The sequence below is a fragment of the Cryptomeria japonica genome, chromosome 3 (assembly GCF_030272615.1).
Source record: "Cryptomeria japonica chromosome 3, Sugi_1.0, whole genome shotgun sequence".
NCBI classification, from domain to species: domain Eukaryota; kingdom Viridiplantae; phylum Streptophyta; class Pinopsida; order Cupressales; family Cupressaceae; genus Cryptomeria; species Cryptomeria japonica.
In genome coordinates, this window is record NC_081407.1 from 952,267,916 (window position 1) to 952,412,094 (window position 144,179).

At 37.8% G+C, this 144,179-nt stretch overlaps 1 protein-coding gene across 1 annotated transcript; it reads left to right on the forward strand.

Moving 5' to 3' along the window:
• Window positions 1–70,313: 70,313 nt before the first annotated feature.
• Window positions 70,314–74,086, forward strand: LOC131048173 (protein spotted leaf 11). Its single transcript, XM_057982056.2, has 2 exons — window positions 70,314–70,818; window positions 72,582–74,086. Exons 1-2 carry the CDS (start codon window positions 70,510–70,512, stop codon window positions 73,662–73,664), a joined length of 1,392 nt encoding a protein of 463 aa, XP_057838039.2. The 5' UTR covers window positions 70,314–70,509; the 3' UTR covers window positions 73,665–74,086.
• Window positions 74,087–144,179: the final 70,093 nt, after the last annotated feature.

Below are 144,179 nucleotides of genomic sequence, written 5' to 3' on the forward strand. Positions count from 1 at the left end.
ATCATGTTTGCTTTGATAGTTAAATATGCTTGCATGCTTTTAGTCTCTCTTTTGGTATGCCTTTTTAGATTAGTTTTCGATTGACTAACACTAATGTTTTGTGTGTTTTGTGTTGATTGATCTTGGACTAATCTTGTGCCATTTAGGAGGGCATCAAGAATAATAGGCTTCCTTGGAGCAGATATCTATAGGCTACTCCCCCAAATTGTCATGATTTTAAGGCCCAAGGAGAGTAAGCCATATTTAAATATCAATCATAATTGGGGTGATTGGTACCTACACAACAAGTACATTATTTTTAGACTATATTGGTTCCTAGTTCCATTGCATATCCTCCCTAAGTTTGTGCCTCCAAGAATGGTATTTTTGGAATCCATATGGTAGATGAATGAAGTTGAGAGAGATAATTTGGAAGGGCAAAAGAAAGGCACGTTCTTTCCTTATTATATGTTTATTTATGATTTTACTTCAAGAAGAAAAGGATTAGATACCATTTAATCCATCCTAAAAGGATATGATTTTCATATTGGAGTGAAAGGAAATTTTGATCCTAAGAGATATATATACATCAATTTAGGATGCAGATCAAGAGAGGAGAATACAAGCCTCAAACGTATCTAAATGAGGATGTGATTATAAATTGTCAAAAATTGGATCAAGTAATATCAAAGAAGAAGTGAGAGATAATTCAAAAGGGAGAGGATGAAAGAAAGAAGATTAATCCTTATTACTGTGGTATTTATCCTAGAATTATTGATCCTATTAAAAGGAACAATTTAATTATCAAAAATTGAAAAAATGTATGGAAAGGATCCAATGGTTGAGGATTAACCCTCTCATAGACCACCTATAGTTATGAAAGCCCCAAATTTGATATAGTTTGCACAAGCTCCTCCTCCAAGACCACCACCATCACAACAACAAGCCAAGAGATAGAGGACAAAGCAACCACAACCAGTTGATTACTCTTTAGTTGTAGGGGAAGAGGAGAATGATATTGTAGGAGAAATTACATAGATAGTAGGTGAATAGGAAGAAGTCAATCATTCCATGACCCACCTCCAAGAGAAATAGAGGCCACCAAGGTGCCTATTGACAAGATAGACATGCATAGGGAGGCAAGCCCTGATGAATTAGATGATGTAAGAGTCTTAGCCTACATGCAATTTATTGTTGACGATGAATTCATCAATAGACCTTAATTTACAGGACTATGGCTTAAAATTAAGGGAAAGGAGTATCTTGAGAAATTAGAAACAAAATAGATAGGGGTTGACCCCTTAAAACATGATGAGATAGTTGCCTCAATAATGAAAGGGGTAAATTTTGATGAAATAAAAATTACTCCCAAAGAGGGAAGAAAAATGATAGAGGAAAGGGTTGTTCTCCTCCTCCCTGATTGGGATATTACTTCTGCATTGGCCCTAGATGCAATTGGGAGCCAAAAAAGATCACATTTTTTACAAATGAGATAGAAGAAAAGAAAGGAATAAGGGGGTCATGATTCAACCCGAAAATTAAAACCTTGGAAATGTGGGCCATTGCCCTATCCACTCAGAAGCCAAAATTTGTAGAGGTAACACAAGAAGTGAGGGGTACTCTAATAGTAAAGAGGTTACCAGATACATCTACTCCAAAGGAAATGACAATAGCAATCACTTTGCCATGTTCAACCAAGTCACAACAAATAACTTGTAGGAGGAAAATGATCAATTAGAGAAAGATATAGTTAACCTCTAAGTTGCCTACAATGAATTATATGCAGAAAATGTTAGGTTGAAACAAACCCCAATAGCAAGAGAAACCCATTCAACTATGGTAGTGTACAACTCATCCTTCCTTGCCCCTCCATTTGTAGAAATTATACAATATAAGAAGCAGGTAGTAGCTAGAATTGAGAATTTGGAGGAATATATACAAAAGGTTAGGAGGGAGAGTAAAATGAAAACTCTAGTTGCCTTGGAGCATGTCCTCCAATATAGAGTTGATTTCCATATTGTGGATTAGATGACATGTTAAGGTTGTAAGATTGGTTAGTTTGATGAGACCCCCCAATCTTTTCGACATCATTGTTTTAGATTACATGGAGGTGACTCTTTTTGGGGGGGATTCACCTCTTAATAAAACCTTTTCAATGTTTTATTGGGTCCATCATTTACTAATTAATCATGTTAGTAAATTAAATAGAATTGAGATACAACATCCTTCTTCAAATGATTAATTTATATCAATGGTAATTTATATATTGAATTGACCACTTATTTTAAGTATTTTATACCTTAACTTTTCTTTCTTTCTTGAATTTTTAGGCTTTCCAACATTTTCTCCTTTTATAATTACACACAATTCCACTCAACACATCATCTAAATAATCCACACTAAAATTCAAAGGTATTAATTTATAATTTGGAGTTACTAACCCTTTAAACCGTTCATTAATGGAGACCTTAATACTTGGTAAATTTAGAGTAGAAGTTGGTTCATGAACTTTAGAAAATCAAATGGTTAAGCATCCCTTCTTTTAGGCCTTAGTTGGTAACTCCTAACCCTCCCTTGTCTAACTCAACTAATTCTTCGTACTCCTTCAATTATTACTCCATCCATGTCAAATTTTCCTATACTTTTTAAACTAAGGTTAATAGTTGGTTTTGTTTATCAGTGTTACTAAGAATGATCATATTTATTGAGCCCTCCAATTATGGGATCTCTAAAATTTTGATAAAATCTCTCCCAACATGTGTTAATGAATATTTTCTATCTCTTGAATTTATTTCAACATCCTCTCATCCCCAATGTTCCTTTCAAATGCCATCTCAATATCTTCAACAATATCTCTCGATTTCTTTCTATCTCATTTGGCCATGAATATTTTTAATTTGGTTTTACATTAATCTTTTTATTCATCCTCAAATGGCTCAAAATAGACCTCCCTCAACAATCACATCTTTGTTCCAAGATCATTCTCATACCATTTGTCACCCAGTAGATTCCTAATGCCTTGAGGGTTACAAACTTAATGGGTGCTACTACACAACATCAAAATTATTTAGTTTTTATCTATAATTATTTTCCTTTCAAAAAAATCTCACTATAAAACTCTCAATTGGTTAGATCCTCTCCTTACCACCAATTACTAGGGTCCCAACAATAGAACCAATTGTTGGCTAGAAATTATAAACCAAATATAAGTGACATTTATATGTTATGTTATAGTTTACCAAAGTGATGGATAATAAAGAGAATTAGAAAACGTATAGTGCACTAAAAAATAATATAATGGATTAAAGAATAACAAGAAAAATAAGCATGTATTCATTTACCATTATACATATATCAAATCCCAAGAACCTTCATATATTCATTATATCCTATTTGGGACGTAGTCATACATCCTTGATCAATCTTTTAGTACATGCTTTGTCTCTCATACAATCATCATCCTTAATCTCGTGTGTCTCTTACAACCTTTCACTATATTATCGTCTTTTATTTATTTTATATATATATACCTCAATCTCTCTCTCTCTATTAAATGTTTGTGTCACCATCAAGTCCACCCTACCTTCTGTATGATGTGAGATATGTAAGAGAATCTATGATAATGTAATTGGTGTAAATATCTATGACACATCTAAGATGTATGAGGGTAGTTACATTAGTTTTAATTAAGGGTCAAACAGGTTTTGAAGGGACCCAAAACCCTATTACAAAACACTGTCATCAACAAAAAAATAGAGAAAGGGCAGCCAACCAACAACAAAAAATTCAAAGAGACCAAACAACAACAAGATAACTAATTTAGATTTTTTAAGGCCTCGACAACTTCAGCTTCAAGTTGTGACATATTCAAATCCATTTTCTTGATATCCTGAATTTCATGGACTGATTGATCAACAACTCTCTTTAGATTGCCACAAATATATTTGCAAGGACCCTTCTCTTCATTAGGCAGTTGTTTTCCTTTGTCAAAAGCATCCATGTCACCACGTGTATCTTGCTCTGGTGCATTTTCTCAAGTTTTTCAACCATGGTATTTATAATGTCTGCACTACTCTTGACAACCTTATGACTGAGGGAAACCAGAGTGGTGAGATTATCATTGATGTGCTTCATTTTAGACTCCAAACCCTCAATTCTTCCCTCATAATCCATTTTCATAGCCTCGACATCTTTTATGACCTTTTGTAGAGCAACAACAATATTTCTCCTCATTTTCATCCCAAGGAGCCTCTATTTTGTTCTCCTAGGTGTCTATGATGGCATGCAACTTAAGGTGGATATATTGATTTCATGAAACACCCACTTATTCATTCTAAAATAATCCATTGCCACATTCCTTGCAATGCCAAAAATATCATTAGGGCTCTCCTGCTACAGATTAAGAAAGGGGGAATCAACATTCAAGTCTCGAGGGAAAGGGGTTCTTCTTTCTCTATCGGTAGCAAACATAGAATTCCCAGAATCACTATGAATAGAGGAGTCAGTATCCTCCTTCCTAGCGGAGACATGGGAGGCTCTTTTCTTCTTGACAACCTTCTTATTGATTTTAGGAAGCTTACCCTCCCACACCAGAGAAACAAGTTCAAAATCTATATCAGTGCTCAAACCATTCTCCTTCAAGTACAAGTTGTCTGACCCGTCAGCTTCAAAACCCATGGCTTCCTTAGAAGAAGTGGGGGAAACTCTACATTTTGATTTTGAAGGGGAGGGAAAAGGCTTACAGAATTCATATATGAGCAACATGAGCCCCTCATGTAAAACAGGGTCATTAGGCTTGTTCTTTTGATCCTTTATGCTAACATTCAATGAGGACAAAAGATACAACATGAAATAAATTCTAATCTTATGCCCAAAATGGTTAAGCATAGAAAAATGGTGGTTGTAAATTCTAGTACAACAATCATCCAAGGAAAAATATTGCATTAGCACCTTCAATAACATTGACCAAATCGACTTGATGGAGTCAATGCCATACCCACCATTGGGATTCTTCACTAGCCTTTTATTTTCATTACCCTTGGGAAATTTATTGATGGCCACCTCAGGTTGCTTCATGTCCCTATAAATTTTTTCACCATCCATCGACATACCTGTAACCTGGGAAATGACTTCCTCAGTAATGTCAAAACTCTAGCTGAAGAGGGTAATGTGACCATTCTTCCAGCCCTTAGCAAACATGGCAGTGATCTTAGGATCAAATCCATTGGAGTCTCTCTAGAAAGGGCGTAATGCCCCCTTTGTCCAAAATCTTCCATATAGTCTCATCCTTCTTCACTTCATAGTAGTTTATGGGTTCTAAGTGCTTTCTATCTCCTCCCATGGTCTGAACCCTAGTCAACACCTCCGCTAGTCTTGAAAAACATAGAGGTGCAACAATAAAGGCCAGAATGAAAATAGCCCAGAAAGCATGTGAATAAATAGGCAAACTATTACAACACACCTCCAAACACTTCCAACTCATCATATTTAAGAAACTCTGCAGGACCAACTTATAAATCAATGACATCGGCCTCATCGAAATTTAGTAAAATCTAGATTTCATGCATGTATCCTATTAAAGACAATCAATTGTTCAACACCCTTTGGAAAATGGTCATTCTCTTTCCAATACATAATAGTATCACTCTTAACCCCTTAGTTTCCAAAAAAACTGGCAACCCATTCCCTTCTCTATAGACATGGGAAATATAATTTTAAATTTATTTTTTATGATTTCCATGAAATCCTTAATCCAATTATATATGGTCCGAAAAGGTTTTTAAATACCCTTAAGATATTGGATAATATTGTTTTTGTCCCCCTCAATCCAAACAAATATGCAATTCAAATGTCTAGCAAGACATAAGCCATGGAAGGCCATAATAGCTTCAGCTAGGTGGTTGGTCTAACTTCCCAAGGGGAGCGCCACCACTGATAAAAGCCTACCATTTTCATCTCCCAAAACTCCCCCACACCATGTTGGCCCAGGATTCCATTTAGCTACCCCATCAAAGTTAACCTTTACCCAAACAGACGAAGGTGAATTCCAAACAATGTTCTCTCTAGAAGAGTTAAGAGGTTTAAAAGCTATAAAAAAATTAAATTGAATTTTCTAATTGATGACCACAAGAGAATCATCAGAAGAACAAGAAAATTTACCCTGATGCTTAAGATTAGAAATCACAACATGAAAATTATCCAAAATAGCTCTACAAATCTTTAAAGAAACAACATCAACAAGTAGAGAAAAATCCTTGAGAACTCTATTATTCCTTCCCTTCCAGATACCCCCAACTAAATGGTGGATCAATAAAGGACCAAAGGAGAGACAAAGCAGAATCAAAAGTAGGGGCCACCTATTGAATAAGAAGATCTTGAAGAGAAGAGGAAAAAACCCAATCCACTTGCTAAAGATGAAGAGAGAAACTCCAAACATCCCGAACAAAGGAGCATCTAAGTATAAGATGAGCAACATATTCCAAATATTCACAACATAAAAAACATTTATTGCCAAGAGGGAAAAATCTTCTACATAGGTTATCCAACGTAAGAGCTTTATTTAGAAGCAAGATCCAAAAGAAAATATGTATCTTAGGGATCAAAATGGAATTCCAAACACTAACCCAAAATGAGCAGAGAGGGAGCATTGACAAGAGAAGAAACAACCGTGGAAACATAGAAATTCCCTAAGAAGTCATCCAAATTTTCCACAAGGGAATGGAGTGAGACTCTTACCAAACTAAGAGCACATTGAAGGGGAAAACAATCCCTGGTAATCCCCACTAGATCTTTCCAAGATGGTAGCTACATTGTTGAGTTGAATTGTTGGCCAACATATGACATGCATTATGATGCATCATAGATAATATTTGAATGGAGAATAGAGCCAAAATGAAGTGCCCAAGTTGGTCAGTTGATTATAATGAAATAATGATAGCTTATGGTGGATGTAGGGAATATGTTATTTTATATCTAGTCCAAACTTTAATCTTGGTATTTTGACATTGGATTAGCTAGAAATTTAGGTGTCATTTTAGGTCATGGTCTTGTCCCATAGTATATAATTTACTATTCATGGTTTCTTGGTTTGTCCCATCTATTTTATTGGTGGTTGAAATGGAGACTTCATATTGTATTTAAAGGTATTGTTATTGTTATGTTGCTACAAACTCTGTAGACAAGTTTGGTGATGCAATATGGTGTACTTTCTTTGCTTGCATTGTATAACATTTTTATTGATAATACATAAGACATTACACATTTGCTATTGGATTTTCCCCAAAAGAGTTTTCCTAGGATTTAAATGTTTTCATTGTAATATTATAATTGTTTGTATTATTTCTTAATGAAATTATTTAAATTGAACTTTTTGTTCTACTCTCTTCTCTATATTAGTGTAGGAAGTATTTTTGGAAGCTTATCTTCCTTTCACTCTTCATGAAACAATTACTTATATACAAGAAATATTACACAATTAGAAGTGTTACAAAAACTAGAATTTTATATTGTAGTGTAGTAAATTGCATACCCTTGCAATTTCACTTATGTTTTGTGTCCACTTTGGCATCCATTACCTTAGTGTTTTTGTAGGACCATTTCATCCCAAGTGCATAATTTTTTTTTCCTTCTCAAGGTACTCAAGCCTCCTTTCTTGTGTCATTTTTGCATTAGCCCTAAGTTTCTTTTGTCTCCCATCATTTTTAGCATAATTATTTTGGACACTAGTGCTTAGCATGGATGCCCAAGCATCATGCTATCATCCCAGGACCATTTTTGTTTGGTAGGCATTTTTGTACATTTTTTCAGCTGTTGTCTTCCCAAATAAGTGAAATTGACTCATCATCCCCTTCCTTTCCCCCCCTCTTCTCATTTTTAAATATATATTTTGTTTTATGAAGCTTTTGTCTCTCTTTGCTCTCTTGCACTCTCAATTTCACACATATCTCTCTACAACTTGGTACAACACTCCCATAACATTATCTCTAGCTCTCCTACTCTCTTTGGATTTCTCAAGCCTTTCAGGTAATATTGTTCTTATTACAAGAATTTTTTGTGCCCCCGAAGACCTTGGGATTATAACATCTATTCTCTTTCATTCCATCACTATTCTTATCTCTAGATTACTTACAATAAGAACACACACAATATTTTATATGTATCTACCTTGCTTGTACATGGAGGTTGAAAGACCAAAACACAGGTTTTATTGAGGCAAGCCCCTAAACAACCCCCACACATTTTTCTTTTTCTTTGTTTTTGCAAGTATTTTGAGAGCATTCAACTGCATAGAAGCTTGCAAGTGCTTTCTTATTGATGGATTTATTTTTATTGTTTATCTAAAGTATTTAAAATATTGTTATTGGCTCAGTTAGACTTTATATTTCCATTATCTAGTACTTGTTGGCATATTTTTGTTTTAGGTCTTGTAGGTTAGTCAAATCATAAAATTAGATTTTCCACATTTTTTGAACACTTTCTACATGTTGTTCACATATATGACAATGCTACATGCAAACATATGCATGACACACTTGTGTCCTTGGTAGAGACACAAAATTCAGCCACAAGTTCCCCATTTCTATACTTTTCATTTTCATAGTCAAAAGGTTATTTGTACTTTTCTATTTTAGCATATTTTCACTAGTCTACTTTTAATAAGAAATTTAGCTAGTTATTTCTATTTTTTATTAGAAGTTAAATTGGCTTATCCTATTGTATTGAATGAGGTTAGTTCTCAAGGAAGATTTCTTTTGTAGAAGTTAAGTTTTTCATTCATTGCATTTTATTGAACCCAACATTCTACACCACTTCTTTGTTGTTGTTGCGGTTCACTATATTTTGGTGAACCCCATTCCATGCCTGTCATATTTTCTACTCTTAGTTTCTAAATAATTTCAATATATTCTTTTGTTACATCTCATTCTAGTTTTTCTCAAACATTTGAAGATGTTTATTTTCATGCATGTGATGGTAACTTAGCTCTTCCTATGTCACTCCATTTCTTTTATTCCTCTCCTAAAATCCCTCCTATCTTTGAGGATATTTTGGTGCAATGGGATAAAATTATTGATAGTTTTCTTAACATAACTTTACCATACCCTCATTACAATGCTCTCCCTTTTGGTGATGAAGCATTAATGGATAAAGACTATTACCTCACATCTCATAATGACGCTAATCATATCATTAACACCAATTTTGTTCTTGATGCTTCACAAGCACTTGACAAACCAAAATTTTATGTCTATGGAGGCCAAGAAACTCCTCCAATATGAAAATCCATTAAAAAATTATTTAAGGTGTTCAAAATACACTATGACCTTTGAGTTATTATGCTCATTTTGTTAAGTGTATTAGTTCTAATGCATGTGGCTAATGACTACACCTCAATAGCACAAACATATAACACTTGTATAAATAAGTAAAATATTCATATTACAACTTCTCTTCCTACTACTCAATCTATTCCTCCATCCACTCCTAAACCTCTTTTCAAGTCCCCGAGAGAGTGTGATCTCATCAAGCAACTTCATGTTATTCTTACTAAGATCTCTCTTTGAAACCCTCTTCAAAATTCTTATTTTTATCATGATATGCTTCAAAAGGCTATATAGAAGAACCTTGTGCCATCTTCTACTAGATCAAGTGATGTGAATTATTTAATACAATGTGTTCGCTCTAGTACTCCAAACATTACATTCCATCACCACAAGATTCCTCCTCTTGAAGTACAAATAGAATGTGATTCCCTTATGATAATAGTTGGTGTTAATAATTTGGGTATTAAATGCACTTTCATTGACCTTGGATCAAATCTTAATGTTTGTAGTGTTGATTTACTACCTCACCTTCATATATATCCTTCTTCTCTTGCTACTACATTTCTCTCTATTCATAGGTTTCATAACGTTGGTCAACAAGCTCTTGGCATGGTAATATTACTTGTTTAGTTGGGATCCATCACCTTACGTACCCTAGTATATATAATGTCAAACCCTTTATCATATAATTCTTATAGGTAAACAATGGATCCATGTGATGGGTGTAGTCTCATCTACTTTGTATTGGTCTATAAAATTTGTACATAATAGTAAAGTACATACAATACAAGCATATCCTAGATGTGAATCTTTCTCTTTATTATCTTCATAGATTTTTAAATTCTTCTACAACAAGCTTTCAAACACCTTTTTCAACCTTTATTAATAATGGTGTTTCTTCTTCTTCTTATTCTTCTAAAAATGCACGTCTTGGTGATGATTGAGGCTCCATAGACTTCACCCCCTATGATCCTAGTGAATATAAGGTTGACCCTTATAACTTTGGAATTTATTCATTTAATAAGGATGCACATTATCATGCTAGAATTGATCCTTCTTCTGCGAATTCAACTAGTATTTCTTCTCAAGCATATAATTATTTTATTTCTTCAAGGCTAGTGATGTTGACTCTCCTTTCTTCTACCATTTACACGCTATGGTGACTCTACTCATACATCAAGGATTATTTCTTATATATCTATTTACTTTCTTATTCTTATTTTCAAAGTGCTAGATGCATATAGAGTTTACAAGCACACAACTTCCAATTTATCCTTAATTAGTTGGCCATGGAAGTTTAAAGACTAAAATAAAGGGGTTTGACTTGAAGGAAAGCCCCTAATCAACCACCCTTTTCTCTCAATCTCACCTTGTAGGTATTTTAAGGCTCTTGAATGCATGGTGGTTTCATAATCCTCCTCTTTCTTGTGTTCCTTCAAATTGACAATTATAGTAATTTCTAGCTTCTTATACATTTCTAGTATACCTAGTGCCATGTGATTTTTAAGAGATTAGTTGTCGGAAGCAAGATTCGTACATATTTGTGTGATTACATTCATTAAGTCTAGGTCTATAAAGACATCCATTTCAACATTTAAACATCATCTAGGAAACATCCAATCATCATGTAAAAATATTATGCTATTACAAGGAGCATTCGTTTGAGAACACTTAAAAGATTGATAAAGTACATCAAAATCATTTAAGACACTTGCATGTGTGAGAGTGTTATCTTTGATATTCGTGCACATATTGTAATTGTAGTCTAATCAAGGGGATTGACCTAGGAGAACATAGCCTTTGCAATATTGGAATTTTCTCAATATATTTTTCAATACCACCAATCCTCATACTTCAATAGACAATAGAAAATGAGTTAAATTAAGCCATTTAAGTATAGAATTTTCCAAATAAATCTTGTAGGTAACAAGCTAGTTCCATAGAGCATGCTTCAACTTGCATATAGTTACATGACAATTAAAATTCATAAAAAAAAAGAGTAAATTAGAACCATTTATTTTTTGTACTATAATTATTAGAATACAATCAAAATCTAAATGACATTAACATTCAAACCTCCATCATAATTCCAAAAATTAAGTGCCTAATCCTCCAAAATTTCTTTTGCATATCTCTTTGTTGTAGTTATTGATTTCTAATTGTCATTAACTTGATCTAAATTATATGTACTTTATTTGTGTGCATTTATTTAATTAACGAATAAATTTGATTGTTTAAGAAACTATCTCTTCTAATTAGATCTAGGTTGATTAATATGCATTCTAAAAACAAAGTGATATCCTTAAGATAAGTATTTTATTTTCATAAAGAAGATACTTGATTAATTATGCCGAAGGCATTCCCTATATGAAATAAACCATCTACATTTCAAAATCAATGATTTAAAATGAGAAAAAAGATGCAACACTATAGAATTAATCTCAACGCATCTTACATTTATATCAATTTTTTTAAAAAAATCATGATAAATTTTTTATAAATATATATTATAATATTATTAATTAAAAAAAGAAAGTGCATAGCCTAAAGGGGTAGCATAGTTGGTAAGGGCTTTGGGTTCTATCCATATAGGTCTTGAGATCGATTCACAATGCCTTAGGTTAAATGACATGTGGTTGGTTCAGGCTCGGTCGTTGCTTCCTATGGACTAGTCTCGCCTTGATTCACCTCTACAACACCCCAAAACTTGGCAAAAAGTAAGACCAAAGCAAGGTCTATTGAGACGTTAGGTCAAGTCACAAGGGGCCAACGCTTATCGTAGCTTTTGGGGATACCACAAGGTGATTAAAAAAAAAGCACATAAAAGAAAAAATCTATCTGTTATTATTATCTTCTTTTGATAAAAAAATTCTTTTAATATTATTTCTTTTAATTTTTTTTTATAAGTTTCTAGAAAAGAAAAAGGAAAAAAATTAAAAAAGAAAGAATTAGTTTTTTTTCTAATTCTTTTACTTCTTTTTGCTTTGAAGGATTAATTATTCATTAGGTTTAAAATTTATCTTAATTATTTTTCTTTTAATGAAATTACACATGATAATTAAAAAATCTTAAAATAAATTTAATTCAGTTATTTATCTTATTAAAATTACAATTATTGTAGAATAATTGTATTTTAAATTAAAAATCTTTCTTTTATTAAAAAGAACATCTTTTATGTTATCTTCTTTTATTAGATATTCTATATTATTTTTTAATTTCTTCTTCTTCTTCTTTTAAGAATTAATTTTCATTAAGTTCAAATTTTAATTTTCAGTAAGTCTAAGGCAAGGTCTAGCGGGAATCACTGGGATGAGTTGCAAGGATACCTCTATGACAAACGAAAAAAAATAAAAATTCATTAAGTTCAAAATTTAATTTTGCAACCCTAAATCGAGAGGCAGTGAGATTTTCAGGGTGGGAGGCAGCAAGATTTGCAGGGTGGGCAACAGGATTTGCAGGGTGGGCGGCAGAGTTTTACACACAATCATTTGAGCAATCGGCTCTACGACCTCTGCAACCCTAAACCGGGAGGCGGTGGGATCGACATGGTGGTGAAGGAGTGAGAATCAAAGTTAGGGTTTTTAGGAGTTTGGCATTGCTCTTCCTTTGTTAAAGAGCTGACCAGTTTGCAGAATAAGACATTTATATCGACCATTGTAATCGCAGTTTGCATAACAGGACATTTTATCAGCCATCAGAATCATAGTTTTGGCTCCTTGTTTTTGGTTTCAGATGGTTGTGAAAGCATATTTGAGCTTTTGATCAATTTTAAGGTATTGATTAACCCCAAGTGATGCAGAGAGCCCTGCGACCAGGGTTTCTAGCTAGAGCCTGGGCCCGTGGGAGTTAGGCGGGTGTGGCAGCTGCACGACATTTTATCAGAGGATAGGCATTCTTTTGGTGGAGTTCAATGGATTCCAGGTAGACTGTAGGGTTAGGGGAGAGAAAGAAGGTTTCTGCTTTATCATTTTGAATGTTGACTAGATCGAACACCATAGCCCCCCTTTGACATTTGTGAGGGGACACCACCATTGTCACCTCCTTCTCTATCTGATTCGCAGGATAATCCTGTTAATCTTCCATCATATGTGACCTGGCCAGAAAATACCCATTTGATAAATCCCAAATTTCTTTCAACCCTAAATAATCTTCCAATAAATAATTTGCGCCAAGGAGCACCCTTCAAACCAAAAAAGGTTACATAGAGCTGCAGAAAGAAAACCCCTTGCACATCTCTTCCTGATTCTCTAGCCCAAAATTTGGATGTAGAAGGTAATGGGCAACTTTCAAATGATACAACTAAAGAGGGTAGTCGGGTTCCAGTCTCGCCAAAGGTCACGGATGTTGCTGACACAGGAGAATCAAGCAAGTCTGAGGCTGTGTACAAGATCATTTTGTCGAACCACCTTATTTAGCCTCAAATAGATTTGTTACGCACCATAGCCCTCATTGATAAACTTCATTCTACTATTTACTTTATGCATCTTTCATTTTGGGCTAAACAAAATTGGTTGGGCTTGAAGGATTTTTTTTTATGGATAAGCAGTCTCTCTTTTTCATTGCCATTTTTTATTCCAAAGAGAATAGAAATTGTGTTCATAGATATAAGGGGTGGTTTTGTAAGGGTGTTGGTATTATCACTTTGGCATGGGTTCCAAATTTTAGTATGGATTCAGTTCCTCCCCTTTTCATGCCTTTTTGGATTACTTTCCCAGGGATCCCGCTTGAATATCGTGATCCAGATATTGTGGAAATTTTGGCTAATAAAATGGGTATTTTCATCAAGCATGACCTTATCCCGTATGAACTTGCCCATTTAACTGTCAGGGTATGCCTTCTGCTAAACCTCACAAAGCCACTTCCTAAGTCTATTTTAATCACTTCCTCCATAGGGAAATGGAATCAAGACATTTGCATACAGGGCTACCAGAGATGCTGATGACCGTATAGATAAATTGGGTCATTTTAATTCGCAATGTCAAGGATCAGGTATTGATGATGTTAGGGTTTGCAGGAATTTTGTGACTGATTTCCATAAATGCTTCTTTTATCAGTTTGTTGCATCTCCTTCTTCTACACCAAGTGGGACAACAAGTGTAGTTGACTTAACAAAGAGCCCCATACCTCTGAATAATGTTGACAATGTTGCAAGACCTTTCCAGGTTGTTCAGGTTCAGGCAAATCCTCCTCTTTCTTTGATTCCTTCTCAATTATTTTTGGGTTGTATGGCACACATTTTCCTACCAACAGAAAAAAGAACAAAGCCCTCCAATTGGAAGAATTGTCCTCAATCTCAAGTTGTTATCTCTGGTTCATGTTCTCTGCAAAACTTTATGGGTAGATACAAGAATATATATTTTAAGATCCACTGCTCTTCAATCTTGGTTGATTGGTTGTATAAGAACATATTTGCTTCCTCTCTCTTTAGGAAACTTACTTCTTCTTTTCTGAGTTTAACTTCCATGGGACCCTCAGATTTTCATTTCCAGGAAACTTCTCTTTCGCAGAATGCAAAGGATAACCTAGTTCATAGCTTGATGTTTAATTGCCAACCTTTCCATGTGGTTGGTCACAATCTTCCCACTGTTGGATCCTCATCGAATGCTCCAAATATCAAATTAATGGCACATGATATCCTTATCTTTGTTGCATCGAATTTGATTGATGAAATTGCTCTTGAGGAATTCCTAGAAATTCAGGATGTCCCTTCTGTTGATGTTATGCCTCTCGCTCTTAATACTTCACCATCCACTTTTTCATCCCTTTTGGAATCTAGTCATGTTTATCACCTTGTGGCTGAAGATAATTCATATCAGCCCTTTCAACCTCCCACACAGCTTGACTTTGATTTTTCTCAACATCTCTCTCTTGCTCAATCAATCTCTTCATCTCCTCTGTTATCTAAAACACCTAAAAAAAGAGGTCGGAAGCCTAAGATTCTTAAAATCCAAGAAGAGATCGCAACAGGTATCTAGTCTACAATTGTAGACAATTTTTCACCCCATTCAAGATCGAGAAGAACATGTTGTTCTTCTCGGGTGCAATGAGGATCATATCTTGGAATGTCAGAGGTTTGAATGCCTCTGACAAGAGGGGGCGGATCAAGCAGCAGCTGGATTCCTCCCAAGAAGACATCATTTTATTACAAGAAACAAAGCTTTATGATGAAGCTTCTCAAAAGATTTTTAAAAAATGAACTTTATGGGATTTCATACATGTTCTTGCAATAGGGGCTTCTGGTGGTATTTTGACCTATGGAATCCCAAGAAAATCAAAGCAAAAAACTTGAACCAAGGGACAAATTGGCATCTTATTCTTATTGAAAATTTTGATTTATCCTTCCTCCTCTTTAATATTTATGGTCCAACAGCTCCTCATGAGAAACATGCTCTATGAAATACTTTATCTTGTCAGATCCATCAGCAGGGAGTTCAAAAAATCATCTTAGGAGGTGATTTTAATGTCATTTTGTCTCAGGATGAGAAACAGGGAGGCAACCCTACTGCTTCTAAGGTGATTGATGACTTTAGATCCTTTGTGTCTGATAACGCCCTTTCAAACATTTTACCTTCTAATGGTCAATTTACATGGACAAACCGGAGAACTTCCTTTCAAATTGCAAGCAGATTGGACAGGTTTTTCACTTCATATGAATGGATCCTTCATAAATATACTTCCAGCTCTAATATTCTATCTTTCTCTGGATCTGACCATTTTCCTATCTCATTATGCTTGGATAAACATGAAGTTTCTCATCATAGATCTTCTTTTAAGCTTGAAAGAAAGTGGTTTTGGCACCCACACTTTCATGCTTTGTTTCGTCAATGGTGGGTAAGTGCCCCCTTCTGTAGGGGGAACAAAATGTTTCAATTCTATATGAAAATGCAGTTTGTAAAAGCAAATATCAAATTTTGGAATAGGGAAGTATTCAAAAACATCTTTGCAGAGAAACCATACGTAGAGAAGGGGTTAAAGGACATCAACGAACTTATCTTTTCTAATGGGATTAAGCATGAAACCTTCTCAAGGTAGAAGCATTTACAAAGTTACTGGGAAGAATTGTGCTCTAGAGAGGAGGTGTATTGAAGACAAAAATCAAGGGAGCTATGGCTAAAAGATGGGGATAAAAATACTAAGTTCTTTCAGGCATCTACAAAGATTAAGCAAACTACATCTACTATCTTTTCTATCAATGCCTCTTTTTTGGGTGTAAAATTAACTAACGAACAAGAAATTAGGGAAGAGGGTGAACTCTTCTTTAAAAATCTTCTTTCTCCCTCTCCTTCGTTTGTTCCTGAGGAGTCCAGTGTCGAGGTATTGTTAGATTCCATCCCTTGTCTAATTTCACAACATGATAATGATTATCTGATGCAACCTTTCTCTCTTTCTGAACTCCAAGAGGTGGTTGTTTCGATGGCTCCTGACAAGTGTTTAGTCCTAAATGTATAGTTGGTGAATGATCAGATAACACAGTATTCCCTGCACGTACCAAGTATTTATGGGACAGAACAATCATAACATAAATGACAAATGATAATAAGTAGACCAGAAAGTTATATCTTTATTCCAATGTCCAGAATTGTCCATACATAATCCCCCTTGTCGAGGTTCCAACCAAACAATATATAGACCCGACGGTTGGCCAAGTTGCCAACCATCACCAACTCCCAACTACCCGACGGGAACCTCTCGGCAACAACAAAACATAACCACACATAACACACTTATAATTATTATTCATACTAACATACGTTTTTACCCCTAACATTAGCCCCCCAAAAAACGTAGTTGACTTCCAGACGACTCAGACAAGAGAAACTAAATTATATAAAACATAGCTAAGACCGAGAAGAGGGAGGAGGCATTCCTATAGTGGCCGCAGGAGGAGGTTGTTGTCCAACTTGAAGTTTTAGGTTCTTTTCCACCAGCAGCTGTCGTTCCTGTGCTTTCTTTACCATGTGAGCAGCTTCCAGTAGCTTTTTATCTTTTTGTTCCAGCTGTAAGGTGAGCTCTGCCACTTGGGCTGCTAATGCCTCCAAGTCACCCGTACTAGTTTTTGCTAGTACCGTATCGGTTTTTGCCTCCACGTCACCCGTACCAATTTTTGCTGGTACCATATCGGGTTTTGCTAGTACCGTACCAGTTCTTGTTGGCATCGTACCAGTTCTTATTGGCACCATACCAATTCATGTCATACCTGTATATGTTGGCACTGTACCAATACTTGTTGGCACCGTACCAGTTCTTGTTGGCATTGTACCAGTTTTTGTCGTACAAGTACATGTTGGCACAATACCAGTTTCTATCGTACCAGTACATGTTGGCACTGTACCAGTTTCTGCCGACACCGTACAGTTTCTACCGACACCCTACCAATTTTTGCTGTCGTCGTACCAGTTTTTGTTGCCACCGTACCAGTTTCTGCTACCATCGTACCAGTTTCTGCCAACACCGTACCAGTTTCTGATGCCATCGTACCAGTTTATGATGTCATTGTACCAGTTGTTGTTGCAGTCATACCAGTTTCTATTGCCGCAGTACCAGTTTTTGTTGCCACCGTACCAGTTTTTGCTGCCACCGTACTATTTTATGTTCCTGCTACAAGTACGGCCAAACTGATATGTGGCAACGATACCCATCGTTGTGCCGGTGGTTCCCCCTCTCCAATCTTCTGGAACAACACCCCCACTGGTTGTACATCTCCCACTGGGCTAGCTACTTCAAGCGCCTCCTGAGGTACCAGTGTGCCAAGGCTAGTTTCGAGGGTGTAAATTTCACCCTCGTACTCTTCCATTGCTCCCGCAATCCTCCCTGTTGCTCCTTCTCTTCATCTTCTTCCTGTTGCCATGACTCTGTTTTCTCTTCCTCCTCTACAGCGGTGTGTCCTGACGGGTGGAACCCTTCATCCCCACTTTCATGTTCTTATGTTTCTTCCACCTCTTCTGAATCGTCTGCGCTGCTAACCTCTTCAATTTCTACAGATGCGTCTAGTTTCTTCCTCTTCCATGTGGGCTACTCTATGTCGCCAAGGATGTCCAGGTGAATGTAGTAGTACATGGTGGGTTTATTTGGTTCAACCCATCCACAAGGTTCAAAGGTTCCCCACATTTTTGGTGGTACTTGTACGTGTATGGCATCCAGGAATAGGCTAATAGCATGATGGCACATGTATAATGTCTTTTATTCCAACTTGAAAAAAACATGAATTCGTTCTGCCATAAGTTGTCCTTCCAACCTGGTACGAGTGATCGTCATACTAGTACCTGAATCTGTCGTACTAGCACCTGGCGTACCAGTACATGCTAGAACGTACCAGTTCTTGCTGGAAATGTACCAGTTCCTACTAGAACTGTACCAATACCTGATGGTACTGTACTAGTGCTCATCGTACTAGTACCTGAACATGTCGTACTAGTACCAATTACCTGTACGGTGACCTCTTTTTCCCCTAGTGCGCCCTCCTCTACCATTGTCTGGTTTGCCATACTGGTACAGACCATTGGACCAACTGCTGCCTCTACACCATATGGATTAACTCGTGCACTTCCACTCCCTAGTCGTACGACCTCTTCAACCTATGCCAACTCTTCACTCAGCTTCATATGGATGGCACAAATCTCTGCACAAATACTCTCAAACTTTTCATACAACCGCTCCCTGTGTGTACAAACACCGTGAAGGATTGTATGGATCCTACACATATGGTATGTCTATTTTCTGACCGTACGGTCTTTCTCCTTTATCTGTTGCTAGTCATACAAGATCGTATGACTTAGTTTCCTGTGGGTGCAATGTTCCGCCGTACGGTATTCCTCCTCTTGCAGGTCGTACATCGTACAGGCTATGCCAGTCTCCCTTCTTTGTCGACCGTACGTCGTACAGATAACTTAAACACTATCACTCTCCCTTCTTTATCGACCGTACGCTGTATAGATAACTCAAACACTCCCTCAACTGGCGTACGTCATACGAGTGATCTAGTACGGGGTTCCAGTCATCCCCTACGAGTATCACCTACGGGTCCTCATCCTTGCCTAGATTGATTTTTTTCACATCCCTTTCCTCGTACTTGATGGGTTTATCCCGTTCAAACTAGTAGGTTGGCGTGTTGTCCATCCATGCCATTCCCTCTTGGTATCTACCGCACTCCAGGGAAAAGGATTGTTCTTCCATCTCGCTACTTGATTCTCCTATCTCGCATATTTGAAGCATGTGACACTCTGGGTGGAAGACCTCATAGTCCTCCATTTGCCAATGAAAAAGTCCCGCCAGTGAACTGGTTCCATCCTTGGAACATTCGTCCAGTTCCAACACTCCTTCCTCGTTGGGTTCTTTCCCTCCTCTGTCTCCTGCAGAACCCCACTCCCATCTATTTGAATCTTTTGAGTCAGAGTCCGATGACTCGATCTCTTTGCTAATGGATTGGTTCCTTAGATCAATTACATACTTATGACTGTCACTCTCGATTGAAAGCGTATTCATTTTCTAGTTGTGGTTAGCTTTGGCCATGATCAGCCACCCCCTTCCTAGAAGAGAGTCGTACGCTTTCCTTTTCCAGAGGGATGACTACAAAATCTAGAAGGAAGTGTTGTGTCCCAATTACCACCTTTTGTGCCATGAGGGTGCTAAGGGGTTTGATGTCGTGTTGATCCGCACTGACTAGGTGGAAGGTTGGTGGCCATAGAGTTAGCTTTCCGAGGTTTTGCCAAGTTTCCTCCGGCAGTACGTTGACTCCAGACCCACCATCAACAATGGTGTTTGTCAGCTTTTGTCCCAATATATCCATCTCTACCACTGCAAGTTTCTGTCAGATGCCCATTGCTAGTAGCATAGGGTTCATGGCATCTGTACCGGATCCCTTCATCGGGTCCATACCAGACTTTGTCATCATTTGGTGTTCTTGACCGATGGTAGTGTCCCCAGTTACATTTGTCAGAGCCATCCTTAACTGTGGCATGGTCTGTAGAAGGTCCGACACCCGTACGGGTATTGTGGTTTGTAACATTTGCTTGATGATATTCTTCTTTGGTTCCGACCGGACTGGTGTATCGGCAGCCAGGTGTGAGGCCCTCCACTCTCTAGCCATCGCCCGCTCGATATCTTCCCTTGCCTCCTGGAGTCCTTGTTTTTATGTGCGAGGGTCCGGGTACATGGCTTTCTTGTTCTACAACCTTGTGATTGCCAGTACGTCTTCTCTTGATCCCTCCACATCGAGCATGTTCACCCCTTTTTGTTTTGAACAATCTATGTCCTCATGATTTCCTGGACCGTACCATCTGCACAACAAACTTCCTACATCACCTCCATTTTGGGATTCTCGGGCAAAGTGACCCCATTCGTTGCATTTCCTGCACTGAATCATGGGTTGCCCCTTCCCGTTGTATTAAATTCTGCTCCTCGGTGTGTTATTATTGGATCTGTTGTTACCCACCCCGCCCCGCCCCCCCCGATTATTTCTATACCCTCCAGGTGAGGCGTCATAGTTTGTTGTTGGCTTCGGCGGTGTCCCCGACAGTGTGGCTTGGTCAGGTTGGGCATAGAGCACTTGTGTGCTCTGTGCTTTCAAGCTGTACGGGCATTCCTTAGTGGAATGTCCCATTACATGGCAGATGTCACAGAAAACTTTACGAGGACAACTTCCTTTAGTGTGTCCTTCAGTCTTGCAGTCAGTACACCATAGTTCTTTTCCTCCCCTACCACTTTCTTTGTCACCTTTTAAATCCTTCATCATCCTCATCATATCCTTTCGGAGTGCTTGCATGGTTTTGGATCCCCCGTCACTGTCTTCGTCTGTGTTGTCACCATCACTGGTCCGTTGCTTCCCTCGGGATGTCTTGTTTTCACTTTCAATATCCATGGCGCGGTTGTATGCTTCATCGTACGATGGCAGAGGGAATACTTTCATCGTCCTTCTCAGGGATGGTACCAATCCTTCCATGAACCACCACTTCTTGAGGCCATCAATCAGCTGGTTCTCCATTTTGTTAAGCAATTCCCTCGGCCTTCTGTTATATGTGTGCACACTTTCAATTTTTCCTTGTTTGGTGTTGTAAATTTCCGCAACAATCTCATTGTCATCTCGTAGGAGTTTGAATTCTTCCTCGAAGGCCTTCTTCAGATTGCTCCAAGATGTTTTATGCTGAGCATCAAGGTCTGTGCACCAGTTAATAGCTATTCCTCACAGAGTGGCCGGAAATGCCTTCACCTAGTAGTCCCAGTCGTCCTGGCCATTTGCTTCCCAGATGGTGACGCATGTCTTGCAATGCTGTACGGGGTCCTCTGACCCGTCGCCCATGAATTTGGAAGTTTTTGTTTCTCCGGGGTGTGTGCCATCGTTCTTTTCTGTGTGGTTTTATGTCATGCCTAGAAATGGCTATATGTCAGTGTCTGGAGGGTATCATACGTTCTTGGTCTGGTTGAGCCCTTGCCAACCAAGCTTTGGTCACCTTCACTTCTATAGTCCCTCCTTCTCAGGGTTTCCGGATTCGATATTCCTATTTTGATGCCCTCCGACAAGGACAAGTTTTTAATGCCGAACAACGTTGCTTCAAAAATTGTGGCGATTTCCTCGTGCAGGTCTCATACCACCTCCTCTCCTTGTTCGGAAAATTCTAATTGGGTGCTTTGTGATTCAGCTTTGGAGTCTTCTTCACTTGACGTCGAGTGTGGAGCCTAGTCGGCGAGATCTTCCTCCGCCATGTCTGGAAGTAGCAGGTTCCTGGCGACCTCGGCCAACTCCTTCCACGTACATGGTTTTTGCCTCTCCTGACTACGACTCTGACTCACACTCTGACTTCTGTTGTGTTTCTCTGAACTCCTCGAGTCGGCAACCTCTCTTAGTCATCGTCTCCTGTCGGCCTGTTCTTTTATGCAGAGAGATTGTCGTACAGTTCCCTCGTTTACTCCTTCGGTAGCAGTGGTACGTCTGTCTTTGTTCGGTCGTAGGGGCATCAAGTGCCAGAGGTACGGCATTGACTGGCCTCCCTCTCCTCTTCCTCCCTACGACTTTGTTCCTCATACTTGTTGCCGCCAAAGTTCCTTTGTCATTTCCTCCCTTTGGTCTTGGAGTGCAATCAAATTTTCTGGCGAGTAACCTTGGAATACTTCCGAGTAGGTCATAGACAGGCGTGCTGACAGTAAGTTCACCACGTACCGTACCTTCCAAGACGGCTCTCTCCTGAGCCTCTCGCCGTACGTACTGCATGACCGACACCTCCCACAACTCCACACTAGTACATTTGGGTCAAAATTTCGACGGCAAATCGTCGTCATTCTGACGCAATTTCGTCGCACTACCAACAAAAATAGTCGTCGAAAACTTTTTGTCGGAAGTTCCGACTATCCTTGTGGTCATCGCAATTCTGACATCCACTCCAACCTTTCTGATGGCCACCATGGATGCTCATACCCAGAAAGAATATGGTCGTGATCTCGGGCTACCGTCGGAATTCCGACATCAAAGGGTAAAAATTCCAACAGAGGAGTGTCGTCGGATGCACAACATCCTCGTTGGAACTCTCCTGGAGGCCGTCGTAATTTTAACCCTTTTGTGTCGGAATTATGATGGCCTCCAGGAGAGTTTCGACGAGGATGCTGTGCATCCGACGACACTCCTCTGTCAGAATTTTTACCCTTTGATGTCGAAATTCCGACGATAGTCCGATTTTTCGGGAAATTTTTTTTTATAGAAAAAGATTGACATTGGTATCTCTCTTCTATCTCTCTTCTCTATCCCTCTCTACTATCTCTCTTCATCCCTCTCTTCTTCTCTCCCTCTCTACTTCTCTTTCTCTACCCTCTCCAGGTCATTATATCTTCCTCTCACCCTCTCTCATCAAAAGAGAAATAAAAACTTGCATGGCCTTATAATTCATGAGTTGAAGTTTGAGTTTAACATTTTGGAGGTAATTTTCTTAGACTATTCAATGCCCATTCTAACTAAGGTCAATCAAAATTCAAGATAAACCTGTGGTAAAGATGAGAATCTCGAGTTCATTGGTAGAGGACTCCACTTTTGATGGGAGAAAACCCTAGTATTCAGTTTGGTAAGCTCTAGTCGAAGGTGCAGTATAACAACGACGTAGAAGGAGAACCATGACATGTTGCAAAATTAGAAGGGAAATTCTAACAAAGAGTAGCTACGTGTCTGGAACATTCAAAGCATTTCATGTCTGGGCTAGCTATCTTCTTTACTCTAGTCTAGGATTTCACATTTTTGAGAAAGCATGATTTGTATGGATGGTTTGTTTGTTTCAAATAAAGTATAGTCCAGCCTCCACCAAAATAACAATGACAGTAAGGACTAGTAGAGTAGTCTGTTAGAAGGTTTAGACATTGATAATAGTGTCTAGGTTTTCCCCAATTCTTGAATAGCATTAATAGATAATCATAAGTATAGCAAGGAATAGATTACTTAGAGCTTGTAATGAAGAAGGGTTTTGAATTAAAAAGACAATGATAAGATTTTTTTTACGGTTCAAAACACAAAGACAATCACAACAGAAAATTACAAGTTATAGGGTTACATTGAGTAGGTTTGATTGATTTTAAGAATATATTGTGTTTCTCTATCAATAAATAAGAGGTCTCAAGAAGCTAAAGACAATGAAAACTAATTGATGGGCAACCTTTTGACTATCAAGAAGTGATTGCCTCGGATAAAAGCAGTGATAAATGTCACTATCAACAAAAGAACAACCAATAAATGATAAATTTGCAGTGAGATCATAGTGCCTAAATCAGTCTAAAAGCTTATAAGGATCAAAACCAAGCCATATAAGCTTCAAGAACAATTTGAGAGCATCAAAGACATCTACTAGACATTAGAAATTGTCAAATCAATGACACAACAGCCTCATTACAGTCTTATGTTGTATTAGATACAAAAACCAAGTCTAAGATAGTGTTAGAAGGTGTGTGAGAGTCTTCAACATGGATAACTGATAGGTATAACACTAAGAGCAGCAATATATGAGATTTGATGAATGGCAGTGGCCATGATATGGAGATGACAGTGTCAAGTATCACTGTCAAAGCATGAATAGAGGTCCTAATCTGAGTCTTTTGAAGAGAGAACAATAAATATGAAGCACCAAGGTCTATAGTCAGATCAGAGACAACCATCTAGTAGCCCAAAAAAGAATCAAAAGGCTGTGAAAGGTCAAAATCACAGTATTTCCATAGCCCATGAAGTTCTAGAAGATGTGCAAGGGCAGTTCATAGTGCAAGGTCATAGGTATTTAGTGTCATAATTATTTTCTTCACCCCCAGATCTTAATGAAAGATAAAAGGATGCCATGACACAAAGTGAAAAGTCTATAGCATTGATAAATAGGTTAGCATTATGTCATATGCATGCAAGACATCATGAAGCAGATTTGACAGTAATAAAGTTGCAGCAGTCATCAACTCAAGCATAATGAAGGCATGGAAACTGAGCATGCAAAAATATAATTGATAACAGTGGTGAAATGATTAATGTTGTATCACAATTTGATATCAAACTGTCTATGAAGATGGTTGTTGAAAGGTTTAGTGTTGGTTTTAAAGGTGAAAACATTGCATGAGGTCTGCCACCATAAAGGAAATACAAAGCTACAAATAAGACAGTGACCATTCAAAGATAAAGCTACAAAGAACTATCAAAGAAACCACAGTCCAATGAAGAATCAAGAGACAACAGGCCTAAGTGTAGTCTTAGATATTTGAAAATGTCATTATGGATAGTTAAGAAAAATAAATGCATTCATGATATTTGCACTCAACAAAAGAGAAGGGTTTGTATTCATCAAAGATTAGTTGAAACACTTGTGAGAGAGAGATCAATATCCATCAAGCCATAAATAAGATAATCACCATTACAAAGCACGATGAGTCAAAAAGGCAATCAAGAATTATCAGTTCAAAGGATCAATAGGTGAATCTTCTCTTGTTGATAATCTCTAGTGATGGTGTATAGGATCCCTGTTCCAATCTCAATGTGCTAAAGCTTGATGAGAAGTCATGGATTAGAAGTTACAAATGCCTTAAACAGTTTTCTATTAAGAGAAGCCATATAGTCAAATCAAGACTCAAATCCACAATGGTAAGATACAAACAATGATGATAGTCAAGGAGTCATTCATTGTAGGGTTTTCATAAAATTTTAGAATATGGTATGAGCAGTCCAAAGAACTATGACACTTCACTGAAAGGAGCAGCATATCAGTCCTTATTGGCATCAATTATACAAATGACAACTAGGGATGAAGCTACAGGAGACAATCACTGTCTTAGTTTAAGACCCTAGAACAATATAGCCCCAATGGAGAAAGCAAAAATCAAAACATAGGAGAAGTCCTAGAATCCCACTAAAATCTTATTTGCAGTCGCAGAGTTGCAAGATCAAAAGCATATAATGGTAAAGATGACCTAGGGTTCTCTTTTTATTATTGAGACAATATTATGTGAATATGATAGTTTAGCAGTCCTCGAATGCATGTGAGTAGTCCCAATGAAGAAACAATACCATCAGGGTATTAGAATAATTTTTAAAACCTGCAATCATGTTAGATAAAACCTGCAATCATGTTAGACAAGTATTGAAAGTATAATTCATAGAGCAACCATTTCAACTAGGTTTAGATAGCATATATTCATAACTATTTCAATTTTATGTGAACTACACAATATCTATAATGCATAATTGGAGTTAAACCATAATAGGGCTTGGATGAGAAACATGATAGGGCACCCGAAGCTATCCACATGCTAAGCCCAAGAGCGGATATACCCTATCTCCTACCCTATCTCGTTGAATTCATTCCTACACCAAGTGACTATGAACAAAAGCGTAGGTATTTAACAACAATGACATGGTCCATGGACTAGTGATCCTCCTCTTGATACTCCATCTACAAATGAGAACATATCTTGTACACGTTGCTACTTTAGAATTAAAAGTTGCTTCTTCTAGAACTTTCCATGATTCTTTGCAATAGGATTATATGTCTTCTAGATTCACCCCACTAGGACACATTCATATCAAGCATCTTTACTTTTTTGAAAAGTAGACCACATTTCAGATCTAGATGACACCATAATGACTTTGATTTCCTCTTGCAAGATATTCCTCCATCATGTATTGCTTCATCGAAGTTCAAATTTGCTTCTTCAAGGGCTCTCAATGATTCTCTATATAGGATTCTTCGTGTCTATGAGATCCACTTCATTGGGAGACCTACTTAAACATTTCACATCTGTTTGTGGACTCTCACCTTTCAAACATTTCACATCTTATAATTGAGCTTCGCTTTGTTTCGAGAATAGTTTAATATTCTCTACTTAACAGGGCCAACCACGTGAAGGTGGAATCTCATTTGGCCCCTCCCCCCCCCTAAACATCACTCTAAATTCACTGTTAACATCTAACATTCATTCATTATTTCATTCATTCTTTCATCCATTATTAAAATATAACATTCATTCATTATCACATAGCGTTCATTAACACATAAAATTCATTAACTTTCATTAAAACACAACATTCATCAATAATCATCAACACATATCATTCATGAACATTCATTAGCACATAATTACATTCATTACACATAAAAATCAGTCATTATCAAATAAGGTAGATTACAATCATTTCTTTCTTTGTTTTTTCTTTGAAGCTATGAAAAAACTAAGTGGAACATCGGTTTCTTCATCATTTCCCCCATCTGCGGATGTTATGCCCTCTTCTCGTGCTCTTGATGTATGCCTAGTCCTATACAAAGGACAAGGATGTTGAACCAAAGGGGGGTCCTCTGCAATAAAAAAGAATTGGGTTAAATTCAAAACATTTTTTTATTATTGTTACAAGTATTTCATTAATTTAAAGAACACAATTGTTACACTCTTTACCTGATGGGGCCACATCATCTTCCACATCATTTTGTCTAGCCTCAACCTCGACATGTTGAGCACCCTCTAGATCCTCTGGAGTTGAAATACGAAACGTTACATTAATCAATACACCAATTGCAATTAAATTTGTTTAAAGGAATAACAATGGTCCTCTTTACCTGATTGGGGAACATCACGTTCCTGTTGTTGTCTACCCGGATCATGCTCCACTTGGTCACCACCGACTACATGCTCTAAAATATTAACAATAAAGGTTACACTAATTACTACACTAATTTTCAATTTAAGATGTTTAATTGTATTAATAATTATAACATAAAAAAATTTGAATAGCAAATGAATACCTCCACTACTAGGATGCACATCCGGACCTTCATGTACAGGTTCTGTTCCACGATTATCATGTTGCATTCCAATGTCACGCGTAGTGTTATCATTGCTTGCTTATTTAAAAAATATATATTCACTTTATGTTGAAACTTAACATCAAATAGATTATTGGTTAAGTATTCAATTTGAAATAATTTTCATTTAGCTTAATTACCGTTGTGACAGATGCATCGGAATCTCGTGTTTGCCCACTCAATTCTCATAGCCGTTCAGCCATGGCTATATAGCCTTGCTAGTAGCCAATTCTCTTGTCATCTTCCGTGGGCGCTCTATTGAATTCAGAGCCCTGCATTTTTGCTTAGTATTGTGAATTTTGCTTGTATTGTTTGATAAAAAAAAAATTGTTTACAATTTATAAATATTTTGATGTGATACTTAATTTACTGATTCTTACAATTCATGCGGCAAGTTTCATACAACCACCAGAGCTGAGTTTGTGTTGCCCATGCTTTTCTTGTCTTGCCTTGGTTGCCTTTGATGTGTCACTCAATCTATGAAAAGTTTGAAATATGTTAGATTATATAAATATAATGAATAATTAGTACATATTCACATTCTTAATAGTATCACATACCTTCTTCTGGCATCTGGTGGTGTATTTCCTTTTTTCCTTTCAATTCTCTCCTTTGCATCCAAAATCAGGTCCTTCCACTCCCTCTCTGGAATCATGGGGTGACGCTCATACTTTACTTTCTTCTCTAAATGTGTCCTGTATTGGTCCCTCACATACTTTAGATATGTGCCAGCTTTTTCCAGGAGCTTAGTCTTGTCAAATGTTTCATTTCCAAACAACCCTACCATACGGTTTGTGAGTTCATCTTTTAACTTTTTTTCTTGGTCATTCCACCTTTAAAGCAAAAACAAACCTGTTAGATTTAGAAAGAAACTGAAGCTACCTTTGATATAGTTCAAGAAATGGATAAAAGGAAAACTATTCTAGCAATGATATGAAATCAAAATAGTGGATAAGGGTTAGTTCACATATGATGTTCCACCTTTTACGTATGGTGGGCCCAAATATCTGTAATGAAATGTCATTAAGATTTTTATAAAAAATATCATTTCCTGCAAAAAAAACATGGGATCATTAGTCCAAAATGAGTGATCAGTAAGTAAATTACAATTAGACTATATATAATAATATTTTTAATGTACCTGGAACCTTATGTATCTGCAAGGGAATCAATTCTTCATCGCTCACAACCAATGTGGCCTGCAACGTTCCTGTACTAGCAATACGGGAAGATCCAGGAAATGATGGTATGTTATCAGTAGTACTCGCCTCTGGTGCATCCTCATGTGCATCTCCTGCCACAGTAAATGAATCCACTATGAAATGCCTCCAAGAAATAACACTTCAAGGGTAATAAACACATAACGAAAGAGAGAGAAAAAGAGGGATCTACCATCAGTGGGCGGGTCAACATGAGCCGGTGCAACAGACGATGTCTGCATGCTATGTGTTGCCGACATTGCAATCGGCAATATAGTTGGGCTCGACCTCGGACCCATGTCAGCACCTGAAGAGTAATACATTAAATATGTAAAACATTAAAAAAGCAAGTTCACAAGTCCAAAGGAGTGGTTTTAATATATAGAACATGGTCATCACCTGAACTACTCGCAATACCCTGATCATCGCCACCAGGATGATGAGGCCCTATAAATTTCTATAAAAACATCACATACATATTTTAGTTAATGACATAAAAGAGATAAAAATATAAACCATTATTGAACTTTTGTTATGATTAAAGCTTTCATTATTGCTTACTTGCAAGTTTTCCATTGTCGTCAACAATAGTTGCACCCTTTTTGTTATCTCATCAGTCTGAGGACTTATGGTTGCCAAATCAACAATCTCTTGCCTAATTTTTCTAATATTCTTTTGTACAAATTGCATAGAGTTTGCGCTAAGTGCGATGTCATCAGCGCATAACACTGTCGAGCCCCCCACATCCCTATGGAGGTGCTGAGGTACTGCAGGTTCCTTTCCCTTATCCCGAACATCCATCTGTGATAAGAATATAATTAACACTATCAAAATTACTTCAAAACACTCAAGAAAAGATCATAATGTAACAGTTTGCTTCTATCTAATTTGTACAATTACAATGAGGTTTACTTGCTTCGTAGAAGTGTCGGGACCTACACCCCTATTTGTGCTATGTGGTGGATCCATGTGGCCTTGTGACAAAGAAAAAATATAAAAACGTTAGCGAAATGAAACCAATAGACTTAGCAAAAAAACTTAATAATACAATGGTTTATTGGATTCATTAATTGGAAGTTGGCTTAAATGGTATATATATAGTACGTACCACCCCCATGATAGTAACTTTGTTTGTATCTATACGATTCAAATTGTAATCGATTAGCAGCTCTTCCCCTGCACTTATTGATTTTATCGCACATACAAACACACAATTTCCCTCACGTGCCTTAAATATGCAATTGGGTTGCTTATTAGTTGACCCAAGTCATGTACTATTTATAAAACCTGCAATATTCCACATTGCTTTTGGCCTTCCATCAATGTATATAGCCACTCGTTTACTTTGATCATTATCTTTTTGTTGTATATAATTGGCTGACAGTGCATACCTACGCATACTTTTTTTATATCGAACAATCTGCATCCAATCATTATAATTGTAACAAGGTTCAACAAACTCCATCAATTCAGCAACTTTGTTGTAACAAACCTTTATGCTGTCCATGGAAAATAGGCCCAAACCATGTAATGACGAAGGTGCTATGCAATATATCCTCTCATTAACACAAAAATTAGTGTTTATTGGAGGAAGTTCCTTGGGTACACATTGTTTCAATAGATGTTTGTACCTCAAGGGCACCTCAATGTCGCCTTTGGTCTCATCATCATAAGAACATGACCCCCCTTGAGCAAGAAAAAATTCCATGCGTTTATTGAATTTTCTTCTAATCTTTTGACCTCTAGTTGATCTCCCTATTTGAGATCTACTACATGTCTCACTTTCCTCTTCTATTCCTGCATTTCCCTCACTTGAGGAAGACACATCTGACAAATACCTATTTGGTGATACCTGTGCACCATCAAATGAGAGAGTTAGTTGGTAATGAGAGAGATATTTTGCAAATGAGGGTAATATTGATGAAGAAGTCGGCCATAAAGTTGATGTTGAGATTAAAATTTGAGTAAGTCCAACTGGGGCCTCAAGTGTTGATAATTGTATTAGATTTGTTGCTAATGTTGAGGTTTGAAAAACTGAGGAAGTTTGTTTTTCTTGTAATTTTTAAAAAATATATTATTTCTATAAGGTGTATTGACTTATACCTGTCGATCCATGAGACTGTGCAGGATCCTCATCAAAGGGGTTCAGGTTCCTGCACCAACAATTGAGCATCATAAGCATTACATTTGTAATTTGATAAACAATAAATACTGCAGTATCATAAGCATCATAAGCATCACATATGTATCATCATATATGTAATTAAGCATCATAAGAATCACATATGTATCATCATAAACATGTAATCCATCACATATGTATCATAAATCACCATCCATCACATAGCTAATAAGTAGTCCACATTCCATAAATAAACACAAAGTTCAAAAAATGTCACATGTATCATCATAAGCATGTAATCCATCACATATGTATTTTAAATCACCATCTATCACATAGCTAGAGGTGCATCATGAATTAATTAAGTAATGGCATTAGAATTCAAAACATATGAATTATTTATGTAACCGTATAAGTCAAATCAATTTCTATCAAGATATCAATATTAAATAGATAATATAATAATCGCATCTCATACATTTCATTCATGTCATTGATCTTCTTCTTCATCCAACTCATCATCATGACCATCATCATCATCATCATCATCATCATCATCATCATCATCATCATCATCATCATCATCATCATCATCATCATCATCATCATCATCATCATCATCATCATCATCATCATCATCTTCGTCGTCGTTGTCATCGTCGTCGTCGTCGTCGTCGTCGTCATTGTGTTCATCATCGTCATCGTCATCACCATCACCGACACCGACACCATCACCATCACCATCACCATCACCATCACCATCAGCAGCAGCACCATCATCATCATCAGCTTCTTCTTCATGTACATTTCCGTCAGGAACATCATCGAGTAACTATCGATCGTGATCATCTATATCATCTTCTACTTCTTCGGTATCTTCTTCTTCCTTATACATTATTGGCCTTCCTCTTGGATCATGTCTAACAACAAATGACCAACCCGGTTTATGTGGAACCTCCGAGTAAAATACCTGCTCACATTGACTTGGAAGAACATAGGGCTCATCCCCAACTCGTTCAAACGGCCTTGTATTAACCATTGTAAATCCATTATCATGTTCGATAACAGTTCTATCAGGATCATTTATATTCAGTCGTAGCCTATACCATTTGACGATGAACAGAACTAATTTGAAGGAATTAAAGTCACACTCAAGTATATCATCCAAAATGCCATAGTATCGATTTTGAGACACTTGAGGATGTATGTCATTTCTAGATGAAATATTGGTCACCTCAAAGACTGCAATTATCCCAGAATCACAAGTTTTCTTCGTGTCATCCAACTATTTGATGCGAAATTTATGACCATTGCAGCACATAGCCTTGTGGTGTTTGACCTGCAATATGTCTAACATATTAAAATTATTGCATCATGAGTTGATAAACATATGGGTGATTAATAAAATTATACGTACCCGTTGATCTCTTAAACCATATGCTAAATCAATTTCCCTTTGTGTAACATTGGAATCTCCATTACGATGAGCTTCTTTAACCAATGAAGCGACACCATCCCATGTTAATGTGCGACCAGAATGTTGACATCGTTCAATCCACATCGTCATCCAATCAAGATTGTTTGCAATATACAAATGTAGCGCATCCCACTCCCGACCAACTGTACAAATAATTAATAGACCACTTACAACTGATTTATTTAGAAGATGAAGAATTAATTTACTGCAATAACATCTTATAATTACCTCTCACTTTCTTCAATCTACCTTTCCCCATCAAGTGCTCCCCTTCGAATTTATTAATGGGGTTGGGATCCCAAATGCGATCTACGTGGATTTTTGCTACAAACTTAGGAAGATATTCAGTAATGTACACCATAGTTTGGTATACCATATATCCCTCCACCATAGAACCCTCAGGATGTGCTCTTTGTCGAACCAAAGCCTTCAAAAATTTCAAGTGCCTCTCAACCATCCACATTGACCTAGTGTGTACAGGTCCACACAATTCGATCTCCTCAACTTGGTGTATGAGGTAGTGTTCTTGTGCATTGAAAAAAGTTGAAGGTAGACACTTTTGCATTTCACACATTAGATGAGGGATTTTTCTCTTCCAATATTTTATATCTTCCTTGTGGATTTCTTTAGATGACAACCACCTAATTAAAGAGATTGAAGACGCAAAAATATATAAATGAGACTTTACAAAATAATATACAATATATTGTATAACAAGTAAAACAAATGGCAAATATAATATCTATACAACAAATTGAACAAACATCACTACTTACCTCATGTATTTTCCAAGATCATATATGACTTGCTTGATATTATTGTCGAAGTGGTCTGGGAGAGATAGAGGTAGAACGTACTGCAACAATTATAAAATGATCTTTTCATTGTTTTCTAACATAATACAATGAAAAGTACATGCGCAGTATACAAATATATAGTAAATACACAATAACGCGAATTACCTTAATGAAGGTATGCCAATAATGTGTTTTCATCCCTAGCCCAAATTCACTCTTCTTTGATATGAGATTGTTTATGTTCGCAGCAAATCCTGTGGAAAATCGACTTTTTCGTATGACTTCTTTTATAGAATTGCTTTGCTGCTCCGTTAATAGCCAAGGAAGGGCACTTATATTAATCTGATCTCCATTGCTATTTGATTGAATGACATTTTTCATTACATGATTGGATTCCACAATGTCACTACAAATTTTGACAATTTTTTCTTTGTCACGCCTTCCATCCAATATTTTCCATAATGTCTCTGTTATATTCTTTCCAATATGCATTGTATCAAACAAATGCACAATTTGTAGCTACTCGTAGTAAGGCAACCTACTGAATTGTCTGGGATAACTTTTTAGTCCCTTTGGAAGGTGGCCATCCATGCCTTGACGACCTTCAGTATCATCAATTACATCATCAGTAAACAAAACACGATAGAAAAATTCAAATTCCAAACATAAACCATTAGATGGAATGACATTACCTTGACGATTAATTCTATTATATTCCAACTTCCATAAGTGAGGAGTCATTCTTCGTGGCTTTGATGTAGTCTCTTCTTTCCCATTGAAAAGATGTTTTTCAATATTCCGGTACTTATGATTTTTGTGAAGGAAGTGCCTATACTCATCAAACACCTGCTTTCCTAAACTTTTTGGATGACGGGATTTCATCGTTGGACCACAAACTGGACCTGCAAATTTTCCCTTTATTTGAAGACCTACAAGATAATGTATAATTCTATTAAATCTGTTAATTTTTATAATTATAATTATCATGCGCAACTTGAACACTATAACGTACCACAAAAATGTGTTAGCCCTGGGGCATCATGTATTGTCCATACAAGCATGCATGGAATTGAAATTGTCTTTGTCCTATTGGTCTAGAGATGTCATACATGGTCACACCATTCCATAACTCCAGCAACTCATCGATAAGAGGCTCAATATATACATTCATATCTTTAACTTGGTACTTGCCTAGTGGAATGAACAAAAACATTACATAATTATTATGACCATTTTACTGCAATATTTATAATTAAATGTAGATGACTATTAAATAATAAAATACTTGGAACAATCATTGCCAACATTATGTGCTCCCTCTTTATTGACATCCATGGAGGAATATTATTGTTGATAACAAAAATAGGCCACACCGAGTAAACAGATCTCAACTCTCCAAATGGATTGACACCGTCCGCTGCGAATGAAAGCCTGAGATTATGAGGTTCTTCTTTAAAGTGTGGCCACTTTTCCTCTATGTCCATAAATGTTGAACCATCCACAGGCATTCGAATAATGTCATCTCGACTTATATTGTGTGCATGGTAATCCATAAATTGTGTCAAGCTAGTGCACCTGAATAATCATTGCATACATGGAATAATGGGAATATAACGAAGAACCTTGCGAGACACCTTTTTTGTTATTTGATCTATTCGATATCTACTGATATGACATTCAGGGCATTCTGTTCCAAATTCATGTTGTTTATGATATATAATATGATCATTGGGACAAGCATCTATTGTTTGATACTCCATTCCAATATCTTTCATAATGGCAGATAATTCTCGGTATGAGTGAGGTAGAATATTTGATGGTGGTAAGAAAAACTCACCTATCAATCTACAACAAAAAAAAAGTTTGAGGTGTTAATATAAAGAATATTAATGGTACATGATTCACCATTTATTAACTGTAATGACATGTATGACACACCTTAACATACGTGAGATTGTTATGTTGGATAAACCATTCATAACCTTCAAGTTCACCAACAACAATACAGCAGAGAGAAGAGTTGTTTGGGAGCCTTTGTAAAGGGGCTTATATGCCTTCTCAAGAAGAGGTAAATCATGAACATCAAAGTCATCCTGATCATCATGATCAGCTGTGCCAGTACTAAATGTGTCATGGATCAATGTATTTGTACCATCATCTTCAATTGTGTTTTCTGGTGCATGATCGTCATCTTCCATGGGATCATTATCTTCAGCTTTGATATTCACACCTCCATGTTCCTCCACTTCGAAAACCATATTCTCAGGGTTTTGTTGATCCATACCATGTGCTCTAGGGTGCTCCACCTATATAAAATTGATATACATAAATAAACCGTGATCATGATCTCATTATCAAGTGATTTCTTATGTATATAAATTGTTAAAACGATATAATGAACAACTTACCAGTGGATGATAATCATGTCCCCCTTCAATGTGACCATGCTGCCTACAATGTTTCTTAGTTGTTTTGATTAGAAGTCTTCTAGTCTTTAAGCCCTTACAAATTTTGCAGGGACAATAACATTTCCCACCACCTTTTCTTTTCAAGTTAGACCATAATCTAGCAGTTGTCTCCTTATTTTGTTCTTCACTGATATTATCTGACATGGTCTTTCTTCACAGGCAAAAAAATCAGGCTATGGAAACTTTAGTGCAAAAGCTTCACAAAAATTGCAAATCAAACCAAAACCATTGAACTTAATAGAGAACGTATTTAATGTAGCTGATTGTGTGAATTTCTGAGCATTGTGTCTGCAAATTCTTACTAAAAGTTTGCTTGTTGCAGACTTTCTGAGAGACATTTTTGAGTATTCTAAGCAAAGCATTTATTTTAACATACACTTATTCATCCACATTGTAGGGATAACAATACAAGGCTCACATATTGGTCTAAGAGGATGCCATGGTCTCACAAAGTAACCAAGAACCATATGAAATGATGGTTTTGAATCCACACACAACTAGGGAGGATCCATACGATTATGTATGACTTACCCCTTGTTTGTTTAATGGGATTAGCCAGCTCCAAGACATAGCCGTCAATAATCACTAAGAATGTACAAGTGGATCGTAGCTACCCATACAACAAACACTTACGCCTATCCTCAAATTTTCCCAATGTTTGATTCCTTATATACACTCATCCAAGGTTATCTATGTCGATCTTGGTGAGGAATCACATCACAACAAAGAAGGCAACATTTAAAAATAGCAAGAGTTTCACTAAACTACCAAAGAGCATAAATATTGAAAGAAAGAAAAAATAGTAACAATAATAAGTCAAATAAATGTGTTCAATTCCATTAACAATAATAATAGTCCCTCATGTGTGCATTTGTGGCATGAACACAAAAACTCCCAAACGGCATGGCCATGTACCTAATGGAGAAGACATGCCTAGGCTACATGCCCAAAAAACATGACTATAATAATAGTCCCTCATGCATGCATTTGTGGCCAGCACACTACAAATCCTAACGTATCATGGCAATACACCTCATAGAGAAGACACACCTAGGGCCACATTGCACATAGCAACGTGCCTCACAAAGAAGACATGCATAGGGCACATGCCAGATAGCAATGTGTCTTATGGAAAAATGTGCATGCATGTCACACACCAAAGCTATATGTATACATCATGAGGCACATTCATATGTTATCAAACACAACCTATTGTATCTAGCATGAGTTCCTCTCTACATGTGTGCAGATCTTCCAACACTAATCGCCACTAAGAAGGAATAATATAAAATGCATCTTCAAATATTTGTGTGTGTGTGTGGAATTGTGTCTTTGAACCCAAATCACTACCATCAACAACATGTAACCATCACCTACACTATATCAAAACATAAGTATGGTGTGACATCATATCTATTTGCATAATGTCAAAACACATGCAAACATGAAAATCATCATAGCATGACAAAAATCAATCTCCACATGTTGGAACAAAGATATAAATAAGATAATAGGGTAAGAGGAAACCCGTACCAAGAACCACATACCAACTATCGGCAATGCCATCAAGATAAATGTAGGATAGGATACCACTATGAGCCATCCAATGGTCCATTCTATGAGGAGAACTAGGGGATACTATCTTTGAAAGGTGTGGTCAATAGAGATAATCCCTACTAATGCCACAATATGTCACCATAGCTTCTTGAGTTTTCCATTCTTCTACTTAACACCACATTTATTGAGTTCCTCAACAGCGAGGTTGGTTCTCAATAGGATGCACAAACATGTAAACACACAAGCATGGTTTCATCATACTTGTACAACAATACAAATTCATTTTTCTAGTTAATTACTTAGTGTAAAAATAACTCCATTACATAACATAGGGCAATAATCACCATACGTTTTCAAATAAACTGCCTAAACATCAATTGGAGTTACCCTTTCTAAGGTACAAACATAATTTATTTATAACTTCAAAATTAAAATAATCACAATACATCCAAATAAGTTCAATAGTGCATGGAAATAGACAACATGATCCATAATTAAACCCATAAATTACCCTAACCAGTTTTTTTATGTCAACTTTGATTCAATCACTCCTTATTCTCTATCATTTGGTTGGCACAAGGTGAAAAGATGTTAAAATTGAAAGCAAATTACTACATATAGCTGCTCCTACAATAGAAAATGTAAAGATTTTTTTTTGAAATGATGAGTGATGTTTTGAGAATGGTTATGACTCATGCCTTCCTAAAGGCCAATGGACTCAACAAATAATATGTTTTTTTCTTCTGATCACTTGATGTGCTCTTATCTCAATAGTCATAGGACTAATCTTGTAAGTCCTTTCTATAGGTTTTCTTCAATATATAAAATCTTTTAGGTATCTTCATTGTCTACAACAACTTGGTTGTCATTAATCATTGTTTTTAGATGGTTGCACTGTATCATGTGATTGCATGAAAAAATGCGATTTCAATTGAATCTTGTGTCATTGTTTTTGTTTGGTTGTCTTTGGTTGTCCCTATCTGATGGACTCTATAAACCTTGTTTTTGGATGATCATTATTGTCTTTCTATAGCTTATTGACCTCCATTTATGGAACATCCTCAAAGTCTATGATTGTCACTAGCATGATCCTTGCTCATTAAGATTTGGACCGTACTATTGATATGCCAACTAATTGAAAGCTTCTAGGAAATTGCTTTTTCTTTTGCTCTTGTTAGAGTTTGCTCTATACCGTCACAAAAATACATGACAATATGACATACTATCGTTATTCTCATATTGTCACTTTTGCACTCTTACTTGTAGTAATGGCTCTTTACAATGGACTACTAATTTGCCCTCTTCATGGTACAAATTCCTCATGTTAGGATGTCTGTCCATGTGAAACCTTTGGTTCTAGAGTGGAGACTATTCCTTAATAGGTGTGAGAAACTATCATGCTGGTAGCTAATGGTCCATGCACTTGTTTCCATTACAAACTTCTATTACAAACTTTCAGAGTTGCAACTTCCACGAGCCCCTCTAAGATTCCAAAAATATTGTCTCTGGTCAAGAATTCTGATGATGGCTTTTGATTTGTCTTAATAATAATTCATCATTACTAGTGTTTGTTTTGTCTTGACATTCATCTCTCCCTCATTTATACCCTACTCTTTTGGATACTGTCTCAGAGATTGCACTAATGTTTTCTCATATTTATTGTTGATAAATAAACCTTACCTTGACAACGAAAGAATTTTTTTACAGACATATAGCAAATAATTAAACGTTTGCCAGCATCCTCCCTGTGTGTGCCAAAATAGGAGCTTTCGAACAAGGTATGGACATCCATCAAAGCATAATCGAGAGAGCATTGGAATATAGGTCGGTTCTTGTCCAACAAGATTTAGGATGTAGGGTTTCAAAAAGGGAGATATGGAGGGTGCGAATTTACCCTCATGGGTACCGATTAAGCCTTCAAACAAACCAAATCGATCCCTGCCCATGCACTTCGCCAGATCAGTGCTAAACAAAAATAATCAAGGCATATTTGGTTGGGTTTAATTTAGAGCAGAGACAACATTGAGAAATTAAGCAATAAAAGATCGATACTATATATATATATATCTGCCATGATTTGCAGGAACTGTGAAATGAAAACAAACAAAACAAACAAATGAATACCAAAAGTATTACCCAGCCGATTTGTGGTGAGGAGAAGTAAATAATGGCATGGTCTCAAACAATTTGAACTCCACCTTTGCAGGCCAATCGAAATATAGCAAGAAATTGGAGGGGAATTACAATTTTGAAAGAATCCCCAGTCTATCGTTTTCAACCTATGATAAAATACATTACCAAGATCGCAGGAATGTACAAAATGGATTAATTCGAAAAAAACCTTACCTTGCTTGTGCAGAGATCGCTCCGGCGGGAGGGGTAGGGAGGCAAGATGGTCGCCGCTTGTGCTTTCAAAATGAAAATGCGTTGTGCTTTTTTTTTTTAATAAAATGCCCGAGGTCGTCGAAATTCCGACGAACACGGGCATAGGTCGTCGGAATTCCGACGACCACGGGCATTTAAAAAAAAAAAAAATCAAATTTTCACACAATGCTCCTTGTCCGTCGGAAACCTCCGTTGGAATTTAACCCCAAATGTATTAGTGCCACCAAGTCTGTCGTCAACTGATCCTCTCATTCCTCTTCCACGATAATCTCTTCGTGCATGTCGCTGTCCATGACAATTAATTGTTGGTTAAATGGTTGGCCCATTAATTGCTTCCGCCTGCCGCCATGGTTATCTCCAAGTTCGTTCAGGCAATAGCGCCAAAATGTTTAGTCCTAAATGTATAGTTGGTGAATGATCAGATAACACAGTATTCTCTGCACGTACCAAGTATTCATGGGACAGAACAATCATAACATAAATGACAAATGATAATAAGTAGACCAGAAAGCTATATCTTCATTCCAATGTCCAGAATTGTCCATACATAATCCCCCTGCCGAGGTTCCAACCAAACAATATATAGACCCGACCGTTGGCCAAGTTGCCAACCGTCACCAACTCCCAACTACCTGATGGGAACCTCTCGGCAATAGCAAAACATAACCACACGTAACACACTTATAATTATTATTCATAGTAACATACGTTTTTACCAGGTCCTGACGATTTTACTATGTTATTTTTTCAAAAGTGTTGGGACGTTTTAAGTTTTGATCTTTTAATGGCTTTGGAGGAGTCAAGACAAAAAGATTTTATTCTCAAGAACTTTAATTTAACCCATCTTGCTCTTATCCCCAAATCCAACAAGCCTCAATCTTTTGTAGACTTTAGGCCCATCTCCTTGTGTAATACAGTTTACAAGATCTTCACAAAATCCATTTATCTTCGGTTGAAATCCTTGATTCCTAAAGTAATATCTCCTCAACAAGGAGGTTTTGTTCTTGGTAGGGAAACATAAGAAGGTGTGCTTGTGGCCCATGAAGCTTTGCACTCAATTAACTCTTCACAGTCCCCTGCTTTCATAGTTAAATTAGACATGTTGAAAACATATGATAAAGTATGTTGGTCTTTTCTTTTGAGAGTGCTTAAAAAGTTTGTCTTTTTCGGATAAGTGGTGCAAATGGATCAAAAGTTGTCTTTCTGGTGCACATTTCTCAGTTATTATTAATGGTAATCCTTCTGGGTTTTTTCAAGCCACTCAAGGAGTTCGGCAAGGTGACCCACTATCATCTTTTCTCTTTATTATCATGGCAGAAGCTTTTAGCAGATTGGTCAATAAGAAGCTGACTCTGGGTCTTTGGAAGGGGGTATGCATCCCTAACACTTCAATTTCCATCACCCACACTTTATTTGCAGATGATACACTTTTATTTGGTTGTTCCAATATTCAAGAGGCAAGGCATATTAAGAAAATGTTGGACATATACACTTCCGAATCTGGGCAGAAAATCAGTGCCCAGAAATCTAAATTATTCATATTTAATACTTCTGAAATGGTGTCTAACAACATTATCCAGACTTTAGGCTTTCCAATGGATTCTCTTCCATCTTTGTACTTGGGCATCCTTTTCTTTATGGGAGTAGGGAAACCTTCTTTTTGGAATTTTGTGATTAACATATTAAAAAGAAGAATTTATGTGTGGAAAGCTAGATGGTTATCTCTGTTAGGCAGAATCCTTCATGTCAAAATTGTTTTGGCTACAATCCCAAACTACTACATTTCTGTCCTTCAAGCCCCAAAATCTATTGTTTCCCATATCGAGAAAATTATTCAAAAATTTTATTTGGAAAAGCAATCTTTGAGAAGATAAAAAGATTCCTCTTGTGTCTCTTAACAAAATGACTCCCAGTAAAACTACGGGCGGGGTTGGTCTACACGATCTTTCAAAAAGGAATAAGGCCTTTGGGGGAAAGTTGGTTTGGAATATTTATGTAAAACCACATGCTTTGTGGTGTCAAATTATGCAAGAAAAGTATTTAGATACTCCTACCCCATCACGTATTTTTACTATCCTTGATCCTCCATCAGGGTCTACAGTTTGGAACTTCATGATGGCTTCTAGGAATGTGATTACTAGATATTTATCTTGGCAAGTACATAATGGCAAAGATGTCAACTTTTGGCATGATTCATGGAGTGGTCTCTCCCCTCTTAATCTTGAGGAATCTCTAGTAGATGTGATCCCTATATTTATTACTCATTGGGGATCTTACCTTTATGATTACATAGATGACCTTGAGAAGCATTCAAACAGTGTCATTTGGAAGAATCCATCTTCACTCCTAATCTCCCCGAATCAAAAGGTAAAGTTTTCTTTGATTCTCAACAACCACATTGTATTTATTTCTAATGGTTTGGACAAATTGATATGGTGCCCTGCGAAGAACGGAAAGTACTCTATTAAGGAAGGGTATAAGGCAATTCATCAAATGTTTGTTCAATCCTATTCAAAAAGAGCTTATAACTTATGTTGGAACAACAATATTCTTCCCAAGGCAGGGATGTTTGCTTGGCTTTCTTTACACAAAAGAATACTTACTAGTGATAGAATTGATAAATTGAATATTGCACCTCCATTTGCCTGTGTACTTTGTCGTGAGCATAATGAAACATTAGATCATCTTCTCCTCCAATGTGATTTTGCTCATTATTGTTGGATGTTTGTGATTTCTAAACTTTCCTTTAGCATCCCTCTTCCAAATAATGTGTGGGATTTATTCCAGTCCTGGCCAGTATTATACTCATCCTCCCTTTTTACATGCATTTGGAAAGTGATCCCATCCACAGTAGTATGGTCACTTTGGTGGGAAAGAAATAAGCATATTTTTAGAAAGCAGACATCTTCTCTTTCTGATGTTCTCAATTACATTGAAAAATCAGTGTCAGAACTGGTTAATGCTCATGTTTCAAATCATTTCAATCCAAATAGGGAATTTACTTCTTGAGATGGCCAAGTTATTAATTGTTGGAAGGGCATTTCTATTCCTGTATCACCTTGCTTTCTGAGAGTGAGAATTAGTAAAATTGATAGAAATAAAGTGAAATGGTGTCCTCTGGATTCAACGCATTTCAAATTAAATTTTGATGGCTCCTCTAAAGGGAACCTGGGTGATACAGGAGTAGGAGTATGCATAAGGGACCACACAGTATGTGTTTTTTCTTTAAAATTTGTTTCCATTCCACCGAGTACTAACAACTTCGCAGAGGCATATGCTTTGCTTGAAGGTATTCTACTGGTTAAAAAATTGAACATTTCTTATATTCACATCGAAGGTGACTCAGCTATTATTATCAGCGCTTGCATGAAGAGAAATATTGACAATTGGCAGATAAGATATTTTCTTGAAAAAGCATGGGCACTTATTGATACGTTTGTAAACTTTACCATTTCACATGTGTATAGAGAAGGGAACTGGGTTGCAGATCATTAGGCAAATATGGGAAGTTCCAAGATGGAGCTTAATATGATGGGTCCGAATTGTGATCTCGATTATTTTCCAACTCTTAGAAAATTAATTTTGGAGGACATGTGTACAGGATAATATTGCACATGGTTGTGCAATTGTCCTTTTCATAATGATAAAAAGTTTGTATGTGAGGTATTACAATTGCAGGGTTCCATGGTTTTGTTGTATCTGAATGATGTGAATGGATGTCGATTTGGGAATCTATGAAGCATGTGGACTTCAAGCTACATAAATGCTTAAGTTAGGCAGTCTATGGCCTATTATGTAATTGTGTACAACTTTTGTGATGTTTTGGTTTAGACTTCATCTTGTTGAACATACTCCAGGAAGCATTCGATACTTGGGGATGATTTGTGGCATTCGATATTTTGGACATTATGAGATATATTGTACCTTTTTGGCATATAAGGGATATAAGCTCCACAACCTTTCTATGTATTATCGAGCAAGATCGAAGTTTTTCTTTCTGGTTCTTTTCTCTGGGAGCTCTTTGAATCAACTTTTTTAAAGAAATATATAAATAAAATATATTAACTGGCACTGCCACCTTTTTTAAAAATAAAAAATAAAAAAAAATTTACTGTAGACAAATGATATTTGTATTTTAATTTTAATTTATATAATAAAATAAATTTCAACATAAAACCTAAATTAAAAGTTTAAAGTGTGTGTGAGAGAGAGAAACTAACTATTGATTGCTCATTTCATGACAATAATTTAAGGATAGCATGTGTCCTTGGTGAGGTATGCTTAGGGTAACATGTCATTTGATTATTATCTCCATCTCTATCTCTCTCCCCTATCTATATCTCCTTACCTCTCCATGTATCTCTCTCTCTCTCTCTCTCTCTCTCTCTCTCTCTCTCTCTCTCTCTCTCTCACACACACACACACACACACACTCCCTCTTTTATATCTCTCTACTTATATATCCTCTCTATCCCTCTCCCCCCCTGTATCTATTTATATATATCTTTCCTCCTCTCTGTATCTATCTCCATATTTTTCTCACTTAAACACACATTCCTAATTCTCTTTCCCTATCTCTGTCTCTATATTTCTCTCACTCACATATACACACACTCCCTATTTCTCCCTTCCTATCTCTATCTCTCTTATACACATGCCTCCCTTCATCTCTCCTACTCTATTTATGTTCCTCTCCATCTCTCTATATATTACTTCCTATATATTTATCTTTATATCTCTCTATCTTCCCCTCTCTCATTGTTTCCATCTTTGTATCTCTATTTCTCCTTCTACCTCTTTCTCTCTCCTTCCATCTCCCCCTCTCTCTCACCCCATTTATATTTTGCAAGATATCTTTTTTTCCCCACCTTTCTATCCTTATCTCTGCCTCTTTCTATCACAATATATCCCTCTCTCCCTCTTTCTATCCCCATCTTTCCCTCTCTCCCTCTCTCCCCATCACTCCCTCTTTTTATATCTCTCTACTTCTCCTCTCTCTAACACATACACACATTGCATTTTTCTCCCTCCCTATCTATATCTACATCTCCCTATCTTTCCCCCTCTCTATCTCTCTCCCTCTCTCTAAACCTTTCCCTCTCTTATTTGTCTTTGTCACCTTCTTCCTCTCTCACACTTTCTCCCTAATCTCTTTTTCCATATATCTCCCTCCTCTCTAACTATATATTCATTATCTCCACCTCTCTCTGTCTCTTATTCGCTTCATCTCTCTTTGACAAATATCTCTATCCCTTTATATACATATACCTCTATCTCTCTCCCTATCCCTCTTTGTCTATCTATATTTCCCTCTATCTATATCATTCCCTCTCCCATATCTATTGATCTCTCTTTCCTATATCCACCTCTTTATATCCATATCTTTCTCTACCTCTATCTCCTTGCCTCTCCGTCTCTTTCCCTATCTCTCTATCTATTTCCCTATACCTCTGCATATCTCTCTCTATGGGCCCTCCCTCTCTATATATCCCCTCCTCTTTATTTATCCCCATCCCCCCCTCCCTTATTCCCTCTCTATCCACCAATCTATCTATTTATCTCTCACCCTCTCTCCATCTCTATTTGTCTATCTCTAGCTCTCCATTTTTCCATTTCTTTATCTCTCCCCCTCTCCCCCTATCCCCCTCTCTCTATATTTCCTTATATATTTCTCTATCACTCTATCTCACAATATATATATCTCTCTATCTCTCCCTAGGCCTTTCTATATCTCTCTATCTCTTCATGTCTATCTCTACCTCTCTAACCCCCTATCTTTCTATCTTTATCTCTCCCTCTACCTCTCTCTATTTCTCTGTCTATTTTTTCCTCTTCCTCTCTTTCTCTATCTTTATCTCTACCCCCCCCCCCCCACCCCACCCCACCCCCTTTATCTCTAGACATGTCTCCCTCTATCTATCCATCTATCTCCCTCTCTCTATCCTCCGTCTTTTTAGACCTTTATATCTATATTTATTTTCCTCTCTCTCTCTCTCTCTCTCTCTCTCTCTCTCTCTCTCTCTCTCTCTCACTCTCTCTCTCTCTCTCACACACACACACACACACCTTATTATAAATATAACATGAGCCTATTGGTAATGAAATTTGATTATCTTATCAACATCATGGCCTAGTGATTGGCCTATTGGTAATGAATTTTTTTTTCCCTAATGGATTTTTAAAACTTCTTGGCACACCCATTGCACACTAAGGTGCTAATGCTAATTTATTTATACTTTTAATAATGTAATTATATATTTAGAGAATTAAAATCCTAAAAAGATGCAACATATCATTTTGACATGACAAACAATAAAATTGTTCTGATTTTGTTTTATTCATACATTAAATTAATCAATAAATATTTATAGAAGTTCAAATTAAAATCTAAAAAATTGAACTCTTCAACAAGATATCCAACAACCCTATAAAAAACTCTCACAAAATTATTGTGAGATTTTGCCAAGATCAAGGGCACAATGAAAAGCATAAAGAGAGACAATAGAATGACAAGAACAAATTGTATTCTCATCAATATAGAAATGATCAATTGGATTAACCAATACAATGAATATGAGCATGCTTATATAGGCAAGGCCATATGGATATACGAGCACACAATCATGACATGTGGCTCAATGAGAAACAAGGGTAGGTAAGAAATACTAGGGGTAGGTAGGAGAAATAATATAATATTCCACAAGAGGTGGACGACCCACCGAATGCGGAGTGTAATAGCAAAATAAGACCACAAAAGGTGGAATTTCTCCTACAAGCTATATCCCTATGTGCACACTTCCCTAAGTGTCTCATATCCAAACTACAAAGAGATGCATTATCCTAAGTTAACTTAAGTAAAGTGTAATAATATCCATGATGACTATTTATTTACACCAACACCCCCCCTTAAGTGCAACTTAGGGGAATGAAGAATCAAGTCAACAATGCAAGATGGGTCCCGACTGCTAGGACATGATAGGTACCCATGTACAATATGCAAATGCAAGCAAAACTATGCAATGCAATCTCTCACAAACGGAGAAAGGGAGAAAACCCAGTGGGAAAAAACTCCCCCCCAAAAGAGAGATGAATGTACAAAAGACTCTCAAAGAAGAAGGACAAAATCTCAAAGAGGAAAAAGTCCCCCCCGTAAGAGAGGAAAGAGAAGTCAACTGACCCCCCCTAACGAGACATCCCGCACCCCGAAGAGAGCTAACAACTGTTGGAACTTATCTCAGTGAAAGGTTTGGTGAATATGTCTGCAACCTGCTGCATTGTAGGACAATACTACAAATCAATGACCTCTTCCTGAATCAGCTCTCGGATGTAGCACATATGGATCTAGATGTGTTTGGTCCACTGATGTTGGACCGAGTTCTTCGACATTGCAATAGCACTCTAATTGTCACAATGTAGAACTGTCGATTGTGGAGTGGTGAACCCAAACTTTGTGAGAATTTGTTGAAGCCAAATGGTCCCAGTCGTTGTGTTAACAACTCCTTTATACTCAGCCTCAGTCGAAGAGAGAGCAATAGCATGCTACTTCTTGCTCTACCAACAAATAGGGTCCGAACCAAGGTGAAAGTTGTAACCTGAAGTAGACTTACGATCATCAAGATCGCTAGCCCAATCAGAGTCTATGTAACCAACCAAGTGAAGTCCTGTGCCTGTTACATAGTGAATCCCATAGTGATGTGTACCCTAGATGTAATGAAGAATGCGTTTGGCGGCTTTCCAATGAAGCTCATGTGGTTCCTGCATGAAGCGAGAAACCATGCCAACTACAAATGAAATATCAGGGTGTGTGTGAGTCAAGTAAATGAGACTACCCACAAGCTGACGATATAATGTGGCTGTAGACACCTAAAATTGTCATGTCTAATTAAATAAATATTTTATTTATTTAATTACTTTAGCTTAATTCTTCTATTAATTAAATAAATCTTTATTTATTTAATTAATTCATTTATCCTCTTCTAGCCTTATTTCTCATTTAAATAAATACATTTATTTATTTAAATTATCCCTTTCCTAAATTAAATAAATATTTTATTTATTTAATTGCCCTACTTCTTCTATTAATTAAATAAATCTTTATTTATTTAATTAATTCATTAACCTTTTCTACACATGACACATGTCATTCATCTCTTATTTCCTACACTACCTACCCCTTTCATTATTTTGGTATTTCTTATACCTACCCTCTAATCCTAGCCGACCTCTCTTTTTACACCTCTCAATCTTAACCCTCCATTTTCTATTGTGTCTTCTATTTAAGGAGATGCTTTCTTCATTACCAAAGGACCCTAATGACTAATTTTGGAGGACTTGGCTACACTACGATCCTACTTGCAACCACATTCCGTTCTTTGTTGAGCTCTTGTGCATACAAAAATCTGAGAGCAAGCATATCAAACAAGATCAATGGAGATAGGAAGAATGGAGATCAAAAACCCTAGTGGACATGTGATGGTATAATCTTTGTGATTTATTGAGTTATTTTGCATTGTCTTAGGTTATCTTCATATGTTATGGTGGATCTTTGTTCATTGTTAGGCTAGGGTTTGGTGGTTGAATCCATTTTAGTCTTTCAATATTGTTGTTTATTGCTATCCATTTTCACCATATACATTTTGGCACGCCCGGTGGGACTCTTGTCCCTTTGCATTTAACATTTTGTTGCAGATTTTGCATTTTTGAAGTTGCAGATCGGACGATTTCGACGACATTTTAGGTTTTTTTCGCGTCTGCGAGTGTTCGGATCGCGTTTTTGTATTTCAGAGGCGTCTGTGACATCTTTTATCGCGTCTGTGTTTCTGTCATTTTCTATTTTTGCAGGTTTCCGAAAGTCGCGTCTGTGATCCCGAATCGCGTCTGTGAACCATACGATCGCGTCTGCAGAATATAGAGGCGTCTGTGTTCTGAAATCACGTCTGCAAATCACATAATCGCGTCTGTGTCGGACAGACGCGTCTGTGTCTGGTATAACAGCGTCTGTGCATTCTGTTTTTGCAAATTTTTTTCAAGTTTTTCGATTCGGCTTTTCGGATTTTGTACTTAGGGTTTTCAGATCTGGTTTATTTTTGGCTAACCTTTGCAGATCTAGCTAACCTGGTTTGTGCAGCTTACTTTGGAGGCAAATACGTTTTTGTTGAAGGCCCCTTTTCACAAAGTCTTTTTGGGTTTTTCTTAAAATTTACCTAACTTGTGTGTTTGCAGGAAGGGGTTATCATTTGAAACAACCCAAACTACTAACAATTTTGTTGCAGGGCCTTAGCTAGGGTTTTGTAATTTTATTTGTGTGCCTTGTCTTCATAGCTTAGCAAACACTTCAATTGGTGCACTAAAATTGAACCATTGTCTTTTGTGTCTTGAGCAATAGGCTCTTTGTGTTTATTCTTTAGAGGGCCTGTCTTCCCGTGTGGTCATTAGGACTACTAGTGAGAAGAGAACGACCCAAGTGGTAGCAAAAGAAAAGCCATCTTCTTCCAAGCCACTATAATCAAATGTATTCATGGTGAAAACTATGAATAACGTGTGCTGATTAGTTCATACCGACACTATGTCTCCCCATAAACCCGTTTGATCAAATTTATTTGATCATTTGTAGGGCGTAACCCCTACCGGCTGGGAGCCTTCTGTATTTACAGAGCTGAAAGTGCCGCATGTATGGCCACACGAGCGGATGCCCTTACTAGCACCTCATTGTTTTAGATGCCCAAATCCTTCTAGTTGTTGAGGCAGGAGGTCGGACCTCTGGTAGCGGCCCACACACATACGGTTCTTAGTAGAGATACAAAGTTCGCCATGGGGAGTTTTCATGGGGACTGATGCTTGGCTGACCCGAGAAGTGAGTGCCGAGGGTGGAGCCAGTGAGGTCAAGCATCTAAGTATCCGCTCTGAATAGCGTAGCCTCGGGGGTAAAACCCCATGTGGGATCAACAATTATTGTCCTGGCCAGCCATAAGAATTGTGCTTGACTTATGATAAACACTCAAACAATCAAGACAAAACAGCAAAACATTGTGTCTTTTGTGTCTTCAAGTGTATGCAAAAACTTTTTACATCAAACAACACACTTTTTTGGAGTCTAAACAGTCTGCAAACATTGGGTCATCAACACTGTGTCCTCTTGTCACGAAAAACAGTCGAAAAATCAGATTTGGTCACAGCAAAACAAATTCACAGATAGGAAAGATTGCACTAAGGTTACAGAAACGCGTCTGTGTCTGTTAAAACCGCGTCTGTGTCTGATAAACGCGTCTGTGAAGTACAGAATAGCGTCTGTGTTTTTATCAGCGTCTGTGTCGAACAGAGACACGTCTGTGTCTGGAAATAGCGTCTGTGAAGTATACAGGTGCGTCTGTGTCCACAATTGCAAAAATTGTCAGTCTTAGCAAACATCAACAGGAAATCTCGGAATCACGTTTGTGTCAAACAGAATAGCGTCTGTGTCTTAAAACCGCGTCTGTGAAGTATACAGAGGCGTCTGTGTCAGGATTTGAAAAAAGTTTAACAGTCAAGCAAACAAAGAAATCAGTTTCGGCACACTTGAGCTTCCTAGGTTATCTCTTCAGGTTCATCTAGCATTCAGCCTGTTCTAAGGTCTTACACAGTCCATCATTGCTTCATACCTCATTTTACAGTCATACTTGTCTAAACTTGAGTCAAAAAGTCACTTGCTTGTCCTCACTATACTTTGTCAACACACTACATACTACAACACTTTGCTAAGTGATCCCTCATCAAGGTTTCTTACCTTTGGGTCTCATTTGGTCTTACTTAGAGTCAAGGTCAGCTTACCTCATCAAGAGAAACTATCCTCTCTTTGGAAGTCACACCTACTCTACAACATACATACTTGGTCTTACACTTTGGACATTGCAAGTAAACTTCAGATTCATTTACACTCCATACAACTCTTGGTCTTACATACCCTTGTCATTTTCGTCTAAGTCTCTCACATATTGGTCTAACACCTAGTTCATGGTTGAAACCCGTCTTCAAAAATCTAGGAGAAAAGCTAAAGAAGCTCAAGGACCCGTAAACATGAGTTCTTATGAGTATGACAATGATGTCTTCTACAATCCTGAGCACACTACATTACCAGACATGAATGTTTATAGACACAATCCAAATATGGAAAGCGCAAACGCTATACACAACGCTACACACAATGATAATGTGGACAATTCTTCAATACTATCAGCAGACATACAAGAATCTATAATGGATCCTCAATTCAATAGATTGGTTGAAGAGATAATGAGGAGAGATCGTCAATACTTTCTAAACATGATGGCACAAAGTGGAGCTAAGATACCACATGATTTTGACTTATCTCAACTTATGGAAAGTAGACCTTCACAACAAACTCAACCAAATAGTGGAGGACCAAATAATATGATGCCGGAGTCACCATCAGTTTTGCTTCAGAAACCAGCAATCCCACATACACAAGCTCAAATGCACGATACTTACACTCAAAAACCATCATGGAGGCCTTATGTTCAAACACATGCTCAAGATATAGGTCAACCAAGACAAATGGATACTCAAGGACTTCCTCAAAATTTTGACACAAGAAGACCTCATGCCAAAATTGGGGGCAACACAATGGAAAATGAAAGGCCCATTGAATATGGTTTATACACACAAAACAGATATGGGGTTCCTCAACAAGAAATTATGCCAAGTGCTCCATACATGTCGCAACAATATAGACCTCCATATGGACATGTCTACGATCAGTATCATCCATACATGCAACAAGCTCCTCCTCAAATGGGTGTTTCAAACATGGGATATGCTACAAGAAATCCATCTCCTCCCAAAAATAATTTGGAGCAACAAATTAGAGATCTACAAAAGAAAGTGGAAGACATGGGCACATCAAAACCCACATATACTATGAGAGATATATGCCCTTATCCCTTTGATAAGAGCATTCCCATGCCTCCGTTTCCTCCGCACTTTGCAACACCGAAATTTGACAAATATAGAGGGAGAGGAGATCCCAAGGCACACATAAGACAATTCTTCACAGCTTGCATTGAGGTAGCGGCAGAAGAAACATACTTAATGAGGTTGTTCCCACAGAGCTTAGGAGATCAAGCGATGGAATGGTTTTCTCAATTACCTCCTGGTATTAAGTCATGGGGTGACTTGGCAGAGGCATTCATTCAACATTTCTCTTACAACATTGAAACAGATGTCTCAGTTACTACCTTGTGCAATACGAAACAAAAAGAAGGAGAATCTTTTGCGTCATTTTTGCAAAGATGGAGGAACTTAGCTAGCAGATGCTCTTGTGAAATCCCGCAAAAACAAATGGTGGAAATGTTCACACAAAATGTTAACAAGGCTATTGGTTATGATCTCAGAAAAGCTTGTTTGTCTACATTCAAGGATGTCATTGAAAAGGGCCTAGCAACAGAAAGAGTCTTAATTGAACAAGGAGTTATCAAACTATTCAAAGAAAACAAAGAGGACTTTAAGGGAAAAGACAAACCAAAGTTTTGGAACAAGAACAAGAACACAGTTAATGATGGTGTTGTGGATGCTAACACAGTGAGACCAAAGTTCATCTTTTCTGGATCAAATTCTACCAACAATCAAGTGAACAATCAAACAGCTTCCAAACCACGAAGGAAGTACACTCCATTGGGAGAACCACTTGAATCAGTATTCAAAAAGCTTGTAGCAAACAAAGTGATCACGGTCCCAGATTTTCCTCCATATGAACCAAAGGTAAAACCGAATTGGTGGAATGATGATGAATATTGTGAATTTCATAAGAGCAAGGGTCACAAGACAAGTAATTGCCATCGATTGAAAAACATTGTACAAGATCTCATTGACAGAGGAGATATTGAGATTGAGGGACATTCATCTAACCAAGAGCATGAGGTGTTTAAGGAACCATTCCCAAAACATGACAAGGGAAAAGGCAAAGTCACAGATGATCAAGCCAATTACACCAGAACATCTTACAATTATGATTCCACTATTAACCACATCTCAATGGACAATCATATTTCTACCATTACTATCAAAAATAAAAATCCTGAGAATCCTCCTCAGCGACCTAAAATTGTCCTAAAAGGTGTGGGATCTTCATCCGAAGCTACCTCTGAATGTCATGTTACAACTCGTCGAGGTAAGATCACATTGCCAGGAACCTCTTCTAAGAATACCAATCTTCCGTCAACTAAGCCTGAGTACGATCTTGTAGAGCAATTAGGGAAAACACCCGCACTCATCTCTATTCTTGAGCTCTTACGTATATCTCCTGCACATAAAGTTGTCCTTGACAAAACCTTGAGAGATACTGCTGTCCCTACGGATCTAAACGTGGATCAGTTTCAAGCCATGGTGGGATACCTATCCGTTCCACACTCCCTCACATTTACAGAAGCCGATGACGCCTCCATAAGTCAGCCTCACAATGCACCTCTACATATTGAAGCCTTCATACATAAACACCGAATAAAACGAGTCCTGATAGATGGAGGAGCAGGTCTTAATATTTGTACATTGAGCACCATCAGACAATTGGGATATTCTAACAAAGCTGTGAATGCTACAAACCAAATCACTATTAAGGCTTATGATGATGAAGAGCGCTCGTCCAAGGGCACGGTCATCTTACCACTCAGAATAGGGCCAGTAACAAAGGACGTGATTTGTCAAGTCCTGGATCTAGACCTCACGTATAACATATTGCTAGGACGTCCATGGATTCATGAAATGAGAGCGGTCCCATCAACATACCATCAGTGCATAAAATTTCCTCATAATGGAGTCGAGGTAACGGTCAATGGTGATCCAAATCCATTCATATATTGCAATAACTTGAGATCACATACTGAGGTTATCATTCCCAGCAATCGTGAGGCTACTCCTTCTTCAGCATATATTGATCCTGAGTCATTAAAGCCCTCGACATCCAAACAAGGTGAACTTAGAGCCAAGTTTCAAGACAAAGGCATGGGAGAATACACTCTGAATCAAACAATGTTCTTACGACAAGTCATGAACTCCCCCAAGGAATATGGGCGACCACATCCAAATAAGCAAATCTCCATCATGCTCCTCAAATGGGATCCTACCGTCTTTCAAAAATGGGGCGAACTAGAGGAAGAAAGTTTATATAAAATGCTATATAAGGACGCTGGAGATGATACACATGATCAAATTATAATACCCTGTGAAAACTATGGTAAAGGTTTCAAAATTCTGCAGAGATTTGGGTATGATGGAAAAAGTCCTCTCGGACTACGCAAAGAAGGTGTCATGGAGCCTCTACAACCTGAGCTAGCTACAAGAAGGGAACGCTCTAAGGGGCTTGGTTTTCTAAACCCCAAGATTCAACACAAGAAAACAAAACAGATATGGCAAGTCAAAGTGGCTGAAGTTCAACAAGAGGATAATTATTCCACAGACTCCAATGAGTGGGAATGGGGTTCAGACAAATCCTCCAGCGATTATGAACTTAATGAGACATTTAGAGAGCCAGATGAACCTACAGAGGAGGAGGAGTTTTACAAGAAATTCAGAGTTGGTCAAGAACCGACCCATAAGGATCCCGCACAAGCTTCGTTTCAGGGCCCTAGGTCAGGATCACATAGGATGAGGACACCTGTCCCTGAGGGTGCTACTAGTGATGATAATTTGGACTCACTCACGATCGACACTGATGAGGAGAGTGCCATTGACGACCTCGATGACTACCTTGACATACCTGAATATAACCACATCTTCACTATTAGCCTTGCGGATTCTAAAAACACTAAAGACCTTCCCCTCGTTCACCCCCAACTCATTGACTGGGATCAGGATGGACCACCACAGATTGATACATTTCAAAATGACGAAGCTATTGTTGATTATCTTGGCATTCGCGATGATCTTCCTCTTGGAGACCATAAAGCAGGATACGCCATAGAGCTAAATAACATGGCATACTTTGGTGAGGGTGTCGGGCCTTCTAGTCGCAAAAATGTGAAAATAAAGACAAAACAAGGGTCTTATGGCGAAAACCACACTGTGGCGCTCTCTGACTCTAAAAAAGTAAAAAGAAAGGACGTATCTGAGGGTGAAAACCTCTCTGAGGCGCCCGAAGATGGAAGGCTTGACATTCTCCCAGCATCATACGAGGAAAAATCATCCATGTTGGTAGAGGAGACTATAAAGACAAACATTGGTACAGCCGAGGTTCCACATAACATATTTTTGGCTCAATCATTGACAGAGGCCGAGAAAGCAAGGTTCATAAGCTTCTTTAAGGCACGACAAGTCAACTTCGCATGGTCTTATGCTGATATGCCTGGACTAGACCCCGACTTAGTAATGCATCATTTAACAGTCAAACCGGGGGCAAAACCAGTAAAACAGAAATTGAGAAAAATGCATCCACAGGTGGCATTATTAGTCAAGGCAGAGCTGGAGAAATTACTAGATGTCGGATTCATACGCCCAATTGATTATCCTGAATGGATTTCCAACTTAGTGCCTGTTAGCAAACCAGATCGCAGCATCCGAATATGTACAGATTTCAGGGATATCAACAAGGCTTGTCCGAAGGATGATTTCCCATTACCAAACATTGATTTAATTGTTGATCTCACAGCAGGCCATGAGATGTTATCTTTAATGGACGGATTCTCTGGATATAATCAGATCAGGATTGCACCTGAAGATCAACATAAAACATCATTCACTTGTCCATGGGGAACCTTCTGCTGGAATGTCATGCCCTTTGGACTGAAAAATGCAGGTGCCACGTATCAACGAGCCATGACTACTATCTTCCATGATCTCATGCATGTAAAGGTGGAAGATTATGTCGACGACCTTTTGGTTAAATCAATAGACAGAAATACACACTTGGACATACTTTCAGTTGCTTTTGATAGGCTGGAAAAATACAAGGTAAGATTAAATCCAAAGAAATGTGTCTTTGGAGTAACCTCCGGGAAGCTCCTAGGATTCATTGTGTCTAAAAGAGGAATAGAAGCGGATCCAGCAAAAGTCAAGGCTATCTTGGACATGCCGCCACCCAAGAATATCAGTCAACTTCGGTCTTTACAAGGGAGACTCCAGTCCATACGAAGATTCATAGCACAACTTGCAGATAAGTGTAATCCTTTCCAGCACCTGCTACACAAAAACATTAAGTTCAAATGGGACGAGAACTGTCAACAGGCTTTTCAGGCACTTAAAGACTATCTTTTGAACCCGCCAGTTTTGATGCCACCAATTCCGAATCAACCATTGCTACTTTACATATCAGCTACTCCAACAGCACTGGGGGCACTACTAGCACAGCAAATACCTGACGGCAAGGAAAAAGCAGTCTACTATATCAGTCGCACATTGGTGGGATATGAGCTCAACTACACACCAATTGAGCGTGCATGTCTCGCTGTGGTCTTCGCTTCACAAAAATTACGACATTATATGCTCACTCACAAGACCAAGTTGATTGCCAGAATTGATCCACTAAAATATCTGCTCAACAAAGCTACACTTACTGGGCGACTGGCCAAGTGGGTAATGATTTTGAGTGAATTCGACATAGAATACGTGGACAGAAAAGCAATCAAAGGACAAGCCATTGCAGATCAACTGGCAGATGCTCCTATGATAGATGATGTTCCTCTACAGTCAGAATTTCCAGATGAGTCCATTCTAACAATATCACCTGCAAAGCCATGGCAACTATACTTTGATGGCTCATACACACAGCACGGGGCAGGAGCGGGTATACTCTTTATAACTCCCCAAGGCGATTCTATACCAAAGTCATACCGCTTATCATTTCCTTGCACCAACAATATAGCGGAATACGAGGCATTAACAACGGGGTTAAGAATTGCAGTTCAGTGGAAGATCCAGGAACTTCGTGTTTTTGGCGATTCTCAACTTGTCATCCGTCAAGCAACTGATGATTATCAAACAAAAGATGAAAAGCTAATGCCTTACAAACAACTGGTAGATGATCTGAAACAACACTTTGCAAAGATAGAGTTTGAGCAGATACCAAGAGAACAGAATCGCGCTGCTGATGCCATGGCTACAATTGCTTCACTCATTGACCTACCACAAAATGAGACCTATTATGAGTTCTTGGTTGACAACCTGCTGATTCCGTCATATGAGATCACTCTCACGGAAATGATATGTGTTGTTGGTCCTGAATCCCAGTTATATGGTTCCATATTCACATACCTTCGCGACAACATTTTACCTCCCGATTTATCGAACAACCAACGCCGCACTTTCATCCGCCAATCCTCCCGATACGTTATCCTAGCTGATATCCTATACCGACGAGGTCTAGATGGCACCCTCCTTAGATGTTTAGAGAGTGACGAAGCTCAGATTGCGTTACGAGAAGTGCACGAAGGGATATGTGGTCCGCATACTAGTGGTCCTACCTTGGCCAAGAAACTCATCAGGACTGGATACTACTGGCCTACTATGGAAAAAGATGCATATCAGTTTGTCAAGAGGTGTAAGCAGTGTCAAATTCATGGAGACCTCATACACGCGCCAGCACAAGAACTACAGCCCCTTGCATCTCCTTGGCCCTTTTGTCAGTGGGGACTCGATCTCATAGGCAAGATTCACCCTCCTTCTTCCAACGGACATAAATTCATTATCACAGCCACAGAGTATTTCACAAAGTGGATTGAAGCTGTGCCTCTCACACAAGTTACTGGGAAACAAATCGCTACTTTCATCCTGAACTACATCATTTGCCGATACGGGATTCCTACTTCCATTATTACCGACAACGGGCGTCCTTTCAAGAATCAGGATGTTCATGAACTCTGTGAGCGATTCCATATCTCTCATCGTTTCTCCACACCATATTACCCCCAAGGTAATGGCCAAGCTGAGGCGTCTAACAAAACAATTCTCAAAATACTTAAAAAGACAGTCGACGACGCTGGCCGTAACTGGCATGTCCAACTCAATCCCGCACTTTGGGCCTATCGTACCAGTGTCCGCACACCTACAGGAGCTACACCTTACTCACTTGTCTATGGTGCTGAAGCCATCTTGCCTATTGAGGTCGAGTTACCTTCTTTACGGGTCTCCTTGAGAAACATAATCAACGATGAAGACTACAGGGTCTCTCGCTTACAAGAACTAGAACTGTTGGAGGAACGACGACACACTGCTTTTAATCATCTCAAGGCTTACCAACAACGAATGAGTCGCAGTTACAATCACAAGGTCAAGCCTCGCACATTTGAGGTAGGTGACTTAGTCCTCAGAGAGAACCCCAAGAATCAGCAAGATAGAGAAAAGAAGGGCAAATTTGAACCCAACTGGCTTGGTCCTTACATCATCACAGCAGCATATGGATCTGGGGCATATCAGCTCTCAACTACAGAAGGTGAATCTTTGGAGGACCCTATCAATAGCATGCACCTTCGCAGGTTCTACACATAAGCTCTTTTTGAGTATCCTAATGCAAAAATACAAAAAAAATCTAAAAAATTCAAAAATACAAAAAAATCAAAAAAATTCAAAAATACAAAAAAAAAAAATTATAAAAACAAAAAAATTGTTACTTGGTGAAAACCTGGCAAACAGGCGCCTTGTGACAACAAAAAAATTGCAAAATCCAAGAAAGTAAAGAGAAATAATTTCGTCCAACGGTGAAAACCACTTCGGTGGCGCCCTGGGCAAGTACCATGGTGAAAACTGGGTCACCAGCACCATGCGTAGGGACTTTGCTCCTCCCTCTTTCAGGATTCCCTTTCATTCTTTCACTTCGCACACAATCACGACCAATTCACTCACAATAAACTTACCCATTCCCATCATGGCTTGTTATTGATCTACCCGAGATTGGTTAGCCATTCATAATAAATCAGATCCTATCTGTGACTACGGCCAATTCCTGCGTCTAGTAATGGGTGTGGAACTGAGAACATCACATATTTCGAGGAGTACAGTTTCTTTCAGCTCTCTTCAGTCTATCCGCGCACAATTCGCAATAAAGCAACATTTTGCATCGCAAATCCGCAATAAAGTTCCATCTTCTCCACAATGAGGTATCAGTTTCATGGATTCAGTCAGTTTCCAAGGAGACACAGCAGCAACAATGGGCTTCAACAAAATCAAATCTTTTAACAGACTCAGACAACATATGGTTCAGTGCTATCTATCCTTTTTGTGAAAGTGAACATTGTGACCACAATCAAAATTTGACTTAAACAAGTGACAAGAGACACAAACTTGAGGACTACAGTGGATGTGGGTGTCGAGTCTTGGTTTTCTTTTGGTTTTATCTTTTTGGTGACATGTCTTTTAGCTTTTCCGGGATGTCTTTGACTAGAGATTCTATCTCCAGGATGTCTTTGACTAGAAAGGCGAGGATGGGGTATCGTCACTTATTTGCATTTGCTGTCTGTGGATTGTCTTTTAGTAATACTATGACTTGTCCAAGGATATGAGGACACTGTGAGTCTAGTGTGAACTGGGGCATTCCTTGTTTGTGACTGTCTTATCTCCATGCAAACAGGTACAATGACTTTCTGGGCCGAACATATGCCTCGATTGTCATAACCTATTCTGCCATAATAAAGCTCAATGATGATAACGCACAAGAAGCTCTTTCACGTTCATATCTTCTGTCTTCCATCCCCCTTTCTTGATTGACTTCCATTGTCCTTCTCGAGTCCGCGTAGCCCGCTATCACATGACTGAGTATAATGACACACCAAAAACATGTGCATTTCATATAGTTGCACCTGCATCACCACATATAAGCATTTCATACATATAGATATTATAATGGCATCACATCCTGCATACAACACATGTTAGCACATCTCACATTTTCATTATATAAATAATCATTTGCATCACATACATTTTCATTTGCATCATGCATCACATATACAACATAAAAGAACAAAAATATATGGCCTTGCATCATATAAGCATCCATATCATAAAACATGCATCACATAAGAACATCTCATCACACAAGGTACACATGCATATAGCTGCCGCAAAAGATGAATCATCTCATATATATAATCAATCAAATGTGTCATAATACAATGATGTCAAAAGAATCATATGGCTACAAAAGAATCACCCGCAGGTGTCTACAATCCAACAATGATACATCTACTGATACAATGGGAGCCCACTATAGCTATGAGGAACTCCCTCCCTCGGAGCCACCTCGCCTCGACGGAGTCTGAGCTGTAGATGGCCCTGCCCCTGGATCCCCCTGTCCCTCTGGTGGTGGTGGAGGCCCCATAACCCCACCGCTGGATGCCTGTCTCCTGCGGCTCCCTCCCGTAGCCGTCGCTGTGCGCGACGCCCTCTGGAAGCTCCTAGCCCGCTGCTCTGCTGGCACGGCTGCATAATATAGATCCCTCCAGTAGGCGATCTCCTCTCCCGCTCGCAAAACATAGGCGTAGCCTGCCCCTGCATCCTCTGCTGCCCGCCTACCTGCCCTCAGAGCTGTCTCGGCCTCGGTATATCTCTGGATGGCCTGATCCCTCTCCCGCTCTGTGTCTCGGACCCTGATCCTGAGGTGGTTCCTCTCTCGAACCAAATCCTCAATCTCATCTGCCTGGCCCTGGCAGATCTCCCGCAGCCTCACCACCTCATCCTCCTCGGAGTCTCCGCTCTCCGCCCCTGCCTGTGGCTCCCCCTCTACAGGTGCCTGTCCCTGTGCCTCTGCCTGCACCTGTCCCTGTGCCTGTATAGGTACCTGTGGCTGTACCTGTCTCTGTCCCTGTGGCTGTACCTGTCTCTGTCCCTCTCTGGGACCCTGTGCTGCTGGCACCTGTAGGGGCAGTCCACCCCGTCCTCTCACCACTGGAGCTGCTCTCTCCTGACCTCCCTCCCTCCGAGGTGCTACCCGTCTCTCTCCCACCACTCCCCTCCGCCTCCGCCGGCCCCTACCTGCATCCCCTCCTCCCTCATCATGATCTCCTCCACCCTCTCCATCCACTGGCTCTGCCGGATCTGTCAACCTCGGAAATGGATGCTCTGCCCAGTACGCAGAGTACTCTGCGTCCATCCCTGCATCATCTACCTCTGGCCACATGTCCCATGGCATCGGCATCATCTCTGCTAGCTGCATCACTGCCTGATCATAAGATAGCAGTGGGCCAAACTGCACCTGATCTCTAACAGTACGGGCATACATACCCGAGCCTCGGGGCATCCTCTGAATCCGGCCATACTGCCTGCATACCCTATCCACCAGCTGTCTCTCTAATATATAGGGCGTCCGCCCAATCAGGTACCTGCTCCGGAAGGTGTAGGGTAGCTCCAGTGCATCATCACCCCACTCCTCGCACCCCAGGTACGGCCTCCAGATCACCATATCAATGTCATCAATGACTCTCCTCCAGTGCTCCAATCTCCCAATCCGAGGCTGGGATGTGATCATGGCATACAAATGAACAAAACTCTGTCCCTGTCCTCTGCCTCTGAAATGAATCGGCCTCGTCACTGGAAGGTGCTCATAGGCCCACACCTGCAATAGAGTCACACCGCAGCCCAGCCCCACTGCTCCGTGGTATACAAACTGATGCAGCTCATAGTACAAATGTGCTAGGACACATGGCCCCCATGCATACCTAGTGTGCTCTGCCATCAGCGTCTCCAAGGCCCCTCCCCAGCCCACTGCCAATCCTCGTGTGGCCCTGTCTGGACACAGGTATCCACTGATAACTCCCCCAATAACTGCCGGCAATGCCAATCCTGTGGCAGTCATGGTGTCCCAGGCTACATGCCCTGCTCTCATCTCCAACTCAGGATCCTGAAAAACCCGTCTCAAGGCCTCCCTGTCACCGTCACGGTCGTAGGGGATCAACTCTCCATCAATAGGCACATGTAATATCCTGTATACATCCTCCAGTGTCACTGTCATCTCACCCATCGGCAGGTGAAACGTGCATGTCTCTGAGTGCCATCTCTCGGCCAATGCAGTCAGCAACCCCATGTTTGCCCGAAACTCAGGCACATAGAGCATATATGTGAGACCCATCTCCTCAATGGAAATCATGTCCTGGATGGACAACTCTGGACGCAGTCTCTGAGTCGATGGGAATCTCTCCCGTGACTCCAACATCGGCAAATACTCCTGCAGTCAAGCAAATCAATCTTGTCAGTTATCGTGGCATTCACTGTTTATCACAAAATGCTACTCGCTACCCAAATGCATATGGCTATCTACCCTAGTGACACTCACTGTTCATCACAAAGTGTTGCTATTTATCCTAGTAGTGCTCACTGTTCATCACAAAGTGTCACTCACATTCGCACTCCCTGTTCATCACAAAGTGCTGCTTATCCTGGTGCTCCCTGTTCATCACAAAGTGCCTTGATCTATCCTAGTATTCCTAGAGGACCTGCTTGAGTGTATCCTCTCAGCAGCTTATCCAATCGACAGCGTATGTTCATCACAGAACTGCCGATTTGACCTAAAGGACTAAAACCATGCATTTAAACACATAAACGCACTTTTTCAGCACACACGCGCTTTTAACTCATAAACGCGCTTATAGACTGCACAAACGCGCCTCTGCAACACAGACGCGCTTTCTAAACACAGACGTCCCTGCATGACATAAACGCTGTTCAAAAGCACAGACGCTACTACATTTCACAAACGCGTCCGCATTCAACACAAACGCGGTTCCAGGCACAGACGCGCCTGGACCCGACACAGACGCGCCTGGACCCGACACAGACGCGCCTGTTGGACACAGACGCGCCTGGCGCTGACACAGACGCGGTTGCGCGTTTTTGCACTTTTAAACTACCCTATTTCTAGCGCATTTATTGCTCCTAAACATGCATTAATGACAAAACTTGAAATGCGTGAAAGTACGAGGAGGTTTTCGGGTACTTACCGGCTCTCCTGCATCGGCTGGTCGCTGGAATCGGCGGACACGATCGAATCTATGAACGAATGCCATCGCTGCTGACTGCTGCTGCTCTTTTCTCGCTCTGCACTGTGATCTTCTATGGGTGTGGATGACAATGAGGATGTCTTTTGCCCGTGGTTTATCTTATAGCCTACCCTAGCCCTCGCCCTCATTTTCCCGAGTCAGTCTTCCTCATCCCGTGACCTTGTCACTTTATCCAATCAGTCCATTCTTTCCCATCTTTCTTATCGCGAGATTGTCTGCAATCTTTCCAGACTTTTTCATCCAATCTCTCGAGGGGGCATATCATTCCCATCCTGGGGCAACTCTGTATCAGTTCATCTTATCTTCTTTGAAACAACGCGACAAGCCGCATTGTCTCAAAGAGGGGCAAAATGTAGACACCTAAAATTGTCATGTCTAATTAAATAAATATTTTATTTATTTAATTACTTTAGCTTAATTCTTCTATTAATTAAATAAATCTTTATTTATTTAATTAATTCATTTATCCTCTTCTAGCCTTATTTCTCATTTAAATAAATACATTTATTTATTTAAATTATCCCTTTCCTAAATTAAATAAATATTTTATTTATTTAATTGCCCTACTTCTTCTATTAATTAAATAAATCTTTATTTATTTAATTAATTCATTAACCTTTTCTACACATGACACATGTCATTCATCTCTTATTTCCTACACTACCTACCCCTTTCATTATTTTGGTATTTCTTATACCTACCCTCTAATCCTAGCCGACCTCTCTTTTTACACCTCTCAATCTTAACCCTCCATTTTCTATTGTGTCTTCTATTTAAGGAGATGCTTTCTTCATTACCAAAGGACCCTAATGACTAATTTTGGAGGACTTGGCTACACTACGATCCTACTTGCAACCACATTCCGTTCTTTGTTGAGCTCTTGTGCATACAAAAATCTGAGAGCAAGCATATCAAACAAGATCAATGGAGATAGGAAGAATGGAGATCAAAAACCCTAGTGGACATGTGATGGTATAATCTTTGTGATTTATTGAGTTATTTTGCATTGTCTTAGGTTATCTTCATATGTTATGGTGGATCTTTGTTCATTGTTAGGCTAGGGTTTGGTGGTTGAATCCATTTTAGTCTTTCAATATTGTTGTTTATTGCTATCCATTTTCACCATATACAGTGGCATCAACTGGTGGAGAAGAATATCGAGCCTCAAGCTTAACTCCAGAAAAAATGGGAGTTGGTGCAGGCTTACAATCAGCCATATGAAAGTGTGCAAGTAGATAAAGAGCATACTTGGGCTGTGATAGTGTAACCCGGAAAGTGACTGTGAAATCTCTATCCCGAGAAAGTAGTGCAAAAGACCCAAGTTAGTCATAGCAAATTTGTCATGCAAAGCAGATTTGACCCTACTAATGATAGATGTGGTGCAACTTGTAATGATCAAATCATCAACATAGAGCACAAGTATCAAGTGAGAGTCATCCTATCGCAAAATGTAGACATTCGGATTGGAATGACACCTGGTGAACCCTGTTGAGAGAAGAAATGAATCCATCTTGCCATACCAAGCCCTGGGGGCCTGCTTAAGGCCATAAAGATATTTCCTTAGTCTGCAAACCAAGGAAGAATCCTGGATGAAACCCTGTGGCTGCTCCATATAAATCTCCTCATCAAGATCCCCATGAAGAAAAGTACTCTTCACATCCATATGATGCACAACCCAACCATGTGCTGCAACAATAGCAAGTGTCAACCGAATGGAGTTCATCTTGGCTATGAGCGCAAAGGTCTCAGTATAGTCAACACCAGGAACCTGAGAGAAACCTTTCGCAACAAGTCAGGCCTTATACTTATCCACACTGACATCCGCTGCAAACTTGGTCCGATAGATCCACTTACATCGAACCATCTTTCTCCCCTTAGGGGGAGGAACTAACTCCCATGTGTTGTTCCTCATTAAGGAACTATACTCTTCCTCCATAGCGTGGTCCCACTCAGGAACCCCTGATGCTTCCCGAAATGTCTATGGATCGGAAGTGGTAGCAATGAATGCATGTGGAAGGTCCTGATGCTGTGATCAAGTCCTCTATGTATCTGAAGGATCCCCAACAAGAGAACCCGCTGACTCAAGTGTAGGTCAAGCCCAACAAGGTCTAGGTGGAGGTGGAGAACAAGGCTCCTCAACTGCAAGTGGACCCTGTGGAGGTGTAACCCTGCGAGTCAGAGTTGAAGGAGTCTCATCATCTGAATCACTAGCATCACTATCCACAATGGAGGAAGGTGGAGGAGGTAGAGAGGCTAAGCTAGGAGATCTTTCCTCAAAATGAACACTCCTCTCAATGAACACCTCATGTGTCTCAAGATCCATCAATCTATATGCCTTAACACCCTCAGGATATCCAACAAAAATACAAGGCCTACTTTGCGGTTCCAATGCCTTGCATTTATGCGGAGGTATGCGAGCCCATGCTGGACACCCAAAGACATTAAAATGTCTCACAATCGGTTTCCTACCAACCCAAGCCTCAAAGGAAGTAATACCTTGTAAAGCTTTGTGAGGAATCTGATTATGGATGTGTGTGGCACAATTGATAGCCTTTGCCCAAAAGGCGGGATCAAGAGAACGTGCATGTATCATACAGCTAACCATTTCTTTGAGAGTTCTATTCTCGCGTTCTGCAACTCCGTTAGGTTGTGGAGTGTAAGCAATAGAATGTTGAAGATCAATCCCTTCAAATGTACAAAAATCCTCAAGTTTTTTGTTCACATATTCCCTTCCATTATCTGTACGAAGAATCTTGACCACTTCCCGGATTGCTTCTCCACACGAGTCTTGAAGTCCTAAAATCTGTCAAATACTTCACTCTTATGAATAAGAAAGTAGACCCAAGTGAAGCGGGAGTAGTCATCAATGAAGGTGAGGACATAGCGGGCCTTACTAAATGAAGGTGCTGGAAATGGACCTGCTACATCGTTGTGAACAACTTGAAGAACTTCCAAAGCTCTCCAAGATTTCCCCTTATCAAACTTCTCCTCGAGATGCTTGCCCATGGAACACCCTAAACATACACCCTTTGAAAAATTGATTCAAGGTAAACCTGTGACCAGGTAGACCTGTGACCATGTCTTTAATGTTGAGCTGTCGAAGATAACTGTAGTTGAGGTGACCAAACCGCTCATGCCATAGCTTACTTTCTGAATTTGAATGAGTAAGCAAGGCCCTAGAAGGAGAACTTGGCACAAAGTGGGAGAATGAATAAAGCCTTGAGTTGTCATTGACTTGTCCCAGTGCTACCAAGGCATCATCATCAAGTTCCTTTACCACAATTGAATCAGGTGTAAACTCAACCTTTTTCCCATTCCCATAGTGAGTGATTTGGTAGATAGAGAAAAGGTTGGTAGACAAGTTAGGAACATAGAGAACATTCTCAAATGTTCCATCATCCATGTCAACTGAACCTTTCCCTTCAACCTCAACTTGTGTAGCATCACCTATGTAAATGTGAGGTACCTTTGATGGCTCCAATGAAGAAAACTACTCTTTTGTAGAACCCATATGATAAGAGGCACCCGAGTCAAGTATCCACTGTTGTGAATAACCTGTTGTAGCCACAAATGCTTGTCGTTTTCCCTTCGATTGTGAGGAAGAGAAAGGAGATGAATCCTTCTTTGTATAGGCGAATGGCAAGTTGATGTTGTTTTTCTTAAGAAGATTTGTCAATTCATCAACTTGCTTGGTGTGGCATCGATGCTCATCATGACCATACTTCTTGCAATAAGCACAAGTTGGTTTATCCTTCTTAGGTGGAGTCCCCTTCTTGGAAGAGGATGAAAAATCTCCTTGTGATTGAGAGGATGATTGCCCTTTTTCCTGTTGTGGCTTTGACTTAGATTGCTTCTTTTTTGTTGTTGGAATCTTTGCCTTGACTCCCTTGACTCCCTTGATTAGCCACCAAAGCCTTGGACTTTGAAGACTTGAGAAGCCCCATGTTCAACAACTTAGATTGTTCCAATATCAACATTTATGTGAAAGCATCAAATGAAGGCATAATGTAGGAACTCCCCATTGTCAAACGATGAGTTTGGAAGCTTGAGACAAATGCTGCATATTCTGGTGCAAGCTTGTCCAACAAGTTGAATATCAACTAAGCATCATTTTTGTCAATTCCATAATCCTTAAGCTTTGCTCTTAGCTCATTTGCTTTGGTGACATAATCTTGGATTGTATCAAAACTCTTGGGATCCAAGTTGGTGAGCTCATTGTCAATCTTGTAACCTCAGATTTCATCAATTTGACCATACAATTTCTGAAACATATCCCAAGCCTCTTTGATTGTAGTACACTTCTCAATGTGAAAAATGAGGTCATCTGATACATACTTACGCAAAGTTCTAAGAGCCATGCAATTCTTAGTGAGCCATTCTAACTGAGCATTAGAATCAGGTGGTGTTGCTATTGTTCCATCTATGTAATGCGTGAGACCATTTTCCATTAATTTGCTCCATACTTTAATTTTCCAAGATGCATAATTATGTGGAGTTAAAGGTGAAAATTTATGAGGACTCATTGCAACAAAAATGAAAGAGCACAAGGAAAGAGAGGCACAATCACACAAGACACCCCCCCAAATTAACTCAATCAAATAACCCCCCCCAAAAAAATAAATAAATAAATAAAAATGATGATTTGACATTTTATACTTAGTGCGTGTACAATGTACCACTTGCAAAAAATGACAAAGTGGACTTCTGATTTCAACTTTACAACTGCCTTAATAAGGTCAAAGGAGACTCAAACTAATAATGCAAGTGATCTAAACTAATATCCAAGCAAATTACAAGTATCAAATAGGCCAAAAAAGACCAATATCTAAAAGTACATTATCCACTCAAAATCTCTGAAAATTGATCATAGATTATGAAAATAGATGAAAAAATATGCACTTTAAAAACAAGTAGCACCTGAAAAGGAGGTCGTATGAGCTCAAACGAAGCCTTTGAAGTTGCAAAATTGAGGATTGGACAGGTACAGCTGAGAGAATCCAAAAATTCTGAAAAACCTGTGCACCAAAATCAAAAAATAACCACACCACTGTGAAGAGCATGAAAAATTAGCTCAAATCAAAAAATATTGCACCCAAAAAGGAGCAAAATTGAGCAAGTTATGAGCTTCCAAAGTTGACCCAAAAATCCAAACTGCTCAACGGAGAGGGGTCTAAAATTTTTCAAAAAATGTTGATTGGGCACTGACTGAACGTTGCTGACTGGGCAGAAAATGCTGATGTGGGAGCTGATTAGGCACCTGACGCAGCGTTGACGTTTCAGGCGGTGACGTGGCAGGCAGAGGTGGGTTACTGGCGAGAGGCTTCCGACAGGGGGGGTTGTCGATGGTGGGGTCGGGCCTGGAGCCAGAGGGGCCGACGGCGGAGGTGCTGGTGGCTGTTGCCGAAGAGCGACGGGACCGGGACCGGTAGGAGGCGGCGGGGCTGCTACTGCCGGAGAGCGGCGATGGGAGGCAGTGAGCCGGGGAGAAGCGGTGGTTGAGGTTGTTGCACAACAACCACCGCGGACCTGCAAAAAAACCTGCGAAAAGCACAGTAGGACGGGGCAGGGGGGGTCTACAGACCCCAAAACAGGTTTTTTTTCTTTCTTTAAAAAAAAAAAAAAAAAAAAAAAAAAAAAAACCCCTTTTTAAAAAAAAAAAATATTCCCCTTTTTTTTCATTAAATGAAAAGAAAATTTTCAGAATTTTTTTTTTTCCAAATCCGAAAATTCTATACCGTATTGCCCAAATTGGGCGAAAAATTCCTCCACACCCAAAATTCGACTTTCGCCAAAATAGGTCGAGTTTATACTCGATTTTTATGAAAATGGCCCCTCGGATGCAATGGTGAGGTTGAAAATGCTCTAGGATGCCTCCAAAACGCGCAGAACCTCAGATCCAAAAATAGAAGCCTTCCAAGATGTCTCTCAAAACCAATCAATGAAGCCCCAATAGCTCTGATACCATGTGATATTTGCCAAGATCAAGGGCACAATGAAAAGCATAAAGAGAGACAATAGAATGACAGGAACAAACTGTATTCTCATCAATATAGAAATGATCAACTGGATTAACCAATACAATGAATATGAGCTTGCTTATATAGGCAAGGCCATATGGATATACGAGCATACAATCATGACATGTGGCTCAATTAGAAACAAGGGTAGGTAAGAAATATTAGGGGTAGGTAGTAGAAATAATATAATATTGCACAAGAGGTGGATGACCCACCGAATGTGGAGTGTAACACCAAAATAAGACCACAAAAGGTGGAATTTTTTCTACAAGCTATATCCTTATGTGCACACTTCCTTAAGTGTCTCATATCCAAACTACGAAGAGATGCATTATCCTAAGTTAACTTAAGTAAAGTGTAATAATATCCATGATGAATATTTATTTACACCAACAATTATAACCAAAAAGCATATTCAATCACTAATATAGATGTGGAAACATAAAATTGTTCTTTTTTTTGTTTTATTCATACATAAAATAAATAACATTTATAGAAATTCAAATTAAAAATAAAAGATACATATGATTCCAAAAACACTCTAAGAAAGCTAATACCAACTATATACATATGATTCTATACATCTTAATAATAAATCATGAATGAATGAATGAATGATAGTTCTTGATTGATGTTTAAGAAAAAATGACAGTAAAAAATATTCAATTACAAATATAAATGTGAAAACATTATTTTCTCTTTATTAAAAATATGCACACTAACATTAATTGATTCGAATAGGTTGGGCAGTTTTGAAGGCAATTGTGGGTGGAGGTGGTGTTGTCCTCCACAAGGGGATTAGTCTCGCCCTAAGGAGAGGCTCCCCAAAAGAATTAGTCTCGCCCTAAGAAGAGGCTAAGGCCGAATTTGATTGAGGGACACTCCTGAATTATAAAAAAATAATAACAATAACTAAAGCAATAGATCTCAATGTCGATTCTGTGTGCTTAATTTACCTGAAGGTGGTGGCTTGCGGATGGTTGCTATCATCCCAAAGAAATTAGTTTCGCCCTAAAAGAAACTTAGGTTAGGCTAGGTCGGAGGATCATCCCTAAGTTAATTTAAAAAATGATAATTAAAACAACACTTAAATCATAGTTTTGAGTTTAATTTTCGCTCTAATCTCACCAACCCAACACCATGAAGAAAAGTATTTATTAAATAATAACAATAATAATAAATAAAAGTCAAGGGTTGATTATGATAAACAGCAAGATATAGCACTAGCCTTACACGCTTGCCAACGCAGCATTCAAGTTATAATCAAAGGGAGACCAGAAAGCAATTCTGCGAAATATACAAAACTCGGAGGAGTCAACATGACAAAACTTGGAGGAGTCAACATGAACACGAAAGTAAATGCAATTGCAATTGGTGCACACTAGATCTTAGTTGTCCACAGCTACTTTCTCGTCCTTTTTTCCTTGGCTCAGTTGTTTTTTCAAAGATGTGACTGACTGACTCACAGTAAAATTATAGAAACTCCAAATCCAAGCAGACAGTTGGAAGGAATAAAGAAAGAAAATATGACATGGACGACGATGCCAGGTGGATTTCTCTGTCATGCTCTTTCCGTGAGTGTCGACAACGCCAATTTACAGTTTAACTTCAACGAAGATAACCATAACCCAAGCCCAATTCTATGCAGAACAGCTAGCAAAGCAAAAAATTAATGAGGAAAATAAAAAAATCTCCTAGTTTATATAAATGACATAATTGAGTTGCGGTTCATTATATCTGTATGTTTTGATTGGGCGAGAATAAATGTTTGAGGACAAAGAGAAAAGCCATCCTTAGCTGGCTCGATTCCACCGTTTTGTAATCAATCTTTCTTTATCCTGCTTGCTTTCCTTGCCTTCCGCCTGCCTGTTAGAACGTACTACCTAGTGATTTGAGAGAGGGAATTTTTTGGTCAAGGTCTTATGGAAAAGAGAAATGGCGGAGCGGAGCTCAAGAAGGAGTTGAGGAGATTAGTGGGTTTGGTCATTCAGGAAGAGGAGGGAAATGGGGGATTGATTACTGTTGAGGTTTTTGATAAGATTGGCGCTCTTTTGAAGGATCTCAGAGAGTTGAAATTTGGGCGGGCGGCGGAATTGAGGCGGTCGGATTTTGTTGGCCGGGTTGAGGAGGTGTCTGCTTGCTCGGATTCGCTTCCTGTGCCGCCTGACTATTTTCTCTGCCCGATCTCTTCTGATATCATGCGGGATCCTGTCATGCTTGCCACTGGTCAGGTACAGAATGGCCCGAATTCTCAGTCGGTTTATATGAGCTTTGTTTTGTGTTAGATTTTGTGGTTTTTGAATTGGGGTGTGGTGGTAATTGGGAAGTTTTTTGAGTATTGCATGGTGGATTGTTGTGCATTGTTAGGGGTTGCGGTTTGTTGGTTTCGGTGAATTCAATTTTCAGATCTTATGGACTGTCTGAACTTGTGAATTTTATTATATATGAACTTTCATTTCATTGTGGTTTTTGTGGTCTTGCGAACGTCATTATTAACTTTCATTTTGTTGTGGTTTGTTGGTTTTGGTGCAGTTCAATTCTTGGGTTCTATGGACTGTCTGGTTTGGTCAATGTTATTGAACGCTTTCATTTCATTGTTGTGTGTTGGTTTGGTGCAGTTCAATTATTGGGTCTTGTGGATTGTCTGATCCTGTGAACGACATTTAAAATTTTCAAATTTCTTTTGGTTTGTTTGGTTTGGTGCAGTTCAATTCTTGGGTTTTGTGAATTGTCTAGTCTTGAATATCATTAAAAACTTTTATTTCAATTGATTTGTTGATTTGGGGCAGTTCAATTCTTGAGTTTTATAGATTTTCTGATCCTGTGAGCGTCATTGAACACTTTCATTTCATTGATGACAAATTGAGCAGTGTGTTAGATTTTATTTGAGAAAGCATTCCTTTCCTTTTCAAAAATTGAACCTGATGCACCCCTACATCGTTTTGCTGTGTAATGGAAGCAGTTGATTTATTATTTGCTTTTGAAGTTTTATCTCGGAAGAAGATACCTATAATATTATTCGCGGGAGTTTTCTCTTTGCTTGGTCTTTTCCTTTTCTTCTTGTGGGTAGGTCTATTGGTTTTCAATTCTGTGGGTTTTAGAGCATAAATTGGAGTAGAAGATAATCTTGGGTGGAGAATTCTTTCTGGGAATTAATCTGCCTTGGCCCTCAATCCACTCTGGCTTTTCTTTTCCGTGTATTGCATATCAATTCACCAACCGCTTGAATACCACCCGTGGGCATTCTTCTAGTCTGAATTATAACTGGACTCCATGTCATACTGGGAATCCACTTTATCTGACAAGACTTTTTCTTTTTAATAATTACCTCCAGTGACACAAGTTTCCTGTCAAAAATACCGTGCGGACGGTGCATATGGACTCCAATCTCTCTGGAATGGATCTGCATCTGCACCATAAACCCTCGCAAACCTGCGCCCGCTTTACTGAACTCCCTTTTTCCTTAAAATCCATCCCCCTGTATGTTTTTCTTTGTTTTTTAATGGGTCCGTTTTCCAATCAAACAGAATTTGTTGGTATTTTTATGGCCATAATTTCAATGGGTATGATTCGAGACACTTTTGATCAACTTGTACGGCCGGAATCAATGCGATGTACCCATCTTTCATGTCAAACACTATTGTCATGAGACTAAAAAATAGCCTCAACCTGTTTTTAGCCCTATCTTTTGTCAAATCCTGAACTGTAGCGGTTAAATGCCGTCCGCATTCATTGATTTTAATGCACAAATCCGCCACACGGCTGTTTAAGACCACAGAAAGTCGGTCATGCCAACTATACAATTTCTACTTTTACAATGCATCTAGTTGGGAAATGGGAACAAAATCTGTTTGGGGGATTGAAACTTTATTATGACAACTGCCACCAATAGAATGTAATCTCTGATTGATTGGAATCTGTGATTGTTGAAAACAGTATGGACTCTGGAAAACTGATAAACTGATTTTGTTGATTGGAATCTGTGATTGGACAGACGTACGACCGACCATACATCCAAGCATGGCTAGATGCAGACCATAGAACATGCCCAAAGACGCAACAAGTCCTACCAAATCTGATCCTAACACCCAACTATCTAGTCCGCAGCATGATCGAGCAATGGTGTGAAACCCACGGCATAGACTACCCACACAGCAAAGAACCTCCAGGGGGAGCCCCAGGTCTAATGGCGCCCCACGAGGTAAAGTACGTGAGCCTCCTCCTCGACAAGCTAGCGGGAAAATTCCAGTCACAGCAACGAGAAGCAGCAAAGGAGCTCCGAGTCCTCACAAAAAAGAAGCAATCCCACCGGGTTTTCCTAGGCGACCCACGCACAATTTCAATCATGACACCGCTCCTGCTGAGCCCAGATGCAGAAACCCAAGAACACATCGTCACAACATTCTTCAACCTCTCAATCCACGAGCCCAACAAGACTCTCATCGCCCAGCAAGGCGCAATCCAGCCCATTGTTCAAGTCCTCTGTTGCGGCGCCACCGCCGCCGCCAGAGAAAACGCCGCCGCCACGCTCTTCAGCCTCTCCGCCGTGGACGAAAACAAGGCCACCATCGGCGAGTCGGGCGCCATTCCAGCTCTCGTCGACCTCCTCCGCGACGGCAAATCCGCCGGCGGTCGAAAAGACGCCGCATCGGCTCTCTACAATCTGTGCCTCCGCCATGAGAACAAGGCCACCACGGTTCGAACCGGTGTCGTGTCAGTGCTCATGGGTCTGATTGCTGATCCCAACGACGCCATGCGAGACCCCGCATTGGCAATTCTGTCGCTTCTGTCGTCCCACCACGACGGCGTCCATGCAATTTCAGCCGCCACTCCGGACCACGTAGCGGTGCTCATGGAATTCGTCAAGGGCGGCTCACGACACAACATGGAGAACGCCATCGTCATTATCGTTGCTCTCTGTAGCAACGATCCCTCCATTTTGACGGCGCTCAAGAGCAGCAATGATTACACGCAGGCACTGGTCAGTCTCAGCGTTACGGGCTCTTCCAGAGCCCGCCGCAAAGCGACTGTGCTCATGGAACGAATCAATAATCAAATTCGTTCGGCTACAATTTGACAGAGAGGGAGAGGAATTGAAGGGATTTTTTCGCCTTTTGGGCCGTGCTTTCGGGCAAAGCGGAGATTTTTCGGACATCGTTGCGAAATGAAGAATTGTCAGCATCGTTGGGGCAAAAATCGTCGCAGGTGCTCGCCATGGCTGGGATGGAAGGATGATTGATTGATTGATTGAAGATCTGGATTTGTTTTCAAATTGTTGGGGCCATGTTTTTGTTCTGTGAATTCATTTCAAATTTTTCGCAGAGCCGATTGATTGAGTAATGTAATTTAACAAGTCACGAATTGCCCGCGTTTGTTTTTGTCACGGGCAAGGTTGACGCGGTGACTGACTGTGTTTAATCATAATCGTTACAGTGTATAGCGAAATTGCTTACTGATGAAATAAAAATTGTTACGTGGGGAAATGTTTTCTGTTGGGAATCTCCTGCTGTCATTTGTTTTGGATCTCCTGCTACGCCATGGATGTTTCGGCTGTGTTTTGTTTCTCATCTTTTTTTTAAAACTGAAAAAAAAATTACAGGTCAAATTTAAAGAGACCGACCATTATTTGAACGGGAAAGGTCGTTGCAATTAAATATTATCCAAATATTGAGGCTTCGTGTGGTGACACGTATCAACCATCTAGATTGTTCAACAATATCTATACCAAACATTATTCGTCATACATAATGACCTCCCATACTTAGATATGGAAAGGGTCGTGACTAAGCTTACTTTAAATGTCATTTAAATTTAAAATATGGTTGTATAAATTTTGGTGAATAAGAGTAGAATTATCGCTAATGTACGATAAGGGATAGAACGTAATTGTGTTACAGCAAAATAATATTATTTAGTAATAGATGCAATATTACATTTAGTTTATTTGATGCATGTGGTTTGTAGGTGATTGTGTGTAACTTCAAGAGATTAGTCTTGTTTTAGCTCGTTCTTTCATCACACCTTAGCTCGTTCTTTCATCACACCAATTTGGTAGTAAGATAGACCAAGACAAGGCAGGTTGGGCCCTATGCTAGGTCGTGGGGATACCCCGAAGTTACCATAAAAAATAAAATAATAGATGCAATATTTCTAAAAATAAGCAACACAAAAAATAAAAATATGTCTTTATGATCACTATTCATTTCATCATTGTATTTGGATAAATATTTGAAAATTTTCATTCTATTAAATTTTGTATAGATTGTGCATCACTATTACATTTGGATAAAGCTTTGATAATGTTTTTCAATAATTTTGTATATATCGTGGCAAAAAAATGAACAATATTAAATTCAACATAAACTTTGTCATTATTTTTCTTTTCAAAGTGTAGCAAGAAAATCTTAAAAAATAGAACTTGAGAAATATTAAATAGCTAGACACTATCCTCTTTACCATTGTATTTGGATACATATTTGAAAACGTTATTTTATGATTTTGTATAGATTGTGCCTCACCATCAATTGATTATTTGGATGTAATTTTGAAAATATTTTTCTATAATTTGTTTAATAAATTGTGCCATAGATGAAGCAACATTGAAATGAGCATAAAAGTAGAGAAATATTGCAAAATTACACATTATTTTGTAATATATCAAATAAAACTCAAGAGTGCATTATTTAGGGTAGTGTTAAACATAATTTACATTTAATAATTCTTTTAGTAATGTAATAATCAATGAAACATTTTAAGATTTTTTTCGCTTGTTAATTTTGGAATCGGTTTTTATTAAGGGTCAAACAGATTTTGAAGGGACCTGAAACCCTATATACTAAACGTTGCCATTAGCAAACAAACAGTTAAAAAAGGAAACCAACCCACAACCAAAAAATATTAGAAAGACACAAGACACCAAAAACAACAAAGAACAATCCTAGTTTAGGCTTTTTAAAGCTTCAACCGCTTCAACTTCAAGTTGGGAAACATTAAGAGAGATCTTTTTGGTATCCTGCAAGTCCTGAGACAAATGTTCACTAGCTCATTTGAGATGACCATGCATATGCATACAGGGCCATTATTGGAACAGGAAAAGTAGTTGCAAATAAATATTATCCAAATATTGAGGCTTGGTGTGGTGGCATGTGTCAACCATCTATATTGTTCAACAATATCTATACCAAACATTATTCATCATACATAATGACCTCCCATATTTAGATTTGGAAAGGGTAGTGACTAAACTATTTTTAAATGTCATTTAAATTTCAAATATGGCTGAGTAAATTTTGGTGAATAAAAATAGAATTATCGTTAATGTGGAGAGGTCTTTTATAATGATAAGGGATAGAACGTAATTGTGTTATTTTTTATAAAATTGTGTACATCAAAATACTATTATTTAGTAATAGATGGAATATTAGACTCAGGGTTAATTGATGCATGTGGTTTGTAGGTGATTGTGTGTAACTTCAAGGGATTAGTCTCGTCTTAGCTCACCCTTTCGTCGCACCAACTTGGCAGTAAGTAAGACCAAGGCAAGGTAGGTTGGGCATTGGGCTAGGTCACGGGGATACCCCAGAGTTACCATAAAAATTAAATAATAGATGCAATATTTCTAAAAATAAGCAACACAAAAAATTAAAAAATGTCTTTATGATCACTATTCATTTCATCATTGTATTTGGATAAATATTTGAAAATGTTAATTCTATACAATTTTGAATAGATTGTGCATCACTATTATATTTGGATAAAGCTTTGTAACATTTTTCAATAATTTTGTATATATTGTGGCAAAAAAATGAACAATATTAAATTCAACATGAACTTGTCATTATTTTTCTTTTCAAAGTGTAGCAAGAAAATCTTAAAAATAGAACTTAGAGAAATAAATTAGATAATTGGACACTATCCTCTTTACCATTGTATTTGGATACATATTTGAAAATGTTATTTTATGATTTTGTATAGATTGTGCCTCACCACCAATTGATTATTTGGATATAATTTTGAAAATATTTTTCTATAATTTTTTAAATAAACTATGGCATATATGAAACATTAAAATGAGCATAAAAGTAGAGAAATATTGAAAAATTACACATTATTTGTAATGTATCAAATGAAACTCAAGAGTGCAATATTTAGAGTAGTGTTAGACATAATTTAATAATTATTTTAGTAATGTAATAATCAATGAAACATTAAGTTTTTTTTTGCTGGTTAATTTTAGAATCGGTTTTTACTAAGGGTCAAACAGATTTTGAAGGGAACTGAAACCCTATATACTAAACGTTGTCATTAGCAAGCAATCAGTTAAAAAAGGAAACCAACCCACAACCAAAAACCAGTAGAAACATAGAAGACACCAAAAACAACAAAGAACAGTCCTAGTTTAGGCTTTTTAAAGTTTCAGTCGCTTCAGCTTCAAGTTGGGCAACATTAAGAGAGATCTTTTTGATATCCTGCAAGTCCTGAGATAATTGTTCACCAGTTGTTTTGAGATGATCACACATACGCATATAGGGCCTTTTGTTTTCTTTAGAAAGAACTCGTTTACCTTTATTAGAAGCATCCCGATTAACGCATTGCACCCTTGCTTCATGCATTTTATCAAGCTTTTCCATCAAAACCTCTATACTGTTAGCATTTTTCTTGATAACTTTATAACTAAAATTAACAAGGGTGATAAGATTATCATTAATCTTCTTAAGTTTAGACTTCAAGCCCATAATTCTACCTTCACAATCCTCCTTCATGTGCTCAACATGCTTAACAACTTTTTGCAAAAAAACAACCACATTTTTACCTTCATTCTCAATCCACAAGTCACCTTGAGCTTGAATAAGTTCAAAGCTATTCTAAAGGGACCGGAACTTAAGATTAATTTGATTAATTTCATGAAAAATAGACTTCTACTTATTGAAATTATCAACCATAACATTTCTTGCCACCCCAAGAGATCAACAAGGTCCTCTTTATCTAAATCAAGGAACGAGGAATCTTTCTCAAGGTTTCTTGGAAACAAAGGTTCTATCCTCCCTATCAGTGGCCAAAAGAGAATCCTCTGACACCTTAGCATCAACTCAGGGGAAACCCTCCTTTTCTTGACCCGTTCCTTCTCACTCAAACCCATAGTTTTCATTTCCTATCCATGGAAATCAAAATCATTATCATCCCTAGTTTGCCACCTCTTTTCCTCCAAACACAAACTATCTAAACCCTCCTCTGAATCAATAGTATCTTCATTATCAGAGTTCAATAAAATAGAGGGATTCTTAGTCTTATCCTTGGACAACATAGGAATAGATTTCAAGTGTTCCACTATCACCAAAATTAACACTTCATGCAAGATGGGGTTCTTAGGGTTTTTCCTATGATCCTTAATTCCCATACTCAACAAGGGGAGAAGATAAAACAAAAAATAAATTATATCTTTGTATCTAAAGTGGTTGAGCAAAACAAAATGGTGACGAGAAACAACAATATATCGATCATCAAGGGAAAAATATTGCATTAGTACCTTGAGAACTGCTATCAAATGGGTTTCAAAGACTTGATATCATAACCATTGTTTGCCTGCTTCACCAAATGCTTGCCCTCTTTCCCTTTAAGGAAATTTTGGACTATCACTTTAGTGGATTTCTGATCCTTGAAAAACTTCTCCCTCTCTATAAAAAGATAATAATATGAGCAATAAAATCCTTGGTAATATCAAATCTTTGGTCGAACACAGTAACATGACCATCTTTCCATCCTTGAACAAACATTTTTGAAAAATTAGGGTTATACCCATGCAATCTCTCAAGTAAGAAGACACCCCACCCTTTTGAAGAATTCTCCAGATAGTACTATTCTTCTTGACATTGTCATAGGCAATAGGTTCCAAATGGTTCCTATCACTGCTGATTGCAAAATCCCTCTCCTTCTCTATGTAGAAGACCACACAAAAAAGCCAACCAATTTTGAAGATCAAGACGCAAGAGGAATGACAAATTTCTAAACAGGGATAGTCGTTCCCAACTATATATGGTGAAAATGGATAACAATAATAACAATATTGAAAGGCTAAATGAATTCAACCACCAAACCCTAGCCTAACAATGAACAAAGATCCACCATAACATATGAAGATTACCTAAGACAATGCAAAATAACTCAAAATCACAAAGATTATACCATCACATGTCCAATAGGGTTTTGATCTCCATTCTTCCTATCTCCATTGATCTTGCTTGATATATTTGCTCTCAGATTTTTGTATGCACAAGAGCTCAACAAAGAACGGAATGTGGTTGCAAGTAGGATCGTAGTGTAGCCAAGTACTCAAAATCAGTCATTAACATGTGTCATTAGGGTTAGACAATGAAGAAAGCATCTCCTTAAATAGAAGACACAATATGAAATGGAGGGATAAGATTGAGAGGTGTAAAAAGAGAGGTCGGCTAGGATTAGAGAGTAGGTAGAGAAAATAGTAAAATAATGAAAGAGGTAGGTAGTGTATGAATTAAGAGATGAATGACATGTGTCATGTGTAGAAAAAGCTAATGAATTAATTAAATAAATAAAGATTTATTTAATTAATAGAAGAAATAGGACAATTAAATAAATAAAATATTTATTTAATTTAGGAAAGGGATAATTTAAATAAATAAATGTATTTATTTAAATGAGAAATAAGGCTAGAAGAGGATAAATGAATTAATTAAATAAATAAAAATTTATTTAATTAATAGAAGAATTAGGCTTAGATAATTAAATAAATAAAATATTTATTTAATTAGACATGACAATTTTGGGTGTCTACATTTTGCCCCTCTTTGAGACAATGCGACTTGTCGCGTTGTTTCAAAGAAGATAAGATGAACTGATACAGAGTTGCCCCAAGATGGGAATGATATGCCCCCTCGAGAGATTGGATGAAAATGTCTGAAAAGATTGCAGACAATCTCTCGATAAGAAAGAAAGGCTAGAATTTACTGACCGAATAAAGTGACAAAGTCACAGGAAGAAGAATACTGACTCGGGAAATGAGGGCGAGGGCTAGGGTAGGCTATGAGATAGACCACGGGCAAAAGACATCCTCATTGTCATCCACACCCTTACAAGATCACAGTGCAGAGCGAGAGAAGAGCAGCAGCAGTCAGCAGCGATGGCTTTGGTTCATAGATTCGACTGCGTTCGCCGATTCCAGCGACCAGCAGATGCAGGAGAGCCGGTAAGTACCGCAAAATCTCCTCGTACTTTCACGCATTTCAAGTTTTGTCATTAATGCATGCTAGGTAGCAATAAATGCGCTAGGAATAGGATAGTTAAAAAATGCAAAAACGCGCAACCTCGTCTGTGTCAGTGCCAGGCGCGTCTATGTCCAACAGGCGCGTCTGTGTCGGGTCCAGGCGCATCTATGCCTGGGACCGCGTTTATGCTGAATGCGGACGCGTTTGAGAATTGTAGGGGCGTTTATGTCATGTAGGGACGTCTGTGTTCCCTGGCCGCGTTTGTGCATGATATAGGCACGTATGTGTTCAGGAAGCGCATCTGTGTTGCAGAAGCGCATTTGTGCAGTCTATAAGCGCGTTTATAAGCTTAAAGCGCGTTTGTGTTGCAAAATGCATAAGTTGAGTCTTTTTAGGTCAAATCGGCAGTTCTGTGATGAACATACGCTGTCGATTGGATAAGCTGTTGAGAGGATACACTCAAGCAGGTCCTCTAGGATGACTAGGATAGATCAAGGCACTTTGTGATGAATAGGGAGCACCAAGATAGGTAGCACTTTGTGATGAACAGGGAGTACTGAAATATGAGCAGCACTTTGTGATGAACAGGGAGTGCAAATGTGAGTAACACTTTGTGATGAACAGTGAGTGTCACACACGTAGTACTTTGTGATGAACAGGGAGTACTACTAGGATAGATAGCAACACTTTGTGATGAACAGTGAGTGTCACTAGGATAAATAGCTATATGCATTTAGATAGCAAGTAGCATTTTGTGATAAACAGTGAATGCCACTATAACTGACATGATTGATTGGTTGACTGCAGGAGTATTTGCCTATGTTGGAGTCACGGGAGAGATTCCCATCGACTCAGAGGTTGCGACCAGAGTTGTCGATTCAGGACATGATTTCTATTGAGGAGATGGGTCTCACACATGTGCTATATGTGCCTGAGTTTCGGGCAAACATGGGTTTGTTGACTGCACTGGCGGAGAGATGGCACTCCGAGACTTGCACGTTCCATTTGCCTATGGGGGAGATGACAGTGACGCTGGAGGATGTCTACAGGATTTTCCATATTCCGATCGATGGAGAGTTGATTCCATACGATCAAGACGGAGACAGAGAGGCACTGAGACGGGTATTTCAGGATCCCGGGTTGGAGATGAGAGCAGGTCATGTGGCATGGGATACCATGACCGCGACAGGGCTAGCATTGCCGGCTGTTATTGGAGGAGCCATCAGTGGTTTCTTATGTCCAGACAGGGCTACACGGGGATTGGCAGTTGGTTGGGGAGGAGCATTGGAGACACTGATGACAGAGCACACTAGATATGCATGGGGGCCATGTGTCCTGGCACATTTATACTATGAGCTACATCAGTTTGTTTACCACGGATCAGTGGGCTTGGGCTGCGGAGTGACTCTCCTACAGGTGTGGGCATATGAGCACCTTCCTATCACACGACCTATCCACTTCAGAGGCAGAGGGCATGGACGGAGTTTTGTTCATTTATACGATATGATTACATCACAGCCTCGGATTGGTCGATTGGAGCATTGGAGACGCATCATAGATGACATTGATATGGTTATCTGGAGGCCGTACCTGGGGTGCGAGGAGTGGGATGACGACGCAGTGGAGCTACCCTATGCATTCAGGAGCAGGTATCTTATTGGGCGGACGCCCTATATTCTGGAGAGGCAGCTTGTTGACAGGGTATGCAGACAGTTCGGCCGGATCCAGAGGATGTCGCGAGGCTCGGGCATGTATGCCCATACAGTCAGAGATCAGGTACAGTTCGGGCCACTTCTATCATATGATCAGGCCGTGACACAGATGGCCGAGATGATGCCATTACCGTGGGACATGTGGCCGGAGGTAGAGGATGCAAGGATGGACGCAGAGTATTCTGCATATTGGGCAGAGCATCCATTTCCGAGGTTGACAGATCCGGGAGAGCTGCTGGAGGGAGAGGTGGGAGGGGATGATGATGATGATAGTGGAGGAGATGGAGGCAGGGGCCGACGGAGGCGGAGGGGAGTAGTGGGGGAGAGGCGGGTGGCACCTCGGAGGGAGGGAGGACAGGAGAGAGCAGCCCAGGTGGTGAGGGGTCGAGGTGGATTGCCCCTACATGTACCAGCAGCACAAGGTCCTAGAGCACAGGGACCGAGACAGGTGCAGGGACAGGGACAGGTGCAGAGACAGGTACCTATTCAGGCACCTAGACAGGTACAGGGGGAGGCACAGGTGCAGGCACCTGCAGAGGAGGAGCCACAGGCAGAGGCTGAGGGTGGTGATCCTGAGGAGGATGAGTTGCTAGAGCTGAGAGAGATCTGCCAGGGCCAGGCAAACGAGATTGCGGATTTGGAGCGGGAGAGGGATCGCCTCAGGATCAGGCTCAGGGACACAGAGCGGGAGAGAGACCAGGCCATCTAGCGATATACTGAGGCCGAGACAGCTCTGAGGGCAAGGAGGCGGGCAGCAGAGGATGCAGGGGCAGGCTACGCATATGTGTTGCGAGCCGGAGAGGAGATCGCCTACTGGAGGGATCTGTACTATGGTGTCGTGCCAGCGGATCAGCGGGCGAGGAGCTTCCATAGATCGTCGCGCACAGCGACGGCTACGGGAGGGAGTTGTAGGAGGCAGGCATCCAGCGGTGGGGTCATGGGTCCTCCACCACCACCAGACAGGCAGGGAGATCCTGGAGCGGGTCCATCTACAGCTCAGCGTCCGTCGAGGCCAGGCGGCTCCGAGGGAGGGAGTTCATCATAGCCATAGAGGGCTCCCCTTTGTATCAGTATATGTATCATTTTTGTATTGTAGACACCTGCGGGTGATTTTGCAGCCATATGATTCTTTTGACATCATTGTATCATGACACATTTTGATTATATATGAGATGATCCATTTTTTTGCGGCAGCTATATGCATGTGTACCTTATGTGATGAGATGTTCTTATGTGATACATGTTTTATGATATGGATGCTTATATGATGCAATGCAATATATTTTTGTTCTTTTATGTTGTATATGTGATGCATGATGCAAATGTGAATGTATGTAATGCAGATGAATATGATAATGCAAATGATTATTTACATAATGAAAATGTGAGATGTGCTAACATGTGTTGTATGCAGGATGTGATGCAATTGTGAGATCTATATGTATGTATGAAATGCTTATATGTGGTGATGCAGATGTAACTATATGAAATGCAAATATTTTTGGTGTGTCATTATACTCAATCATGTGATAGCGGGCTACGCGGACTCGAGAAGGACAATGGAAGTCAATCAAGAAAGGGGGATGGAAGATAGAAGATATGAACGTGAAAGAGCTTCTTGTGCGTTATCATCATTGAGCTTTATTATGGCAGAATAGGTTATGACAATCGAGGCATATGTTCGACCCAGAAAGTCATTGTACCCGTTTGCATGGAGATAAGACAGTCACAAACAAGGAATGCCCCAGTTCATACTAGACTCACAGTGTCCTCATATCCTTGGACAAGTCATAGCATTACTAAGAGACAATCCACAGACAGCAAATGCAAATAGGTGACGATACCCCATCCTCGCCTTTCTAGTCAAAGACATCCTGGAGATAGAATCTCTAATCAAAGACATCCTGGAAAAGCTAAAAGACATGTCACCAAAAGATAAAATCAAAAGAAAACCAAGACTCGACACCAACATCCACTGTAGTCCTCAAGTTTAGTGTCTCTTGTCACTTGTATAAGTCTTATTTGATTATGGTCACAATGTTTACTTTCACAAAAAGGATAGATAGCACTGAACCATATGTTGTCTGAGTCTGTTGAAAGATTTGATTTGTTGAAGCCCATTGTTGCTGCTGTGTCTCATCTAAAACTGACTGAATCCATGAAACTGATACTTTATTGTGGAGAAGATGAAACTTTATTGCGGATCTGTGATGCAAATGTTGCTTTATTGCGGATTGTGCACGGACAGACTGAAGAAAGCTGGAAGAAACTATACTCCTCAAAACATGTGATGTTCTCAGTTCCACACCCATCACTAGACGTAGGAATTGGCCGTAGTCACAGATAGGATCTTATTTATTATGAATGGAAAGGGAGGCGAAAAGGGAGGTTCATTATGAATGGCTAACCAATCTTGGGTAGATCAATAACAAGCCATGATGGGAATGGGTAAGTTTATTATGGACGAATAGGTTGTGAGTGTGTGCAAAGTGAAAGAATGAAAGAGAATCCTGAAGGAGAGAGGAGCAAAGTCTCTACGCATGGTGCTGGTGACCCAGTTTTCACCATGGTACTTGCCCAGGGCGCCACCGAAGTGGTTTTCACCGTTGGACGAAATTATTTCTCTTTACTTTTTTCGATTTTTTTTTATTTTTTTATTTTTGAAATTTTTTTATTTTTTTGTATTTTGAATTAGGATGTTCCGAAGAGCTTATGTGTAGAACCTGCGAAGGTGCATGCTATTGATAGGATCCTCCAAGGGTTCACCTTCTGTAGTTGAGAGCTGATATGCCCCAGATCCATATACCGCTGTAATGATGTAAGGACCAAGCCAGTTTGGTTCAAACTTGCCCTTCTTATCTCTGTCTTGCTGATTCTTGGGGTTCTCTCTGAGGACTAGGTCACCTACCTCAAATGTGCGAGGCTTAACTTTGTGATTGTAACTGCGACTCATTCGTTGTTGGTAAGCCTTGAGATGATTAAAAGCAGTGTGCCTTCGTTCCTCCAGCAGTTCTAGTTCTTGTAAGCGAGAGACTCTGTAGTCTTCATCGTTGATTATGTTTCTCAAGGAGACCCGTAAAGAAGGTAGCTCGACCTCAATAGGCAAGATGGCTTCAGAGCCGTAGACAAGTGAGTAGGGTGTAGCTCCTGTAGGTGTGCGGACACTTGTACGATAGGCCCAAAGTGCAGGATTGAGTTGGATGTGCCAGTTACGGCCAGCGTCGTCGACTGTCTTTTTAAGGATTTTGAGAATTGTTTTATTAGACGCCTCAGCTTGGCCATTACCTTGGGGGTAATATGGTGTGGAGAAACGGTGGGCAATATGGAAGCGCTCACAGAGTTCACGAACATCCTGATTTTTGAAAGGACGCCCGTTATCAGTAATAATGGAAGTAGGAATCCCGTATCGGCAAAGGATGTAGTTCAAGATGAAGGTAGCGATTTGTTTCCCAGTAACTTGTGTGAGAGGCACGGCTTCAATCCACTTTGTAAAATACTCTGTGGCTGTGATAATGAATTTATGTCCATTGGAAGAAGGAGGGTGAATCTTGCCTATGAGATCGAGTCCCCACTGACAAAAGGGCCAAGGAGATGCAAGTGGTTGTAGTTCTTGTGCTGGTGCATGTATGAGGTCTCCATGAATTTGACACTGCTTACACTTCTTGACAAACTGATATGCATCTTTTTCCATAGTAGGCCAGTAGTATCCAGTCCTGATGAGTTTCTTGGCCAAGGTAGGACCACTAGTATGCGGACCACATATCCCTTCATGCACTTCTCGTAACGCAATCTGAGCTTCGTCACTCTCTAAACATCTAAGAAGGGTGCCATCTAGACCTCGTCGGTATAGGATGTTAGCTAAAATGACGTATCGAGAGGATTGGTGAATGAAAGTACGGCGTTGATTGTTCGATAGATCGGGAGGTAAGATATTGTCGCGAAGGTATGTGAATATGGAACCATATAACTGGGATTCAGGACCAACAACACATATCATTTCCGTAGGAGTGATTTCATATGAGGGAATCAACAGGTTGTCTACCAGGAATTCATAGCAGGTCTCATTTTGCGGTAGATCAATGAGCGAAGCAATTGTAGCCATGGCATCAGCAGCGCGATTCTGTTCTCTTGGTATCTGCTCAAACTCTATCTTTGCAAAGTGTTGTTTCAGCTCATCTACCAGTTGTTTGTAAGGCATTAGCTTTTCATCTTTTGTTTGATAATCATCAATTGCTTGACGGATGACAAGTTGAGAATCCCCAAAAACACGAAGTTCTTGGATCTTCCATTGAACTGCAATTCTTAACCCAGTTGTTAATGCCTCGTACTCCGCTATATTGTTAGTGCACGGAAATGATAAGCGGTATGACTTTGGTATAGAATCGCCTTGGGGAGTTATAAAGAGTATACCTGCTCCTGCCCCATGCTGTGTATATGAGTCGTCAAAATATAATTGCCATGGCTTTGCAGGTGATATTGTTAGAATGGACTCATCTGGAAATTCTGACTGTAGAGGAGCATCATCTATCATGGGAGCATCTGCCAATTGGTCTGCAATGGCTTGTCCTTTTATAGCTTTTCTGTCCACATATTCAATGTCGAATTCACTCAAAATCATTACCCACTTGGCCAGCCGCCCAGTAAGTGTAGCTTTGCTGAGAAGATATTTTAGTGGATCAATTCTGGCAATCAACTTAGTCTTGTGAGTGAGCATATAATGTCGTAATTTTTGTGAAGCAAAGACCACAGCGAGACATGCACGCTCGATTGGTGTGTAGTTTAGCTCATATCCCACCAATGTGCGACTGATATAGTAGACTGCTTTTTCCTTGCCGTCAGGTATGTGTTGTGCTAGGAGTGCCCCCAGTGCTGTCGGAGTAGCCGATATGTAAAGTAGCAATGGTTGATCTGGAATTGGTGACATCAAAACTGGCGGGTTCAAAAGATAGTCTTTGAGCGCCTGAAAAGCCTGTTGACAGTTCTCATCCCATTTGAACTTGATGTTTTTGTGTAGCAGGTGCTGGAAAGGGTTACACTTATCTGCAAGTTGTGCTATGAATCTTCGTATGGACTGGAGTCTCCCTTGTAAAGATCGAAGTTGACTGATATTCTTGGGTGGCGGCATGTCCAAGATAGCCTTGACCTTCGCTGGATCAGCTTCTATTCCTCTTTTAGACACAATGAATCCTAGGAGCTTCCCGGAGGTTACTCCAAAGACACATTTCTTAGGATTTAATCTTACCTTATATTTTTCTAGCCGATCAAAGACAACTGAAAGTATGTCCAAGTGTGTGTCTCTGTCTATTGATTTTCCCAAAAGATCGTCAACATAATCTTCCACGGTTATGTGCATGAGATCATGAAAAATAGTGGTCATCACTCTTTGATAAGTGGCGCCTGCATTTTTCAGCCCAAAGGGCATGACATTCCAACAGAAGGTTCCCCATGGATAAGTGAATGATGTTTTATGTTGATCTTCAGGTGCGATCCTGATTTGATTATATCCAGAAAATCCATCCATTAAGGATAACATTTCATGACTTGCTGTGAGATCAACGATCAAGTCAATGTTTGGTAATGGAAATCGTCCTTAGGAAAAGCCTTGTTGATATCTCTGAAGTCTGTACATATTCAGATGCTGCGATCCGGTTTGCTGACAGGTACTAAATTGGAAATCCATTCGGGATAATCAATTGGGCATATGAATCCGACATCTAGTAATTTCTCCAGCTCTGCCTTGACTAGCAATGCCACTTGTAGATGCATTTTCCTTAATTTCTGCTTTACTGGTTTTGCCCTCGGTTTGACTGTCAAATGATGCATAACCAAATCCGGATCCAGTCCAGGCATATCAGCATATGACCATGCAAAGTTGACTTGTCGTTCCTTGAAAAAGCTTATGAATTTTGTCCTCTCGGCCTCTGTCAATGATTGAGCCAAAAATATGTTGTGTGGAACCTCTGCTGTACCAATGTTTGTCTTTATAGTCTCCTCTACCAACATGGATGATTTTTCCTCGTATGATGCTGGGAGAATGTCGAGCCTTCCATCTTCGGGCGCCTCAGAGAGGTTTTCACCCTCAGATACGTCCTTTCTTTTTACTTTTTTGGAGTCAGATAGCGCCACAGTGTGGTTTTCGCCATAAGACCCTTGTTTTGTTTTTATTTTCACATTTTTGCGACTAGAAGGCCCGACACCCTCACCAAAGTATGCTATGTTGTTGAGCTCTATGGCGTATCCTGCTTTGTGGTCTCCAGGGGGAAGATCATCTCGAATGCCAAGATAGTTGACAATAGCTTCGTCATTTTGAAATGTATCAAATTGTGCTGGTCCTTCATGATCCCAGTCAATGAGTTGAGGATGAACAAGGGGAAGGTCATTAGTGTTTTCCGAATTTGTTGGACGAAGAGTGAAGATGTGGTTATATTCAGGTATGTCAAGGTAATCGTCGAGGTCGTCGATGGCACTCTCCTCATCAGTTTCGATCGTGAGCGAATCCAAATTGTCATCACTAGTAGAGCCTTCTGGGACAGGTGTCCTCATCCTATGTGATTTTGACCTAGGACCTTGAAACGAAGCTTGTGCGGGATCCTTATGGGTTGGTTCTTGACCAACTCTGAACTTTTTGTAAAATTCCTCCTCCTCTGTGGGTTCATCTGGCTCTCTGAATGTCTCGGTGAGCTCATAGTCATTGGAGGATTTGTCTGAACCCCATTCCCACTCATTGGAGTCTGTGGAATAGTAATCCTCTTGTTGAACTTCGGCAACTTTAATTCGCCATACCTCTTTTGTTCTTTTATTATGTAGTCTGGGATTCAGAAAACCAAGCCCCTTGGAGCGTTCCCTTCTTGTAGTTAGCTCAGGTTGTAAGGGCTCCATGACACCTTCTTTGCGTAGTCCGAGAGGGCTTTTTCCATCATACCCAAATCTTTGCAAAATTTTGAAGCCTTTGCCATAGTTCTCACAGGGTATAATAATTTGATCATGTGTGTCCTCTTCAACATCCTTATAGAGCATTTTATATAAATTTTCTTCTTCTAATTCACCCCACTTTTGAAAGATGGTAGGATCCCATTTGAGCATCATGATGGAGATTTGCTTGTTAGGATGTGGCCTCCCATATTCCTTAGGAGAGGTCATGACTTGTCGTAAAAACATTGTCTGATTCAGAGTGTATTCTCCCATGCCTTTTTCTTGAAACTTGGCTCTAAGTTCACCTTGTTTGGATGTCGAGGGCTTTAATGACTCAGGATCAATATATGCTGACGAAGGAGTAGCCTCACGATTGCTGGGAATGATAGTCTCAGTATGTGATCTCAAGTTATTACAATATATGAATGGATTTGGATCACCATTGACCGTTACCTCGACTCCATTGTGAGGGAACTTTATGCATTGATGGTATGTTGATGGGACTGCCCTCATTTCATGAATCCACGGACGTCCTAGCAATATGTTATACGTGAGATCTAGATCTAGTACTTGACAAACCACATCCTTTGTAACTGGCCCAACTCTGAGAGGTAAGGTGACTGTGCCCTTGGACGAGCGCTCTTCATCATCATAAGCCTTGATGGTGATTTGGTTTGTAGCATTCACAGCCTTGTCAGAATATCCCAATTGTCTTATGGTGCTCAATGTACAAATATTAAGACCTGCTCCTCCATCTATCAGGACTCGCTTTATTCGGTGTTTATGTATGAAAGCTTCAACGTGTAAAGGTGCATTATGTGGCTGACTTATGGAGGCGTCATCGGCTTCTGTAAACGTAAGGGAATGTGGAATAGATAGGTATCCCACCATGGCTTGAAACTGGTCCACATTCAGATCAGTAGGGACGGCAGTGTCTCTCAAGATTTTGTCAAGGATAGCTTTATGTGCAGGGGATATACGTAGAAGCTCCAGAATGGAGATGAGCGCAGGTGTTTTCCCTAATTGTTCTACAAGGTCGTACTCAGGCTTAATTGATAAAGGATTGGTATTCTTAGTGGAGGTACCTGGCAATGTAATCTTACCTCGATGGGTTGTAACATGACATTCAGAGGTAGATTCGGAGGAAGATCCCACACCTTTTAGGACAATCTTGGGTCTCTGAGAAGGATTCTCAAGATTTTTGTTTTTGATAGTGATAGTAGAAATATGATTGTCCATCGAGATGTGATTGATAGTAGAATCATAATTGCAAGGTGCTCTAGTGTAATTGGCTTGATCATCTGTGACTTTGCCTTTTCCTTTGTCATGTTTTGGGAATGGTTCCTTAAACATCTCATGCTCTTGATTAGATGAATGTCCCTCAATCTCAATGTCGCCTCTATCAATGAGATCTTGCACAATGTTTTTCAATCGATGGCAATTACTTGTCTTATGACCCTTGCTCTTATGAAACTCACAAAATTCATCATCATTCCACCAATTTGGTTTGACCTTTGGTTCATATGGAGGAAAATCTGGAACTGTGATCACTTTGTTTGCCACAAGCTTTTTGAATACTGATTCAAGTGGTTCCCCCAATGGAGTGTACTTCCTTCGAGGTTTTGAAGTTGTTTGGTTGTTCACCTGATTGTTGGTAGAACTTGATCCATAAAAGATGAACTTTGGTCTCACTGTATTTGCATCGACAACACCATCATTAACTGTGTTCTTGTTCTTGTTCCAAAATTTTGGTTTGTCTTTTCCTTTAAAGTCCTCTTTGTTTTCTTTGAATAGTTTGATAACTCCTTGTTCAATTAAGACCTTTTCTGTTGCTAGGCCCTTTTCAATAACGTCCTTGAATGTAGACAAACAAGCTTTTCTGAGATCATAGCCAATAGCCTTATTAACATTTTGTGTGAACATCTCCACCATTTGTTTCTGCAGGATTTCACAAGAGCATCTGCTAGCTAAGTTTCTCCATCTCTGTAAAAATGTTGCGAAAGATTCTCCTTCCTTTTGTTTAGTATTGCGCAAGGTAGTAACTGAGACATCTGTTTCAATGTTGTAAGAGAAATGCTGAATGAATGCCTCTGCTAGGTCGCCCCATGACTTAATACCAGGAGGTAATTGAGAAAACCATTCCATAGCTTGATCTCCTAAGCTCTGTGGGAACAACCTCATTAAGTATGTTTCTTCTGCCGCTACCTCAATGCAAGCTGTGAAGAATTGTCTTATATGTGCCTTGGGGTCTCCTCTCCCTCTATATTTGTCAAATTTTGGTGTCACAAAGTGTGGAGGAAATGGAGGCATTGGAATGCTCTTATCGAAGGGATAAGGGCATATATCTCTCATAGTGTATGTAGGTTTTGATGTACTCATGTCCTCCACTTTCTTTTGTAAATCTCTTATTTGTTGCTCCAAATTATTTTTGGGAGGAGATTGATTTCTTGTAGCATACCCCATGTTTGAAACACCCATTTGAGGATGAGCTTGTTGCATGTATGGATGATATTGATCGTAGACATGTCCATATGGAGGTCGATATTGTTGCGACATATATGGAGCACTTGGCATAACTTCATGTTGAGGGACCCCATATCTGTTTTGTGTGTATAAACCATATTCAATAGGCCTTTCATTTTCCATTGTGTTGCCCCCAATTTTGACATGAGGTCTCCTTGTGTCAAAATTTTGAGGATGTCCTTGAGTATCCACTTGTTTTGGTTGATCCATACCTTGAGCGTGTGTTTGAGCATAAGGCCTCCATGATGGTCTTTGAGTATAAGTATCATATGTTTGAGCTTGTGTATGTGAGATTGCTGGCTTTTGAAGCAAAGCTGATGGTGACTCCGGCATCATATTATTCGGTCCTCTATTTCCTCCACTATTTGGTCTCCTTTGATCCATGTTGAGTTGAATTTGTTGTGAGGGTCGACTTTCCATAAGTTGAGATAAGTCAAAATCATGCGGTATTTTAGCTCCACTATGTGCCATCATGTTTAGAAAGTATTGTCGATCTCTCCTCATTATCTCTTCAACCAATTTATTGAATTGAGGGTTCATTATGGACTCTTCTATGTCTGCTGATAGTATTGAAGAGTTGTCCACTGTGTCATTGTGTGTAGCATTGTTGTTTATAGTATTTGCGCTTTCCACATTTGAATTGTGTCTGTAAACATTCATGTCTGGTAATGTAGTGTGCTCAGGATTGTAGAATAGATCATTGTCATACTCATAAGAACTCATGTTTACGGATTCTTGAGCTTCTTTAGCTATTCTCCTAGATTTTTGAAGGCGGGTTTCAACCATGAACTAGGTGTTAGACCAAGATGTGAGAAACTAGATGAAAAATGGAAAAAGTATGGAAGACCAAGAGTTGTATGGAGTGTAAATGAATCTTGAGGTGTATTTGCAATGTCCAAAGTGTAAGACCAAGTATGTAAGTAGTAGAGTAGGTGTGACTTCCAAAGAGAGGATAGTTTCTCTTGATGAGGTAAGCTGACCTTGACCCTAAGTAAGACCAAATGAGACCCAAAGGTAAGAAACCTTGATGAGGGACCACTTAGCAAAGTGTAGTAGTATGTAGTGTGTTGAAAGAGTATAGTGAGGACAAACAAGTGACCTTTTTGACTCAAGTTTAGACAAGTATGAATGTAAAATGAGGTATGAAGCAATGATGGACTGTGTGAAACCTTAGAACAGGCTGAATGCTAGATGAAACCTGAAGAGACAACCTAAGAAGCTCAAGTATGCCGAAACTGATTTTCTTTGTTTGCTTGACTGTTAAAGTTTTCAAATCCTGACACAGACGCCTCTGTATACTTCACAGACGCGATTCCCAGACACAGACGCCTCTCTGTTTGACACAGACGCTGATAAAAACACAGACGCTATTCTGTACTTCACAAACGCGCTTATCCGACGCAGACGCGGTTTGAACAGACACAGACGCGTTTCTGTAACCTTAGTGCAATTTTTCCTATCTGTGAAGTTGTTTTGTTGTGACCAAATCTGATTTTTCGACTATTTTTCGTGACAAGAGGACACAATGTTGATGACTCAATGTTTGCAAACTGTTTAGACTCCAAAAGTGTGTTGTTTGATGTAAAAAGTTTTTGCATACACTTGAAGACACAAAAGACACAATGTTTTGCTGTTTTGTCTTGAATGTTTGAGTGTTTAGCATAAGACAAGCACAAATCTTAGGGCTGGCCAAGACAATAGTTGTTGATCCCACATAGGGTTTTACCCCCGAGGCTACGCTATTCAGAGCGGATACTTAGATGCTTGACCTCACTGGCTCCACCCTCGGCACTCACTTCTCGGGTCAGCCAAGCATCAGTCCCCATGAAAACTCCCCATGGCGAACTTTGTATCTCTACTAAGAACCGTATGTGTGTGGGCCGCTACCAGAGGTCCGACCTCCTGCCTCAACAACTAGAAGGATTTGGGCATCTAAAACAAAGAGGTGCTAGTAAGGGCATCCGCTCGTGTGGCCATACATGCGGCACTTTCAGCTCTGTAAATACAGAAGGCTCCCAGCCGGTAGGGGTTACGCCCTACAAATGATCAAATAAATTTGATCAAACGGGTTTATGGGGAGACATAGTGTCGGTATGAACTAATCAGCACACGTTATTCATAGTTTTCACCATGAATACATTTGATTATAGTGGTTTGGATGAGGTGGGTTTTCCTTGCTACCACTTGGGTCGTTCTCTTCTCACTAGTAGTCCTAATGACCACACGGGAAGATAGGCCCTCTAAAGATTAAACAAAAAGAGCCTATTGCTCAAGACACAAAAGACAATGATTCAATTTTAGTGCACCAATTGAAGTGTTTGCTAAGCTATGAAAAACAAGGCACACAATCAAAATTACAAAACCCTAACTAAGGCCCTGCAACAAAATTGTTAGTAGTTTGGGTTGTTTCAAATGATCACCCCTTCCTGCAAGCACACAAGTTAGGTAAATTTTAGAAAACCCAAAAGACTTTGTGAAAAGGGGCCTTCAACAAAAACGTTTTTGCCTCCAAAGCAAGCTGCACAAACCAGGTTAGCTAGATCTGCAAGGGTTAGCCGAAAATAAACCAGATCTGAAACCCTAAGTACAAAATCCGAAAACCCGAATCTCAGAAAAAATTGAAATTGCAAAACAGAAAGCACAGACGCCTCTATACCAGACACAGACGCGTCTGTATTACACAGACGCGGTTTTGTTATGCACAGACGCGCTCAGAGATCACAGACGCTATTAAATGACGCAGACGCGGTCCGATGCAGCGCAGACGTGGTTAGGAGTCACAGACGCACCTTTCGGAAACCTGCAAAAATAAAAATTGGCAGAAACACAGACGCGATTCCCTCTATCGCAGACGCTTCTGAAACACAAAAACGCGATCCGAACACTCGCAGACGTGGAAAAAACCTAAAATATCGTCGAAATTGTCCGATCTGCAACTTCAAAAATGCAAAATCTACAACAAAATTGTTAAATGCAAAGGGACAAGAGTCCCACCGGGCGTGCCAAAATGTATATGGTGAAAATGGATAACAATAATAACAATATTGAAAGGCTAAATGAATTCAACCACCAAACCCTAGCCTAACAATGAACAAAGATCCACCATAACATATGAAGATTACCTAAGACAATGCAAAATAACTCAAAATCACAAAGATTATACCATCACATGTCCAATAGAGTTTTGATCTCCATTCTTCCTATCTCCATTGATCTTGCTTGATATATTTGCTCTCAGATTTTTGTATGCACAAGAGCTCAACAAAGAACGGAATGTGGTTGCAAGTAGGATCGTAGTGTAGCCAAATACTCAAAATCAGTCATTAACATGTGTCATTAGGGTTAGACAATGAAGAAAGCATCTCCTTAAATAGAAGACACAATATGAAATGGAGGGATAAGATTGAGAGGTGTAAAAAGAGAGGTCGGCTAGGATTAGAGAGTAGGTAGAGAAAATAGTAAAATAATGAAAGAGGTAGGTAGTGTATGAATTAAGAGATGAATGACATGTGTCATGTGTAGAAAAAGCTAATGAATTAATTAAATAAATAAAGATTTATTTAATTAATAGAAGAAATAGGACAATTAAATAAATAAAATATTTATTTAATTTAGGAAAGGGATAATTTAAATAAATAAATGTATTTATTTAAATGAGAAATAAGGCTAGAAGAGGATAAATGAATTAATTAAATAAATAAAAATTTATTTAATTAATAGAAGAATTAGGCTTAGATAATTAAATAAATAAAATATTTATTTAATTAGACATGACAATTTTGCGTGTCTACACCAACAACCACAAAATATGTGGAAATAATGAGGCAACAAAGTAAGGACAAACAATAGTTATTAAACACCATCATGACGAGGGAAGTTTTTAGTCCGAGCATGAAGTCTGTCATAAGCAATCAATTCCTTGGTATTATTTAGAAGCAAATCACCCCTTTGCCATACCAATTTATTATCTTCTAGCAAGGGAGTTCGTAACATTATTACCCTCTCTAAATATATGGGATATATGACATATATCAAAAGTATTGATAATAGAAATAGAATCCTCAATCCAGTTAACAATCATCTAGCTAGGAGTTTGCAATCTCTTAAGGAACTTAATAATATTATCCAAATCACCTTCAATCCAAACATTTTTACAATTAGATTGGTAGGCAAGAGACAACACATGAGGGAAGTTTTTAGTCCGAGCATGAAGTCTGTCATAAGCAATCAATTCCTTGGTATTATTTAGAAGCGAATCACCCCTTTGCCATACCAATTTATTATCTTCTAACACTAGTGTTAGCAAGGGAGTTCGCAACATTATTACCCTCTCTAAATACATGGGATATATGACATATATCAAAAGTATTAATAATAGAAATAGAATCCTCAATCCAGTTAACAATCATCTAGCTAGGAGTTTGCAATCTCTTAAGGAACTTAATAATAATATCCAAATCACCTTCAATCCAAACATTTTTACAATTAGATTGGTAGGCAAGAGACAACACATGAGGGAAGTTTTTAGTCTGAGCATGAAGTATGTCATAAGCAATCAATTCCTTGGTATTATTTAGAAGCAAATCACCCCTTTGCCATACCAATTTATTATCTTCTAACACTAGTGTTAGCAAGGGAGTTCACAACATTATTACCCTCTCTAAATATATGGGATATATGACACATATCAAAAGTATTAATAATAGAAATAGAATCCTCAATCCAGTTAACAATCATCTAGCTAGGAGTTTGCAATCTCTTGAGGAACTTAATAATATTATCCAAATCACCTTCAATCCAAACATTTTTACAATTAGATTGGTAGGTAAGAGACAACACATGGTAGGTGGCAACAACTTTATCAAGGTGATTAGTCTGGTTTCCTAAGGGGGGTGCTAGTGCTAAAATAAACCCATCATTCTCATCCCTCAACACTCCCCCACAACTAGGCGACCCAAGATTTCCTTTAATAGAACCATCAAAGTTGACCGCCGCCCATCTAGGAGGAGGGAGTTGCCAAACAATATTATCTCTAGGATCTTTGAGTTTCTTTATTGGAATTTAGAATCAGTCTGGAGATTCCAGCTTCAAGCCACCTACAAATCATAATCAGACAAAGAGACCTATAGGCCCGAGGCATAGTATTAGAAATCCCAAAATAATTTTTTTTCTTAATGGGTCTACAAATGTTGGAGGACAACACTACAACATCAAGAGGGGAGTCCCTAAACACGTGATTATTCCCCTCTTTTCAAATACCCCAAGCCAAATGTGGAATAATGAGAGACCAAAGGAAGGAGAGGGCAAAATTTGGAGAAGGAGAAACTCATTGGACTAAAAGATCAACAAAGAAAGAGGGGCAAAAATAATCCACATTCCACACACCCAAGATGTGAGACCAAACATCAAGCGCAAAGGGACAGTCCAAAAGAAGATGACAAACACTTTCACTATATTCAAGACAAAGGAAACATCTATTAACAAGAGAAATACCCCTTTTACATAAATTATCCAAAGTAAGAGTCTTATTATGGATAAGGATCCAGAAGGAAACATTAATTTTAGGGACCAACTTAGAATTACAAACTCCAACCCAAAAAGGAGGAGGAGGAAGAGGAGACAAAAGAGAGACAACCGAGGTAGCCAAATAGAACCCAAAAGGAGAAGTTGCCCACACGAACTTATCTGTGGGAGAATGCTACGAAATACAAACCGAGTTGAGCAAGCATTGGAGACTAGAAAGATCCTTGTTCACCACCGATAAATTCTTCCAAACACCATTTTGAATATAATCCCCAACCAAAATCCCAAACCTGTTTATACAATCCTTCATGAAGGGGCTGAAACTTAGGCAACTAGATAAGGGCTCACGCCCCAACCAACATCCCAAAACCGAATCAGTATTGCCGAACCAACTTTCCTTTTTATTCTTTTTTGAATAATAAATTTAGAAAGCAAAACATTGTTCCAAAGAAAAGATCCAGAAGGAAGATCCAATGAAATTAAAAAGTTTGGAAAAGAGGCAGTCTTGTAGGTATTTATTGTGAATAATAGAGGTCCACTCGCTATTAGTATGAAGAAGTCTCCAAATTTGTTTAGCAAGAAAAGCCTTAAAGTCCTTAAGACAACTCAAACCCAAACCCTCACATTTCTTGGATCTATAAACATTTTCCCAAGACATGAGGAATTATCATTCTTTCTTCAATCCTAGACCATAAAAAATGTTTTTGAATGCTTTCATTCACTTTCACATACTTAGTTGGGATTTTGAAAAGGTTCATCACATAAACCGAAAGGTTTTGAAGCAAGTCTTCAATAATTGAACTTTACTAGCTTGACTTAAAAGAGACCCCTTCCAACTAGCTAATTTAGAATTAAATTTATCAATGAGCTCCATCCAAAAAGAGTGAGAATTTATTGCATAAAGGAAGCCCAAGATAGGTCGAAGGAAGAGAATTAATTATACAACCCAAAATACTAGTAATCTTGTATTGTCTCTCCTCGAGAGTTTTAAGGAAAAATATAGAGCTCTTTTGGAGATTCACCTTTTGACCAGAAGTAGCTTCATAGGTGGATAGGGCCTTTTTTAGGTTATGGGCTTCCAAAACTGAAGAGTCCCCAAGAATAATGGTATCATCAACAAATTATTGATGAGAGCAAAAAATTTGTTTAGAAGGACAAAGGCCCCTTTACAAACCATTAATGATCATTTTACTCAAGTATCTTCCAAGGACTTCAGCCATATTGATAAAAAAAGAGGAGAGACAAGATCACCTTGTCTTAGGCCCCTAGAACTTTTGAAAAAATTCATAAGGAGAACCATTAACAATTGTTTATGGTGAAAATGGATAACAATAATAACAATATTGAAAGGCTAAATGAATTCAACCACCAAACCCTAGCCTAACAATGAACACAGATCCACCATAACATATGAAGATAACCTAAGACAATGCAAAATAACTCAAGATCACAAAGATTATACCATCACATGTCCAATAGGGTTTTGATCTCCATTCTTCCTATCTCCATTGATCTTGCTTGATATATTTGCTCTCAGATTTTTATATGCACAAGAGCTCAACAAAGAACGGAATGTGGTTGCAAGTAGGATCGTAGTGTAGCCAAGTACTCCAAAATCAATCATTAGTCATTAGTCATTAGTCATTAGGGTTTGATAATGAAGGAAGCATCTCCTTAAATAGAAGGCACAATAGGAAATGGAGGGTTAAGATTGAGAGGTGTAAAAAGAGAGGTCGACTAAGATTAGAGGGTAGGTATAAGAAATACCAAAATAATGAAAGAGGTAGGTAGTGTATGAATTAAGAGATGAATGACATGTGTCATGGGTAGAAAAAGCTAATGAATTAATTAAATAAATAAGGATTTATTCAATTAATAGAAGAAATAGGACAATTAAATAAATAAAATATTTATTTAATTTAGGAAAGGGATAATTTAAATAAATAAATGTATTTATTTAAATGAGAAATAAGGCTAGAAGAGGATAAATGAATTAATTAAATAAATAAAGATTTATTTAATTAATAGAAGAATTAGGCTTAGATAATTAAATAAATAAAATATTTATTTAATTAGACATGACAATTTTAGGTGTCTACAACAATCACTGAAGATTTAGCTATAGACAAGGAATACCAAATCATGTATTGAAATTTTAGATTAAAACCAAAGGCTTTGAGAACTTTAATGAGGAACTGTCAATTAACTCTATCATAGGCTTTCATAAGATCCAATTCAAGAAGAAAACTGGTCCCATAATATAATCTAAAATTTTATGCCCAGGAACAAAATCATTCTATTGATTAGAGATAATCTTAGGCAAGATCTCATGAAGTCAAAGAGCCAAGACTTTCGAAAAGATTTTATACACAAAATTACACAAGCTTATAGGCATAAATTTATCAAATGAATCAACACTCGAAGTCTTAGGAACCCGGACAATAAAGGTAGAATTCAATTCCTTAAGGATCCTCCTACTAGCAAAAAACTCCGTAATAGCAAACCCAATATCATTAGCTATAATATCCCAAAAAGATTGAAAAAAGAACATGGGAAAGTCATTGGGACATGGAGACTTATTGCCTTCAAAAGAGGAAACAACAAATTTAATCCCCTCCATCAAAGGTGTTGATCCCTAAAAAGTCTCTTGTCTTAAATAAGTGCAGCTGAGAAGTTTCACAGGTGTGGGAACCTAATGCGACTTGTGAAACGACCTCCAAAATTTTAGAAGTCGGCACATAAGTAAATCTAATCTAAGGTGATGCGCCAAAGCTTTTACAACACTTTAAATCCCCTTTAGAAATAACAGGAACATGTGACCCCAGAAGATTGAGCACAAAACACCACAAAATCTTCATTTGTGGAAAGAGAACAAAATGCACAAAGTGAAATTTAGACATAGGGAAACACATTTTGATATTTTCTTAAGAAGCACCCACGAAGGCTCACAGGGGATGTTCCTATTATCTTGCTAAACAATTATTCCCTTCAAATTTTGCTTACCAAATGACATAGTATAACCTAAATCACAAATCATTACAAATGGTTGAAAGAGTAAAACATGGTTCAACAACCCATGCATCTATGATGAAATTATAAAAGCCATAAACCATAACAATTAATAGCTACACATTTGAAATGACACAGAGCCGTAAGTTCATCCACAAAACAGAAATAAACATACAATAGAGGCAAACTGGGCACAATCTGATATATTTTTCTTCTATCAATTGATTGAATTACAATGCTAAGGTTTGAACCGAATTCATAGCTATTTTCTAAGTGTTCTTCTTCTTCAAAATTGGTAAACAATTGGGAGCCCTAGTTTTACAATACGCCCACAGGCTTATATAGAGAAAACCTCTTTGATCCAAAGCGACGACTGTAATTGAAAAGGCTCCTACATATCTGTTGCGTGTCGTCCATCATCATGGAGGTTGTTTTACCTATCGCAACCTTGATGATCTCTGCATCATAGATTTCCTCCCATGCATTGACATGGATGCCACCTAGAAATTCCCTTTTTCTGTTGCAACTGCTTGATCATGTGAGCTTCTCATTTGGTATGCAATCATGCTCTTTGGTTTCGCCACGCAGTTCCTCTTGCAGCCTTCCACCTTCAAAAGAAACAATGGTGCACTTTTGAAATCTCCTCGAGCTCATAACATCCATGGGCCTACACCTTGTCGACATGTGAAATGTTTGCAAAACTTTTAGAGCCTTCCTTTCCTTTTACCTCTGAAAACCCTGCCGATTCAACACATGACACTCTTGTGCGCTTTTGTGAAAATAAGGGGTCACAGTTTAACTAGAAGCCACACCACTTTGACATGTGGTGATCCCAACTTGGCAAGGTCATAACTTCCTGCTCGGTTTTGAAACCGCTTACATCGTTGGAAAGGTCTTCAAAAGATCTAATTTTAGTCTCTTAACACCATGCCTTTGGTTATCAAGTTAAGGGACCGATGAAAGTCTTCACACCAAATTTGGCTCTAGAGGCCTCTGAAAATGCAAATTTCTAAAACAGAAAAATATCAAAAAATGGATTTTTGATTTTTCTCATCTCTGATCGCTCCATCACCTCTGCACAGTTCCAGATCTCCTTCAGAATGATTTTGACATGTCTCCATCAATGAATTGAGCATAAACCCACGAAGATGTAGATATTATCTATAACTTTGGTGACTTACAAGGGACCTTCGCCTACATAGGTCAAACCCAAAATTTTTGGTTCACAAACCAGAAGCCTTGTCCATGTCAAAACAAAAAGCATTCAAGGTGTTGATTCATTCCAACTATCTCAGATTGGTTCTCAATTATGAATCATAAGGGCACAAAAAATGTCAACATTAGGAAACCAGTAGCCTTAACTACCCATTGGGCACAAAGTTTCTAAGAGGATTCACAAAACATGTGTGTTATTACACCAAGAGGATAGCTGGAAACTAAAGCATACGTCCTCTTAAGGAGAATGCATCATGTGCAACCGCACTTCTTGGAAAGGAAAAACATCTAAATATTATTTACATGATCTCTAAACCCTATAAAGAAATTAAACAAAGCCATTAACTGGCTTACCAAAGTAACTTCCCTTCTTGACCAACTTCTGATAACATGTTCCTGGACAATCGACCAGAAAGAAAAAAATAATAAGCATCCAACAGACTGTTGGAATGCCTCCCACATATTAGGAACAAAGAATCTCACCCATTCTTGGCTAATATCTTCTTGCAGTGAATGCATGGGCTGAACCTGCTCTCCTTGATACTCATCTTCGTGCTTAGAGGTAAGCATGACCAAGGGCGACTTGCAGGTCTCTCATTGGCTAGATGCCTAACATCCTCTTGAAAGTATCAAGTCTAGACAATCAACATTGGACTTGCAGTTATGCTTTGTTTCCTTGATGTCTTGTTGACCAATAGGGGTTGGTCCTAATGGCTTATCTAATGGTACGAGAACCTTCTCCTATTGGTGTTGCTTCTCATACTCATCTAGCTTAGGAGATGGTGGCTTGATGTCGATAGATGAGCAGAAAGCTTCTAACTCATCCCAAAATAGGTCTTCATTAGTCTCCTCTTTTCTTCCTTCTGTGGCAAGGATCACCCTTACTACATAGTAGTCCTCATGATGATCTTTAGAGGCATTAAGCTTCTCATCTTGCTCAACCTCATGAAATTTATCATATTCACATGATCCACCATTCTCCTCAAAATCTTCTTTCTCTTTTAAGACTTCTACTATAATAGAAATGGAAATTTCCTCTTTTTCATGGCCAACAAATCAAGGAAGTTCATTTAAATGAGAGGAGTAAATCCTCTTCTTCATTTTTATCGCCAACTTGTCCAATGCCTTGCTGCCGCAATTGGTCCTTATGGTCGAGGATAGGCCTTGGATTCAACCGTTGGATTTTGAGGGTGTTCCCTTTCATTGCAGAAAATGCTTTACCATGGGTCATTTAGCATCAGATTGCTCCCTCCAACGTCACAAGGGTGTGGCTACTTGGTGGAAGGATGCCACCTTGGATCACCTAACTATCTATGCTACTGACTCGGCTGATGAGCCACTCTCCATCAATAATGTTGTTGTTGTCACTAGTAGAAATATGACCAATAAATGATCTGGTGACTAAAAATTTTAGTCACCATAAGTAAAAATGACCAAATTTTAGTCATTTTTTGCAACACAACTATAAATGACTAATTTGGTCACCGGGTAAGAAAACACAACTATACATGACTAAATAAATGACTAATTTGGTCACCGGGTAAGAAAACACAACTATACATGACTAAATAAATGACTAATTTGTTCATCGGGTAAGAAAACACAACTATAAATGATTAAATAAATGACTAATTTGGTCTTTAGGTAAGAAACACAACTAAATGATTAGTCACATAAATAAAAATGACTAAATAAATGACTACTATAAATAAGGTCACCAAGCACCTTAGAAAATCTCTTGTGGTGTCAACCTCCATGGCTCTATAAGGGAAATTTTTGTACTTTGAGCATGGCTTCTTAAATACATCTATAAGAGGGTGCGACCATTTTAGTAGCTTCAAAATGTAGTAGCAAGGTGACAAGGTCAAGCTAGGATTTTATCATGGGTAGCTAAGTTCATAAGAGCAAGATGAGTGTAATATAAGTAGCTATCCTAAAGTACCAAAGTTACTAAAGGATTTTACAAACATCTTCATCTAAGTACTTCAACATTCATAATCTTTCTAATAACGAACTAATATACTACCAATTCATTGAAATCAGTAAATGAACAGTATTACATAAAAGCGTAATTTAAGACATTTTTTAAGACAATTAATATTTCATCTTAAATACTTAAATTATTATTGTAATTATTTTAAATTAAAAATTAAAATTATTTTAATTGTCTTAAATTAAAAATAAGACAAAATAAACATACATTTTCAGCTAATAGGCGGCAAAGGTAGAGGAATAGCGGGAAGTGAATGTTTTGGTTTTTTCTTTAGCTATTATCTTGCCCATTGTAGGCTTTTGTAAATTTGTTCTGCAAAATTTGCCCATTCTTTCTCATGGATAGCACTGAAGGAAAAAAATTATGCAGAATCTTGGGGTAAGTTAGTTGCCATGGTTTTGATGAATTTTATATTTATGAATTTGTACTGCAGGATCTTGAAATTATAGAAGTTAATTAGCAATGGTCACCAAGAACAATGAGTGCCTTTTGTGAACTGTAGTTTGGTCAAAGAGTAGTTAACAACATTCATGAAGGAACTCCGAGTTTTGGACATAAGAACAGTGAGATGGAAAGGAGAAAACAATAGTCCTAGTGAAGGAGTAGCAAATAGAATGATGTTCTATAACACCGAAAGCATGAGAACAACAGTTAGTAATAAAGGAGGAGAAATGCATGTCAAAGGGTTTCCTCATTTCTATAAAAAATAAGGCATGATTAGAGGTAAGTTTTTAATGCGACACCCACGAACCCTATTGTATTGATGCTTTCTCACATTGTTTCAAGGATCATTTGCACCATTTGAAGGAGTTGTTCTTCGTTGTATTTAATGTTTTAAAAGGGGATCCACTAATTCTTGAAGAGATTTGCTGCATCATGACTATTTCAAACAAGCATACACTCTTTGATAAGAGATCAATTATTCTTAGTCCATTTTTATTCTTATGAGGGAGTATTTTCATAGTTTTCAAGTGGTTTGGGACTATTCTTCAGATTAGTGATGATTGTTCCATGTTTCATTCAAAAATGGGTCAAGGAACTGGATTCTTTCAAAGACTAAAGGGCAGTGTTGAGATATGTACCAGCTAGGACTCAAACCTAGGACCTTCCATATGCTGCTGGAGTGCTCTACCACTGAGCTACTGGCCCCTCTTGGACCAGTCCGTTGTCGGTCCGGGTGTGGCTTATTTCCAACACTAGCAGGCAGAAAATAATATATTAGTCCAAAGTTCATAGAGAATTTAAAGAGAAATGCCTTCAATGGTTGGGAAAGCACAAGTTCTAGATCAAATCCTAATGGATATAATAGTAGGCATGAACATTTCAAGAATGCTTAATACAATGAAAGGATGCATTAAGAAAACAGTGGTAATAGTCCATTAAGGCCCTGACCCAAGAAAATAGATACTTTTGTAATAGCTATCAAAGCTTAATCAAGATGACCAGCATAAATCCAGTCCTTGAAGACAGTAAATAGTGAGACAGAGACCTATGATTAACAATATACATAAAAAATTCATATGGGAGCTAGGGGAACCTTATTAGCACTGCATGTAGATGAAGAGTCATTTGAAATATCAAAGTATCACCATCATTATATGCTCAAAAAGGTAGTCGCTACCAAAAAACAGACATCATTGCCCCAAAAGGGCAATCCCCTTAAGCTTAGATCTTACAAAATGATAGTCAGTGTGGATCATGGTCCTTTTACAAAAAAAAAACCTTTAAGGACAGTCTCATGCCAAGCACAATAAAAAGACAATAGCTATAATGAAGAGGAACACCCTGGCACTATCATAAGACAGTAAATAGGCCCTCAACAGATAATGCAGTCTTTAAAGGAAGATGGAAGTCAAAATGAATAACAAGCTTAGTGTCAAAAACAGTCCTCAACAAGAACAAGGGCAGTGGATTAGGTACACAGAGCACAATCATTATAACCATATAGTGAGAAATTTTGATAAGCAATATTAAGAGCAGTCCTTATGATGAAGATGTAGTCATCAGTCATCCTAAACAACACTGTGGTACAAAGAATAATAGTATCCATGAATACCTGTGAATGAGAGGACTATGAGAATAGAGGTGAGCATATGAATGCATTTTCCCATATACAATGAGCACACAAAGACCTAAGATACTTTCAACATAGAAATAATACATTCATAAAGCCAAAATGGATCGGTCAATGAAGATTCAACACAAAAGCACTGAATGGTGATAAGATCACAGTCATAGGGGGTTTTACATTGAACAAGGAGTGTATCAAACAAGGAAACAGTCTGAAAGATAACTTTAATAGTGACAGTATAAAGCGTACAAAGGACAGTGAGAATGACAGTCTTTTCTCATTTGTTGACAGAGCCATTGCCCTGACCAAGTGTGGAACACAAAGGATGAAATGACTATAAATTGTCAATATTTAGGCATGATAGTCTTCAGAAAGGTGCAGGTTTGAATCAAGACATAACAGTCATATATGATCAAAGACACCTATGTGGACAGTATGAACTTTAAGAAGAAAACAATCACTTCACAGTATTACATATGAAAAGAAATAATGAAATGACAATCCTTCCTGTAGCAGGACATCTATTCAGGGGAATAAAGGAATAAAGACAGTCATTAGGAGCAATAAATGCAATTATTATAGTCGAATATATGCTTTATAGATAAATATGTCCAAAGAAGACCCCAAGCGTGACAATGACTTCTTAAAAATACATAGATCTTGTTACCAGTCATACACCTTCAAGCACAAGCAAAAGTCAAAGACAGTGAGCAGCCCTATGACCATGTAATAACAATAGAATAGCAACCATGGTTATGGAAAATGAGATTCTTAAATGATGAAAGGACGGTCCATTATTGAGAGTTGGATCTTTAAGAACAAGATCACTAGAGAGCTCACACTCCACAATATAGGACTAACATTTCGAAGGTGTTGTCATAGTCATAAAGACAAACTAAAGGGTTACAACATGATAGTGATGGAGAAGTGTATTCTAAAGGTTTGAAACACATTCAAAGAGATATTATGTAGTCCATAGTTGGGTGACTGAACTTTGTGGAGAGTAGGTTTATCATCCAAATGATGTGACAATGCCATTTCAAGGAAAAGACAAAGTTTGACAAAGGTGGCAGCCTAAAATTGCAGCCCAAAATAGTGAGGAACAAGACTATCAGTGGCAGACCTAAGGAGTTCACAGTCCCAAAAGGGTTCAAGAGCAACAAGATGATACAAGTTTAATAAGAAGACAGGTCTAAAACAAGCTGCACACACAGTCAGAGATAACATGACACGATCTATGGAGTTGTCTCAAATTTAAAGGAAAAGAGACCATACAGGGTAGTACACAAAAGAACTGGTCATCAGTAGCAACATTGGATGTCATTAAGAGAAGTCATAAAAGCAACGTATAAGAGTAGTCATAAAGGCTTTAGAAACACAAAAAGAAAGACATCATAACCAATGGTTAAAGCCACAAAGAACAGTGATTTTATTCATTGTCAAGAGGGAAAAGAGATATAGTTTATAACAGTAATATGAGAACCCTAAGGATGTATTTGTAGCAGCCATAAAGCATAAATCAGAAGCAGTGAAATAAGTGACAACTAGAGGAGAGTTCTCATACACAAAACAAAGAAGCATGGACCATAAAAGACCACATAATAAGAGACAATTTGTGATGAACAAGTCATAGGCATGATGACAACAGCTACAAAGTTGGTATGATAGGTTGTAGATCCTTCCAAGGTCAAAACACAGTGTACAAAAACATATCACTGAGAACCACAAGAAGGTAGAATATAAAGACTTCATGGCATCCATTCAAGAGCAACAATATATGAAGTTCTGTCAAGAGGGTTATGATAGTCACCCAAAGGATTGTTTATAATAGTCCTATGAGGTTTGGATAAGTCTTTAGTAGTGAGAAACAAGAAGGAAAAAGCATCACAAAACACAGTCTAAAGAACAAAGTAAGGAGTAGCATATAAAAGAATGAAATGACATTGTTGTTGTTCAAAGCCTTGATAGATTGTCACATTGAGTAGTGAAGGGGGATATAGAAGATAGTCATAGTCATAACAAAATAGTGTAAAAGTTGAAAAGATAGAGGTGCAGTCAACATCAACATTGAGAGCATGTAGATAGTCATTGGATGAAAGATCAAAACAATGATATGACAATCATGAGCACTCAATGAAAAGACAAATTCTACATAGGAGATGAAAATGTTAAAGGGGTGTCTCATGTTATGACAGTCAAGGCCATTCAAGACAAAACAAAGCCAAATTAGTTCAGTCCCTAAGGAAGAGCAACTATGGTGCTTTTGATAATAAGACAAAGGAAATATTAGGATCAGTCATGCCATAAAATAACAATAAAGATGTTTCTATAGCAGTAAATGGAGCATTTTGAGGTCAATTTGAGCCATCACATGGATAATACACCAGTTAGGACAATTTTTAAGCCTCCTCCTTTAAAGCCTCTTAACTGCTGCATGAATGATTACATCATTTACATGATCTCCTCTATCATTATTTTTGCATGAGTTTTTCCTTCATCTTGCACGAACTAAAGTTTTATCTTGCATGAAAGCATGTTCTTTGGGCGAATTTGAAGAAAACTCATGCAAAAAGGTTTTCAAAAATGATAGAAACTGAGTCTTGATGAGTGCAAAGACTGTCTCAAGTGGTATATGACCCATGCAGGGTCTTTAATTGCACTTGAACTGCCTCTTTTACTTTAAATTCCTTCTTTCAAGCCCCTTTATCCATATCATGAACAAAATAGCTTCACCTTGTTCTTTCTACTAGCCCTTGAACTCAAATCATAATATTTCCACTAATTGAAATGCCTAAAAGATAAATGCATAACTCTAAAGGCCTGTGGATGATTGCTCTTGAGGGTTTTGAAATGTATCTGTGTTTGTAGGTTCTTCTCATGAGGTGATTTGATGATGCTTTGAAGACTGCTCAGCATTCTATTGACCAAGTCCTTAAGCATTTCATGCCCATTTGAGTATGCTCTGTGTAATTATATAATGTCACAGTTTATGATTTAGGGCAGTGCACTCTTCCAAGTATTTCAATTCCCATGACTGCTACAGGCTCTTAGTATTATAGTTTTGCTTTCATCTGAACCTCATGACGATTGTCACTTGACAATCTTGATTTTCATCTTCATATATGCTCTGTACTTGAGCATTGGATGATTATGACATCCAATAAAGACTGTCTTTTCCCCTATTTTCTCTGACAGTTACCCAACTAGTTGTCCTAATGTCTTTAACAGTGATGCTATATGATTGTTATGGGCTGTGACTATTAGATCTATTGTATTTTCAGTCTTGGAGGCTACTCAGAGTATCTTTTTCCTGGTATGGGAGATCTGGAGTTCTTCTTTGATAGCTGTCCCTATTGATTGTGTCAAACCCTTTGAGTGTTAGGTTGTTACAAACATATGGATGTCCTTCTCTCTTTATTGAACCTAAAGAAAGGTTTGTCTATCTTTAATTGTGGGTTCACTGTTCTGGTTTGTTTATGACTGAGATTAGGCTCAAATTTTAATGATGTAGCTCTTCAAATATGCTCTGTACTCTTTGGTTGTGGAAAGCTTGTGTTGAGTTTAATAGGCTGGTAGTCATCCCTTTGTTCATACATTCAATGGTCACAAAGACTTGTGGCACCATGACTATGACTCTTTCTAGTAATGAAGTCTTAGATTACTAATATTTTTTCTTGATGTTTTTGCTCACTGTAACAAGCTAGTTATCTTGTACATAATGAACTTTAAGTGCTATGAGAGTTTTTACTGTTATTACTTGATTGCTACTTAGGTTGTCCCTATATCATGCTCTATCTATTATCATCAAATGCTCTGATTGATAGACCTACAACTTTGATGGATGTCTTTGCCCATTGGATGATTTCCATGACTCCATCATGCCTTTGACTGCAAAATAAACACTTGACTATAATTTGTCACCATCCACTGTGATCATGCCTTTGTCTTTGAATGTTGCACTGTTTGATGTACTTGATCTAATATCAGTGTTGGGCCTGCTTTGAGACCTTAGGACTGTTATTTCCTCCTTTAGGTTTGTGGCTACTCATTGCAGCTTTGAATGCATTGTCAAAGAACTTCAAATTGCTCACTATATTTGATGATTACTTTTGACCATCCACTGTGATCATGCCTTTGTCTTTGAATGTTGCACTGTTTGATGTACTTGATCTAATATCAGTGTTGGGCCTGCTTTGAGACCTTAGGACTGTTATTTCCTCCTTTAGGTTTGTGGCTACTCATTGCAGCTTTGAATGCATTGTCAAAGAACTTCAAATTGCTCACTATATTTGATGATTAAATGCGTTATGTTTCACATACGTATAATCTTATTTGCTTTTGTTTATTTAATTTCATTTAGTTTTAAAAGAATTATTAAATATTAAATAAATCACACTTGTCTTTCTTTATTATATACATATTTTTAATGTATTAAATATTGATTGACATTTGTTATATATTAAATATATTTCCTTTATTAATTTAATCATTTATTCATTCAGAACCTTATTTTATATATATATATATATATATATATATATATATATATATATATATATATATATATATATATATATATATATATATATATATATATATTGACATTATTAAAATAATTTTACATTATGTGATACCTTAGGGGTTATCACAATACTGTAGACGTATAAAAATGACCACTTTCCTAAATGAATATTTAATGTTCATTTTATTCTCATTCTTCTATTTAATTAAATCATCCACATTCATCTATTTGATTAAATAAGTTATTCCATTTATTTAATTAAATTCACCTAGGCCCTTCATATCATTTAATTCAATAAATCACTTTATTTAATTAAATCCGCCTTCTACTCTTTTTTATTAAATTTACATTTAATTAAATTGTTCACTTAAAATAAATAAATCTTATTTATTTAAATCCCCCACTTGCATCTATTTTGTTGAAATAAAGCAATTTATTTTAATTAAAATTACCCTTCATCCACTTGCATTCTCCTACATCTCTCACTTGCCTCTCTAAACCCCTTCTAAATTCTTCTAGTCCCTTCTAAATTAGCCTAACCCATCTCCTAAATATTGTCACATCCTTAAGCAAAGGGAAGTCACTTCTCAAAACCTCAAAGTCTTTGAAAACCATTAAAGGCTTTATGTCCTCAACAACTTAACCATTTAAGTCTCTTACATAACCATTAATGGTTAACTCAACCTTCTTACATGGTTGGAGACTTTTTGCATAACTCAACCCTCATCTAACCCTAGGGTCTCATCAAGCATTCATTTCGTTGACCATGGTTATTCCTTTAACCCTTGCACACGAGTTTATCCTTTGGGTAAAAACTTTATCCAATGGGTTTTCTTAACCTAACCTTAACCCTTACCTTCTAAGGTAACCATCATGTCTTCTCAAGCATTAAATGTTTTTGCATCTCCTCTCAAGCAGTCTTATGTTGACAATTGTCACCATTTCATTGGTGAGAATTGTAAACATGGATTGATAACTTTCAATCCTGAACCTTGATAGGATCATCCAATCTTGACCCTTCATTGCCCTATTTTTCCTATAAATAGAATTCTCATTCTTCCATTTATCATCCAAGTCTTTAGCATCAAACTTATATACATTTTACTAAGCATCTAATCTAGTCATTTTATAAAAGCATTTAGCCTCTCTTTGATAATTTTCATAACATCCTAAAATAGGCATTTGTATTATCACATAATAATCATCTCTAACTAGTAAAGCATGCTAGGATAGTTTTGTTATTAGTCCTTTCATTTTGTAATCATATACATGCTAGTTTAGTTCATCTTTTGTTAATATCAGGCACATTAGGATTGCATTCATGTTAGATTGATCAAACATCCCTCATTCTTATGATTGTCATCCCTAAGTCACTTTGCTCAGTGATCTGAGAGCAAAGGCATTGGCTTAAGAGGTCTTGTGAGATAGAGAACAATGGAACATCCCTTGGGAAGTTGAGGTATTTCATGCAGCTCCATAACTTGCACCAAGAGTCCCATTGGTGTGTGGACTAGTCCTGAATTCGTAATATTCGTTTTATCGAACCACTTTTCTCGCATACATTTCTGGCACCCACTGTGGGGCATAACCCCATTTATCAAATCATTTTTGATGTAGGACTAACTTTGCAGGTAGGCGGAAAACTTGAATCAACGCGTGTATACCATTCTGTAGCGCATCTAGTCTTTCCTTTGGCGCATCTAGCGGACTAATTAGTGCATTGATACCATACCTTAGCGCATCCAGACTTAACTTTAGCACATATCATTTTTGTTATTTCATGTAGGTCTCGACACTTTAAAACATCAGTGTAGCGCATTTAGACAACAACGTAGCGCATCTGGACTCTTTGCTAGTGCATAAGTTCCATCCTGTAGCGCATATGGTCTATAGATTAACGCGTGACATACACAGAAAGAAAAACAAAATTGTAACAGAAATGGAAAGATTAGACTTGTAAAAGTCCACCTTAAAATTGTTGTTTTCTAACTGGTTTTTGTTGCAGGTAACTAACGTTTGTTTGTAGTATTGGAAGATTTTCCTTTTACTAAGTTAGGCTTGTGATTAAATTTTTCTATTTCTAACTTGGTTAAGTTAGTTATTTAAAAGTTTTATTCATTTCCTCATTAGTAAAATTGAACTCATTCTTTTTTGGAGCACTTAAAAAGAACAACAAACAAAACCGTACTTTGCTTTCATAGGAAGAGAAAACACTTCGTTTTTGGGTTTTAAAAAGAACAAAACAACTTTTATTTGTGCAAAGTTTAAAAATGAACCTCACCATCCTTTGGTGTTTCAAAGGATCCATTTCATTTCTTGCATAAAGTTAAAGAACCTCATTTTCAAGTTCTAGATAAAGCAAAAGAGGGAAATCTTTCCCCTATCGAATTCATTTTGTTGACCATCTCAAAAATTTGCTTTGTTGACCCGGATTTCATTACTTAGCTTAAAAAAAAAATTGATTTGGGAGTTAAAAAGAACACCATGCCTTTTTGGAGCAACATATCCCACTAGAATTAACAAATAACTGAATTATGGGATTAAAACGAATCATTTTGTGCCTTGTTTCGAAAGTGGAAGGTATATGCTTTCCCCTTAACTGGGTGACCAAAAAGTCAAACCACTCTTACGTTTTCAGTATTTCAAGCATTTAAAACCTTTAGCAGGTTTGCCCTCCCGAGTTGCTCTTAGAGCACCACTTAAATGGTCGGTGAGAGGGGAACGACCTAAGTGGGAAACGTCTTTATCGTCAAGTGTTCTAACCCACTATAATCAAAAGTGGAAGTGGAGGGTGACAAAAGTCTCTTTCAACAGTTTCGCACAGCGATTAGTCTTCCCCCAGTATCTTTACGATACGTAAAGCCTTTGTTCTAAAGGTTGATCACTGACGATCGAACATGAAGCTTGATTACGAACTTTAGAAATAGAAACTTTGAGCCGAGTCAGTATCCAGACATCTTCAATATCATAGTGCAAGGGTGGGGAAGAATCTGCCCCCAAGATTGCTCACCATATATCTCCCAAGATAGCTACTCAATTGTGAAACAATTCACTTTGGGTTCATTTCTGGCAAAAGGCAAAAAAACGGGCGCCCCCAAGGGGGTGACACGGTTGTTTGAGTTGACGGACTATCGAGACTAGTGGGCTATGATATTGTTGATGACCCTTGAATAAAGAGTCTGCCTGAATTGTATTATTTGTATCCAAACCTGTGAAAACATTGGGGATTTGAACACATCCTCGTAGAACATACACTCTTTGTTTAGAATAAGCAAAAATGGTTGTCTTTTTCGTGCTGTGTTTGCAATTTATACTTCAGAAAATCATCTATCAAAATTAAGAAAGTGTTAAAATTTCCAGAAAAACCCACAAGCAAAATGAAACAGGACAGTTTAGCGCGTAGGAACAACATCCTAGCGCATCTGGAGCAAACTTTAACGCATAGAAGCTGAAACTTAGCACATTCATTCTAAAAAACAACGCATAAGAGTCTGAACATTTGGCAACTAAACATTAGCGCTTCTTAAGGACATATTAGCGCATTGAAGCATCAACTTAGTGCATTGGGGGCAAATTGTAGTGCTTTGAGTCTAAACTTTAGCGCATACTCAAGACAGATTAGCGCATAACCATTCCTGAAATAGCAGAAGTCAAAACATTGGTTTAGCACATAACACAGACAACTTAGCGCATTGGTGGTTTTAAACAGCGCGTCCGAGTCAAACTTTAGCGCATCTAGTCTTTGTCTTAGTGCATAGATAAAACTGTGAAAACAGAGAGCAAAACTGAACCTTCTTGAAAAAGTTTAAAACATTAGTTTCAAACACCCTTTTGGATCTTTAGTCGACTTCATCAGGCAAAACTTGAGTCAGAACATCAAAACTATTCCAAACAATCAAACAAATCATTCTTAGAACAAAGGTTGTCAAAAATTTGAAACTAGTTAAGGATAACACTTTCTCCTATCAAAATCGGGTAACATCATCACATTGATCAAAAAGTCCGCCAATTAAATGGAGTGCATCATCAAAACATACCTAGTTTAAACCTAAGTTGTCAAATCGAGTTTCCATATCGAGAAGACTCTTATTCCATATCATTTGACGCACTTTGTCGTGAGGGGCATCTAAACCTTCATTTGATAAAAGTAGGCTTTAGTTTTCAAACAAAGTATCATAATCCAAACAAATTAAAGGAAACCATTGATCGGAAGCATGTGACCCTAAGCAAAACATATTAGAACACACACATACTCCCCATGATGACATCTATTTGATGAGGCTATTCCCAAGAAGCTTGGGGGGGCAAACAATGGAGTGGTTATTCAAACTCACACCTCCTATCAGATCCTTTGATGAGTTGGTCAACAAATTTATCACTCAATACTCCTACAATATTCAACATGCAATCACCATGTTAGATGTCTGCAATACCAAACAGAAAAACAATGAAACATTCATGGTGTTTCTTCAACGTTGGAGATAGATGGTTTCAAGATATCCTCGAGATGTGCCCGAAAAGGAAAAGATGGAAATTTTCATCAATAATCTGAATATACTCAAGCTCCAATGCATACCATCTTTTGCCAAATTGATCGAAAATGGAATCCAAGTAGAGGAGGCATGTATCAAGAAAGGAACATTGAAGTTCTTTAAAGAAGGAACTAATTCATCCAACTCTCATTTCAATAACCAGAACAACAACAACTTAGACAAATCCAGGATTTGGACTAGAAACAAAAATACTGGAAATGAAGGAGGAAATGATGCTAATGATGTAAAGTCCAAACAACCAGTATTGGCTTTATTAGGTAATCCTCGGGCTACCAAGAATCAAAAGGGTGCTAACCAAAGCACAAACGCTTATGCACCGAATACCATCCAGAACCTTCAAATGCAAACAACACCAACAATACCCAAAACAACAACACAAATCGAGGACCTAATCCGATTTCAAGGGGTAACACCAACAACTTTCCAAATAAATGCATTTATACACCATTGGGGAAATCATTAGAATCAGCATTCCCAGAACTCCTGGCAAACAAGACTATCACATTACCAACTATAAACAACTTTGAATCCCAGGTCAAACCACCTTGGTGGAATGACTCACACTTTTGTGATTTTCATCGAAACAAAGGACATCAAACAAATGATTGCATGAGGCTTAAAAACATTGTTCAAGACATGATTGATAGAGGTGATTTAACGGTTGATGGTCTCAAGACAAATGGTGATCATGGCGCCTTTAAAAATCCTCTCCCAAATTACAACAAGGATGGAGCTTCATCATCAAACGATACACGAGGAGCTCGCATCAATCACATATACAATAAAACCATCAATCATATATCGACAAATGACAATCAAGTAAATGCCATTAAAATCAAGGACAAACATGGACATGAATCGATCAATGTAACCACCAGAGCTCAAAAATATGTCTTGAAAGGGCATACATCAACAACAACCACTATCCCCAAGACTCAATATGATTTGGTAAGTCAACTACGTAGAACTCTTGCTCAAATATCCATACTTGAGTTATTAAAACTTTCACCAAAGCATAAAGACATCCTGGAACAAGCATTATTGGAAACAAATGTACCTCAAGATCTGGATATTGACAAATTTCAAGTCATGGTGGCTCACATGACAGGACCTCATAATCTCACCTTTTCTGAGCATGATAATATCTCATTGAGCCATCCACATAATACTCCCCTTCACATTGAAGTCTTGGTCTACAAACATCTAGTTAAAAGAGTATTAATAGATGGAGGAGCTGGGCTCAATATCTGTACCTTAAAACTTATTCATGCATTAGGCTTGTCTGAGCAGTCTATTGATCCACACAAAAAGATCACCATCAAAGCATATGATGATGAAGAAAGATCATCCAAGGGAACAATAATATTACCTATTCAGGTAGGACCGATACAAAGGGACACTATGTGCCAAGTCTTAGACATAGACCTAACATATAATATTTTATTGGGTCATCCTTAGATACATGAAATGCAAGCGGTACCCTCAACTTACCACTAGTGTGTTAAATTCCCTTATAATGGCCAGGAGATTTCTATATCAACAAATAATAACCCCTTTCAACATTGCAATGCTATGGGGGCAGCCCAAGATAGCTTGGTTCCACATAACAGGGAAAACAAATTTCCTCAGCACTAGATCATCATCAAGAAAAGCTCAAATCTTTATCTATGGATTTCAAACAAAAGATGAAAATCAAAGAGCAAGGCATGAGAGAATACTCTTTTGAACCCATGTGTCTAACCAACTTACCAACATCGCCAAAATCTCATGGGCAACCTTCTGCATCAACACATAAAGAAACACAACCCATCACCAAGTTTGATGACAAATTTATCCAATTGGGCACACTAGCACATGAATCAGAAGAAAAGGACATCCTTAGTTGGCTATACAAGGATGAAGAAGAAGCCAGAGTTGCTACTATGGAAGTAGCTATACCAACACAACAATATGGGAAGGTATACCTGATCATGCAACGGATGGGTTACAATGGCAAAGGACCTATCGACAAGCGTCAAGAAGGCATCACAGAGCCATTGGATCCTCCTTCACAGTTTTCTAGAGACAAAACAGGATTGGGCTATGGACACTCTCTACCGCCAAAGAAGAAACCAAATAAATATCAAAAACCTCAGTGGAAAGCAAAGAAGAAATACAAGGAGGACTCATGGCAGGAGGCACTACATGAATCGACAGAAACAATAAGGAAGGAACGAGAACATCAGGAAAAAGAGAAACAACAAGAGGAATTGGCCATTCAAAGAGAAGAAGCATCTTATGCTGAAGTACATCACGTTCAGGAACCTATTCCAAACAAGACAGAATCACCCCTTGAGAAAATCACTACTCCCCAAGGAGAGACAGTTTATGAACAAATGCAAAGAGTACAAGTGGGATTTGATATGGAATTAGAGAAAACTATCAAACTGGTATCAATCATCAAGGACTTCTTTTCACCCTTCAACATACTTGTCAATAGCACTGAAAGACTCCAGGACAACACTTCTGAGATTGATTATAATGACTATGAATGGGGCAGCTGTTCAAATGTTACTGAAGATATTCTTGAAAGTACTATTCATACACCCCTTTCTCAAGAAGGACAAGGCACAGAGTCTAGACTATTTGAATTTGGTCCACAAAATATCTATGAAGCCAAAGAAAATGAGCAACGACATTACGAGGAAGTCTACACGGAAGATGATACCATTGAAGACCTCGACAATATCATTAACTTATTCAATATCCCAGCCAACTTTATCGATACCTCTATCATGACACTTACTGCAGCCGAACTCGACCCACCCAATGAGTCTTTACCGCTCATCTTTCCTGATCTCATAGACTAGGATGAACCTGAAAACCATGACATACCTATTTTCCCAAATGATGACTCCATTATCTATTACCTATGTACTATCAACTCGGAAACAGACTCTACCAGCGAACAAAGTAACGACATCTGCAATCAAGAGAGTGCCAAGTCTCTCTGTCGCAAAAATGAAAGAAATAAAGGATCTACTGCTGAAAACCAGTCAATGGCAACACTATATCACAAAAAAGTAAAAATAAAGGATGCATCTAAGGGTGAAAACCTTTATAAGGCACCTAAGGATGGGAGACTTGACACTCTTCTTGAACACTATCAAGAGCGATCACCCATATTGATTGAGCCCACTTAATCAATCAACATTGGTACAAAAGAAGCAGCCAAAAACATACACCTAGCAGAATCTCTGACAGATGAAGAAAAACCAGAGTTTATCAAATTCTTCAAAGAAAAGCAAATCAATTTTGCTTAGTCCTATGCAGATATGCCCGGGATTGATCCACACTTAATCATGCATCACCTATCTATTGCTCCAAGAGCTAAGCCAGTCAAGCAAAAATTGAGAAAGATGAATCCACATGTAGCACTAATGGTCAAAGTTGAGCTAAAGAAACTATTAGACGTCGGATTTATTCGACCTATAGACTATGTTGAATGGATTTCAAACATTGTGCCAGTTTCAAAACCAGATGGAAGCATCAGGATATGCACAGATTTTAGGGATGTTAACAAAGCTTGTCCAAAAGATGACTTTCCTTTGCCCAACATCGACATAATTGTAGACCTCACAGCAGGCCATGCAATGCTATCATTAATGGACGGTTTTTCTGGCTATAATCAAATCAAGATAGCTCCAGAGGATCAAGATAAAACAACGTTCACCTGTCCTTGGGGAACATATTGTTGGAATGTCATGCCTTTTGGCTTAAAGAATGCTGGGGCAACTTATTAAAGAGGAATGACGACGATATTTCATGATATGATGCATACCTTCATGGAGGACTATGTGGATGATTTACTAGCTAAGTCATTTACCCGGGCAGAACATCTGAGCATATTAGAGAAAATATTTGAAAGATTGGAAAAATCCAAGTTAGGCTCAACCCTAAGAAGTGTGTTTTCGGGGTAACATCAGGCAAATTATTAGGCTACATCGTGTTAGAAAAAGGCATTGAAGTAGATCCAGCGAAGGTACAGGCCATCATGGAGATGCCACCTCCCAAGAACATTAGCCAACTCAAATCTCTACAAGGACGACTCCAGTCAATTAGGCGATTCATCGCCCAATTAGCAGATAAAAGTCTACCATTCAATCATTTGCTACATAAGAATGTACCATTCAAATGGGAAGCCAAATGTGCAGAATCGTTCTATCAGATCAAGCAATATCTAATGAACCCACCAATTCTGGTACCACCAATAGCAGGAAAGCCACTTATTCTCTACATATCAACAACAAACATATCATTGGGGGCACTATTAGCACAAGAAGATCAAGAAGGCAAGGAACGAGCTATCTATTACATTAGCAGAACTTTAAATGGATATGAGCTCAATTACACATTCATTGAGAAGGCTTGTTTAGTGGTGGTATTCGCCTCTCAAAAGTTCTGACATTACATGCTAGCTCACACAATCAAGCTAGTAGCAAAAAATGATCCTCTCAAGTATTTACTCAACAAAGCAGCTCTCACAGGCAGATTGGCTAAATGGGTCATGATTCTCAGTGAAGTTGATATCCACTACACAGAGCGTCGAGCTATTAAGGGGCAGGTAATTGTAGATCAATTAGCTGAAGCACTACTACTAGATAAACAACCAATGGAGGTTGAATTTCCAGATAGGGATGTCCTTACTGTTACCACCAAGCAATGGACCCTGTACTTTGATGGTTCCTACACTCAACATGGCTAAGGTGTTGACATCTTGTTCGTCACTCCTGAAGGACACACCATACCAAGATCATATAAACTCATGTTTCCATGCACAAATAACATTGCTGAGTATGAGGCACTGGTCACAAGATTCAAAATGGTCGTGGAATGGAGAATCACAGAACTAAAAGTCTATGGAGATTCCCAACTAGTCATAAATTGGATCAACAATGACTATCAGACAAAAGATGACAAGTTGTTGCCATACAAACGAATGATGGATGATTTCAAACAGTATTTTGTACACATCACCTTCGAGAAAATACCAAGGTTGGATAATAGAGCAGTCGATGCAATGGCTACTATCGCTTCACTACTACAAATTCTAGAGCAACAGAGTTGTTATGAGTTTCTGGTAGAGCAACTGTTTTCCCCAGCCTATGACAATTCCGCATCCCATGTCATCTATACCCTAACCGGTTTAGACTCTCCTTTATACAGAACAATATATGAGTATCTTAAAACCAATACCCTACCCATTGACCTATCTCGGAATCAAAAACACAATTTTATTTGGCAAGCCGCTCGTTATACCCTAACAGCTGATACCCTTTACCATCGAGGTCTAGATGGTACTCTTCTTCGTTGCCTTGATCGTAATGAATCTGACTCTGCTTCACATGAGCTTCACGAAGGTATCTGTGACACACATTCAAGTGGTCCTACTCTTGCTAAAAAACTTCTGAGAATGGGATATTACCGGCCGACAATGGAGAAAAACTCTTATCAATTTGCCAAGAAATGTCCCAAGTGACAAATCCATGGCACTCTTATACATGCACCAGCACAGGAATTGTAGCCATTTACAACATCTTGGCCTTTCTGTCAGTGGGGACTTGACTTAATAGGCAAAATACACCCTTCATCTTCAAATGGACACAAGTTCATTATCATTGCAACATAATATTTTACAAAATGGATTGAAGCAGTCCCAATGACCACAATAACTTGAAAATAAATTGCCTCTTTTATTCTCAATTATCTAATCTACAGATACGACATTTCCAGTTCTATCATCACAGATAATGGACGTCCCTTCAAAAACCAGGACATGCGAGAACTATGTGAACGATTCAAAATCCAACATCGTTTCTCTACACCTTACTACCCACAGGGAAATGGTCAAGCAGAGGCATCAAATAAAACAATATTGAAAATCCTAAAGAAAACAGTAAATGATGTAGGGAAGGATTGGCATGTGCAACTCAATCTGACACTTTGGGCATATAGGACTAGCATCTGGACACCTAAAGGAGCTACGCCATATTCATTAGTGTATGGATCAGAAGCAATTTTACCTCTTGAGGTAGAAATTCCATCACTTGGAGTATCTTTGAAAGGCCTCATTCCAGATGAGGAGTATCGCGTAAACAGATTGTAAGAACTAGAGCTTCTAGATGAAAAACGCCAACATGCCTATAATCACCTCAAAGCATACCAGCAGCGCATGTGCAGAAGCTACAACCACAGAGTCATCCCTAGGAATTTTAAAGTCGGTGATCTCGTACTCAAAGAAAATCCCAGAAATCAACAAGATTGAGAAAAGAAGTGGAAGTTTGAACCTAACTGGTTAGGTCCCTATGTCATCATATCATCTTATGGATCAGGCGCCTATCAGCTAACAACTTCAGAAGGCGATGTTCTCGATGAACCAACCAACAACATCCATCTGAAGAAATACTATACTTGAGTGGTCTAATGCACAGAAAAAGTGAAAAATACAAAAAAAATAAAAAAATCAGAAAAATACAATTTTTTTTTTTAAAATCAAAACAACAAAAAGGTGCAATAAAAACAAATGGTGAAAACCTGGCAACAGGCGCTACTTGTGAGGGAACATCTCCTCTATCTATCTTTGCTCATATCTTTTATATCCGAAGTCAAAAACCACTGGTCATCGCCCAACACTTTATCAAAATAGCATTATCCAGGACATACTTAGCGTAGTCACTGTCCTTGCTTATTTGAATATCAGTTCGTCATATCCCACCATGGCTTGGTAATCACTGTACATATCCACATCAATCGGTATCTATAATAGGGGCAACATTCTTCTGACTTCAAATAATTTCAGCAAACAAAAAACGCAGCGTGCTAAGAAAATTCTGTCAAGAAAAAAAAAAAAAAAAACTCTAGCAACCAAGAAAACAAAACACTGGTCCACTTAACAACTTCAAAAACACATGATGGATGATTTTCTGAAGTATAATTTGTTTACATCTTGCATGAAGTTTTGACTATTTTCACACTTGAACTTTTTTTGAACTATTGGATCCCTTAAATTTTCTCAACGATGCATCGAGCTAGAGAAAGTGGTTGGAGACTCCAATATTTTTTAGTTTTTTGTTTGTGAGGCAATCACTTGTACTGTGCAAAGACTTGTCTCAAGAAGTGATTCAAAACATATCACTGAAGACATTGTTCCACTTTGCGCATACAAATGGTTTAATCTTGTACGTTTATACGCAAGCAACATTCAGGACGTCTTGGTTCAATTATACCTCGACGCTTGTGCCATCTTGCAATATCAAAAATATGTAAATTTTTCTCAGGTCATTATGGTTCAATTATACCATTATGCTTGTATAAATTTTCAACATATCAACTGCTCAATGATGATCAAGAAAGCAAAACCATTGTGACTATACAGGAATGACAAACGACAAAATGAGGATGATCAATTAGTTACATATCATATAAATTTTCATTTACTCACAGCATATCATTATCATACATCTCATTTTCAAGATACATCTCACAACATATCATTATCATACATCTCATTTTCAAGATACATCTCACAACATATCATTATCATACATCTCATTTTCAAGATACATCTCACATCATTATCATTATCATACACCTCATTTTCAAGATACATCTCACATCTCATAAATCAATGCAATGCATCATCACATTTTTCTTATCAAAATCATGAATCATACGTTCACATCATAATTGAAATCAAGAGCATCATTATCTAAGCATCAAATCATCCTCATAGAATCTCATATCAAAACATAATTCATATCATTCATCATTCATCATTGCGTCCATCACATGCATATCTATCGTATCATCATGGAATCTTTCGTCACTTTCATATCTTCATCATTCTTCCAAACTATCTTCTATCATGTCTTATACAGGATGTATCTTTCCTGAAACCAGATGTTTTGATCAGCTCTTATGCAGGATATATCGTTCCTGAAACCAGATGTTTTGATCAACTCTTATACAGGATATATCGTTCCTGAAACCAAGCGTTTTGATCAGCTCTTATATAGGATATATCATTCCTGAAACCAGATGCTCGATCATCCATGTCTTATACAGGTGGTATCATTCCTGAAACCATACGCTCAATCATCCATGTCTTATACAGGTGGTATCATTCTTGAAACCAAAGCTCGATCATCCATGTCATATATAAGAGGTGTCATACCTAAAACCAAACTTGATCTCAATCCAATCAATCTAATCAATCTTATCAAACCCATGCATGTAATCACTATCCACTCTTCTATCTTTCAAATAGAATTCTTCTTCTTTCGAGAGATCATTCATGCCTTTTGTGCACGAACGATCTCCCAAGGGGGCATTATCATATCAAATCTTGACATCAATTTCATATCAACATCAATTTCATATCAAATTTTCATATCAAATCAATTCTTCATATTTGGGGCATCATCAATACCGTTCATCAAATCTGGGGCATCATATCGACATTTTGACACAAGCATCATATCCGACAAGATTTTCTTTGAATCAACATGTGCACGCACATCACTTCAAAGAGGGGCAAAATGTAGAAGTATAAAAATGACCACTTTCCTAAATGAATATTTAATGTTCATTTTATTCTCATTCCTCTATTTAATTAAATCTAATTTAATTAAATCATCCACATTCATCTATTTGATTAAATAAGTTATTCCATTTATTTAATTAAATTCACCTAGGCCCTTCATATCATTCAATTGAATAAATCACTTTATTTAATTAAATCCGCCTTCTACTCTTTTTAATTAAATTGTTCACTTCAAATAAATAAATCTAATTTATTTAAATCCCCCACTTGCATCTATTTTGTTAAAATAAAGCAATTTATTTTAATTAAAATTACCCTCCATCAACTTGCATTCTCCTACATCTCCCACTTGCCTCTCTAAACCCCTTCTAAATTCTTCTAATCCCTTCTAAATTAGCCTAACCATCTCCTAAATATTGTCACATCCCTAAGCAAAGGGAAGTCACTTTTCAAAACCTCAAAGTCTTTGAAAACCATTGAAGGTTTTATGTCCTCAACAACTTAACCATTTAAGTCTCTTACATAATCATTAATGGTTAACTCAACCTTCTTACATGGTTGGAGACTTTTTGCCTAACTCAACCCTCATCTAACCGTAGGGTCTCATCAAACATTCATTGCTTTGACCATGGTTATTCCTTTAACCCTTGCACAAGAGTTTATCCTTTGGGTAAAAACTTTATCCAATGGGTTTTCTTAACCTAACCTTAACCCTTACCTTCTAAGGTAACCATCATGTCTTCTCAAGCATTTAGTGTTTCTTGCATCTCCTCTCAAGCAGTCTTATGTTGACAATTGTCACCATTTCATTGGTGAGAATTGTAAACATGGATTGATAACTTTCAATCCTGACCCTTGATAGGATCATCCAATCTTGACCCTTCATTGCCCTATTTTTCCTATAAATAGAGCTCTCATTCTTCCATTTATCATCCAAGTATTTAGCATCAAACTTATAGACATTTTACTAAACATCCCTCATTCTCATGATTGTCATCCCTAAGTCACTTTGCTCAGTGATCTAAGAACAAATGCATTGGCTTAAGGGGTCTTGTGAGATAGAGAACAATGGAACATCTCTTGGGAAGTTGAGCTATTCCATGTAGCTCCATAACTTGCACCAAGAGACCCATTGGTGTGTGGACTAGTCCTGAATTCGTAATATGTGTTTCATCGAACCACTTTTCTCGCATACAAATACATTAGTTATTTTTGGGATACTTGGAATATTGTGTAAGAAGACAGTAATAACAATGGAAATGTAATAAAATAGTGACTTGACTGCTTTTTTCATCATTTGACAGTGATTGCATGTATTCTCTAATTTCTATCACTATCACTCACCTTCAGTTTATTCTTTGTTTATTTTATTTTGTTAAATGAGATGAGGCTTAGGACCTGAGAAAAACATCAGGTTAAGAGAAAATTGTGTACTTGTGCGGTGATGGAGTCAGTCAACTGCATGATTAATTTGTGAGTGGCATCAACTAGAATAACAACTCCCTCAGAGCTGGAGGAGCCTACCGTTGGAGTGCTTTATTCTTTTTCGGTAAGAAATTTTTTGGCATTTGAATGGTTGAATTCAGCTGGAAGAATCTGTGGTTAAGGAATTTGTAGTGAATGAATGAAAGATTCTAGTAAGTGACTTCTTATTGCACAAAGTACTAATAAATAATGTATTGGATTATTCAAAATACAAGTTAAAGTATCCTTTCAGCTATATACCCTGTTTTATGCTCTGTTTTACTGTTTGTTGCTTGCTATTATGTTTTTTACTACCCCGTTGTTCTATTTTGGGCCTTTTTTCAGAATTGAGAAGGAAAGATATATCATTATCGTGGTGAAATTGTTGACCAAGTGCAGTGCATTGTTTGTGTGCAATGCTTGATGTAATGTTGGTTGTTTGTCAGTTTTCCATTTTCTCTTTTTTCAGGCTGGTTTATCATTTTATCATTTTATGGTTAGGGTTGGAGAATTACTTCTGCAAAAGGATAATTCTTTGTGTTAAGAGAGAACAGGGAGAAACAATCACTGCTTCACATAGCAGTGAAAGAGGGAAAGTATGATCTTTTGAGGATTATATTAATGTACACAAGAGATTGTAGAGAACTGGCTGACATTCACATGATGAAACATATATCAAGATTTTGCGTTTTCCTTGAGTATACATGTGCATGTTATAGCCTCTCCACTTAGGCGTCATCATTGTCATGCAGATTTGTGAGGAATCCCATTTTGTTGTATTATTCCAATTCAAAAAAATGATGTCATCTTAAATGTCAAAAAAATCCCTTAATCATCGTGACAACAGTGGTTAATTATCACAACAACAGGCACATTACATTGCATATAGCAATGAAGAGTTTTGATACAGATCCAACGCTCTTCAACAGTGTAAGTGAAAAATATGGACATTTAACTAAGTAATTTCTCTGTTAATGTTTAAATCACTCATCTGGACATTTTCACTATTTGTAGATCAAAGAAGTGCTTCAAACAAAAGGTGTTGTGGTGACTCCAGAGATGCAAGAAGATGCAAGGTGGATAAGGAAAACAACTACTAAACTAGTGTTCAAAGGCTAAGCTATATGTATAAATGCAATGATGATTGTCACAGTGTCCTTCACAACAACCTTCACTTTACTAGGAGGATTGGACTTAAATCCAGGGGGAAAACCAACAACTATATTCATCGATGCTTTTCTCAAGTTGTTTTTGATATACGATGTATTCACATTATGTACTTCTATTGCATCAGCTATTCTTGCAGGTGTGAGTAGAAATCTAGTGGAGACTTTATATTATATTTATCTATTATGGTCAACACTCATATCATTGCTGGTAGCATTCGAAATATCCATAAACTTGGTCATCCAATCGTCTAGATTGTTAATTAACAGTCATTGTATGGGTTATGCTCTCATGTTCCCATTACCATATTTGTCATTACTTTTCATTCCAAACAATTCATTTTCGAGTAGAAAGATAGGAGATTTGGTTTCCTTTGCTAGTATCCTTCCTACTTGTGCCAAAATTGCAGCTTAAGCACAGGGTATGGACATCCATGCAAGCATAAAAAAAATATTATTAGATGTTGTAGCTACAACTGCCTTGGTCAACATGTATGCAAAATGCGGAAGCATGGAAAAGTCATTTGAATTGTTTGATAGAATGCCTCAAAGTTTATGGTTGAAGGATTTTATTCAGATATTATAGTTGGAAATGCTCTGGTAGACTTGTATGCAAAATGTGCAAGCATAGAAAAGGCATGTAAATTGTTTGGACAAAATGTCTAAAATATATTTATTTAGTTTTATCATCAATTGTTCTTTTTAACTTTTATGATATTTTATAGATGTTGAAGAATGAAAAATTACCCTTGTTTGCATAATAAAACGATCATTACTTACTCGTGTGTTAAAATAATTGCAAAAAGGAAAATTTCAAAAATAATTGCAATGAATCTATAGCTGAAACAAAAGACTATATTTACTACTAATTAATGAAAACCAGTAAATAAAAATGACTAAATATACTACAAATGGACAAAAATCAGTAAATAAAAATGACTAAATATACTACCAATTGATAGTAATTATTGATTACAATGACTAAACAAATGTCCACTTAACAAAAATCAATGACTAAATTAATGATTAAATATATGACTTAATGAGTGACTAAATATATGACTAAATTAGTGACTATCATGACTAAATAAATGATCAGATAACAACAATCAATGACTAAATTAATGATTAAGTATATGACTAAATTAGCGACTAAATATATGACTAAATTAATGACTATCATGACTAAATAAATGACCAAATAACAACAATCAATGACTAAATTAATGACTAAATTAGTGACTAAATGAATGACCAAATCGATGACCAAATTGATCAATCAAAACAACTAATAAATGACTAAAATAGTTTAGTCATAAATTTGGTCACGTGATTAATGACTGGCAATAAACTAGTAATGGTCACGTGATCAAATTTAGTCATTTATATGCAATTTTTGGTAGTTTTTAAAGTCATATTGTTGTTTTTGTACTAGTGTGTTGTTGATGAGGATTCAACTCCTATTGCTCCTGTTTTGGATTCAACTCATGTCACCTCTAACTTGCAGCTCCACTCAACACCTGTTGGTTCTGCTCCTCTGCAACAACTTGTTGTTGTTCCACAACAACCCCCTATTGTTCTGTAGTAGTCAACTCCTACCTTGCAGCCACACTCTCTTGACTCTACTGATGGTATCCAAGTAGGATCCTTACCACCTGATCATTCTCTTGATGGTCCTAATGAAAGCATCACTTGAATGATTATATGTTGCAAGAGAAAGGGGAAGTTCTCCCCGCTCCCCCCAAACCCCTCCTTGTTAAGGTTCAGGTGTCCTTGGGTTTGGGTTGTTGAAGGTTAGATAAGTTTTTGTTGTTAATGTGTTGTTGATAGTCATTGACTATGTTAAAGGGTCGGCGCCCTAGTCAACATTGCTTATTAATCAAAAACATACAATAGAGGCAAATTGGGCATAATTTGATATGTTTTCCTTCTATCAATTGAATGAAATACAATGCTAAGGTCTAAACTGAATTCATATCTATTTTCTAAGTGTTCTTCTTCTTCAAAATTGGTAAACAATTGGGAACCCTCGTTTTACAATGCTCCCACAAGATTATATAGAGAAAACATCTTTAATCCAAAACGATGATTGTAACTGAAAAGGCTCCTGCATATCTGTCGCATGTCCATCGTCATCGTGGACGTTGTTTTACCTGTGACAATCTTGATGATTTATGCATCATTATTTTCCTCCCATGCACGTGGCATGGATGTCACCTGGAAATTCCCTTTTTCTGTTGCAACTTCTTGATCATGCGGGCTTCTCATTTTATTTGTGTTCGCGCTCTCTAGTTTCGCCATGCAGTGCCTCCTACGACTTTTCGCCTTCAGAAGAAACAATGGTGCACTTTTTAAATCTCCCTAAGCTCAAAACATCCATGGGCTTACGCCTTGTCAACACGTGGCATGGGGGAAATTTTAGAGCCTTCCTTTCCCTTTACCTCTAAAAACCTTGTGGCATCAACATGTGGCACTCTTGCGCACCTTTGTGAAAATAAGGGGTTGCAATTTAACTAGAAGTCGCACCGCTTTGACATGTGGTGATCCCAACTTGTCAGGGTCGTAACTTCTTGCTCAGTGCTTTGAATTCGAAACTGCTCATACCTGTTGGAAAGGTCTTCAATAGATCTAATTTCAGTCCCTTAACCATTGGAAAGATCTTCAAAAGATCTATTGATAATGTAAGTGCATAAGAAATAAATTTTAGAAATGATTGCATCTAAGTCTAAAAATTACATGCAAAAATAAGATCTGAAATTTAAAATTAGAAGTTATGCAAGTATAAGATACATCAAGTTCATTAAAATAAAATGTATGGAAATGAATCCTTTGCCTATAAATGCAAAGTAGGGACTTATTCATTCACTATTTTTTATTGGGTATCATTTCATTAAGGGAACAATCAATTAGGCCCAACTTTAGTCCTCAAGGAGAGTTGGGCAGTGTTGTTAATTGTTCTCCTTTTTTATTTGATATGATTTGAATATAATTATGCAAGACATAGGTAAAATGATGCGAAATTGACAAGATTTAACATAAATAGACAAATACAAAACTGAAAACAAACATAGAAGTACAAATCTGGGAATGAGATGTAGAAAGGAACCTATACTAAAATATGGAGTTGAAAGTGCTAGTCTGTGGAGATAGGTACCCTAGACGTAAAGGTGTCTTTGTTAGCTCAAACTTCAGATTATAGATCAAGATGCTCTGTAGATCTTTCCCTAAAAAATTCATCCTAAAAGTGTTAGACAAGTGAACTAATCGACATAGTCCAGGGGTTTTCACATGTTTAAAGTTTGGGACTATATCTCAGTCTACTATGTGCAATTCTACAGCTTTCAACTATCGAATTTATGCCTACACACACGAGAAGAGGAAAAGATGTTTTGGTGTATAGGAGCTTGCCTAAGTCAAACTCCATGTTGGTGTTTCCACCTCCATAATAGCAATGATGATGAGAAAGAGAGCTTACCCAAGGCTAAATTAGAATTGAAATGATATTACTACAGGATTGATAATGGTGGTAATGTAATGCTTTTTTAAATAAGTCCTTCAAGTGTTGATGCAATAACATGGCACGACAAGACATAACAAGATCAATCATGAAAAAATACTTGCATGTAGATTGTTGTAGCTTGTTGCTCCCTAATGCTAAAATTTGAAGATACTTTACTCAATAATGCTTGCTCAATGATTGTGAATAAGATGCATTAAAAGGAGAAGAGTTTTTAATTGCTAAAGTTACTTTGCAAAGACAACATCCTTAATATTGGTCCACTTGTCAATGCTTATGCCTAAGATCTCATGATTTATGGAGTCAATTTTGAAGTTCATGACAAAGTCAATCACTATGTTTTCTCTCTATAAATAATGCATAGAAGACAAATATCGCAATGAATTCAAAAGGTGACACGCTTATTAGAATTTTTTTTTTAAATAAATACAAAAAATAATAAAATAGTAGACTACATTATGGAGGTGATCTTTGATAATTAAATAATAATAATATGATTACATTATTACAACATATTATATTTTGGGAGTGCTTTACACTTACTTACAAGCATAACTTATGTAGAGACACACCTCTTCATCTTAATTAACTATGCCTAAGGAAATAACTAAAACTAATAATTGAAAAGCTTGCCATAAGTGCTTACTTGTATTAAACATAAGAATAAAAAATATTTATGTCATAACATTCCTATCCCCTCTAGAAAAGTGTTGGCATAAATGCTTAGCAACTCTAGATTCATTTGTATGTATGAATTGTTATCTTTCCATGTTTTACTATAGACAAGGATATCATCAAATAATACCCTCACAAATTTTTCAAAGAAATGGGTGGAATTATATGAACTTTGAAAAGATAATGATCTAAATTAATGAGAGCAAATGACATAAATAGAATTCACAATTACCCTCATGTGTTCTAAAGATATTCTTATGTACATGCTCTTCTTATAGTGGAATATGATGATATGAGCATAAATCTAACTTAGTAAGAAAAAGTTCATCATTCAATTCATCTAATAATTCATTAATAAAAGGAATAGGAAACTTATCTTTAAGAGTTAGATTGTTGAGCTCCTTTTAATCTAGGAACATTCTCCATGACTCATCCTTTTTATACTAGTAAAGTCACTAAAGATGGATAAACACTTTTATTGGGACAAATAATGCTTGAATCCAAAATTTCTTTCCCCAATTTTTTTTATTATAAAGTATAAGTAATAAATATAGGTGTCAATTCTCTCCATAAAACTAATCAACTAAGAATGGAAGGCCACTTCCACAAAATAGGAATGCAAGAGTGTCTATATGGTATGTTTTCCATCTCATTGAAATACACATGGGTAACTAGTGATTCCATTTTCTTAGTATATAGGAGAAAAAATATGATACATAGCTCACTCCCATTGAAACCAAGAAGCATTAGCACCAATAGTGTGAGAACCCCATAATGTTAACAAGGGAGAGGTATGAAAGTTTTGTTAAAATTGTGTAACAGTAGTGCATGAAGAAGAAGCAACATCGTCAAAACGTGCACAAGAGAATACCTACAATTAAAAAATAGTGTGCAAAACTAGTCAAACACACATGAAGGTAGACAAGGCTGTGATGGAAAATAAAAAATCTCACCATGACACTTTATAAAGAAGTGTGAGTACAAAAAATGAAACAAGATGATGTGTAATATCTTCAAAATACATATAAAATGGTGGCACTTTATCTCAAATGAAAAAGTGCACTCAATAGATGCTTACAATGCCCAAAAAGAACTATATATTGAAAATACTATTAGATCAACTCAAATGAAGTCATATTATGCAAATAAAACTTTTACAAGTGCTAAAATGTCCATGTAATCAACTAGAATGTATAGTATCGACAAATTGAATAAAAAGTATCTAGGAAAAATTCTAAAAATATATAAATAGCTACAAAGAGATCTAAAATATCTTTCCAACATCACAAGAATCACAAAAATCAAAGATTCAGGCAAAACGTTATGAGCTTAGGAGCCAAAAAAGAAGATTTGACTTTGTACATGATAAAATGTACCAACACCAAAAGCTAAGAAAAATAATACACCATTGAAAACTTCTTAGAACTAGCTTTACGATAATATATATTGTTTGCCAATTCTCAACCTTGCATTCCCAAGTTATACCAAAGAATAGCTTTTTGAGACAAATTAGGGCTAAGACAGGTGCTTCTAGGTTGTACAAGAATGATTTAATGTTGATGTCAATAATCAAGATGTCAATTTTTTTTGTTGACAATTAGAATATTCCTTAGAATCATTAAACTACCCCATTGTGCACGTTGAAAACTAGTTTTATAGCATCAAAAACTACCAATATAAATATGGAAACCACTTAACAAGCATAAAAGGTGGTTTATGGGTGTTGGGTGCTGATTTTTTAGCCATTAGTTTAAAAAACCGAACTGGTACTATTGATATTGCTAGTAGATTAACAAATATGTTAGCACGGCTACATCAATGATCAAGTTGAGTTGGTGATCAATAAAAAAATCCCACCAAAAAGTCTGTTGAGAAACTATGCACTACCCATGAATAAAAATGACACTTTGCCAAGAAATTTCCTACCTGTCAAAAAGTTTGAAAACCAATGGTAATTTTTTTTTTGAAAATTCTATTATAGTATTTTTTATTGATTCTAGAAGTCATACAAAATGATTTAGATGGATTTTTGTGCAAGTTCATGTTAGAGTAATTGGGTCTTTAATTGATTAATTAAACAATATTTGTTTAATTCTTTAAGTTCCCAATTATCTTTTTACACTTAAGCTAACATTAGGTGCATATAATTAATTATTATGTGCAAGCCTAGGGTTTTCCCTTTTTTAGGGTTTCTTGACCTATTAGAGGTTACTTTTTCTTTTCATTGTATTATCTTTTCACAATACATTTTTGGTGAATTGGAGCTCTCATTTTTGGAGAATATTTTTCCTGTGTTTTGTATGTTCTTCAGATTTTGCTTCATTGCTTCTCCTTGTAACAGGTTATTCGGCTTGCAGAAGATCTTTAGGCTACTATGGGGTTGTATTTCTCAACTCCTATATGGTATCAGAGCTCAGATCTGCAGCTACCTGTTCCTGTTTTTTGAGAATTTTGCATTTGAAGCAGATCTGGGGTTTAAGGCATTTTTTGTGTGCTTAGGGTTAAGGTTTTTTTTTTTTTTTTTTGGAGCACTTTGGGCCTAAACGGACCTCACCATCGTGCTCAAAAGACCCAAAAACCCCTATAGTCATATAAAATTTGTCCATTTTTGACCCCTGAGCATCTAGGTGATTTTTTTCTCCAAGCCAGGCCGTACGATCTTGGCACGCAAATCGAGAAAAAAAATTGAGGAAATTTTTTTTGCCTTTTTACAGCATGCAGGCCGAATTGTTTTTGATTTTAAAAAAAAAAATATTACAAAAAAATTCGAAAAATCCCACAAAGGGAAAGGCAATAAAAAGTTTTTTTTTTCAAAAAAAAAATTTGCTTGGGCACCGGACCTAACAATCTGGCGCCGTACAGACCTGTCAGGCCGGCCCCACTTGGCACCGCAAGCTGCAGGCCTCTCGCTGGCCAAGTCCTCTCGTCACTGGCCAAGTCTTCCCGTCACCGGCCACTGCTCCAGCCCCGCCGGTGAACCACCACCGCTCCGCCGGGCTACGCTCCGCTCCGCCGTGTCGCGCCACCTCCACCCGGCCACTGCGCCGCTCCGCCCCAGCACCACCTCCGCCCTGCCTGAGCACCAACTCCGCCCGGCCCGAGCCCCACCTCCGCCCGGAGCACCACCAGCTCCTCCTCTCTAGTCTTTTTGAGAGGGGGTTGGTTTTTTGGGCCTAGATCGTGCATCCGGAGTTGGATTTTGGAGAACGAATAGGCATTGGAAAGGTGATTCCGAGCTGGACCTCGTGGTGGTGGAATTTTTTCCTGGATCTGCTGTTTGACTATGTTTTTTACCAGTCAAAGTCGTGCTTCTTTTTTGCACTTCCGGGGCCATAGAATGGGCAAACGGACTTCGTTTTTCGAAAACGAATAGGCGTTGGAAAGCTCTCAGCATGCTCTATTCAGATTTGTGACCTTTTTTCTCAGAATTTTCACCAAGTACATGAGATATCAGTTTGAAGTTTTTTTTGCTTATGCACTACTTCCTTCTCATTACTATGTACTAGGGTTTGGGTTTCTCCATTGTGGGGGGGTGTTTTTTTCTCGCTTTCTATCATTTATATCAGAAATCAAGAACACCTAAACTCTCAAAAAAAAAAACCCTTCTGCATCTTCTGTCTATTCTAAAAGATCACATAATAAAAACAACCAACAAGCAGGTGCAGGTGCAGAGTTTTCTTTGTTCTCATGGCAGATCCTTCAGTTGAGTTGTTGAATTCACACAACTATCACACTTGGAAGCCCCGCATCACGAGGCTTCTTAGGTCACGAGGGTTGTGGGCTTCTTTGGATGAGGTTCAGCCAGACCAACATCATCCTTATGAGATTCTTATGTAGCGGAACAAGCTGGATGAGGCCATGGGTTTGATCGCTTTGCATGTCTCCGACAGTCTTCTGTTTCACCTTGATGAGTTGCTTACTCCTCGGGATATGTGGTTGAAGTTTGATTCTCTCTTCGGGAGGGTCAATGAGATTCAGGCATTACAGATTGAGGCAGAGTTGACTTCTTTGTTACCTGACTCCTTTCCCACTATTGAGGATTTTTTGAACAAATTCAAGACTACTAGATCTGTTCTTCAGGGATGTGGAAAGAACAAGACTGATACAGAGTGCATTCATTTGATTCTTTCGAAGCTTCGAGGTCCCTTTCAGTTTTTTGCCTCTGCTTTCTACTCCACCATGGATGGCTTGGGTACTAATTTCACCATGCCTAGCTTTGATGTCTTTTGTGAGCACTTGTCTCATGAGCAGACTCATCTTTCTTAGCTGGATACGCTCTCAGGCTCCAAGAACAAAGCATTGGTTGCTCAGTCCTCTAAGGAGAAGGAGAAACAAAAATAGAAACCAAAGCCAAAAAAGCCTTCTGTAGGTAGTGAGAATTCCTCCAAGCCTGCTCCTAAGTCTGATTCAAAACCAGTTCCTCCCAAACAAGGGAAATCTTCACAGTCCAGTGAGTCTTCCTCCAAGACTAAGAAAAAATCATCAAACACTTGCAGTTTTTGTGGAAAGGACGGACATCCAGTTTCTAGGTGTTGGAAACGATTAGAGGCTTTAGAGGAAGCCATGCAACAGCATCACATTTCCTCACCTCAGGCGTCTTCTCCTTCCACAGGGAAAGGTCATGCTCTCACTGCTAGAGCTTCGACCTCTGGGTCCACATGGATTCTAGATTCTGGTGCTTCTCACCATATGACACACACTCAGCAGTTGGTTACTTCTCTTGCCTCTTGTGGTATTTTATAGATTGCAGTGGGTGACTCAGTTCATCTTTCTGTCTTGGGTTCAAGTTTTGTCTCTTTGGATGGGGGTACTCTACAGGATGTTCTGGTTGTCCCTGACATCTCGACGAACCTCCTATCCATTTATCAGATTTGCCACTCTGGCTCTGGTAAGACAGTTGAGTTCTCACCACATGATGTGGTTATTCGGGACCTCCATGACCCTGACTTGGTTGTGGCTTCTGGTAGTGTGGATTCTACATCTCATCTCTACAGATTTGACGAATTTGAGCCCTCTTCGGGTACAGGTTCATCTTTCATAGCGCACGCAGATTCAGTGAGTAAGCTTTGGCATGAGCAATTGGACCATGTCAATTACAGATATCTTCAGCAGATGAGTACACAGGCACTTGTTCTTGGGCTCCCACAGATTTCTTGCACTGATGGTGTTTGTCATGGTTGTGTGCTTGGCAAGCATCACAGAGATCCCTTTCCGAAGGGAAGAGCCTCTCATGCTTTGGCACCCTTGGAGTTGATTCACAGTGACCTCATGTCATTTCCCACTCCTTTTTCAAGGGCCAAGTATGTACTCACTTTTATTGATGACTTCTCTAGGCGCACATGGGTGTACTTTCTTAAGTACAAGTCTGATGTCTTTGATTCCTTTCGAATTTTCAAGACATATGTAGAGAAGCAGTCTAGCTGTTCTATTCGGCATATACGTACAGATAATGGGGGGGAGTATGTGAATCAGGCTTTCAGAGATTTTTGCACTGAGCATGGTTTGCAGCATCAGTTTACTGTTCCCTACACCCCTCAGCAGAATGGTGTCACTGAACGCAAGAACAAAACTTTACGGGAGATGGCGAATTGTATGATTCAGTCCAGGTCCATGGATTCGTCTTTTTGGGCTGAGGCAATCAATTGTGCCAACTATATTTAGAATCGGATGCCTCACAAGGCTATTCGACATATGACTCCTGAGGAGGCTTGGTCTCATGACAAGCCTGATGTTTCCTTTTTTCGAGTATTTGGCAGTGAGGCATGGGCCTTTATTCCTGATGCTCAAAGGAAAGCCATGGAGCGGAAGAGCCGACCCCTCATTTTTGTTGGCTACTGTGAGGATGTTAAGGCGTACAGGTTGTTTGATCCTGATTCCAGAGAGGTCCTGTTTCGACAGGATGTTCAGTTTGATGAGCGTCTTCCCACAGTGGATACCTCGACTCCAATGTCTACTCCTCTGCCTACTCCGGCCACTGCACCACTTTAGGATCTTTTTGAGGATGATTCTGATGATGGTGCTGATGATCCACCATCCCCACCCCCACCATCCCCACCTCCACCTGCTCCACCTCAGATGCCCAAGTGGGCTCGCCTTACTGTTGCAGCAGCAGGTCCTCTGGCTAGTGATTCTTCAGATACTCGTCGCACTCGTTCTCATACTGTGGGTTCTAGTCTTTTGAGTCATACTATTTCAGATGATCCTCAGAAGTTTTCAGAGGCGACAGGTCACCCTGAGTGGGATTGTGCTATGGAGGAGGAGTATTCTTCTTCGATGAGGAATCATACATGGGATCTCTGTCCTCTTCCTAAGGGCAGAAAGATGGTTAGGTGTCGCTAGTTGTATCGCACTAAATATGTTGCTGATGGTTCCATTGATAAGTACAAAGCACGTCTTGTTGCGGAGGATTTTTCACAGGTTGAGGGTATTGATTACTCCGAGACATTTGCCCCTATTGCCAAGATGAATTCCATTCGCTTTGTACTATCTCTTGCAGCTTCTCGGCATTAGCCTGTTTTTCAGATGGATGTGAAGAGTGCCTTCCTGCACAGGGATCTATAGGAGGAAATCTACATGGAACAACCTCAGGGATTTGTGCAGGATAGTTCTTTGGTTTGCCGACTTCGGTGTTCATTGTATGGTCTCAAACAGGCCCTTCAGGTTTGGTATGAGAAGATGGACTCTTTCTTGCTCTCCATTGGGTTCTCCCGCAGTCATTCTAATCACACCGTCTACATTCAGCTTCTTGAGGGTGACATCTTGATTCTTATGCTATATGTTGATGATCTTCTCATCACGGGTAGCTCATCATCTATGATTCAGCATATTCAGCGTGACTTGATGGATCAATTTGAGATGACAGATCTCTGTCTGTTGCACTATTTCCTTGGTCTTCAGGTGATTCAGTCTTCTGATGGGATCTCTCTCTACCAACAGAAGTATGCTCTTGACATGCTTCAGCGCTTCGGCATGCTTGATTGCAAGCCTGCTCCCACACCATTTCAGTCAGGGGTTGTTTTGACCACATCTTGTCCCACTCCTTCAGTCGATTCTACACTTTACAGGCAGTTGGTTGGCAGTTTGTTGTACCTAACTCACACTCATCCTGATATTTCCTTTGCGGTTGGTCTTGTCTCTCAATTCTCCCATGATCCTCATGAGAGTCATTGGCAAGCTGCCAAACGTATTTTGAGGTACATTCGGGGCACTAGTTCTCATGGCATTCATTATACATCAGGGGAACCTCACATTGTTGGCTACACTGACTCAGATTGGGCTAGTGATGTCACTGATCGGAAGTCTACTTCCGACTTTGTTTTCTGTCTTGGCTCTGGTCCTATCACATGGTCTTGCAAGAAGCAGACTGCTCATGCATTATCATCTACAGAGGCTGAGTACCGATCTACTGTGCTCGCTAGTCAGGAGATCTTATGGCTTCGACAGTTAATGACTGAGTTTGGTTTTCCTCCTGATAGTCCCACTGTTCTTTGGTGTGACAATCAGAGTGCTATTCATATTTCCCGCAACCCAGTAGAGCATCAGCGGACGAAGCACATTGAGCTTCACATGCATTTCATCCGTCAGTTGATTCAGAATGGTGTTCTCATTCTGGAGTACATTCCCACTTCTGAGCAGGTTGCAGACATCTTCACGAAACCTTTTGCATCGCCGTGCTATCTTCAGTTGCGCTCTATGCTTGGGGTGAAGGAAGTTGTCCTTGGGGGGTCTTTATGAGGCCTTCCTTCCTTCTTCTTCTTTCAGCATGTTCTTTTATCTCTTTTTGGAGAGGAGTTTTTTCCCACTGGGTTTTCTCCTTTGTCTCTGTTTCATAGATTTCATTGTATTTGGGTACCTGATCAGGCCTTGTTGCCGGGACCCATCTTTCATGCTTTCAGTAGTTGTTCTAGGTTTTAGCTTCTCCCTAAGTCTAGCTTAAGGGGGGGTGTTAGAGTAATTGGGTCTTTACTTGATTAATTAAACAATATTTGTTTAATTCTTTAAGTTCCCAATTATCTTTTTACACTTAAGATAACATTAGGTGCATATAATTAATTATTTTAATTAATTATTATGTGCAAGCCTAGGGTTTTCCCTTTTTAGGGTTTCTTGACCTATTAGAGGTTACTTTTTCTTTTCATACATTTTTGGTGAATTGGAGCTCTCATTTTTTAAGAATATTTTTCCTGTGTTTTGTATGTTCTTCAGATTTTGCTTCATTGCTTCTCCTTGTAACAGGTTATTCGGCTTGCAGAAGATCTTCAGGCTACTGTGGGGTTGTATTTCTCAACTCCTATAGTTCAATAGTGGTGATCCCTACAGTTCATATTTTTTAGCACAAATTCTACAGCTCGTAAAATTTTTGGCCTATTTTCTTCTTGCTTGGATTTCAATGTTTGGATAGGAGATCTTAAAAGGTTTTGGACATTTTGGATGCAATAACAAGGTTTGTTTTACTCTAAGATGTACCATTTTTATGTTTGAGGTTGAATCTCTAAAAAAAGATACGGAATCACATGCTAGAGTTGATTCCTCAACCCTACTACTCTCGAAAATTATCCATAATCAAACACCTATAGAAATAGAGAAATATTAACAAATTTATAGGGATGCAAAAGTGACTATTGATGTAACAAGATGTATGCATAATAATGAATATGCATTGTACAATCATTATAAATTACCCTTGATAAAGGATAAAGAAATCTTACTTGATGATTAAATTAGATCATGACATGTGTTCTCATCCTATGATTTGAGACAATAAAGTTCATGACCCAAGTAAGCTTAAATATAGTGTGAAAAGAGGACCTAATTAATTAAAAAATTAATTAGAAAAATATATTTTTACTCTAATAAAGGTAACAAAGGATCGAACCCTCTTGGCCCCATGAATGAGGGATGACAATTAATTAAATTTTAAACATCTTCCATTAGAATAAATCAATTTCGAGCTCTCACTCATCCATTCCCAAGAACTTATTATAGACCAAGGTTTGGGAATGGTTTGGCTTATAACATTTAGAAAGATATATAGACACAAACACATGCATTCATTAAATGAAATGAGATGATAAGATGCCTTTATCTCTTTCAAGATGGCTCGTTGACTTGATCTCTTTGAATTGATTGGTAATATGTTTGATTCAACCATGAAGTGATTGAGCTTCAGAACTCATATTGAATTATTGTTTATTTTAGAGACGAATCATTCCTAGATTTCTATTGTTTGGGATAAAACTATGGCCACAATTCCATTTAAATAGAAAAATCACATCTAACTTGTGTGATCTCATCTTTTATGCTTATAAATCTTAAAAACCTATTCACCTTACTATATACCTACTTTTTGAACAATATGATGCTTATAAATACCTTTTGGAATTTGCTAAAAGAATAAAATATGAATTAAAAGACACAAGAAATATGAAATATGATAAATGATGCTTAGAATACTATCTATTAATACTTATGCAAACCTTATATCTCTACTTAATAATATAATATAATTTAATCTACATATGATTCCTAGATTATTTGTCTTGAATATACACTCTCCTAAATGCCCAATTCAAATAATTTAATTTGCAAATTAAAACATTACTATCAAATTTAACCCAAAAAAAAAAAAAAAAGAGGATGTTTTGTTCAAAATATAAAATCAATGAATCTAAAAATTGGGATCTCAAACCCAATCATTTGCAAAGTTTGGCCACTTAACTTCATTGTTTTTTTATTATTATTTCTAGAGTATTCTTATGATGTGCAATTTGAACTTCAGTTTCCAATAAGGAATTGCCAGCATTTAGGTTTTTAATTATCACAAGTTGGTGATGTTAACTAAAATAGGAACTTTAGTTTCCAATAAGGTATTGCCAGCATTTAGGTTTTTTATTATCATAAGTTGGTGATGTTAACTAAAATAGGAAGCGTGATCTATTTATTCATTATTAATTATGGTAAACTTTTTGGTTGAAAGATTCTTATGTTATATTTCGTGCAAGTTATTCTTTCTTTTTTTTATATTGATATTGCCAATCAATTTTTAATCGAATGAATGTTTTTTAATAAAATGCTGTTTCATTTTTTGGTCTATATTTTTGGGTTGGTTATTGACGTTGACTTTAATTTTATATTTTGTTTAAAATTTTAGAATGGAATGTATCTTTGCCCAATAAAGATTGGTTGATAATTAAAATAATATTTTTGGTACATGTTGAAAAATAAAAATTATAAATATATATATATATATCTTGTTTTTTAAAAGAAGTTTTAGTTATTTGATAAGAATTTAGTAATTGTATATCTAAATTTTATGTCTTTTAAATTTATATGAAATGATTTTAAATGATATTGAAATTCTTAAAATGATTTATGTAGCTTAATTTCAAGATTTGGGGTCTACATCATCAAATATAATGTCATAAATATGTTCTTTCATTAAAATATGATCATTTGGACCTCTGACCTATGATAGACAATTGTAACACTTCACCTTTGAAATTATTGGTATGAATTATAAAATATTTTTTCTCTAATATTATGCATACACACACTTAAGTTATTTGTTTAATCACATTTTAAAAGATCCCTAATTATGTAGACACACAACTTACAAGTTAAACAACTTAATACTATAGGCTCAACACTCTTAACCTAATCAATTTTTTTGTTGCCAATTAGAATATTCCTTAGAATCATGAAACTATCCATTGTGCACGTTGAAAACTAGTTTTATAGCATCAAAAACTACCAGTATAAATATGGAAACCACTTGACAAGCATAAAAGGTGATTTATGAGTGTTGGGTGCTGATTTTTTGGCCATTAGTTTAAAAAACCCAACTTGTACTATTGGCATTGCTAGTAGATTAACAAAGATGCTAGTGGCTACATCGATGATCAATTTGAGTTGGTGATCAATGAAAAAATCCCACCAAAAAGTCTGTTGAGAAACTATGCACCACAAATGAATAAAAATGACACTTTGCCAAGAAATTTCCTAGCTGTAAATTTTTTTGAAAATCAATGGTAAAAACTTTTGAATAGTATTTTTTCTTGATTCTAGAAGTCATACAAGATGATTTAGATGGATTTTTGTGCAAGTTCAATAGTCGTGATTCATATGGTTGTACATATTTTTTAGCGCAAATTCTACAGCTCGTAAATTTTTTTGCCTATTTTCTTCTTGCTTGGATTTCAATGTTTGGATAGGAGATCTTAAGTTTTGGACATTTTGGATGCAATAACAAGGTTTGTTTTACTCTAAGATGTACCATTTTTATGTTTGAGGCTATATCTAAAAAAAAAAGATAGGGAATCATAGATATGGAGCTCTGATACCATGCTAGAGTTGATTCCTCAACCCTACTGCTCCCCAAAATTATCTATAATCAAACACCTATAGAAATAGAGAAACATTAACAAAATTTATAGGGAGGCCAGAGAGACTATTGATATAACAAGAAGTATGCATAATAATGAATATTCATTGTACAATCATTATAAATTACCCTTGATAAAGGATAAAGAAATCCTAGTTGATGATTAAATTAGATCATGACATGTGTTCTCATCCTATGATTTGAGATAAAAAGTTCATGACCTAAGTAAGCTTAAATATAGTGTGAAAAGGGGACCTAATTAATTAAATAATTAATTAGAAAAATATATTTTTACTCTAATAAAGGTAACAAAGGATTGAACCCTCTTGGCCCCATGAATGAGGGGTAACATTTAATTAAATTTTAAACATCTTCCATTAGAATAAATCAATTTCGAGCTCTCACTAGTCCATTCCCAAGAATTTATTATAGACCAAGGTATGGGAATGGATTGGCTTATAACATTTAGAAAGATATATAGACACAAACACATGCATTCATTAAATGAAATGAGATGATAAGATGCCTTTATCTCTTTCAAGATGGCTTGTTGACTTGATCTCTTTGAGTTGACTGGTAATATGTTTGATTCAACCATGAAGTGATTGAGCTTCAAAACTCATATTGAATTATTGTTGATTTTAGAAACAAATCATTCTTAGATTTCTATTGTTTGGGATAAAACTATGGCCACAATTCCATTTAAATAGCAAAATCACATCTAATTTGTGTGATCTCATCTTTTGTACTTATAAATCTCAAAAACCTATTTACCTTACTATATACCTACTTTTTGAACAATATGATGCTTATAAGTGTCTTTTGGAATTTGCTAAAAGAATAAAATATGAATTAAAAGATACACAAGAAATACGATAAATGATACTTAATATACTATCTATTAATACTTATGCAAACCTTATATCTCTACGAATATACACTCTCCTAAATACCCAATTCAAATAATTTAATATGCAAATTAACACATTAGTATCAAATTAACCCCGCCCCCCCCCACAAAAAAAGTCAATGAATAAATCTAAAATTTGGGATCTCAAACACAATCATTTGCAAAGTTTGGCCACTTAACTTCATATTTTTTATTATTATTATTTCTAGAGTTTTCTTGTAATGTGCAATTTGAACTTTAGTTTCCAATAAGGAATTGCCAGCATTTAGGTTTTTAATTATCATAAGTTGCTGATGTTAACTAAAATGGGAAGCGTGATCTATTTATTCATTATTAATTATGATAATGTTTTTGGTTGAAAGATTCTTATGTATATTTCGTGCAAGTTATTCTTTCTTTTTTTAAATTGATATTGCCAATCAATTTTTAATTGAATGAATGATTTTTTAATAAAATGCTGTTTCATTTTTTTGGTCTATATATTTGGGTTGGTTATTGACGTTGATTTTAATTTTATATTTTGTTTAAAATTTTAGAATGGAATGATTGGTTAATAATTAAAATAATATTTTTGGTATATATTGAAAAATAAAAATTATAAATATACATATATCATGTTTTTTTAAAGAAGTTTTAGTTATTTGATAAGAATTTAGTAATTGTATATCTTAATTTTATGTCTTTTAAACTTATATGAAATGATTTTAAATGATATTGAAATTTTTATATTAATTTATTTAGCTTAAATTTAAGCTTTGAGGTCTACATCATCAAATAATGTCATAAATATGTTTTTTCATTAAAATATGATCATTTGGACCTCTGACCTATGGTAGACAATTGTAACACTTCACCTTTGAAATTATTAGTATGAATTATAAAATATGTTTTCTCTAATATTATGCATTCACACACTTAAGTTATTTGTTTAATCACATTTTAAAAGATCCCTAATTATGTAGACACACAACTTACAAGTTAAACAACTTAATACTATAGGCTCAACACTCTTAACCTAATCAAATTATTTTAATAATACAATATTGTTAAAATAAAGCTTTAAACTTAAAAAAAGTCTTCCCCAATCTTAAAATCGTTTGTCATTATCTTATAATGTAGTTGCTAGCTAACTCTAAAACTGATTTCCCACTCCCATACCAACCACCAATTTCCTACCATGACCCATACAAAAGATAAGACCAACAACATCACAATTGCACCCACAAAGTTATAAGGGTTGTTAGAGTATGGTCCATCTTTGCCCCACAACATTTGGCCTTTTTCAACCAAGGGTACATCCAAAAGCATATCAAACTAAATACAGGAGCATGTGCCATGCATGATGATAAACCTTTAATACCCCATATGCTTTATATTTTTCTTAATTTTTCTGCACTTAGGTCTTCTATTTTGAATCATTTGGGTCTTTTCTAGATTATTTTTGGTAATTTTGATTAAAACATCTCGATACATATAATTGTTTTTATCATGTAAAGATCTAATATTTTTTACAATTTATGAAGTGGGTTTTTCTTTTTGGAAATTTAGAACTTTGAGGTTTCATGACCAAGTTGTTGACTAACAACCAAATTGCTAAGTTGATGCAAACAGATAGAGACCAAAGATAAGCTCAATCTCCTAGCCAATTCAACTCAAGCTTGTATTAATAATTGACCTATATTTAATATACACCCATTCTACCATCATTCATATACAAATTGACCAAAACAAGACATTTAAAGTGATTTGTCAATTATTAATACAAGCTTGAGTTGAATTGGCTAGGAGATTGAGTTTATCTTTGGTCTCTATCTGTTTGCATCAACTTAGCAATTTGGTTGTTAGTCAACAACTTGGTCATGAAACCTCAAAGTTCTAAAATTTCCAAAAAGAAAAACCCACTTCATAAATTATAAAAAATATTAGATCTTTACATGATAAAAAACAATTATATGTACCTAGATGTTTTAACCAAAACATGAACTGAGAGAAGTATATGAGCTGAGACTTGTATATGAAGTGATGGTAACTCCTTTATATAAACAACAACCTAATGATTATTAATACATGAACAACAATTCATCCTTTTCCCTATTACAACTGGAAAATAGAAAGAATCTGCTACAAATTATCTTAAAAGACTATCTTTTCTTCTTTGTCTTCACAACTATCCAGTCATTAAAATTATCTTAAAAGACTATCTTTTCTTCTTTGTCTTCACAACTATCCAGTCATTAAGATACACTAAGATATTAATACCTTTCATGCATTATTAATACATTGCAATAGATATTTAATACATCCTAAAGACTGTATAGTTGTTTCCTCTTCATCCTCATGCAATAAATAATTATCCAAATTCAAAATCCAACTGAATTATCCAAATTCGGAATCCAACTGAATTAACCAAATTCAGAATCCAAAATGTAAGTCAGAGATAATCTAGACGTGATTTAGTATCAACTGGATTTAAAATTATCCTATCAGCTTCAAGGGGTGACCAAAACAAAATAATTTTTAAAACAATTGTCAAAATCACTGGTTTCTAAATTATAGCACAAAATCAATGAAATCTGGATATTCAAGTAATCAGATAAGCAATTGACATGACCCATCACCATTGGAA

Coding starts and splice junctions, on each gene's coding strand:
- LOC131048173 (XM_057982056.2), top strand. CDS start 70,510: ATGGAAAAGAGAAATGGCGGAGCGGAGCTCAAGAAGGAGTTGAGGAGA. Junction 70,819..72,581: donor TCATGCTTGCCACTGGTCAG/GTACAGAATGGC, acceptor GTGATTGGACAG/ACGTACGACCGACCATACAT.